The sequence below is a fragment of the Dendrobates tinctorius genome, unplaced genomic scaffold, assembly GCF_039654945.1.
Source record: "Dendrobates tinctorius isolate UK_male_01 unplaced genomic scaffold, ASM3965494v1 ptg000064l, whole genome shotgun sequence".
In the NCBI taxonomy this organism is placed as follows: domain Eukaryota; kingdom Metazoa; phylum Chordata; class Amphibia; order Anura; family Dendrobatidae; genus Dendrobates; species Dendrobates tinctorius.
In genome coordinates this window covers 27,550,709-27,694,887 of record NW_027361732.1, presented here as the reverse complement: position 1 = coordinate 27,694,887, position 144,179 = coordinate 27,550,709, and positions in this window count along the sequence as shown.

Below are 144,179 nucleotides of genomic sequence, written 5' to 3'. Positions count from 1 at the left end.
CCCACCATACACTGGAACATTCCAAAGGTGGACATCAGACACTGGAGCAGCATTTACAGGGCCCATTATACACTAGAGCATTAGAAATGGGGCCCATTATGTTTGGAGCATTATTTGGGCCCATTAGACAGTGGAGCTTCATCCATGGGGACCAACATATACTGTAGCATTATGTGGAGCTCATCATATACTGTTTCAAACATTATATGGGACCAATGATTCTGTATGGAGAAATAGATGGGCCTCGTCATGAGATGTAAAAAGTGAGGTATTTTTCATTGTACTATACCGCTATTTCTCTGCCGTATCGGAGCATGATGAGTTGTGGTATGTGTTAAAGGGGCGCTCTTTCGCCCAGGGCACATGAAAACCTGCAGCCAGCCCTCCCCCCCCACAACTTTAGCCAAATAACCCCGATTTTTCAGTGCGTAACTTGTATTATGAAGTTAATTAAGGTTGACAAGCTTAAGTAAGAAGAATTGATGCTTTTGGCATTCAAATGGGCACAGTAGGTGTGTTTCCTGTCCTCCTCTCACTGCCGACTTTTATTCCCCATTGACTTACATTGGGTTTCGTGTTTCGGGACCACCCCGACTTTTCCCTATAATCAGACGATCTTGCTCGACCCGACTTTTGGAAAAGTCGGGTTTCACGAAAAGAAACGCGACCCTAAAAAACCAAAAGTCGCTCAACTCTACTACTACCGCTTGTTCATTCCCCACTGCTTACTCTGGCGGCTCCCTTTGTAGCTCTAACCAAGAAGGCAGCTAATTCTAACTATGGTCTAAGGAGGTTTCTGAGGCCTTTGTCTCCTTAAAGACCAACTTTGCTAGGGCTCCTGTGTTACATCGGCCAGATGTGGATAAGCCATTCATCCTGGAAGTGGATGCCTCTTCCGTTGATGCGGGAGCTGTGTTATATCAAAAGGATGCTCACTGTCGGAAACGGCCCTGCTTCTTCTATTCTAAGTCTTTCTTATCGGCGGAGAGGAATTATTCTATTGGGGACAGGGAGTTACTGGCCATGAAGTTGCCTTTCTCCGAATGGAGATGTCTTCTGGTGGGGGCTCACCATCCTTTCCAGGTGTTCACAGACCAGAATCTTCTCTATTTGCAGATGGCCCAATGGTTAAATTCTCACTAGACAAGGTGGTATCTATTCTACAGATTTCATTTTACCATACATTTCCTCTCAGGGGAGAGGCATTTACAGGCTGATGCCTTATCCCGTTCTGTAGTCTCCTCCGAGGAGGGGGATAAGATTTGGCTAATTGTCCCTTTTGAGACTCTGAAGACAGTAGCTCCAGTTTTTCTAGAGCTGGTGCCTTCGGGCAAAACTCTCATGACACCAAACCTGTGGCCGGAGGGCCTCTCTTGGGCACACACATCCAAGTTGGGTGGGCACTTCAAAACCAAATGGACTACTGAGCTTCTGGTGAGGTCTTATTGGTGGCCATGGATGGCGTGTGACGTTAAGGACTACGTTCAAGCGTGTGTCTCCTGTGCGAAGAATCAGACCTCCCGGCTGAGACCTGTGGGTTTGCTTCATACCTGCCAGTGGCAGATATGCCCTTCATTGTGGGCTTGCCCAAGTCCTGTAACAATACTGTCATTTTGGTAGTCACCGACCATTTCTCCAAGATGTACATCTGGTCCCTCTTCCACGCGTACCATCGGCACAAGCTTTGGCCATGCTTTTTGTAAACATTTTGTTTCTGCCAGGCATGATGACTGGGCATATTTACTGCCATGAGCGGAGTTTGCTCTTAATAGCACTGTCTCTGATTCTACCGGGCAGTCGCCGTTTCTCCTCAACTAAGGACAGCATCCGCGTGTCCCTGTGCCTATGACCATCTCATCTTCTGACTCTAGGGGGTGGACGGGGCTGTGGAGGCTTGTGACATCTGGGACTTCGCCCAGGATGATAGTAAGGCCTCTAAGGAGAGAATGAGAGTCTCCACTGACACACATCATCGGCTCACTCCTGTCTTCACGCCTGGCGATTTGGTGTGGCTCTCTGCTCGTAATATCAAGCTGCACGTAGAGTCCACTAAGTTTGCGCCTCATTATTTCGGTCCTTTCAAAGTCCTTGAGCAGTTGAACCCTGTAGTGTATCGCCTGAGTCTTCCAACGCACCTAAATATTACCGACATCTTTCATGTCTCCCTATTGAAACCTGTTCACATGTCTCGGTTTTCTGAGTCATCTGTTGGTCTTCGGGTATGTCTATGGATGATTTCGAGGAGAATGCGAATGTCGGTTCCAAGGTGGTGCTCTGCAAAAAAAAATGTTCTGGTCGACTGGAAAGGTCATGGACCAGAGGATAGGACCTGCGAGCCGGTTGAGCGTATTTGTGCCCCTCAGCTTATTGCAGACTTCGAGCATAGCGAGGCTTGCCAGGGAGGGGGCCAATGTTTGGAGCCGGGATTCTTCCACTGCACTAGATGGATCCCAAGATGTATCGCCCTCTGTGGTCTCCCATTCAGCTTCAGCCGTAGTGGCTGCTGCTCAGCGAAGACATCAGTCCCAGCATCTTGCTCAGACTCGTGCTGTTTGCTTGGTTACTGCTGGCTCTCCAGCCAAAGCTATAGTAACTAGCAATAGGCAGTGGCGAACAGACGTTCCTGAGACTATGTCCAGAAATCACGCTATTGAGCATGGTCATGAGGTTGCCTCTCATTGGTGGACAGTCATCAGCTGCTTGGTTGATGTGGCAGTTCCGGATTAGTCCACGAACAAGGTCCTCTCTGGCTGGACTTGAACACGAACAAATAAAAGGCCCTCTGGCGCACGCGTCAGTGTGCTAAGATCGCATGTGTTTGGTGTGTTGGTGGATACGTTACCACCCTCCCTGTGTACACATGTGCCACTAATAGCACTGTGAGTGTGTTTCTAGACAGGCAATGTAGGGTGGGAACTCCTGCGAGAACTTAGCATGTGCACCAGGCATCCTCGGGTGCGCATGCTAAAGCACACCGTGTGTGAGAGCAGGTTCAACCAACAGCTTAGACTTCCTGGGAGGATAGCTATAGGGACCCCAACTAGCATCATTACCACTATGCTCCTGTGACATCAAACAGGGCATAGGTTAGAGTGCTCTCAGTTATTGTACTGCTCTGTGGAGTAAGAGAGTCAGGTACTTTGCACTCTGATCACAACGATTAACTCTGTGTGTCTACGGTGCCTGCTCACAGCTCCACTCCGCCATTGTTCACATTAGCTGCAGTGCATTCCACCAACCCTAACAGGCACTGTTCCATATTGAAGTGAGAACTACTGGACAACCTGCCCACTGAGGCAGCTTAACCCCTTAATGACCGCCGATACGCGTTTTAATGGTGACAGATAAGGAGTCTAATTCCTCAGCGCTGTTTAATGGTGCTGAGAAATAAGGGTATAGCACCCCCCAGCATTGAAAAATCTCACGGGTCTCGGCTACCGGGGCAGCTGAGACCCCACAGAACATGATTTGGGTCGGTTTTTACTGTCCCCAGTCTTGTGATCACCGTTATTCACCGAATGACAGCAATCACAAAAAAGGTCTCTGATTTCCCATTCATTTCTCTCTTCTCAGATATGATCTAGCATACCAGAGTAGAGAGACATGGGGACCACCAAGCTCCCCCGCTACCTACGCCATCACCGGACCCTCCTGTTCCATCCCCTGGTCATCTCCTTCCTGGAAGAAAATGGTGGGTGCATGCCCAGTGTGCCCACCGAGATCTGCTGGCTAGTCGCCAGTAACAATAGGAGATTTTTCCTATTGGTTAATTTTGATCACTTTGATAGACCCTATCACAGGGATTAAAATAAAAAAATAGTATATAAAACTCCCCTTTGTCACCCTCTTAGGCTAGTTTCACACTTGCTTTTTTTTGCAGCGCGTTTTTCCCGCAAAAAAACGCATTGAAAAAACGCATACATAAGCATACAACTGCTGCGTTTTTTTCAAGCATTTTTATGAGCATGCATGAAAAAAACGCAGCGTTTTTATGCGTTTGTATGCGTTTTTAGTGCGTTTTTACCACGTTTGCGTTTTTTTCCAACATTTTTAGGTGGCCCCTCACACTACCCAAACCATGACTTTACTAACCCTAACCCTGACCCTAACCCTAACCCTAACCCTGACCCTAACCCTAACCCTAACCCTGACCCTAACCCTTAACCAAATCATACTTAACCCTAACCCAAACCCTAACTAACCCTAACCCTCACCCTGACCCTAACCCTATCCCTAACCCTGACCCTAACCCTTAACAAAACCATACTTAACCCTAATCCTGACCCTAACCCTGACCCTAATCCTTAACAAAACCATACTTAAACCTAACCCTGACCCTAACCCTAACCCTGACCCTAACCCTAACCCTAACCCTAACCCTAACCCTGACCCTAATCCTTAACAAAACCATACTTAACCCTAACCCTGACCCTAACCCTAACCCTGACCCTAACCCTAACCCTAACCCTGACCCTAACCCTAACCCTAACCCTGACCCTAACCCTTAACAAAACCATACTTAACCCTAATCCTGACCCTAACCCTGACCCTAACCCTTAACAAAACCATACTTAACCCTAACCCTGACCCTAACCCTAACCCTGACCCCAACCCTAACCCTAACCCTGACCCTAACCTTAACCCTAACCCTAACCCTAACCCTGACCCTAACCCTTAACAAAACCATACTTAACCCTAATCCTGACCCTAACCCTGACCCTAACCTTTAACCAAACCATACTTAACCCTAACCCTGACCCAAACCCCAACCCTAACCCTGACCATAACCCTAACCCTAAACCCCCTTAACTAACCCTAACTCTAACCCAAACCCCTAAATTCCATGGTTAAAAAAAAAAAACGCATATGCAAAAAACGCATACATGAGCATGCCAGTGCGCACATATGCGCATCCATAGGCTATAATGGCCATTTTTAGCGCAAAACGTGCGCATATGTGCGCATGCGCTTTTTTGCAGGGCCAAAAAATGCAACATGCTGCGTCTGGAAAATACCAACGCACACCCCAAAAAAACGCAGCGCATGAAAATCGCATACATGCGCTTACCAGCGCGCAGGTATGCGCACCCATGTTAAATATAGGGGAAAAAACGCATGCGCAGGTATGCATTTTTTTCCAGCGCTAAAAAACGCAAATGTGAAACCAGCCTTAGCTAGGTAAAAATAATAAAATAAAAAAAATTGGTTGGGTTTAGGATTGTGTTCGGGTTAGGCTTGTGTTGGTGTTAGGGTTGTGTTGGGGTTACGATTGTGTTTAGGTTGTGGTGGTGTTGGGGTTAGGGTTGTGATTAGGATTATGGTTGTGGTTAGGTTTGGGATTACGGTTAGGGTTGGCCTTAGGGTTAGGAAATCGCTGGTCAACTTTTAACCCTTATAACGTCCTAACAGAAAAAATATGTTTCCAAAATTGTGCTGATGTAAAGTTGACATGTGGGAAATGTTATTTATTAACTATTTTGTGTGACACGACTCTCTGATTTAAGGGCACAAAAATGAAAATTTTGAAAATTGCAAAATTTTCTAAATTTTTGCCAAATTTTAGTTTTTTTCATAAATAAACGCAAGTTATATCAAACAAATTTCCCCACTATCATGAAGTACAATATGTCATGAAAAAACAATCTCAGAATATGTGTAGTGTTCTAGAGCTATAACCTCATAAAGTGACAGTGGTCAGAATTGCAAAATTGGCTTGGTCATTAGGGTCAAAATTTTCTCTATCACTAAGGGGTTAAAGGGGTGTTATGTACATCTGTAATATAAACAATAGATCATTTTTGTGATGAAGCATTCTATTTAAAAGTGTGTCTTGCAATCTTTGCAAAAATGTGTATAGTAAGATATTGCATCTTGATGAGTGTTAGATTGCCTCATTAAGATCTAACAAAATATACTAAGGTACTAGTTTATAAAAATGTAAATTGCTTTTATTTGTCAATACATTCAATTATATGCAAGGTCTCATCTCTATAATTGTACTACAAAATGAAAACCGTGCTGTGTCTGATTACTATGACCAAATAAATCAGTTTATCTTATGGGCAGTTTTGTAAATCAGTCTATACTGTATATACACATGTTTGAAGTTAAAATTGAAATTCTTTTTATAGGCACACTGCTGCTTAGTTTAGAAATCTTAGCTCTAGTGCAATGGGGTATTCTGTCTCTACCAATTGTAAATGCAGATGCAAAATTATAAATATTTTAACTAACAAGCTGTGTATGGATTTAAACAGGTGGATTTTGTCTTCCTCTGGAGATAGCTTAGACAATATTAGCAATGCAAACTGTTTTATTCTAGTATCCTTTGCAATGGGAATTTCACCATTGTTTAGCAAACAGAATGCAAAAAAAGACCAGATATATTTGCGTAAGATACACACAAAATGCACATACTTTTTAATATAACAGAAGTTAAATAAACTTAACACTTTTAAAGCAAATATCAATCAAATTGCTCCTTAGTATTTCACAGTATTCCTTGTGGGTATTCTGTTACATTTTTTTTTCTCATATTACTAACATATTTTCACAAATAGTGTGGGGAAATGCCAGTTCATTCGCCAATACTCCTGTGTTCAGCGCAGGTCAGGCCTAAAAAGAATGGGCAGACTCAGTGACGTCACCACTCGCCACTGAGTCTGCGCTGGCAGTATCTCATTCATTCCCCAGTGGTTTACAGCCGGTGTAACAGGCCAGATTAACCCCCCGCCCAGAATATACCCAGGGATAAAGTGGTTAAACTCCGGGTATATTCTGGCCTAGGCCAAACTATACCCCGGGGTATAAATTGGCCTAGGCCAGTTTATACCCCTCTGGGCCAGAATATACCCCGGGGTATAAATTGGCCTAGGCCAGTTTATACCCCTCCGGGTCAGAATATACCCCAGCTGTTGTAGATCAGATTTTTCATGCTTTTGAGAACCATCAAAAACGGGGCCCCAGGCAGCACACAGGGGGAAGAGACAGCGAACGAGGTCCCAGGCAGCACACGGGGCCCCAGGCAGCGCACAGGGCTACAAGCAGCATACAGCAGCCCCAGGCAGCACACGGGGCAGAGATAGCGAATGAGAGCCCAGGCAGCATATGGGGGCCCCAGGCAGCACACAGGAGCCCCAGGCAGCACACAGAGCCCAAGGGCGGTGCACAGGGGCCCCAGGCAGCACAAGGGGCCACAGGCAACACACAAGGGGCAGAGACAGCGAGCGGGGTCCCAGGCAGCACATGAGGCCCCAGGCAGCACACAGGGAGCAGAGACAGGGAACGGGATCCCAGGCAGCACACGGGGCCCCAGGCAGCACACGGGGGGCCCAGGCAGCACAAAGGGCTCCAGGCAGCGTACAGGGGCCCCAGGTAGCACACAGGGCAGAGATAGCAAATGGGAGACCAGGCAGCACACAGGGGCCCCAGGCAGCACCCAGGAGCCTCAGGCAGTGCACAGGGGACCCAGGCAGCACACAGGGCCCCAGGCAACACACAAAGGAAAGAGACAGTGAGCGGGGTCCCAGGCAGCACATGGGGCCCCAGGCAGCACACAGGGGGCAGATACAGCAAACGGGATCCCAGGCAGCACACGAGGGCCCAGGCAGCACATGGGGGCCCCAGGCAACACTGTGCTGCCTGAGGCCCTGTGCATTGCCTGCGGCCCTTGTGCGCTGCCTGGGGCCCCCGTGTGCTGCCTGGGGCCTCCGTGTGCTGCCTGGGACCCCATGTGCTGCCTGGGGCCCCTGTGTGCTGCCTAGGACCCCTGTTCACTGCCTGGGGCCCTGTGTGCTGCCTGGGGCCCTGTGTGCTGTCTGGGGCTGTCTGTGTGCTGTATGGGGCCTCCGTGTGATGCCGGAGGCCCCATGTAGCTGTCTCTATTTTCCCGTGTGCTGCCTGGGGCTACTGTATGCTGCCTGGGGCTCCATTTTTAATGGTTCCCAAAAGCGTGAAAAATCTGATCTACAGCAGCTGGGGTATATTCTGACCTGGAGGGGTATAATCTGGCCTAGGCCAATTTATACCCCTGGGAATAGTTTGGCCTAGGCCATAATATACCAGGGATATATTCTGGCCCAGAGGGGTATAAACTTGCCTAGGCCAATTTATACCCAGGGGTATGGTTTGACCTAGGCCAGAATATACCTGGGGTATATTATGGTCTAGGCCACTTTAACCCCAGGTATATTCTGGGCAGGGGGTTAATCTGGCCTGTTACACCAGGATGGTCGCATCTTAGCACTGTCCTGGTTGTAAACTTGCAAATCACAATGCATTCTGTCAGTATTGGACTGATCCAAATGGCCTGCGATTTGGCCACTGGGGGGACAGGAAGTTGCATCAGCACAATGTAGGAAGTAGTAAAGCACTCACTTCCTGACAACCTATAAAAAGGAACCAACACACCTCCACTGACTTCTCGAACATGGCACCTCACATTAATGTGGAGATGCTGATTGTCCTAGTTCAGGAGTGGCCAGAGCTGTGGGATAAATGCGATGCAGCCTATCAAGATCGGAACAAAAAGGATGCTTCTTGGACGTACATATTCTGCCAGATGTATCCGAATTATGATACATCCTCCTGAGTAGAGAAAACGACAGTGAGTAAGTTTTCACTAATCAATCCAAACATATCTTGCTGTGTATATTTTTTATGTAAATGTAGTCCCATTTAGCTCACCAATGGTATGTTAAGCAGCACTGTAATGTTGTTAACTGCTCATGCATACCTGTAAAGACCAAATTTAAATAATTGCTTATATGGTTTAAGTGGTGAGCAATGTCCACATGTATTTTTAATCTATTTTTAATAATTGTGATGTTTTCCATGTGGCTAATACCTTACCAAGGCTACAGCCACACTATCAGAATTTAGTCAGTATTTCACATCATTATTTGTTAGTCAAAACCCGGGGTGGGTCAAACATGCACAATTGAAGCACTTGTTTCTATTATACCGAGTCCTCAGATTGTTCCTCACCTGGTTTTGCCTCACAAATGCAGAGATAAAAAAATACTGACAGTGTGGCCATAGCCCAATAAATATTAGAGCCTGAATGTTAGTTTTGCATTAATGCTTTTTCTTGAATAATGTTTTTACCCTTATTTACTATTACAACAGTGAATGATATCACCTGCCGGTGGTGCAGCTGTAGGGACACATACCATCGTGAGTGACGACAGAGGGCCAGAAGTGGATCAACAGCATCAAAAAAGAGGCCAGGCCATGTCTTTATATGGAGCGCCTTGATTTTCTGCCTCCCATTTTGGACCTCCGTCCATAAGTATTGTCTTTTCATCACTATGTTACCCTAATTTGTTTTTTGTGTATACCTAATTGCCCAACTTGTGTAATAAATAATGTAATACTTTTTTGTTCCAGGACTGACTCCAACATCAAGGACAGGGGGACAGCATCTGAGTCTTATGGGGCATTTTTGGATCATGCTGACCATTATGGGGAGGATGCAGGAGCAGCAGCAGGGCAATGCTTGGATTCTGGTCATCCACCAACAACAATACCCTCCACATCAACAGCTGCAACCACTGGTGAACCGGCACCAACAATGCTATGAGAATCAGGCACAGAGGAAGATGAGCGCAACAGCAGCAGCCCAACACTTACGCTGGATCACTCACCTGTTGCAGCATCCATTCCCTGAAAAGATGCAGGAGGGAGATCCCAATCAGCATCATCAGGCACAAGGTCAATACGGGTGTTTTAGAATGTTTCTCATGCACGGTGAATGATGATGGGGAGGAGGCTTTTGCCCAGAGTATGGCCTGCTACATGTGGGACATTGATTGTCCTTTATGCCTCCATGCCTGCAATGCCATACATATTATTTTGGATGCATGCACAAAACCCAACAACCCCAGGGAGGTGTTTGCTTTTCTGGATGTTTGGTACCAGTCACCACACAACCATCTGCAATCACCAGACGAGGAGGAAGCCACTGCTGGGTCAACAAGATTGACACCACCATACCACACACCCCGATACCAACACACATCCATGAGACAACAACCCTTGGTCTTTGCCCACATGCCTGGACAAAGACATGTTGAATGGTCTGATCCAGATGGCCAAATGGGCACCTTTCAGACCGGCACTATGGTGGGGAAGCATTTTGTTGCCCATACTGGCTCATACCATCACCCGCAAGAGCAAAAACATTTGAGGAAAGGTTACTCTTACTTTTCAGGTTCTGGTGATGCACAGTTAATGGGTTTGACCTCACAAACATCTTTGTCAGGCCATCTACCATCCACACAGCCTAGGTCACCAACATACCACCATTTATAACAAAGAGGAGTGTGTGTTTGTTGTTCTTGTGGTTTGTGTGTAGTGTTGCTAGTTTTTGTTATCTATTTGCTTACATGTATATGCATATGAAGAAATATGTATAACTGTTTGTGTTTTCTTTTTCCCTAATAAAATGTGAGAAAAAATTATAATCACATTTACAAATCAGGTGTCAACAACCTGCTCATTCTGCCATGCAGTTTCTTCCTCACTAGATGTGAAATATGAAGTAAAAATATCAAGTATCTTAAGGCCGGAAGGCTGATGAGGTGTAGTGTGGCCAAATGGGGCAATAAAGAGCATTGCTACATCCTCATCAGTTTCACGGCCGGCAGCAGAACCACTTTTTGCATGCGGGTAAAGTTATGCACAACCACACATGTCTTGATGACTACATTAACATTCAGCTCACTCAGGTGTAGAGCTCCAAGAAGCACACACTATTTAGCACACAAAGGCACACTCCACCACTCTGTGTGCCCAAGCAAGATGGTAATTAAAAATGCACCTTGGGAACTTTAGTGCAAATGTGGGGACGGCCACATCACATGTGGTCATAATTCAAAGGCCTTATCTGCCACAAAAACATATGGTGTTGGGTCACCTCTTGACCCAGGAAGAACACATGGTTGTGGTAGAGCAAGGTAATTATTGTGAAGGCAATGACCCATAACAGACGTATTAAATAACACCCTTTTCCATTTTTATTTAAATATAAAAAACACAGTTATACTCACCTAATGCCCATTCCACCAAGGCCATCGTCTCCTGTAATAAAACAAAAATAAAAAACAACCATATCCCTCACCTGTCCGTCGTTCTGTCCCACACCATAATCCATGTCTTGTGGATAAACAGTTTTCAATCTGTACGGTGCCAAGGTGCGACCGTAAAGGCTGAGAACCACTGGGGAATGATCTGCGATGAGCTCAGCCTCAGTGACTAGCAGTGACATCATTGAGGTTACTGGAGGTCTCTGAGGCTGCGTTCCCAGCTGGGCAAATTAACTGCTGTGACCCCTGTGAGATCACCACTCGCACAGTAAGAAAAAATCTCACGGTGCAGAGGCGAGTTCAGCGCAGTTCACCGGGAGAATTTCGCTTCGGTGAACTTTGGGGGGACCCCTTTATTCTTGATGACCAGCCCTGCTGAAGCTGACAGCTGAGTGTTACAGCCCCCAGCTGTGAGTTCTGCCTGGATGGTCAAAAATACGTATTTTGTTATTAATTACATTTTAAGTTAATTGTGTATTATATTTGTTAAAATTGCAATTTTAAAAAGAGGAATTATTGTCTTCTTGTGCTTTTTTGTTCACTTTTTCTCTTGGAGTAGAGCTATAAGTGACGGTATGTGATTTTTATGATTAATACATGGCACAAAGTTATTTTTGGATCAATTTTTTTATTTAGTTGGCTGATGGGAGCAGTAGTCCCAACAGCCGACAAGAGTGACTGGAAGTAAAATTTATATCTCCGATCACAGCTGTGCACTAACGCTGTCTTTTGACAGCATGAGAACCATGGCTGTCTGACCGGCGGTGATGATTTTACCACCTATGAGAAGCAATGTTTGTTACACTATCACGCACATTACTGTTCAGGTTATTATTATTATTATTATTATTATTATTATTATTATTAATTGTTATAGCGCCATTTATTCCATGGCGCTTTACATGTAAGGAGGGGTATACATAATAAAAACAAGTACAATAATCTTAAACAATACAAGTCATAACTGGTACAGGAGGAGAGAGGACCCTGCCCGCGAGGGCTCACAATCTACAAGGGATGGGTGATAATACAGTAGGCGAGGGTAGAGCTGGTCGTGCAGCGGTTTGGTCGATTGGTGGTTACTGCAGGTTATAGTCTTGTCGGAAGAGGTGGGTCTTCAGGCTCTTTTTGAAGGTTTCGATGGTAGGTGAGAGTCTGATATGTTGTGGTAGAGAGTTCCAGAGTAGGGGTGATGCGCGAGAGAAATCTTGTATGCGATTGTGGGAAGAGGAGATAAGAGGGGAGTAGAGAAGGAGATCTTGTGAGGATCGGAGGTTGCATGCGGGAAAGTACCGGGAGACGAGGTCACAGATGTATGGAGGAGACAGGTTGTGGATGGCTTTGTATGTCATGGTTAGGGTTTTGTAATGTAGTCTCTGGGCAATTGGGAGCCAGTGAAGGGATTGACAGAGGGGATAAGCTGGGGAATAGCGGGGGGACAGGTGGATTAGTAGGGCATCAGAGTTTAGAATAGATTGGAGGGGTGCGAGAGTGTTTGAGGGGAGGCCACAGAGCAGGAGGTTGCAGTAGTCAAGGCGAGAGATGATGAGGGCATGGACTAGGGTTCTTGCAGATTCTTGGGTGAGGAATGAACAGATTCATGAAATATTTTTGAGTTGAAGTCGGCAGGAAGTGGAAAGGGCTTGGATATGTGGTTTGAAGGAGAGATCAGCATCAAGGAGTACTCCGAGGCAGCGAGTTTGTGGGACTGGGGAGAGTGGGCAGTCATTTACTGTAATTGATAGGTTCGTAGGGGGGGTCACGTGAGATGGGGGAAAGATGATGAATTCTGTTTTGTCCATGTTGAGTTTCAGAAATCTAGCGGAGAAGAAGGATGAAATAGTGGACAGACATTGAGGGATTCTGGTTAGTAGGGAGGTGATATCTGGTCCAGAGATGTAGATCTGTGTGTCATCAGCGTAGAGATGATACTGAAAGCCATGAGATTCTATGAGCTGTCCCAGGCCAAAGGTGTAAATAGAGAACTGCAGGGGCCCAAGGACTGAACCTTGTGGGACTCCGACAGATAGGGGGCGAGGTGAGGAGGTGGTGTGTGAGTGGGAGACGCTGAATGTCCGGTCTGTTAGGTATGATGAGATCCAGGATAGGGCCAAGTCTGTGATGCCTAGGGATGATAGGGTCTGTAATAATAGGGAATGGTCCACTGTGTCAAAGGCAGCCGACAGGTCCAGGAGGAGGAGGACAGAGTAGTGTCGCTTGCTCTTGGTGGTTGAGAGGTCATTGGTGACCTTAGTAAGGGCAGTTTCAGTGGAGTGGTGTGACCGGAAGCCAGATTGTAAGCGGTCGAAGAGGGAGCAAGAAGAGAGATAGGATGACAGTTCAAGGTAGACGTGTTGTTCCAGGAGCTTGGAGGCATAGGGGAGAAGTGATATAGGGCAATAGCTAGATACAGAGGATGGGTCAAGAGAGGGCTTTTTGAGGATAGGTGTGATGGAGGCATGTTTAAAGCTTGAGGGGAAAACACCAGTTGTTAGTGATAGGTTGAAGAGATGGGTTAGGGTTGGGATGAAGACTGTGGTGAGGTTTGGTATGAAGTGGGATGGGATCGGGTCGAGTGCACAGGTGGTGAGATGTGATCTTGAGAGTAGAGTGGAGAGTCGATCTTCTGTAATGGTGGAGAAGTTGGTTTTGAAGGTGGAGGGCTGGGAAGTCGGGAGGAAGGGCTCTTGGTGTTGTTGACAAAAACTGTCTCTGATGTCATATGTTCACCCACCTCTAATGGTGACCCAGCTGGACTTCTTTATAACTGGCCTGGGATGGGTATATGGGAACAGCCGGTCCCACCCATCACTTTGACTACTTTTATACCCAGTTCTGGACACACCCTATTATCTTCCTCATCACTATATGTGCTGGAGCCTGCTTTTCATGTTTACATCACAGAAGCTGCCAGCTTCTATGATACATATCTTGCATCAAGGACCTGCTGGGAAGGGGGCATCTTACAATATATGTATATACAGTATGTGCTCACCAACAAATTTGTTATAAAGTCTTTAATTTCCCATTAGAATCAACATTTTCAGTGGGATACCATACTACAAAATACTTCTAAAAGAGGAATTTTCTTAACAGCTTAATTTAAGACTATGCTGCAAAAATGACTACACCCCAATAAAAATTTTATGAGTAAAGCTAAAATTCTGATTAACAAGATTTCAACCACAGATACTGTAAGTGTAATTATTTGTTAAACGGGTGTCTAGCACACAGTTGACTATAAAAAGATCTCACTTAACAAAGAAGACCACTTCCTATAACATGTTGTCAGCAGTGGTACTACATGGAAGAGAAATATCACCTGAGAAAGAATATAATTTCTTTACACAAGAAAGGTGAAGGCTGCAACAATATCAACAAAGCTTTACTTATCTGGAAGAATACTGTAGCAAAAGTAATGCAAAAATATCATGAAAGTGGAACTACAGCCATCCTAAAGAGGTGATCAGGTTGATCTCGGAAATTAATACCTAAACAAAAACATCTTCTGATCAGAAAGATTACAGAAAATCAGCATGCAAGATCACCATTGTTAGATAAAGAAATAGAAAGCCAGACCAGGGTAAGAGCTTTCCGTGACACAATATGGCATACAATGCAGAGGAATGACATGCAAGTGTATGGTCCATGAAGGAAACCTCTTCACAGGCCCATGCAAAAACTAAAAGTTGATCAAACCACACACTTTGTAAAAAAAGTTAAACATTTTGTCCCTAAAAGGAAAGACCCAGGGAATTCTGAATAAAAATGAATTCCAGCTCATATTGAATCATAGTCCAAGCATAGCTATCTTTTATCATATACCCAAGCTTCCTAAAATCATGACATGCCCTCCAGGGAGACCCATCATATTGGATATTAATAGCCTCACAGCGAATTTATCCCGATATGTGGATATTCATCTACAAAAGTGCATGCAACTAACACCGGCGTACCTTAAGGATACAGGTCATGTTCTACAAGTTCTTGAGGCAGTCAATTGGAATTCAAACTATATCCTGGGCACCTTAGACATAAAATCATTATATACCATCATTAATCAGAAAAAGGGCTGTCAGGTTGCCGGTTATTTTCTCCAGTTGCCGGGAACAAACACAGAAGCCCAGATCCGGTACATCCAAGAGTGCATTCAGTTCATTTTAGAACACCATTACTTCATGTATGACGGCCAGTTTTTTTGCAGACGTGGGGAACGGCTATTGGGGCACATTTCGCCCCAAGCTATGCTAACTTATATGTTTCCAAATAGGAGGAGTCTTGCATATACAACGCTGGGCACTTACGCGCAGGTCTGGTTTTGTGGCGCCGATTCATTGATGATATACTATTCAGTTGGGATGGTTCACAAACCAACCTAGATGTATTCATCTCTGGCCTAAATGGCAATAGTTTTGGACTTGAATTTACACCGACCACCAAGGCCACCAATATAAATTTTTTAGACTTAAAAATTTTTGTGGAAAATAGTACACACAAAGTGTTACTGCAAAGAAGTAGACTCTAACAGTTTTATCTATCTAACTAGCTGCCATCTCCCTGTCTGGCTTACAAACATCCCAAAAGGTCAATTCACCAGAATCAGATGTAAATGTACCAATTTGGATGACTATAACAAGAAATCTGACTACTTAACACAACAGTTTTTTGAGAAAGGGTATCCTATGTCACTACTAGAACAAGCGAAACTTGATGTGAGAGCCTTGCCTAGATGTCCCTTAATACATAAGCCGAATGTTAGTGCTCTGGAAACCCGGAGCCTTCATGAACAAATTAATCAACTACCATTTATTACACAATTTCATGCGGGACATAAGCAATTTAGAAATATTATCTGCAAACATTGGGCCATCTGCAAAGTGATAAAATAATAGGGGATCTACTGCTGGCATGTCCTAATTTTGTATGCAAAAAAGCCCTTACAGTGGGCAATTTCTTAGCCCCGACAACCAAACTGGCTATTGGTAAACCATCACACACCCCAAAAGCACTCACCCATTCCAATATGGGGTATACACCTTGTGGGGCCTGCTACTGCTGTGTACATACTTCTTTTAAAAAAATACTCCAACTGACCTTCATAGATTGTAGTGACACCAGGGTATTTAACATTAAAGAAAGTATTTCCTGTTTCTCCACAGGGGTTATTTTCCTAATTCAATGCCCATGTAAGAAGTTGTATGTAGGCCGCACCAAACAGCAACTCATGGTACGCATAAAGGAACCCCTGTCTAATACCCAAAAGGCTACATGGGACATCCACTCTCACTTCATTTTAAGGAAAGACAAAACAGATCCATTAAAGGCATTTATTTTATTTATTCATATGGCATCCAAAAGGTTCAACAGATGTCCAGGGTCGAGTCAGAATGGATTTTTAGCCTGGACTGTTTAGACCCTAAAGGCCTGAACTATGAATTAGAACTGTACACCTTTTAGGGAGTTAGGAGTGGGCCCGCTTTTTATCTGTTAAGTTTAACCCCTTAACGACCAGGGGTATTTTTGGTTTTGCATTTTCATTTTTCCCTCCCCTTTTTCCAGAGCCATAACTTTTTTATTTTTCTGTCTACCTGGCCATGTGAGGGCTTATTTTTTGCGAGACGAGTTGTACTTTTAAATGACACCATTGGTTTTACCATGTCATGTACTCGAAAATGGGAAAAAAATTCCAAGTGCGGTGAAATTGCCAAAAAAGTGCAATCCCACACTTGTTTTTTGCTTGGCTTTTTTGCTAGGTTCACTAGATGCTAAATCTGACCTGCCATTATGATTTTCCAGGTCATTATGAGTTCATAGACACCAAACATGTCTATGTACGCTTTTATCTAAGTGGTGAAAAAAAATTCCAAAGTTTGCTAAAAAAAAAAAAAAATAAATAAAAAAATAATTTGCGCAATTTTCTGAGACCCGTAGCGTCTCCATTTTTCATGATCTGGGGTCGGGTAAGAGCATATTTTTTCCGTGCCAGGCTGACATTTTTAATGATACCACATTTGTGCAGATACTTTTTTTTGATCGCCCGTTATTGCATTTTAATGCAATGTCTTGGCGACCAAAAAAACGTAATTCTGGCGTTTTGAATTTTTTTCTCGCTATGCCGTTTAGTGATCGGGTTAATGCTTTTTTTTATTGATAGATCGGGCGATTCTGAATGCAGCAATACCTAATATGTGTATGTGGGATTTTTTTTTTACTGTTTTATTTTGATTGGGGCGAAAGGGGGGTGATTTGAACTTTTAGTTTTTTTAAATTTTTTTTATTTTTAAACAATTTTTAACTTTTGGCATGCTTCAATAACCTCCATAGGAGGCTAGAAGCATGCGCAACCCGATCGGCTCTGCTACTTATGGGCGATGAGCAGATCGCCCATATGTAGCAGATTTACTGCTGTGCTTTCAGCGCCGACCACCGGGTAGCGCTGAAAGCCATATGCCTGGAACAATCCAAGCAACATGATGCCGACCCCCGATCACGTAACGTGGGCCGGCGATGATGTCATTTCTGGCCCGGCGGCCGGAAATGCTATTTAAAGGCCCGCTGTCAGCTTTGACAGCGGGATTTAACTAGTTAATAGGCGCGGGCGGACAGCGATTCCGCGTGCTCCTATTGTGGGCACATGTCAGCTGTTCATAACAGCTGACATGTCCCGGCTTTGATACGGGCTCAGCACCGGAGCCCTCATCAAAGCAGGGGAGATGTCTGATGACGTACTGTCAATGTACCTTTAACCTTTAACCATGTGCTTTATTTTTATCCTCCTGTGTTCCCTTGCCATCCACATTCATCACCCTATCCCCCCTCCATCACGACTCATACACATCAGCTCCTCTATACTTTCCTCTCCCATGTACAGCTCCCACACACTCCTCACCTTCCTGAGAAACTTCAGCCCATCTTGCCCAAACACATCGCAGAAAAAAACTACTTACAATTCCAACAACTATTGGCTCTTTATCTTCCTTCTCCTACTGATTTCAGGGGACATCTCCCCCAACCCTGGTCCACCATCCCCCAACCTCAACCCCTACCCTACCTCATATCGAAACCACAATAATCTGATTAACATTACTTGCACTCCCTCATCTCCATCTTTTAATTGTGCCCTCTGGAATCCATGGTCTGCTTGTAACAAGCTTCCTTTCCTACACAACTACTTTCTGAACAACTCTCTTAATCTGTTGGCCCTCACTGAAACCTGGATTCAGGATTCTGACACTGTCTCTCCTGCTGCCATTTCCTACGGTGGCTTACAATTCTCTCACTCCCCGAGACCCACAAACAGACCTGGTGGTGGAGTTGGCATACTCCTGTCCCCACAATGCACTTTCCAGGTCATCCCCCCAGTCCCATCACTCTTATTCCCTTCTTTTGAGGTCCACACCATCAGGCTCTTCCGTCCCCTCTCCCTCAGGGTAGCGGTCATATACCGGCCCCCAGGCTCACCCACCCACTTCCTTGACCACTTTTCAGCCTGGCTGCCACACTTCATGCCCTCAGAACTACCAACCCTCATCCTGGGAGACTTCAACATCCCCATTAACAGCCCTAATTCCACATCTGCATCCCAGCTTCTATCACTAACCACCTCTCTAGGCCTCTCACAGCTTTCAACCTCTGAGACACATAAGGACGGTAACACCCTTGATCTGGTCTTCTGCTGGCTCTGTTCAATCTCCCACCTAAACAACTCACCGCTTCCACTCTCTGACCACAACATTCTCTCCTTCACGCTCACAAATCCTCGCCCACCCCAGCTCATTCCTACCTACCACACAGTCAGAAATCTACAAGCTATTAACCCTCAGACACTTTCAGATTCCCTACATTCATCTCTGTCCCCAATCTCCTCTCTTTCCTGTCCTAATCTGGCTGTTCATCACTACAATGACACTCTTAGAAGCACCCTTGACCAAGTAGCTCCCCTCACCCTCAGAACCTCCAAACACAGAGTAAAACAACCCTGGCTCACATCGCAAACTCAACTTCTCCAGCGATGCTCCAGAAGTGCTGAACGCCTATGGAGAAAAACCCGCACACCAGAAGACTTCATCCACTTCAAATTTATGTTAAGAACCTATAACGCTGCCCTTCACCTTGCCAAACAGACCTACTTCACCACCCTAATCTCCTCACTAGCCAACAACCCCAAGAAACTTTTTGACACTTTTCACTCCCTCCTCAGGCCAAAAGCACAAGCCCCTATCACAGACATTTGTGCTGATGACCTGGCCTCCCACTTTACAGAAAAAATAGATAATATCAGTCAAGAAATCTGCTCCCAACCACCAAGTGCTGTGACTCCCATCCCTTCCTACATCTCCCCTGGCTCACTCTCCACATTTGATCCCATCACAGAAGAAGAAGTCTCCAGACTCCTCTCTTCTTCTCGTCCGACTACATGCACTACCGACCCCATTCCCTCACATCTCCTCCAGTCTCTCTCTCCAGTCGTCACAACCCACCTAGCTACAATCTTTAATCTCTCCCTCTCCTCGGGCATTTTCCCATCCTCCTTCAAACACGCCATCGTTACTCCATTACTAAAGAAACCTGCTCTCAGCCCATCCTGCACAAACAACTACAGACCAGTCTCCAATCTCCCCTTCATCTCTAAACTTTTGGAACGCCTAGTTTACTCCTGCCTTACCCGTTACCTCTCCATTCACTCCCTTCTAGACCCTTCACAGTCCGGCTTCCGCCCCCTACATTCGACTGAAACTGCACTCATCAAAGTGACCAATGACCTTCTGACAGCAAAACGTAACGGTGACCACTCTCTGCTCATTCTTCTTGACCTATCTGCAGCTTTCGATACTGTTGACCACCATCTCCTACTCTCTAGGCTCCAGTCACTAGGCATTAAGGACACTGCACTCTCCTGGTTCTCTTCCTATCTCTCTGACCGCTCCTTCAGTGTTTTGTTCTCTGGCTCCACGTCATCTCCTCTTCCTCTTGCTGTCGGGGTACCTAAGGGCTCAGTCCTTGGCCCCCTTCTTTTCTCTCTCTACACAGCCCCAATTGGACAGACCATCAGCAGATTTGGCTTTCAGTACCATCTTTATGCTGATGACACACAACTATACACGTCTTCCCCCGACCTTACCCCCACTGTACTACAGAACGCCAGTGACTGTCTGTCCGCAGTCTCCAATATCATGTCCGCTCTCTATCTGAAACTCAACCTCTCCAAAACTGAACTTCTTCTGCTCCCGCCGTCTACTAACCTCCCTAAATCTGACATTTCCCTCTCCGTGGGTGGTACCACAATAACACCCCGGCAGCAGGTGCGCTGTCTGGGTGTTATGTTTGACACCAATCTCTCCTTCACATCCCATATACAATCCCTTGCCCGCTCTTGCCACTTACACCTAAAGAACATCTCTAGAATCCGCCCTTTTCTCACTATGGAAACAACAAAAACCCTCACTGTTGCATTTATCCACTCTCGCCTGGATTACAGCAATGCTCTATTAATTGGCCTCCCCGTCACTCGACTATCCCCTCTCCAGTCCATACTTAATGCAGCGGCCAGGATCGTCCATCTGGGTAATCGGTACTCGGACGTGTCCGCTCTTCGCCAGTCCTTACATTGGCTGCCCATTCATTATAGGATCCAATTCAAAGTACTTGTTCTCACCCACAAAGCTCTCCACAGTGCGGCACCCCCTTACATCTCTTCTCTCATTTCTGTCTATCGGCCTAGCCGATCGCTGCGGTCTGCAAACGACTTTTGACTAACCTCTGCACTAATCCGTACCTCCCACTCCCAACTCCAAGACTTCTCCCGTGCTGCTCCTATCCTCTGGAATGCTCTACCCCAAGAAATCAGGACTATCCACAATTTGCATAGTTTTAGGCGCTCCCTCAAAACACACCTGTTCAGAGCGGCCTATCACATTCACTAATCAAAATCATTCTCTGTGTAAGTGTGCGTGTGTAGCCCATTCACTATCTCCATCCATCCTTCAATCCCGCAAGATGGCTGGACCTTCATTGTAAATACACCATTGTAAATACACACCTGTACTCTGTATCTCCCTCACCTCATTGTAGATTGTAAGCTCTCACGAGCAGGGTCGTCTTATTTTGTCTTATTTTGCTTTAATTATTGTATTGTTAGCGTTGTTACTTATGACTTGTGTTTTGAAACTGTTAAACTGTAAAGCGCTGCGGAATATGTTGGCGCTATACAAATAAAGATTATTATTATTATTATTATTATTATTAAGGGGTAGTCATTTTCCTTTTTTTCTTCTTTTTTTTTACTTTTCTGAAGCTTGGAATCAGGTCTCCCCCTTCTATAAGCAATGCCTGAGTATTTTTTTTCTTCCTTTTCCAGGTCTCAGATTTTTAACAAAGGAAACAATGAATTTTTAACATGAATCATATACCTTCATATTTTTATTTCTAGAAATAAGGAATATTAAAATACATTTATTTACCGGTATGTATTTATTTTTTAATATAAATCAAAAATAAAGTTCAGTTTTTAAACACAGTTTTCTTTACTTTCCTCTCACCTATTTTGTTCTGGAACATTATTTATTTCAGATCAAAACATAATATTTTTAATAAAATTTGGGACATGGGGTAGGACTAGTGTGTGCAGGCAGTTTTAAAAGATGGGACCATATTGGAGGAAGGACATAATCCTTTGAAACACATTGAATCATAGAATCATAGAATCGTAGAGTTGGAAGGGACCTCCTGGGCCATCTGGTCCAACCCCCTGCTCAAAGCAGGATTCGCTAAATCATCCCAGTCAGATGTCTGTCCAGCCTCTGTTTGAAGACTTCCATTGAAGGAGAACTCGCCACTTCTTGTGGCAGCTTGTTCCACTCATTGATCACTCTGTCAAAAAGTTTTTTCTAATATTTAATCTGTCTCCTCCCATTCAGTTTCATCCCATTGCTTCTAGTCTTTCCTTGTGCAAATGAGAATAAATTTGATCCTTCTACAATGTGACAGTCCTTTAGATATTTGTAGATAGCTATTAAGTCTCCTCTCAGTCCTCTCTTTTGCAAACTAAACATTCCCAAATCCTGCAACCTTTCCTCATAAGACAGGGTTTGCAGACCGGTCCCCTTTCTGGTTGCTCTTTTCTGAACTTGCTCCAGTTTGTTGATGTCTTTTTTAAAATGTGGTGCCCAAAACTGGACACAATATTCCAGATGAGGTCTGAACAAAGAGGAGTAGAGGGAAATAATGACTTCACGTGATCTAGACTGTATGCTTCTGTTAATACATCCTAGAATTGGATTTGACTTTTTTGCTGCTGCATCACACTGTTGACTCATATTCAGTCTGTGATCTATTAGTATACCCAAGTCATTTTCACATGGGCTGTTACTTAGCCCTATTCCTCCCATTCTGTATATGCTTTTTTCATTTTTATTGCCCAGATGTAGTACTTTGCATTTTTCCCTGTTAAGAACCATTCTGTTAGTTGCTGCCCGCTTCTCCAGTTTATTTATATCTTTTTGAATCCTCTCTCTCTTCTCTAGTATTATCTATCCCTCCTAGCTTTGTGTCATCAGCAAATTTAATCAGTTTACCCTCAATTCCTTCATCTAAATCGTTGATAAAGATGTTGAACAATACAGGGCCCAGGACAGAGCCCTGTGGTACCCCACTTGAGACATTCTTCCAACTGGATATGCAGCCATTTACGACCACTCTTTAGGTCCGATCACTAAGCCAGTTATGAATCCACCTAACAGTTGCCTTGTTCATTCCATACTTAGTCATTTTTTCAATAAGGATTGTATGAGATACTTTGTCAAATGCTTTGCTGATGTCAAGATATACTATATCTACAGCATTTTCTTGATCCACCCAATCAGTGATTCCGTCATAGAAGGAAATTAAGTTAGTCTGACACTACTTATTAGTTACAAACCCATGCTGACACTGTTTAATCACTTCATTCTTATCCAGGTACTGACATACATGCTGTTTAATAATTTGTTCAAAGATCTTTCCTGGTATAGAAGTCAGACTCACCGGCCTATAGTTGCCTGGGTCCACCTTCTTCCCCTTTTTGAAGATAGGAACAATATTTGCTCTTCTCCTGTCTTCTGGGACTTCTGTTCTCCAAGAATTTTCAAAGATTATGGAGAGGGGTTCAAAAATTTCTTCTGCTATCTCCTTCAGTACTCTGGGGTGTAATTCATCTGGACCTGGAGACTTGAATTCATTTAGGTTAGCTAAGTGTTTCCTCACTATCTTTCTGTTTATAGATATCTTGGATTCTTCTATTCCCTTAATAGGACAGTGAAGAACAGTTGATGTTACATTTCCTTTCTGAGAGAAAACAGATGCAAAATAGGAATTTAAAAGTTCGACCTTCTCAACATCCTGTCTTACCATTTCATCATTTTCATCCTGTAAAAATCCTAGAGCATCTTTGACTTTTCTTTTACTTTTGACATATCCCCAAAATCCTTTATTATTGCTTTTGACATCTCTTGCAAGCCTCAATTCATTGTCAGCTTTAGATAATCTGATTTGTGCCCTGCATGTTCTGCAGACAGCATTATATTCTTCTTTAGATATGCCTCCCTCTTTCCATTTTATAAGCATTTTTTTCTTCCTTTTTAGCATGTGCTTAAGTTCTGTGTTCATCCATCCTGGTTTCCTTAAATGCTTCCTATTCTTCCCTCTTTTCGGAAATTGTTAACAATTGTGCTTTGAGAATATCATTTTTCAAGATTTCCCATCCTTCCTGGACATTTTTGTCTTTAAGGATATCCAGCCATTGGATCCCTCCAATTCTCTTTCTGAATCCCTTAAAATCTGCCTTTCTGAAATCTAACCTTGATGTCTGAGTCTTCACAGGTCTTCCTCCTCTAGTTATCCAAATTCTAAAATAGCATGGTCGCTACCTCCTAGGATCCCAGCCACTTTTACCTCCTCAACCATTTCCTCCCTGTTTATAAGGATTAGATCCAAGGTAGCAGTTCCCCTTGTTTTCTCCCCTACCTTTTGGAAGATAAAGTTGTCAGCAAGAGAGGATAAGAATTTTCTTGACCTGTTAGTTTTACCTGAGAGAGATTCCCAACAAATGTCTGGATAGTTGAAATCTCCCATGACAACTATGTCATATTTTTTGGAGAACTTGGCCATTTGATGCATAAAGAGTTCATCCATATCTTCAGCTTGCACAGGCGGCCTGTAGTAAATGCCTACAGTGGTGTCCTTTCCATTGTTCTGTCCTTGTATTCTTACCCAAACAGTTTCCACAGAACTCCCAGTCTCTGAAGCTTCAGAACCTTTTTGATCCTAGCGCCACTTTGTAGTCTCTGTGATGCCACATGTGAGCAAAGTACTGTCGGCTTTTTTCTTCTCGGCTGGTATCCAGGAACGCCACCGGCTGGGGCTTCCTGGCTCTGCTCTTCTCCCCCACCCCCTGCTGCTACTAACTCATCTCAGACAGCACGCCTCTTCCCTGCTTGTGAGGAGATTTAACCCTGCATATCTTCAAGCAATTTAACCCTGCACATCCCCAAGTGTGACTTTCTACTACATGGGTGAGTGTTTGACTATATGCATTAGTAGATTTTTTCTTCCATCTGAAACTGAAGGTTGGATCGTGTCTGCATCTGCTATGTTTTTTTAATCCACTACCCCAGCAAACCTACCTAGTGATATAACCACATTTAAAGGGGCCGTACCTTCAATAATTTCACACAATTGTGATTCTATACACAAATACAGTGATCAAGATATATTTAAAGGAACTGCCCCTTTATTCATCTCACACATTTTGTGAAAATACTTGCATCATTTTATATATTTTTCTGTTAGCACATGACTCTGTGGGCCAAAATATGGAAAAATTATAGCTTTCAAAATTTGGTGATGCAGAAACAATTTTTTTGCAAAAAGCGTCTTTTAGTGTGTGACAGCTGCCAAACATATGTTCATTTATACTAGAGGTGAAGAAAACAATTACAGAAATGCATATTTTCCTCTTTGTGAGTCTCCCCAGTATTTCAACCCACAACCTTCAACATTACAGGGAGGAGCTGAAGCAATTGAGCCACAGGCTCAGAAAATTTTGTATGCTTGATATATCTTGCAGGCTCTGACTCCACAGGTAGATTGTACTGATACATTGTATATAGAAGTGTATTTCTATGTATTTGTACTCTAGGGGTGAATGAAATATTTTTTCATCTTATAAAATTACTAAAAATTAATGAAAAACACTTAAAAATTAAAAAATAATTTATTTTTAATGCATTTTTTTAAATAATAAACATCACAAATCAGCAAAGAACATATTTGATGTCCCTGTAATTATAGCGACCCACACAACACAGCGATTAGATTATTTGCGAGGATTCATAATTGCTTGGTGTGGATCCTGCAAAAAACTAAAGGCACAGTATTTATGCAATATATGAACATGGCCATACAGACACAAAAAAGCCAGTTGTCATACAGTGAAGCTACATAAAGATGAGAAAGTCCAGGGGATGCTGGACTGTAATAGATTAATGGCCTCCCATCCGGCCACCAGGTAGCACTGATCTAGATGCTGGAATGGAGTCTGGTGAATTGGTCCACTCATCTATAGTCCAAATTGTCCTTGATACAGCAGCCAGTCCCAGATTTGGGTCTCTGCCCTGAAAGTCTCGGACATCTGCTGAATTTCCCTCACTGTCAGCGCCCCTCTGACATCTCTTCCTGCAGAGTAGAAAGAAATTTTGAATGAGCATGGATTGGGGAGTGGCCAGGGGCGTGGCCAACAATTGCCGCAGTGACATGTCTGCCACATAATTTTTCTCTCTTTCTGTTCTTCAAAACTTGGTAGGTATGTTACAGTATAGAAAGCATTGTGAAAGCCATGAAAGGGGTACCATACTTTGTGAGGATACTAATAAGCTTCAATAAAATAAATTTTTCTTTGTGGGCACATATAAACAAAACTGGTTGAGGTTTGGGTACTGGCTTAATGTGCTGGTATAAGGATGCAAAAGCCTTTTTAGGTTTGCGACTTAACGGAGATCGTGATTTCAATTTATCACAAAATAACATACGGGAAAACTGCATTATGGAATAATATAGTACATCCAACTTCATACTATCCACCACAAAATTATCTCATTCAAAGCGCTGATATGTTCTAGGAAAAATTGTTTCTCAAAAGAGACAGTTTTGAAAAGGAATCTAGGATAATCTCCAATATGAATGCACATATCCAATGTGGACAGTAAATAGGCCTAAAATGATAGCCACAAGCAAAAAATAAATGACAATTCATTCAGCCCATACACCCCCAAAGCAAAAGCCCCAATCATAGGATATATGACTACTATTAGTTATTCAAACATAACACAAAAGTACATATATCTTTTTGATGGTGTAGGGAATCTTAGAAATATAGAAACAAACAATGTAAAATGCCATGAAAAAATATTCCTTCAACATTCTAGTTGTGTCCCTGCATGGCATGTGGAAGAAGGTGCTCATGTCAGATGATACCAAAGTAGAACATTTTGTGCTTAATGCAAAGCGCTATGTATAGTGGAAAACTAACACCATCCCCACTATCAAACATAGTAGTAGTAGCATTATTCTGGGGGATGCTTTCCTTCAGCAGGGAAAGGGAAGCTGGCTAGAAATGATGCAAAGAAGGATTGAGCTAAATATAGGGCATTCCTAAATAAAAACCTGTTAGAGGTTGAAAAAGACGTGAGACTGAACATGGTTTAGATCAAAGCATATTCAAGTTTGAATGTGAATGGTCCAGTCAAAGTTCAGACCAAAATCTAATTGATTATGGCAATACTTGAAAATTGCTGTTCACAGATGCTTTCTATCCAATGTCACTGAGCTAGAGCTAGTTTGCAATGTAGAATGGGCAAAAATTCCAGGCTCTACATGTGCAAAGCTGGTATAGACATATCCCATAATATTTTCAGGAGTTATTGTAGTGAAAGATAGTCCTATAAAGTACTGACTCAGGGCGGTTGAATACAAATGCATGTCACAAATTTCAGATTTACATTTTTAAAATATTTAGCAAACCGTGTATCATTTCCTTTACACTTCACAATACTTGCTATTTTGTGTTGGTTTACCTTGTAAAATCCCAATAAAATACATTTATGTTTGTAGGTGTAATGTGAAAAAATGTAGAAAAGGTCATGGTGTATTACTACTTTTTCATGGCATTGTGTATGTTAAGTCGGAGCACCATCTACAGGATTTACCCTACTTTACACAGATGTGTCCACTGGACATTAAGAAGTTAGCGCTAATAAGGTAGGAAATTGACAGTGTCCAATTAATGTGCCATTTTTAATGAAGGCCTCTCACCTATCAAATCAGTTCTCTTGATTTGCACTGAGGAGGAGGTAACAACCCAAAACATGTATCTGGAAAAGGAGTTTCTGGTTTGGTTTTTATCTTAAGTCATTAAAGCTCATTAAAGACAAATGACAATTTATTCAGCCAATATACGCCCAAAATCAAAGTCCCAATCATATGACATACTACTTTTAGCAATTTCACACATAACGCAAAAACATAACTATCTTTTCTTTGGTATAGGGGATTTTAGAAATATGAAACAAACTTGATATATGTTAAGACGGAGTTCCGTCTACAGGATTCACCCTACCTTTCAGCAGATTTGTCGATCGGACATTAAGAAGTTAGGTAGGAAGTTGATTTATGTGACATGTTGCACGAAAGTTGTTAGAAGTCTGCCACCTAGCCAAGTCATTTCTCCTGATGTCACCTGAGGAGGAGTTATTATCACAAAACACGTGTCTGAAAATGGAGTTTCTTGTTTGGCTTTTCATCTTAAGACATGTCGGAAGGCTCATTATACAGTCGACTTTGACTTTTAACTGGCACATTTTCGATACATTTTATATATAGAATAGTGATGGTTTCCAAGTGGAAAACACCAGAAGAATGGTGAGGTCACTTCATTTAGACACTTCATTGCATTCAAAGCCTGAAGAAGTGAAAAGAAGAGACAAAAGTCAAAACATATTCACAGGAAATGGTTTTAATATTGCAGTCCATATTTCCATTTTATTCATAGAATTTTAATTAGTGTTTTTCAGGAAGAATCCAGGCAGAATTGAAATGAAAAAGACTTTGTATGCACATACCCTAAGAAGTGTAGTGTTTTCTTTGTTGAAAATCCGTAAATACCTTAGTGTGAAAGTTACCAGTAGTTTAGTTGTGCATTAATCATTGTAAGCTTGAAGAACAGAATTTCAGGGTTTCTGTACTGAAAAGGTTAAAAGAACTGTAAACAATTTAAGCGAATTGACAATAAAGTACAACGCGCACAAACCAATTGTTGCTCAGAGCACAAAATGTGAAACATCAAGGCTTCAGTTTGAATCCACAGAAGGTGCTTACCTCTGCTATCGCTACACCCTGTGGGTTTGTATTTTCTCCTTGTTTCACTGAATTAGACTTTCCTCTGGGAAGTTTAAACACAGAAAAATCTGTTTTTCAAAGTAAAATGTAATGCTCTACGGAGAAAATCTCAGTGGTAGTGTTAAACTTTCAACATTTTACTCTGCACGGTTTAGCAGTCTGCATTCTTAACTATAGCAATATATGTTGAATTGATGGATATTAGCTTGGCATGGTTTTATATGATTGTTTCTATGCAAACTTTCATGCATACCTATCAAAACAGAAGCAGATTTTATGACAAATGTATGGTGTTTTACAATTGGTTTCTACTTTTGCTAATTAAAATGTAAAAATAATTAAAAGAGTTAGAGATAAGAGGATCTCTTAAAATTCGAAATTGCAGACTTTGCAAAATCTTACCCTAAATTTATATTCATGGTGAAAAAATTTGCTCCAAATCGCATAACTATAAAACCTCTAATTGCCTGAAAAATATCTTTAGATTAGTATTCATAAACTGAAACTATCACTCTCATTTTCAATCTGGTAACACTGAAGCAGTAAACAATAGTGATGAGGGAATGTCCTCGGCGTATGTTCGGGTGCTAACAGAGTGTCATCGGCGTGATGCTTGAAAAATCTGTTTGAGACCCTGCGGCTGCATACCTCACGGCTTTTAGACAGCTGCAACACTTGCAGGGATTGCTTGTCTAACAGCTGTGAAACATGCAATTGCTGAGTCTCAAGCATATTATTTGAGCACATCAAAGACACTCAATTAGCACAGTAGCATGCTCAGATAACACCTTATCCAAGCACGTTCGCTCATCACTAGTAAACAACAATCACATTAGGCCTGTTTCTATACCTAGTGGTGTAAGCTCCTATCTAGGGATGAGCGAGTATACTCGCTAGAATTCGGTACTCGGCGAGTAATTCGGTACCCGTGGTACTCGAATCCTGGCAAGTATTTCACTACTCGCCTCGCAATATTTGGCACAGCCCGCACAGTCCCTGCACAGCCCAGCACAGTCCTGCACAGCCAGCACAGTCCCCACACAACCCAGGACAGTTCCCACAAGGCCCAGCACAGTCCTGCACAGCCCAGCACAGTTCCGCACAGCCCTGCACAGTCCTCACACAGCCCAGCACAGCCCAGCATAGTCCCGCACAGTCCCACACAGCCAGCACAGTCCCCGCACAGCCCGGCATAGTCCTGCACAGCCCGGCACAGTCCTGCACAGCCCGGCACAGTCCCGCACAGCCAGCACAGTCCCACACAGACCGGCATAGTCCCACACAGCCTGTCACAGTTCCGCACAGTCCCACACAGCCAGCACAGTCCCCGCACAGCCCGGCATAGTCCTGCACAGCCTAGCACAGTCCCGCACAGCCAGCATAGTCCCGCACAGCCCATCACAGTCCCGCATAGCCCATCACAGTCCCGCACAGCCAGCACAGTCCCCACACAGCCCAGCACAGTCCCCACACAATGCCCACACAGCCCAACACAGTTCCCACAAGGCCCAGCGCAGTCCCGCACAGTCCAGCACAGTCCCACACAGCCCTGCACAGTCCCCGCACAGCCCAGCACAGTCCCCTCGCAGTACCTGCACAGCCAAGCACAGTCCAGCACAGTCCTGCACAGCCCAGCACAATTTTCGTACAGTCCCCGCCCATCCCAGCACACTCACACAGCACCATTACTCGTATTTCCCATAGACTTACTTTGGACTCGCTACTCGTTACGAGTACCCGAGTATTAGGAGGTACTCGTAACGAGTACAGCGAGTCCGAATACTTCACTACTCGCTCATCCCTACTTCTATCCCTACAAAGTAAAAGTATGAAATGGAGTAGTAAACAACAATTGCATTATGCCTTTTTCTATCCCTAGTGGGCTGAGCTCCTATCCCTACAAACTAAAAGCATGAAATAGAGTTCTTTGACATGCTCCTATCTTTTATTCTGAAAATTATAGTCCTATTGACTGGCTGGATTAAACCCTGTGATCTGATTGCTTCAGGGTATTATGGGGGAGTCCGCACAGCCGCACCCATCTCCATTAGCATGCTCACTGAGTCTTCAGCAGTGTGTGAAATGGCGCCGGTATATTTGTTTTTTCTGATCCTCATGAATTGAAATGTATGATGTTTGAATTCATGTGGGACCATAAGTTTCAGGAAACTTGACTAGAACTTGATATTATGATGATCGATCTACTCACGCCTAAAAATTGTACTGTACATTAAATTATAATATGGCTGAAAACTATCCTAGCCTGTTGGTGGTGGCAGTGTTTTATAGCCAACATCTGAATGTGGCTGTCATCATAGATATCTAGCTTTGAGGCAGAATAATTATATAGCATGCCTTCTGTCGCATCTGAATTACAAAGCTCTATCCCAGAATGGTCAAACTTAGTAAAATAACAGGAGAAACAAATTATTAAATGTACCTTTTCTACTGCAAAATGGCCACCATTACTTTGCTTATGTTATGCTAAAGTGACCACAATCACTAAGTAAGGTCTTTCTTCTCAAAAATGGCTGTTATTACCAAGCATGTAGCTTTATATTCTATAATGGCTGCAATCAGTAGGTATAAATTGTATTATTCCAATATTACCTAGTCAACCTAGATTGTACTACTACAAAAATGTGACAATTACTGAATATATGTCATATTTATATAAAAAATGACTGAAATTATTAAGTATAGTATGTGTTGTTCTACTCCAAAATGGCTGCAATTATCAAGCTTATGTTTTGTACTTAATTTATTTTTTTTTTTAGCAAAATGGCCATTATGAGTGGTCATAAATTATATTATTACAAAATGACTGATTGGTAAACACTGATTATATTACTCCATAATGGCAAAAATTACCGAGTAAGTCATGCTTCTAAAAAATGCCTGCAATTAAGTATCAATTGATGTACTCCAAAATGGTCATTATTGCAAAGCATGAGTAGTTCTATAACACAATGGCTACTATCAGCAGGTACAAATTTTAATATTACAAAATGGCTGAGATTAATTGACATAGATTGCACTATTTCAAAATGGTCACAGTTACTTATCATATATCATACAACTCAAAAATGGCCTAATTTATTAAGTATATATTGTTGTGCTCCAAAATGGCCACAATTACTGCGTATATTTCATACAACTCAAATATTGCCTCATTTATTGAGTCTATATTGCTGTATTCCAAAATGGCTTGAATTACCAATAATTCAAAATAGCCACTAACAATAAGCCTACATAATACTACTCTAAAATGACCACAATCAGTAGACATATGTTGTTCCACTACAAAGCAATTACCAGGCATATCTTGTTATTTTCCAACATCAGTATGATGTCATTGGTGGCATGTAATTCATGGTTCTATATAAATAAATAAATAATAATAATAATAATGGGTGTGTCAAGGGTGACTGACACTCATCCTGGATCTGGTTGTTGAAGGTCTTTATGATTTGTATCTCTTTTGTGGAGCGATATCACTCTCCCTTAAGGACCCAATGGTGATCTCCACCTTCTGCTGCTAATTAGACATCTTTGCTGAGGGTTTATATTCATTCTGTGTCTGCAGCATGTTGCTTGTTAGGGACGGCGGAACACACAAAATATTAAATAACGGAAAGTGCGTTCGCCGCCCTGGGTCAACCGTGCAGGAGGTGTTAATCTGCTGCTGTTACGCGGGGCTTAGGTCAAAGAAGGCTGAAATACCCGGGGCCCCTGCGGAGTCCCTCCATCTAGGGAAAACCCTGTCTGACCCTCAACCCAGGGTTTTTGCTAATGGTGCAAATGCCTGAGCCTCCAACCTTTCCTTATCTCCTGCTCATCCCTAAGCTGAACCCTCCACCCAGTGAGTCGTCAAACCACCAAAGCCCACACAGTAATGACAGACAGGGAGAACTTAAACCGCACTGCGCCGCATGCACACAGGACAATACCGTAATGTGAACAGGGCAAAACAAAACACAAATATAGGAAGGCGAAAAGGTAACAACGGATCATACGCCACCAGATACGAATTTCTCTCTCCAACACCTCCTCTCCAGACCGGAACCACTTGGCATAAAACACAAGCTATAATCGGCGACGCCCATAGGCCAGCACGACTATTTAAAGATCGTGGGCGTGACCAAACATCCCACCTGATTTCCAGCTAGATTAACCCCCGATAACCTGAGTAAAATCAAGCCGGCGCCACTGCGGCTATAGTGGATGGAGATGGAACTACCGCTGCCTGCCGGACACTGTGGTGTGAATAGCGTCCGACGTGACAGTACCCCATCTTCTACGAGGGACCCCAGGGCCCTCAAGACTCATAGGACCCGGCTTGTCCAGATGACGGCGGTGAAACGAACTGACCAGCTGATCCACATGTATGTCCGTGTCTGGTACCCAAGACCTCTCCTCCGGACCATACCCCCACCAGTGTACCAAATACTGAAGAGTACGGCGCAGTACTCGAGAGTCCATCACCTTGGAGACTTCAAACTCTAAATCGCCATCCACCATGACTGGAGGTGGCATCGGCGTCGTGTCCACAGAGCCTACTACCTTTTTCAATAAAGCCCTGTGAAACATGTTGTGTATCTTGTATACCGCAGGAAGTTCCAACCGATAAGCAACCGGGTTAATGATGGCAGCAATCTTAAAAGGGCCAATAAACCTTGGACCCAATTTCAATGATGGAATTTTGAGTTTTATGTTTTTAGTAGCTAACCACACCCAATCACCCACACACAGGTCCGGACCTGGCACGCGTCTAGCGTCAGCCACTCGTTTGTACCTTGCACTCATGCTCAGCAATCGCTGTTTCACACTCCTCCAGACTGATGATAGTTGAACTCCTAGCTGGTCCTCCTCCGGGACGCCCCCAGAGCCACCCTGACGCAAGGTACAAAATTGAGGATGGTGCCCGTAAACACAAAAGAACGTAGACTTTCCCGATGATTCTTGGCGGTGATTATTTAACGTGAACTCCGCCAAGGGAAGGAATGTCGACCACTTCTCTTGGTTGTCAGACACAAAAAATTGCAAATACTGCTCCAGATTTTGGTTCATGCGCTCAGTTTGACCATTTGACTGCGGATGAAACGCCGACGAATGAGACAACTTGATCCCCAATCGTGAGCAAAAAGCTTTCCAAAACTTCACCACAAACTATGTCCGACGGAACTCCATGTAGTCTGACCACCTCCTGCACACAAACCTGAGCCAACATCTTCGCGTTGGGCAAGGAAGGCAACAACACAAAATGCGCCATCTTCAAAAATCGATCAACCACCACCAGGATGACCGTGTTCCCCGCCGAGGCAGGCAAGTCCGTGATAAAGTCCATGGAGATTTCTGTCCATGGCCTACTAGGTACCCCCAGAGGCTGTAGAGTGCCAGCAGGATGGGATCTGGGCGACTTGGCCCTGGCGCACGTGATGCAAGCTGCCACGTACGAGACCACGTCCTGCTGGATTTTTGGCCACCAGAAGCAGCTCCAAGGTGCCCCTAACCCCTGGATGACCGGCCAGGACAGAGTCGTGGTGTTCCCCCAACACCTTACGACGAAGATGAAGGGGTACGAATGACTTGTTAGCGGGAAGTCCTGGCGGTACCTCCTCCTGGGCCTTGGCAATCTCCGCCTCTACCTCAGTCGTGAGAGCCGAAACCACTACACCTTCCTGGAGGATGGGTACCGGATCTTCCCGAGGTTCTCCCCCCGGAAAACACCTGAACAAGGCATCCGCCTTGGTGTTTTTAGCCCCAGGATGGTAAGTCTCCAGAAAGTTAAATCGTGTAAAAAACAATGCCCAGCGAGCCTGCCTGGGAGACAGACGCTTGGCCGACTCCAGATAGAGCAGGTTTTTATGGTCGGTGATAACTGTGACCTGGTGGGCCGCCCCCTCCAAGAAGTGTCGCCATTCCTCAAAAGCCAATTTGATGGCCAACAACTCCCTGTTGCCGATATCGTAATTCCGTTCGGCAGGCGACAGCTTCTTGGAGTAGGCGCATGGACGCATATTGCTCAAGGACGAGCCCTGTGACAGTGCTGCCTCCACTCCCACCTCAGACGCATCGACCTCCAAAGTAAAAGGTTTAGATACATCCAGTTGCACCAGAATGGGGGCTGAGGCAAAATGGTTTTTCAGAAGCTCAAATGCACGCACCGCAACCTCAGACCAGATAGCGAGATTGGTACCTTTTCTCGTCATGTCCGTGAGCGGTTTGGCTATAGTAGAAGAATTCTTAATAAACTTCCTATAATAGTTGGCAAACCCAAGGAACTGCTGGAGCGCTTTTAGATTATCAGGCCGTTCCCATCGCAGCACCGCTTGCACCTTCGCGGCGTCCATTTTAAACCCTACGGCGGACACAATATATCCCAAAAAGGCAACTCCTGAACAAAAAATACGCATTTTTCAAGCTTAGCATAGAGCTTATTCTCACGGAGCAACTGTAACACCTGCCTGACATGCTCTAAATGAGTGTCCCTGTTGCTCGAATAAATGAGGATATCATCCAGGTACACAATCACAAATTTCCCCAGCACATGAGCGAATACATCATTTATGAAATGTTGGAAAACAGCAGGCGCGTTTGTCAACCCAAATGGCATAACTAGGCTTTCAAAATGACCCTCAGGGGTATTAAACGCCGTCTTCCACTCATCCCCCTGACGGACCCTTATGAGGTTGTACGCCCCCCCTGAGGTCAAGTTTGGAAAACCACTTCGCACCAGCCACCTGGTTGAACAAATCAGGGATCAGAGGCATCGGGTAGGGATCACGGACCGTAATCTGGTTTAACTCCTGGAAATCCAGACACGGGCGTAACCCCCCCATCTTTCTTCTTAATGAAGAAAAACCCCGCTGCTACAGGTGAGGATGAAGGCCGGATGTGCCCTTTACTTAGACTCTCCGCGATGTAGTCTTTAAGAGCTTGTCTCTCCGGACCAAAAATACTAAACATCCTAGCCTTTGGCAATTTGGCCCCGGGTTTTAACCTAATCACACAGTCATAGGTTCGATGTGGAGGTAGTTCTGAGCAACCCCTCTCAGAGAAGACGTCCGCAAAATCCAGCAATGCCTCCGGAAGGCTGGACTTCACTGCGGACACACATGTGGCCAAGCAATTTTCCTGGCAGAAACCACTCCACTGGACTATGTCCTGGGTTCTCCAGTCAATCACCGGGTTGTGCTTGGACAACCATGGGAAACCCAGGACCATTTGTGCTGGGAGATTATTGAGTACCCTACATGTAACCCACTCAGAATGTAGGACCCCAATGTGGAGTTTAACCTCAGCTACAAACTCAGTAATCTCCCCCTGTGGGAGGGGAGCGGCATTAATGGTAACCACGCAAATAGGATGAGGGAGTTTTTCGATCTTAAAACCGGCCGTGCATGCAAACTCTTCATCCATGAGATTGGTGGTGGAGCCGCTATCCACAAACACTGATATTGGTAGCTCTCTGCCTGCAATAATAACCCTGGCAGGGAGCATACATTGAGATACCATCATGGAAGATATGCATACGCTCAGTTGGGCCTCCTCCATACCCTCTGAGCTTACCAGTTTTCTTAGGTAGCACAGGACAAGCATTTACATAATGATCTCTTTTACCACAGTAAAAACATGCTTCTTGTTCCTGAACCCAGGAACGCGACGCTTAACATGTGATACCCCAGCGATTTGCATAGGTTCCGTGGGGTCACCTGCAGCAACCACACTTGCACCCCTGCTTTCCCCCAGGGGCAGCGTCTCCTGCGCCCCCTGACGCAAACGGCGATCAATACGAATAACCAAACTCATGGCAGACTCTAACGATGCAGGAGTCTCATACATCAGGAGGGCCTGTTTAACTCTTCCTGAAACCCCATGAATAAACTGACTCCGCAGCGCTGGGTCTTTACACTGTGTGTCTACTGCCCAACGGCGAAATTCTGAGCAATAGTCTTCCGCCATACGTTCCCCCTGACGGAGGGCGCGGATTTTAGATTCCGCTAGAGCCAATCTGTCGGGATCATCATAAATGAGCCTGAGTGCTGAAAAAACATTCTCAACAGAATGAAATGTAGCAGAGTCAGCTGGTAAGGAAAACGCCCATGCTTGGGGGTCCCCTCTCAGTAATGATAACACCAGACCCACCCGCTGAGCCTCATTACCTGATGAGACAGGGCGCATGCGAAAGTATAACTTGCAGGCCTCCAGAAAGATGACAAATTTTCTGCGTTCCCCAGCAAATAGTTCAGGCAGCGGAATCTTCGGCTCTGCACCTGCACCTGCAGAAGCCGCTTGCACATTAGCTACAACCAGGCCCTGCTGCTGAACTGCCCCCTTCAACTCGGTGACCTGTAAGGACAGCGCCGCCAACTGGCGGTTTATGGAAGTCATGGAATCCATGGACTACCAAAATATTGTGGGCCGATTATAATGTTACGCGGGGCTTAGGTCAAAGAAGGCTGAAATACCCGGGGCACCTGCGGAGTCCCTCCAACTAGGGAAAACCCTCTCTGACCCTCAACCCAGGGTTTTCGCTAATGGTGCAAATGCCTGAGTGTTGTGAGTTCATTTTCCCCTTCACTACTGAGGCCCGAGGAACTCCCTCTTCTGGTAAAGAAAGATAGTGAGCCTGATTATCAAACACCTGAGTCTGATGATGATGACTGGCTGAGTGGAGTTACTGACTGGATATAGGGTTGCCGATGCTCTTCTGCCCTGCGGGTGATTTCTCTGTGGGATCCTTGGAGACCAGTCTGAATTCCTGCTCTTCTAAAGCTAAGTTTTCTGCTCGGCTTTTTGCATTCATGCTTTGACTTTGTTTTGCTTTGTTTTTCTGGATTTCTGCCATTCCTTGCTGGGCTGTGCTGAATTCCTTTAGCTCTGTCTTCTGAAAATACCTGAGTGCTGATTTAGTTTTTGAAGCCTAGCTGCTTCAGGGTCTTTTTCATATCAGCTTGTTGGCTTATGTCTTTGATAGGGTTTTGGCAGATTGCAGACAGCAACCTTCCTTTCCTGTTCTGTTTAGTTAGCTTGGGCCCCGTCTTTGCTCAGTCTATCTTTCTATCTGTGTGAGTGTTTTTTCATCTTGATTCACCGTCATTATATGTTGGGGGCTGCCTTTTACTTTGGGGTCTGCTCTGGGGCAGTTTAGATTTCCTTTTCTGTCTTTAGGCTATTTAGCGCTCCGGCTGTGATCGAGGGGTCTAGGGCATCGTAGGAACCCCCCACGGCTACTGCTAGTTCTGTTGATAGGTTCAGGGGTCTGAAATCTGATAGTTGCCAACTTCTCTGGTTTTCTGAACGTAGCTTCTATTTTTGTGTCTGCCTCCTACGGTGACTCAATCATAACACCTGAGCCTCCAACCTTTCCTTATCTCCTGCTCAGCCCTAAGATGAACCCTCCATCCTCCACCCAGTGAGTCGTCAAACCACCAAAGCCCACACAGTAATGACAGACAGGGAGAACTTAAACCATACCACGCCGCATACACACAGGACAATACCGTAATGTGAACAGGGCAAAACAAAACACAAATATAGGAAGGCGAAAAGATAACAACGGATCACACGCCACCAGATACAAATTTCTCTCTCCAACACCTCCTCTCCAGACCGGAACCACTTGGCATAAAACACAAGCTATAATCGGCGACTCCCATAGGCCAGCACTACTATTTAAAGACCGTGGGCGTGACCAAACATCCCACCTGATTTCCAGCTAGATTAACCCCCGATAACCTGAGTAAAATCAAGCCGGCGCCACTGCGGCTATAGTGGACGGAGATGGAACTACCGCTGCCTGCCGGACGCTGTGGTGTGAATAGCGTTCGACATGACAGCTGCTAAGTAATGGCAGACGTGCTATATGGCGGTATATCACACACGGGTTGAACGTCACCCGGTGTGCACTGGGCATACTCTGTTAGCTTCACAGAGACGCCTAAGGCATTATCATAAATGCTGAGCCTGTTGGACTCACAGGTCTCAGAGAAGTGCACGCACGGTATATGGTCACAGGAGCTGGGCCCTAGGCAGAGGGTCAGAGTCCGGCTAGACCTACCGTGCATACGGCGTCGCAACTGCAGGCGCCAAGAGGAGCTGCAGACTGCAGCACGGCAAGAGACACAGTCGCTATTCGACAATGCCCAAGAGGGAGGGCACTGTCGGACGCTAGCACTGTGGAGGATGCTTATTGTGGCTTGTAGCTTGCCACTGGCTGGCGCTGACTCTAAACCTAAGTCCCTATACACACTCGTAATATCAGAGGGAGGGGATTTTAATGAGTCATTCGCAGGTTCATGCATCCATCATCATTCACACAGTAACAACTAGAGTCTATACTAGCGCATGGCCGAGCAGCCATGTGAACCTTTTATAGCCAGGACCTTCCGGAAGCTTCCAGATCCCTGAGACGGACCAGTCAGATCTGGAGAAGGGCCTGGACATGTGACTCCCGATCTCCAATGGGAGATCATCTCGAGAGTATGCTCATTGGAGCAGCAGAAGGACTTAGCCTCTGGAGCGATTTGCTGCTGAGCAGCCTGCATTGCTATTGCTGACCCAAATGTGGCAGCCACAGCAAGACCCACAGAGCGGTTCTGAGCAAAGCGTCTGGGACGCCGGGACTGCTGAGCAAACTCCTCTGCGGTCGATAGATAATGGGAGACCGCAGAATGTGAGGCTTTGGATTCCTGTTGAGCCGCTGCAGGAACCCGACGCTTAACAGTTGCTGGTGTCTCTGTCTAGTTGGAAGTACTAACAGTGGGTTGGTACCTTCTCTGAAGATTTTCAAAGTGGTTTATGATCCATGTAGGCCTGGACACTTGTTTATCTGCTAAATACATTTATTGTGTCCTGCTGTCTCAACTTAGTTTGATTGATTGCTAACGAGTGAGGAGAGGGGGAAAAAAAAGGAAGATCTTAGAACTGGCCTTCTATAAATTCAGAACTAGCCTGGGGATGCATTTATGCAGGGGGGCATTTATGTACATGTAATCGAAGTACAGTATCAAAGTAAGCTGGCAGTTAGACAGGGCAGGAGATGGGTAAGACCAATTAATAAATCTATTCCCTGTACATTTGGACTACCACAAATATTTACCATATGCATTTGTATACTTGTATACTAGCCAGTCTCCAGATCTCAACCCTATAGAAAACCTTTGGAGGGAGTTGAAAGTCCATGTTGCCAAGCGAAAAGCCAAAAACATCACTGCTCTAGAGGAGATCTGCATGGAGGAATGGGCCAACATACCAACAACAGTGTGTGGCAACCTTGTGAAGACTTACAGAAAACGTTTGACCTCTGTTATTGCCAACAAAGGATATATCACAAAGTATTGAGATGAAATTTTGTTTCTGACCAAATACTTATTTTCCACCATAATATGCAAATAAAATGAAAAAAAAACAGACAATGTGATTTTCTGGATTTTTTTTTCTCAGTTTGTCTCCCATAGTTGAGGTCTACCTATGATGTAAATTACAGACGCCTCTCATCTTTTTAAGTGGTGGAACTTGCACTATTGCTGACTGACTAAATACTTTTTTGCCCCACTGTATATAGGCCCATGCCCAAATACATAAAAACCTACAATACTAAAATAAAATTAAAACCAAATGAATAATAATACATAAATAAATAAACATAACACCGGATGACAAGGGTGGTCATAAGAATGGAACAAAACTAATGTTTTCATTTAAAGCAAGGGAAGAAAAAATTTGCCCAAAAATTTATATAGGGTTGACAACCCGGCAGTTGAAAATTAGGGCACGTGAACATGTAAATGGCATCCTGGCCACAAAAAATGAAGAGGAGCTGATGTTTTTAAAAACAATCCCTAAGCATTTTAAGCAATACCACAATTGTGATCCCTCACTTTTGAGAATTAGGGGTATTGATAAAATTCCATCAAATATACGTGGAGGTAACATCAGTCAGAGATTGGCTCAGATGGAAACCAGATGGATTTGGACGTTAAATACCATTCATCCCCTTGGTTTAAATGAAAACATTAGTTTTGTTCCATTCTTATGACCACCCTTGTCATCCGGTGTTATGTTTATATATTTATGTATTATTATTCATTTGGTTTTAATTTTATTTTAGTTTTGTAGGTTTTTATGTATCTGGGCATGGGCCTATATAATTAATACATTATTTGTATTTTTTATTAATATTCTTTGTGATTTTGTTTATTTGTAGTTATTCCATCCTTGTTGGGTATTTTTATGTGTGCAATTGTACCTTCGATCTTCAGTGGAGCTTCCTGGTTTTCCATCTTGGGTCCTCTAGTTTGTTTTCGCTATGTCTATATGAAAGAAGAGAGAAGAATGAAGAAGAGGAATCTATTATATAACATTGTTACATATTTATTTGGAATATTATATATATGCATACTATTATATATAACAATTCTATTTATTATTATTTATTATTTTTTATTTTTAATTTTTATTTTTATTTTTTATTTTTTATTTTTTATTATTTTTTATTTCCTATTTGTTATTTTTATTTTTTATTATTTATTAATATTCATCATTGTATTTATATTTTTCATTATTATTATTATTATTATTATTTCTTTTATTAGTTAAATACATACATACTTTTTTCACTTATTATTGTTACATTTGTTATTCTTTTCTGTCACAGTCACTTTAAGATCACTTTATATATTTTTTCATATAAATCCTTTCTTTTTAACATTCTTTCACACATTATCACCAAATATCGTATGGCATGTGTGCCCCGGTATGTATTATTTTTTATCTCTTTACATTTTTGCACTTCTCATAGCAATAATTCCACTATTAAAATATTTTATGATGTGTGCATTTCAGGAATTATTAATATTGATATTTTTATCACTGTAATTTTTATGTTTTTTTCACTATCGCACATATCGCAAAGATATGGTATTTTCTTATATGTCCTTTAGTATTTTTCTTTTCTTTTCAATTCACATTTATTTTTATTTTGGTTTCCATTTTCAAAGGACCTTCTGGTCACATGACTTTGTTTTACCAATGACGGAGGGTCATCATTGAAATAATATATTATATCAAAAAAATTTTTTACACAAGTCATGTTTTATAGTACTTTGAATATAATGTGGGGCACCGCTGTATTCTTATATATGGTATGCGTGTAATTGCAAGAGTACCACTATTAGGATCTTTCCTCCTCTTCTTTTTTATTCTGAATTCCATTTTCTAAAAGGACCTTCCAGTCACATGACTCCTCTCTACCAATGACGGAGGGCCGGACAGAACGCGCGCTGACGTCAGCATCCAGGGGATCTCAGCCTACCGCATCCACGTCCCCTATGTCTGCGATTTATATTCGCAGCCACGGGGACCACGTGGGGCGGAGGGGCGGGATACCCTGGTGACATCTGATGCTTGTGTGCGTCACATCACTCCGCTCTCTCCCTCATTGGCCCTGTACCATAAAAAAACGTACCCCGATGTGGATGACGCCACCCCCTGATGAAGGCGGATGCCGAAACGCGCGTCGGGGTCGGGCGGATACTGGGAACCCAGCACTTACATATATTAGGTATTTATTATTATTTTTTCCTTTTGTAAACATGCGTTTCTGACAATGGTATATTGTTGTGAGTTCATTTTTCCCTTCACCATTGAGGTCTGATGAACTCCCTCCTCTAGTGAAGGAAGGTACTGAGACTGATTAACAAACTCCTTGGCAGCTAGATGATGACTGGGTGGCTGGAATTGAGGACTGGATATAAGGCTGCCGGCGCCCTTCTTCCTGGCTGGTCATTTTCCTGCTGGATTCTTGGAGACCAGTCTGATTCCTGCATCTCAAAGCTAGGTTTTTCTGCTCTGCTTTGTACTCTTCAGTTTTGTTTTTGTTTTGCCTTGTTTTTTGTGAGTTCTGCCATCCCCGGCCGGGGGTGAGCTGAATTCCATTTTTGTCTCTGATCTGTTGATCTTTTGCTCTGTCTTCAGAATATACCTGAGTGCTGATATAGTCTTTTGAAGCCTAGCGACTTCAGGGCCTGTTTTTCCTATCAGTCGGTTGGCTCATTGTGATAGGGTTTTTGCGGATGTCAGACAGCAGCTTTCCTATCCTGTCCTATGTAGTTAGCTTGGGCCCCATCATTTGCTCAACCCATCTATCTATCTGTGTTAGTGTTTTCATCTTGCTTCACTGTCATTATATGTTGGGGGCTGCCTATTGCTTTGGGGTCTGCTCTGGGGCAGTTTAGTTTTTCCCCTTTCTGTCTTTAGGCTATGTAGTTCACCGGCTGTGATCGAGGGGTCTAGGGCACCGTAGGAACCCCCCACGGCTACTGCTAGTTGTTGTGGATAGGTTCAGGGGTCTGCAATCCGATAGCTGCCAACCTCTCTGGTTTTTCTGGACTTCGCTGGTATTTTGTTTTTTCGGTGACTCATCATAACAGAATCACCAGCCATACTGCAGATCCTAGGGTACTCAATAGCAGGAGAGAATATTAAAAAAAAAAAAAAGTGTCAGAATTTTTTTTTTTTTTTTTTTGTGTGCATATTTTTTCCTCTATATCTCTGAGGCCGTAGGGGGAATTTTTCTCTCAATGGAGATGAAGCAATTGTCTGATCGTGTGGAGCAGCTCGCTGCTGAAGTGCGGGGAATTTCCGCCTATCTTGCTCATTCACATGCTGCTGAACCAAAGATTCCTACTCCTGATGTGTTTTTTGGGGATCGGTCTAAATTCTTGAATTTCAAGAATAATTGTAAATTATTTTTTGCCTTGACGCCTAACTCGTCGGGGAACTCCGCACAGCAGGTTAAAATTGTCATCTCTTTGCTGCGCGGCGATCCCCAGGATTGGGCGTTTTTTTTAAAACCTGATGATCCTATTCTGAATAATGTGAACGCATTTTTTCAAGCCTTGGGGTTGTTGTATAATGAACCTAATGCTATTGATCAGGCTGAAAAGACCTTGTTGGCATTAAGCCAGGGTCGGGATTCGGCAGAGTTGTACTGTCAAAAATTCCGAAAGTGGGCGGTCCTTACTACCTGGAATGATGGTGCTTGGCAGCCCTCTTTCGGAAGGGTTTGTCAGAAACTGTAAAAGATACTATGGTGGGATTTCCTGTTCCCTCTGGTCTTGACGATTCTATGTCATTAGCCATTCAGGTGGATCGGCGTTTACGTGAACGCAAAACCACACGAGAGATGTTGCCACCTGTTGAACAAATGTCTGAACCTATGCAATGTGATAGAGTTTTGTCTAGGGCGCAACATCAGGAGTTCAGAAGGCTTAATAAGCTGTGTTTTTTTTTGTGGAGATGCCTCGCATATTATTTCTGTCTGCCCTAAACGAGAGAAACGTTGTGCACACACGTTTTCTGTGGGTGGTGTTCAACCTAAGTTTCTTCTGGCAATTACTCTGATCTGCTCCCTGTCCACATTTTCCGCCAAGGCTTTTGTGGATTCAGGAGCAGCTCTGAACCTGATGGACTTGGATTTTGCTAAACGTTGTGGATTTCCTATGACACCTCTGCGGACGCCTATCCCTTTGAGGGGTATTGATGCTATTCCTTTGGCGAAGAATAAACCTCAGCTTTGGACCCAGGTGGTAATGCGGGTCGCCCCAGACCATCAAGAAAATTGCAGATTTTTGGTGTTGCATAATTTGCATGATACCATTGTTCTGGGGTTTCCCTGGTTGCAAATCCATAATCCAGTTCAGGATTGGAAATCTTTGTCTGTGGTGAGTTGGGGTTGTCGGTGTGCCCTTAGTGATGCTCCTGTTTTCTCCACCTCTCCCCAGTCACATGATGTTCCTGACTATTTGGCTGACTTTTATGATGTATTAAGTGAGAATGAGTCTGCGTCTTTGCCTCCTCATAGGAGTTATGACTGAGCTATTGAGCTGAACCCGGGGTGTAAATTCCCCAAGGGTCGGCTTTTCAATTTATCTGTACCCGAGCACGAGGCTATGCGATCCTATATTAAGGAGGCGTTGGAGAAGGGTCATATTAGACCATCCTCTTCACCCTTAGGTGCTGGGTTTTTTTTCGTGGCGAAAAAGGATGGTTCATTAAGGCCTTGTATTGAATATCGTGCCCTCAACAAAATTACTGTTAAATATCAGTATCCGTTACCCCAGATTTCTGATCTATTCTCCAGAGTTAAAGGTGCTTGCTGGTTTACCAAGCTTGACCTCAGGGGGGCGTATAATCTTATTCACATTAAGCATGGGGATGAATGGAAGACGGCGTTTAATACTCCGGAGGGACATTTTGAGTACCTGGTGATGCCTTTTGGGCTCACTAATGCCCCTTCTGTCTTCCCGTGCTTCATGAACGATATATTCCGAGACTTTGTGGATAAATTTTTGATTATCTATCTGGATGATATTTTGATCTTCTCCAAGAATTGGGACTTTCATGTGGAACATGTTCGGACTGTGTTCCGGATTTTGAGGGAGAATTCCCTGTATGTCAAGGGATCGAAATGCCTTTTTGGAGTACAGAGGATTTCATTTTTGGGATTTATTTTGTCTCCGTTAACTATTGAAATGGACCCAGCCAAGGTACAGGCCATTTATGATTGGGTTCAGCCCACTTCTTTGAAGGCCCTCCAGAAGTTTTTGGGTTTTGCTAATTTTTATCGGAAATTTATAGCTAATTTTTCTGGTATTGCCAAGCCATTGACGGATTTGACTAGGAAGGGTGCTGATGTGCTGAATTGGTCTCCGGAGGCTGTTTCTTCCTTTCAGGAGCTGAAGCGAAGATTCACTTCTGCTCCGGTTTTGCGGCAACCTGATGTCTCACTCCCGTTTCAGGTGGAGGTGGACGCTTCTGAGATTGGTGCAGGAGCGGTATTGTCCCAAAAAGATCCTGTGACATCTAAAATGAATCCTTGTGCTTTCTTTTCCCGAAAGTTCTCCCCATCCGAGCGTAACTATGATGTGGGGAATCGGGAACTGTTGGCCATGAAATGGGCATTTGAGGAGTGGAGACATTGGTTGGAGGGAGACAAAAACACCAAGTCGTGGTCCTTACTGACCACAAGAATTTGATTTACCTGGAGTCGGCCAAGCGCTTGAATCCAAGACAGGCTAGGTGGGCCTTGTTTTTCACACGTTTTGATTTTGTGGTCTCTTTTCTTCCGGGCACTAAGAATGTCAAGGCAGACGCCCTCTCTAGGAGTTTCCTTGCTGATTCTCCTGTTGTGACTAAGCCTGCTACCATCTTAGGCGAGGGGGTAGTTCTTTCTGCCATCTCGCCCGATTTGAGACGTGCTCTGGAAGAGTTTCAGGAGGACAAACCTGAGCGTTGTCCCAGTGGAAAGTTGTATGTTCCTGACCAGTGGAGGAAGAGAGTGATGTCTGAAGTTCATTGCTCTGCATTGGCTGGTCATCCAGGTATTTTTGGTACTAGAGATCTGGTGAGTCGATCTTTTTGGTGGCCCGCCTTGTCTCGTGATGTCAGGAATTTTGTGCAGTCCTGTGGGACTTGCTCCCGGTCTAAACCTTGTTCTCGCTCTAGTGGCTTGTTGATGCCTTTGCCGGTGCCCAGGAGGCCATGAACCCATATTTCAATGGATTTTATCTCTGATATGCCTGTCTCTCAGAGAATGACTGTTATTTGGGTGATTTGTGATAGATTCTCTAAGATGGTCCATCTTGTACCACTCCCTAAGTTGCCATCTTCCTCTGAGTTGGTGCCCTTGTTTTTGCAACAGGTGGTTCGCTTGCACGGGATTCCTGAGAACATTGTATCTGACAGAGGAGTTCAGTTTGTGTCTAGATTTTGGAGGACTTTCTGTTCCCAGCTGGGAATTCAGTTGTCCTTCTCCTCTGCGTTTCACCCTCAGACCAATGGGCAGAAGGAGAGAACAAACCAGACTTTGGAGTCGTATTTGAGATGTTTTATTTCTGCCGATCAGGATGATTGGGTTTCATTTTTGCCCTTGGCCGAATTTGCTTTAAATAATAGAGCTAGTTCTACCACTTTGATTTCACCTTTTTTTTGTAACTTTGGTTTTCACCCTCGATTTTCTTCAGGGCAGGTGGATCCTTCTGCCTGCCCAGGTGTTGACACTGTGGTGGAGAAAATGCACCAGATCTGGGACCAAGTAGTGGATAAGTTGTCTCTCTCCCTTGAAAAGGCCCAGCAGTTTTCCAACCGGCGTAGGACCGTTGGTCCCCAGTTTAAGGTGAGTGATATGGTTTGGTTGTCATCAAAAAATATCGCTATGAAGGTGGCTTCTCCTAAGTTTAAGCCTAGATTTATTGGACCTTACAAGATTTTGGAGATTATTAATCCGGTCTCTTTTCGGTTGGCTCTTCCTGTCACATTTAAAATTCATAATGTGTTTCATAAGTCCTTGTTGAAGATGTTTGTTGAACCAGTAGTTCCTGTGGTGGCACCTCCTGACCCTATATTGGTTGAAGGTAACATGGAATATGAAGTAGAGAAGATACTGGATTCCCGTCTGGCTAGATGGAGACTCCAGTATTTGGTTAAGTGGAAGGGTTATGGTCAGGAGGATAATTCCTGGGTCTCTGCCTCTGATATTCATGCCGAAAGATTGGTGCGTGGCTTTCATCGGGCTCACCCGGATCGCCCTGGTGGCATGGATGAGGGTTCGGTGACCCCTCCTCAAGGGAGAGGTACTGTTGTGAGTTCATTTTTCCCTTTGCCATTGAGGTCTGATGAGCTCCCTCCTCTAGTGAAGGAAGGTAGTGAGACTGATTACCAAACACCTGGGCAGCTACATGATGACTGGGTGGCTGGAATTGAGGACTGGATATAAGGCTGCCGACGCCCTTCTTCCTGGCTGGTCATTTTCCTGCTGGATTCTTGGAGACCAGTCTGATTCCTGCATCTCAAAGCTAGGTTTTTCTGCTCTGCTTTGTACTCTTCAGTTTTGTTTTTGTTTTGCCTTGTTTTTTGTGAGTTCTGCCATCCCCGGCCGGGGGTGAGCTGAATTCCATTTTTGTCTCTGATCTGTTGATCTTTTGCTCTGTCTTCAGAATATACCTGAGTGCTGATATAGTCTTTTGAAGCCTAGCGACTTCAGGGCCTGTTTTTCCTATCAGTCGGTTGGCTCATTTTGATAGTGTTTTTGCGGATGGCAGACAGCACCTTTCCTATCCTGTCCTATGTAGTTAGCTTGGGCCCCATCATTTGCTCAACCTATCTTTCTATCTGTGTTAGTGTTTTCATCTTGCTTCACCGTCATTATATGTTGGGAGCTGCCTATTGCTTTGGGGTCTGCTCTGGGGCAGTTTAGTTTTTCCCCTTTCTGTCTTTAGGCTATGTAGTTCTCCGGCTGTGATCGAGGGGTCTAGGGCACCATAGGAACCCCCCACGGCTACTGCTAGTTGTTGTGGATCGGTTCAGGGGTCTGCATTCCGATAGCTGCCAACCTCTCTGGTCTTTCTGGACTTAGCTGGTATTCTGTTTTTTCCTCCTTCGGTGACTCATCATAACAGTATATAATATGGCATGGCCATCTAGTTTGTAATACATAGGTGCATATTGAGGTGGAGCCAATTAACCCCTACTTTATTGTTACTACTTTACAGCATATAAATGCATATTGTTGAATTGTATACTTACTCTCATTATATTGGCACCGGTCTGCAGCAAAATATGAACGCTTATATTATATAGTATTTTTTTCAGCATTTGCCAGTATACACTTATTTTTATTGTTTCACTTGTACTATAGGTGTATGGACATTTTTTCATATTAATTCATGGTGATCCGTATTGCATGTTTCTTCTACGCCAAATATATTATTTTGTATATATTTTGGAAAAATATTTTTAAAAAATTTTGTGGATTTTTTCATTTCTGCACATTTTTTTGCACTTTATTATGGATATTTAATTGTATATATTTCCATGTGCTAAGTCATTGGTACCTCATTGGTTTCCAGTATTTCCCTTTAGTGGTATTGTGATCTCACCTTTTCTGTACATATGTATTTTTTGTACATGTTTTAATTATCATAATAAAAATTCTTTTAAATTGGATATTAGTTCGGTTTTTTCGTAGTTTGATTTGGTTAGTTTTCCGAATTGTCCCTCCTATTTGTCCATCAGTGCGTAGAAATTGGTTTAATATAATATATAAACTGAGATATGATAAGCACTATTGTCTTGAAATTCTTTTTGTACTTAATGTTATACTGTGTTTTGCACAGGTTTTCTTTGAGACCATGGACTTTAAAGCCAAGGAACAATCCAGGCAGAGCCGGGTTAATCAACTTTTCGGCAGTGGTGGGTCCAATACCAATGGCTCCGGTGGTCATGGAATAGTGGATTTTAATTCTACTATAAAAAATTTATTGCATAAACGTACTCGTTTATGGTGGAACAGGGCATTTTTGCAAAATTATGTTACTAAGGATTTAATACCAAGGGGGTTAAGGATTAAAGTCATTCCATCATTCCCCATTGAGGATGAAGAATTCATTAAAAAATGGGAAGAAATTTGCAATAATTCCCCAAAAAAATTTCTAGAATTGTTAATCAATTTAAACACCAAAAGTATCACCGATTTGGATCAACAACTTGAGGTCACGTTTAACGTAGCTAAAACCAATTGACCTCTGAGAATTTTCAATCCATTAATGTGACTATGGAAAAAGAATTGGATATCTGGGTTAAAGACATACAGGAAAGCCAAGCAAGTAAATTAGTTCATGACATGAAGGATCTTCAAATGAATAAAATATATCGTTGGAGAAGGATAATGACATCAGTAGATTTGAATCGAACCCCCTCTATCTCGTCTGTAATATCTCAAAGTGATTATTCTGATGCTTCTACATCTTCCTCTGTATCGCATAAAGACTCATTTAAACGGAAAAGAAATCTGAGGAATTTACCTTACAGACGGAATAATGACCACTCTACTGACAACCAGTTTAAGGTAATTAATTTGAGTACCCATCATCTTTCTAAAACTGATCTGGGGGTTCTCTGTTATGATTGAGTCACCGTAGGAGGCAAAAATAGAAATGCTAGCTAAGTCCAGAAAACCAGAGAAGTTGGCAGCTATCGGATTGCAGACCCCTGAACCTATCAACACAACTAGCAGTAGCCGTGGGGGGCTCCTACGATGCCCTAGGCCCCTCGATCACAGCCGGAGGACTACATAGCCTAAAGACAGAAAGGGAAATCTAAACTGCCCCAGAGCAGACCCCAAAGCAAAAGGCAGCCCCCCACATATAATGACGGTGAAGCAAGAAGAAAGAACAAAACACAGACAGAAAGATAGACTGAGCAAAGATGGGGCCCAAGCTAGCTTAGATAGGAAAGGACAGGAAGGCTGCTGTCTGCAATCCGAGAAAAAACCCTATGAAAATAAGAGCCAACAAACTGACAGTAAAAAAGGCCCTGAAGATGCTAGGCTTCAAAAAAGGCTATGTCAGTACTCAGAAATATTCTGAAGACAGAGCAACAAGCAAAAGGAGATTCAACTCACCCCAGCAGGGAATGGCAGAATCCAGAAAAGCAAGGAAAACAAAACACTAATGCAAAACAGCAAAGCAGAAATCTTAGCTTTAGATGAGCAGGAATCTGACTGGTTTCCTAGAAGTCCACAGAGAAATCACCTGCAGGCCAGAAGGGCGTCGGCAGCCTTATATCCAGTCATTAACTCCACTCAGCCAGTCATCATCATCAGCCCCAGGTGTTTGACAATCAAGCTCACTACCTTTCTTCACCAGAAGAGGGAGTAACTTGGTCCTCAGTAGTGAAGGGGAAAATGAACTCACAACAGTACCTCCCCCTTGAGGAGGGGTCACGGAACCCTCAACCACGCCACCAGGGCGATCAGGGTGAGCCCGATGAAAGGCACGCACCAATCTTTTGGCATGAATATCAGAGGCAGAGACCCAGGAATTATCCTCCTGACCATAACCCTTCCACTTAACCAAATACTGGAGTCTCCGTCTAGCCAGACGGGAATCCAGTACTTTCTCTACCTCATACTCCATGTTACCTTCAACCAATACAGGGTCTGGAGGAGCAACCCCCGGAACAACAGGTTCAACAAACCTCTTCAACAAAGATTTATGGAACACATTATGGATTTTAAATGTGACAGGAAGAGCCAAACGAAAAGAGACCGGATTAATAATCTCCAAAATCTTGTAAGGTCCAATAAATCTAGGCTTAAACTTAAGAGAAGCCACCTTCATAGCAATATTTTTTGATGATAACCACACCATATCACCAACCTTAAACTGGGGACCAATGGTCCTATGTCGGTTGGAAAACCGCTGGGCCTTTTCCTGGGAGAGAGATAACTTATCCACCACTTGGTCCCAGATCTGGTGCATTCTCTCCACCACAGTGTCAACACCTGGGCAGGCAGAGGGCTCCACCTGCCCTGAAGAAAATCGAGGATGAAACCCAAAGTTACAAAAAAAAGGTGACATCAAAGTGGCAGAACTAGCTCTATTATTTAAAGCAAATTCGGCCAAGGGCAAAAATGAAACCCAATCATCCTGATCAGCAGAAATAAAACATCTCAAATTTGACTCCAAGGTCTGGTTTGTTCTCTCTGTCTGCCCATTGGTCTGAGGGAGAAAAGCAGAGGAGAAGGACAACTGAATTCCCAGCTTGGAACAGAAAGTTCTCCAAAATCTAGACACAAACTGGACTCCTCTGTCAGATACAATGTTCTCAGGAATCCCGTGCAAGCGAACCACCTGTTGTAAAAGCAGGGGCACCAATTCAGAGGAAGAAGGCAACTTTGGGAGTGGTACAAGATGAACCATCTTAGAGAACCTATCACAAATCACCCAAATAACAGTCATCCTTTGAGAGACAGGCATATCAGAGATGAAATCCATTGAAATATGGGTCCATGGCCTCTTGGGGACAGGCAAAGGCATCAACAACCCACTAGAGCGAGAACACGATTTAGACCGGGAGCAAGTCCCACAGGACTGCACAAAATTCCTGACATCACGAGACAAGGCGGGCCACCAAAAAGATCGACTCACCAGATCTCTAGTACCAAAAATACCTGGATGACCAGCCAAAGCAGAGCAATGAACTTCAGACATCACTCTCTTCTTCCACTGGTCAGGAACATACAACTTTACACTGGGACAACGCTCAGGTTTGTCCTCCTGGAACTCTTCCAGAGCACGTCTCAAATCGGGCGAGATGGCAGAAAGAACTACCCCTTCGCATAAGATGGTAGCAGGCTTGGTCACAACAGGAGAATCAGCAAAGAAGCTCCTAGAGAGGGCGTCAGCCTTGACATTCTTAGTTCCAGGAAGAAAAGAAACCACAAAATCAAAACGTGTAAAAAACAAGGCCCACCTAGCCTGTCTAGGGTTCAAGCGCTTAGCCGACTCTAGGTAAATCAAATTCTTGTGGTCAGTGAGGACCACGACTTGATGCTTAGCTCCCTCCAACCAATGTCTCCACTCCTCAAATGCCCATTTCATGGCTAACAGTTTCCGATTCCCCACATCATAGTTACGTTCAGATGGAGAGAACTTTCGGGAAAAGAAAGCACAGGGATTCATTTTAGATGTTACAGGATCCTTTTGGGACAAAACAGCTCCTACACCAATCTCAGAAGCATCCACCTCTACCTGGAACGGAAGTGAGACATCAGGTTGCCGCAAAACCGGGGTGGAGGTGAATCTTCGCTTCAGCTCCTGAAAGGAAGAAACAGCCTCCGGAGACCAATTTAACACATCAGCACCCTTCTTAGTCAAATCAGTCAATGGCTTGGCAACACTAGAAAATTTTGCTATAAATTTCCGATAAAAATTAGCAAAACCCAAAAACTTCTGGAGGGCCTTCAAAGAAGTGGGCTGAACCCAATCGTAAATGGCCTGTACCTTGGCCGGGTCCATTTCAATAGTTGACGGGGACAAAATAAATCCCAAAAAAGAAATCCTCTGTACTCCAAAAAGGCATTTAGATCCTTTGACATACAGGGAATTCTCCCTCAAGATCCGGAACACAGTACGAATATGTTCCACATGAGAATCCCAATCCTTGGAGAAGATCAAAATATCATCCAGATAGATAATCAAAAATTTATCCACAAAATCTCAGAAAATATCGTTCATGAAGCACTGGAAGACAGAAGGGGCATTAGTGAGCCCAAAAGGCATCACCAGGTACTCAAAATGTCCCTCCGGAGTATTAAACGCCGTCTTCCATTCGTCCCCATGCTTAATGCGAATAAGATTATACGCCCCCTGAGGTCAAGCTTGGTAAACCAGCAAGCACCTTTAACTCTGGAGAATAGATCAGAAATCAGGGGTAACGGATACTGATATTTAACAGTAATTTTGTTGAGAGCACGATAATCAATACAAGGTCTTAATGATCCATCCTTTTTGGCTACAAAAAAAAACCCGGCACCTAAGGGTGACGAGGATGGTCTAATATGACCCTTCTCCAATGCCTCCTTAATATAGGATCGCATAGCCTCGTGCTCGGGTACAGATAAATTGAAGAGCCGACCCTTGGGAAATTTACACCCCGGGCTCAGTTCAATTGCACAGTCATAACTCCTATGAGGAGGCAGAGACGCAGACTCATTCTCACTAAATACATCATAAAAGTCCGCCAAATAATCAGGAACATCATGCGACTGAAGAGAGGTGGAAAACACCGGAGCCTCACTAAAGGCACACCGACAACCCCAACTCACCACAGGCACAGATTTCCAATCCAAAACTGGATTATAAATTTGTAACCAGGGAAACCCCAGAACAATAGTATCATGCAGATTATGTAACACCAAAAACCTGCAATTTTCTTGATGGTCTGGGGCAACCCGCATTACCACCTGGGTCCAAAACTGAGGTTTATTTTTAGCCAAAGGAGAAGCATCAATACCCCTCAAAGGGATAGGCATCTGCAGAGGTGTCATCGGAAATCCACAACGTTTAGCAAAATCCAAGTCCATTAGGTTTAGAGCTGCTCCCGAATCCACAAAAGCCTTGGCAGAAAATGTGGACAGGGAGCAGATCAGAGTAATAGCCAGAAGAAACTTAGGTTGAACACCACCAACAGAAAACGTGTGTGCAATGCGTTTCTCGCGTTTAGGACAGACAGAAATAATATGCGAGGCATCTCCACAGAAAAAACACAACTTATTACGCCTTCTGAACTCCTGACACTGCTCTCTGGAAAAAACTCTATCACATTGCATAGGTTCAGACATCTGTTCAACAGGTGGCAACACCTCTCGTGCAGCTCTGCGTTCGCGCAAACGCCGATCAACCTGAATGGCTAAAGACATAGAATCGTCAAGACCAGAGGGAACAGCAAATCCCACCATAGTATCTTTTACGGCTTCTGACAACCCCTTCCGAAAGAGAGCAGCCAAGGCATTATCATTCCAGGTAGTAAGTACTGCCCACTTTCGGAATTTTTGACAGTACAATTCTGCAGAATCACGACCCTGGTTCAATGCCAGCAGGGTCTTTTCAGCCTGATCAATGGCATTAGGTTCGTCATACAACAACCCCAAGGCCTGAAAAAATGCGTTCACATTAGTCAGAATAGGATCATCTGGTTTCAAAGAAAACGCCCAATCCTGGGGATCGCCACGCAGCAAAGAGATGACAATTTTAACCTGCTGCGCGGAGCTCCCTGACGAGTTAGGCTTCAAGGCAAAAAATAATTTACAATTATTTTTGAAATTCAAAAATTTAGACCGATCCCCAAAAAATACATCAGGTGTAGGAATGTTTGGTTCAGCAGCATGTGAATGAGCAAGGTAGGCGGAAATTCCCCACACTTCCGCAGCGAGCTGCTCCACACGATCAGACAATTGCTTTATCTTCATTGAGAGAAAAAAAAATTCCCCCTACGGCCTCAGAGATATAGAGGAAAAAATATACACTTTTTTTTATTTTTTATACAATTCTTTCCTGCAATTGAGTACCCTAGCATCTGCGGTATGGCGGGTGATTCTGTTATGATTGAGTCACCGTAGGAGGCAAAAATAGAAATGCTAGCTAAGTCCAGAAAACCAGAGAAGTTGGAAGCTATCGGATTGCAGACCCCTGAACCTATCAACACAACTAGCAGTAGCCGTGGGGGGCTCCTACGATGCCCTAGGCCCCTCGATCACAGCCGGAGGACTACATAGCCTAAAGACAGAAAGGGAAATCTAAACTGCCCCAGAGTAGACCCCAAAGCAAAAGGCAGCCCCCCACATATAATGACGGTGAAGCAAGAAGAAAGAACAAAACACAGACAGAAAGATAGACTGAGCAAAGATGGGGCCCAAGCTATCTTAGATAGGAAAGGACAGGAAGGCTGCTGTCTGCAATCCGAGAAAAAACCCTATGAAAATAAGAGCCAACAAACTGACAGTAAAAAAGTCCCTGAAGACGCTAAGCTTCAAAAAAGGCTATGTCAGTACTCAGGAATATTCTGAAGACAGAGCAACAAGCAAAAGGAGATTCAGCTCACCCCAGCAGGGAATGGCAGAATCCAGAAAAGCAAGGAAAACAAAACACTAATGCAAAACGGCAAAGCAGAAATCTTAGCTTTAGATGAGCAGGAATCAGACTGGTTTCCTAGAAGTCCACAGAGAAATCACCCGCAGGCCAGAAGGGCGTCGGCAGCCTTATATCCAGTCATTAACTCCACTCAGCCAGTCATCATCATCAGCCCCAGGTGTTTGACAATCAAGCTCACTACCTTTCTTCACCATAAGAGGGAGTTCCTCGGGCCTCAGTAGTGAAGGGGAAAATGAACTCACAACAGTTCTCCATAAGGGGTTGTCTTTCTGCCCTGACTCTCATTTTGAAACTTTTTCTGCCATTAAGGACCTACACATTTTTGCAAGGTCTTTTATGTTTAAGAAATATTTTCATGATGAAATTGCACATGATATGTTTCCCACAGACAAGGAGCAAGAGGCGCTACAGACCCTAGAGGAACTTGCTCAGGAACTCTCGGGAGAGGAAGGAGGTAAGATCCCTACTTGTATCATGCCAAGGTCCAAGAAGTTTCCCCCATTTTCAACTTGTCCTAACATTGAACTATTTGTTAAAATAGTTAGTGAAGAGTTCAAACAAATACCACGGCATATAAGTAATTGAAATTTAAGCTTTGAAGAACGTAAAAGTTTGGAAAAACTTAGAAATTTGACTGACGTGGTTATCAAACCATCAGACAAAGGGGGTAACATTGTCATTTGGCCATCACAGATGTATGAGACTGAAGTTTTTAAACAACTTAGAAATAAAGTATGTTATCAAAAACTCACCTTCAACCCTCTAATATCCTTTTGCTCTAAATTACATGATATTTTCAATAGAGCTACCATTGAAGGGGTCATTTCGAAGGAACTTCAACAGGCACTTATTGTGAAAGAACCTTGTATACCCACATTCTACCTTTTACCAAAAATACATAAGAGTATTGATTTACCACCAGGCAGACCTATTGTATCAGGTAATAGGAATTTTTTGGAGAATGTGGGTAAATTTATTGATCATAAATTACAGCCTATGGTTGAATGTCTTCCTTCTTTTACAAAAGACACGATGGAATTTTTGAAAAAAATCGATGGCCTTCATGTTGAGACTGATACACTACTTGTTACATGTGATGTGGAATCCCTATATTCAAACATCAGGCATGCTGATGGGATTAGAGTGACCAAATATTTTTTATCTATGTCGAATTTGTGTCCTAACATGAGAGAATTTGTTACTGAGATTTTGGGATTCAGTTTAACCCACAATTTTTTCATTTTTAAAGGGTCCTTCTACCTGCAGCTCCAGGGAACAGCAATGGGCGCTTCTTACGCACCTGCGTATGCCAATCTGTTCCTGGGGCTGTGGGAGAGGGACCTTTTTCATTCTGATCATTTGCAATCAATGTACCGTGTCCTCTTTTGGACACGGTACATTGATGATATATTTTTCATTTGGCAAGGTTCGGCTGAGGCTCTTGATTTATTCATCGCTGAATTGAATTTGAACGAATTAAACATCCGGTTGACCTGTCGTTATGATAGAGATTCAATTGAATTTCTGGACGTTTTGGTTAAACGTGACAGTAATAACATTCTACAAACCGATATTTTCAGAAAAAATACATCTACAAATTCAATTTTACATGCCTCATCGGCCCATCCAGTATCTTTGATAAGATCTATTCCAGTGGGCCAATTTTTAAGATTGAGACGTCTCTGCTCTACTGAAGAGGATTTTGAAATAAGATCCGAAGAAATGAAATGGAGGTTTATTGAGAGGGGATATAGTCGGCGCAGTATTAAAAGGGCATATAATAGGGCAAAACATTCAGTAAGGAACGATCTATTGTATTCATCTCTAAAACCAGATAAAATATCAAAAGTTTGGTTTATTTTCACTTATCATACTGAAAATCAGAGAATGCGGGATGCCTTGGCTAAGGCATGGCCAATCCTTATGGTGGACAACACTGTGATGGTGTGATATGGTATGTGGATGTCATTTTTTGTATATTCCTATTTTTAACAATTCCAGTAATTTTCATAGTGTTTTTCTTATTACATTGTAAGTCTACAGCCTCACTGTATCTGTCTCTTGATGACCCCCTGTAGTGCATTAATCCCTAAGGCCTTTTGTTCTCCTCTGGGAGGCAACTTGTTGGACTACCCCTGGACAAGGAAGGGGGTGGGGGGAAGAACGGCAACTGGACAGGTCAGTTCCGGTATAGACATGATGGTGAAAAGGCTGCATTTCAGAGAGAAGGATCCATTTTTAACCTCTGAATGCTAGAGTTGTGGAATCTCGTTTCCCTGGACATTTTATCCTGATACCGGACTGCATTCTTATTCTGGATTATCTTATCCTTTGTGTGGTGGACTGAATATGGACCTTTTCGTATTTTTGCCTGAATAAAGGTCTTGGAATTGTTCACTCTTCGCTTGCTCTGTTGATTGTGTGATACCAGAGAAGGACCCCGTGACAACTGGTGGCAGTGGTGGGATCAACAGAGCGTCACCCAATGGAGAACCACCCACAGAGTGAGTACAGAAATTGGACTGTATGCAGTTTACAGGAGAGAGCCAGAGACCTGGGCCTGAACTACCAGGGACTGACTAAAGAGGCTTTAATAGATCTACTGGTGGGCGCTAGCCCGGCCACCTCCTCCCAGATGTCTGGAGACAGGGATCCCCATCCAGAAAAGCCAGTGGTTGGTGTGGTATGAAGAAGAGAAGGCAGTTCTGGGCCCCAGCGTCTCTCAGGAGTACAAGGAGGAGGCTGCCCGCTGGGCACAGCGGAGACAGGAAGCAATGGAGCTTGAAAAAGGGAGTAACGCAATGTGGAGTGTAACCCCAACAATCCGGGAGCCTGTACAGATCACCCGGACAGAGTTTAAGCCATTTGATGAGGCTTCTGGAGATGTGGAGGGGTTCTTCAAAGACTTTGAGCAGCAGTGTGCTGTGATGGAGGTGCCCCACTGTAGCTGGATGCGTTTGTTAGTGGGGCTCCTGAACGGAAGCTTGGCGGAGGCTTACCGAACCATTGATGCACTGCGTAATCGGGATTATAACATTGTAAAGCGGACTATCCTGGATTACCATGCTATCACCCCAGACTCATATAGGGCCAAGTTCCGAGACCTCCCATGCACCACGGGGGGATCGTTTAGGATGTATGCACATAAGATGTCCGAGGCATGTCGGAGATGGCTGGAAGCAGAAAACGCCTTTACTGTGGAAGATGTTATACAGGCGTTCCTTATAGAACAATTTCTTGCCAAGTGCCTGCAGAGGTACGGGAATGGGTCCGGGAGCGCACGCCGTGTACCGTGGATAGAGCTGCAGCCCTGGCCGATGAAGCCCTTACTATCCGGCCGCAATGGAGGAGGCTTCTGGACAATGAACCACGGCCTGCTCCTGCGCCCCGTCCCCCTCCAATTATATCTGCCCTTCCACCTAGTCGCAAGCCGATGACAATCACAGCTCACAATCCTAGGCCCCAACAGTTCCAACCACGTCCTGGAGGTATCACAGAGAGGAGGTGTTATGGGTGTGGGCAACCTGGACATTTGCAGTCTGGCTGCCCCTCCAAGATTCGGAGGGAGCCCCACACAGCCCCACCTCGTCCAGTGCATCTTGTACATTCCACCACACCTGAGGAAGAGCTACCACCACCCCCACCAGAGTGGACCACCGACCACGGCACCATAGATACCCCTCCTGGAGTGTACGGACTCTGGCCTCTGTCCTTTAGCTACTCAGAGCAACGGCAACGGCACCTGCAGGATGTCTTTATTGATGGATACAAAGTGTCAGGATTTAGAGACACGGGGGCATTCTTGACTATTGCTGACCCCCGTGTGGTTCGACCCGAGGCAATTTACCAGGGTCCGGGAATTCCCATTGTCCTGGCGGGCGGTGCCCGCAAATATATACAGCGAGCTTCTGTGCGTTTGGATTATGGTTGTGGAGAAAAACTGTGTTGGATTGGAGTTATGGGAGGACTTCCTGCAGATATACTCCATGGGAACGACATTGGGGAGTTACAGTGCCAATTTGTGGGAGCAGTCACCCGACTACAGGCCCTTCAAGCACTACGTCATCCGGACCCCACCGGGGAGCAACCACCACGAACCGCATCAGAGTCGGTAAGCAATACTTTCGCTGCTACTACATTGGGAGAGTCTTGGGACAGAGAGGAGTTTAGGAGAGTAATAGAGGGTGACACTACCTTAGCAGCCCTTAGGCGAAAGGCAGAAACTGGGCACATGAGAGATAATGGGGATGGCTTCATTCGAGAAAACGGACTGTATTATCGTGTAACAAAGGGCAGTCACCAGGGCAACCCTGACGCAACGACCAGGCAACTCATTGTCCCTCAGAAGTACAGGGCACAGCTACTTCAACTGGCCATGACATCTCCTTGGCTGGGCATCAAGGGAGAAAAAGGACTGAAAAGAGACTCACCCAAAGTTTTTACTGGCCGGGCGTCTTGCAGTCTGTAGCCCATTATTGCCGCACCTGTGATGTGTGCCAGCGAATGCGGCATCCAGGAGCTCGACATAAGGTACCCCTGCAATCCCTGCCCATAATTGAGGAACCATTTCAACGTGTAGCCGTCGACATCATAGGTCCTCTGGCCCACCCCAGCAGGTCGGGGAAAAAATATATCCTGACCGTGGTGGACTATGCCACTAGGTATCCTGAAGCTGTGGCCCTGTCCAGTATTACAGCAGTAAAGGTAGCCAAGGCCCTTGTTACCATCTTTACCCGGGTAGGGTTTCCTAGTGAAATATTGTCAGATCAAGGCACTCAGTTCATGTCAGATCTGGTCCAGTCCCTATGGCATACCTGTGGTGTTCGAGCCATTCGCACCACCCCATACCACCCGCAGACCAACGGACTATGTGAACGCTTTAATGGAACCCTAAAAAATATGCTGTGGGCTTTTGTTGATGTTGAAAAAGACTGGGAAAAGTACCTGCCACATCTCCTCTTCGCCTATCGGGAGGTTCTCCAAGAGTCCACAGGGTTCTCTCCCTTCGAACTACTGTTTAGCCGGAAGGTCCGTGGGCCTCTCACTCTTCTGAAAGAACATTTGGAGGGAGACAACTCAGATACCGGAATGCCCATCGTTCCCTATGTTCTAGAGCTCAGAGACCGTCTCGCCCAGCTAGCTACCTTCGATAAAGAACATCAGCGAATGGCCCAGTCCAGACAAAAAACCTGGTATGACCGTAATGCCAGGAACCAGGAATTTATGGAAGGACAGCAAGTGCTCATGATTACTGCTTCCCCTGCCAACAAGCTTCAAGCAGTGTGGGAAGGCCCTTACCAGGTTGTCAAGAAAATTAATGACACTAACTATGTTATTGCCCTGGACTCTAGTGGTCGACGACAGAAAACCGTCCACATTAACATGCTGAAAGACTACCACGACCGATCTCTGCCTCTTCTAGCTGTCTGCCACCCCCCTAGTGATACCGCCGCCGACGAGTATCTCCCAGATCTCCTCCAGGTTGCTCAAGCGGGAGGATCACTGGAACAAGTGCCCCTGGGCTCCCATTTATCGGATATACAAAAGGACGATATTGTCGCCGTACTAAGGCCGAGGGCTGCTGCTTTCTCCTCAAAGCCGGGGAAGACTACTCTCACCAGTCACCATGTGGAAACCCCCGGACAACGCCCCATCCAGCAGGCTGCCTACCGGGTTCCAGAGGCTGTTCAAGGCATGATAAAGAACGAACTGGAGGAGATGAAACAACTGGGAGTTATTCAGCCATCTCACAGTTCTTGGGCCTCTCCTGTCGTCCTGGTCCCCAAGAAGGATGGTGCAACACGATTCTGTGTTGATTACAGACGACTAAATGATGCCACCAAGAATGATGCTTATCCCATGCCCAGGATTGATGATCTATTGGATCATCTGGCCAGTGCCCAATTTGTGACCACGTTAGACTTGAGCAAGGGGTACTGGCAGATACCCCTAACGGAGGACGCTCAGGAGCGCTCAGCCTTCATTACTCCATTTGGGCTTTATGAGTTCCTGGGAATGCCCTTTGGGATGAAAACTGCCCCCGCTACTTTCCAGAGACTGGTGGATCGACTGTTACAACAATGTCAGGACTTTGCCTGTGCTTACTTAGACGACATCGCCATTTTTAGCACAACCTGGGAGGAACATCTTAAACATTTGGGCATAGTGCTGGACTGTATCCTTACTGCCGGACTGACCATTCGCCCTGATAAGTGCCAAATAGGGATGGCTAAGGTGCAGTACCTCGGGCATAGAGTAGGGGGTGGGACACTAAGGCCTGAGCCTGCCAAGGTGGAAGCCATTAGCAACTGGTGTAGACCCCAGACTAAAAAGCAGGTACTTGCATTTTTAGGAACTGCTGGTTACTATCGCAAATTTGTTTCTAACTTCAGCACCTTGGCCAAGCCCCTAACCGACCTGACCCGCAAGAACATGCCTAGGAATGTGACGTGGACGACGGCATGCGAGGATGCCTTTTCAGCATTAAAGACTGCCCTCGTCACTGCTCCTGTCTTGGCTGCCCCGGATTATAAACGCAGGTTCCTCGTGCAGACAGATGCATCCACCTTTGGGATTGGGGCAGTACTTAGCCAAGTGAACGCCGCCGGAGAAGAACATCCTGTTGCTTTTGCCAGTCGGAAACTACTGGATCGGGAAGTTGCCTATGCCACTATTGAAAAGGAGTGCCTTGCCATCGTATGGGCGCTAAAAAAATTGCAGCCCTACTTGTATGGCAGAGACTTTACAATTGTTACAGACCACAACCCCCTCACATGGCTGAACCGCGTATCAGGGGACAATGGAAGATTGCTGCGGTGGAGCTTGTCCTTACAACCCTACAGCTTCTCCATACAATACAAGCGGGGAAGCCAACACCAGAACGCCGATGGACTGTCTCGACAAGAAGAACCATAGGCTCCCCAGGCTGACCTACCCCTGCCACTGTACAAGGAACTATAAATAACTGAGCAATATGGACTAAAGTGAGCAGGCCAGAGGTCTGTGTAGACCTCATGGCGTGCTCATTTATTATGGGGGGGAGAGGTTGTGATGGTGTGATATGTTATGTGGATGTCATTTTTTGTATATTCCTATTTTTAACAATTCCAGTTATTTTCATAGTGTTTTTCTTATTACATTGTAAGTCTACAGCCTCACTGTATCTGTCTCTTGATGACCCCCTGTAGTGCATTAATCCCTAAGGCCTTTTGTTCTCCTCTGGGAGGCAACTTGTTGGACTACCCCTGGACAAGGAAGGGGGTGGGGGGAAGAACGGCAGCTGGACAGGTCAGTTCCGGTATAGACATGATGGTGAAAAGGCTGCATTTCAGAGAGAAGGATCCATTTTTAACCTCTGAATGCTAGAGTTGTGGAATCTCGTTTCCCTGGACATTTTATCCTGATAACGGACTGCATTCTTATTCTGGACTATCTTATCCTTTGTGTGGTGGACTGAATATGGACCTTTTTGTATTTTTGCCTGAATAAAGGTCTTGGAATTGTTCACTCTTCGCTTGCTCTGTTGATTGTGTGGTACCAGAGAAGGACCCCGTGACAAACACATTATCTAAATACCTTGCTAATGAACCTAGTATCACTTATCGTCGACCGAAAAATATACGTGATCAACTTGTTAGGAGTCACTATGAAAATGGACCTAAAACTTTCCTATCAAATTTTGAACGGAAAAAGGGATCTTTTCAATGTGGTCACTGTGTGGCCTGTTCTAATATTGATAGGATTGATAAATTCACAGATTCCTCAGGTCAGAGAACATTTTCAATCAACCACCATATTAACTGTGAGACGAAGGCAGTAATTTACTATGCGGTATGCCCGTGCCCAAAAATTTATATAGGGTTGACAACCCGGCAGTAGAAAATTAGGGCACATAAACATGTAAATGGCATCCTGGCCACGAAAAATGAAGAGGAGCTGATGTTTTTAAAAACAATCCCTAAGCATTTTAAGCAATACCACAATTGTGATCCCTCACTTTTGAGAATTAAGGGTATTGATAAAATTCCATCAAATGTACGTGGAGGTAACATCAGTCAGAGATTGGCTCAGATGGAAACCAGATGGATATGGACGTTAAATACCATTCATCCCCTTGGTTTAAATGAAAACATTAGTTTTGTTCCATTCTTATGACCACCCTTGTCATCCGCTGTTATGTTTATATATTTATGTATTATTATTCATTTGGTTTTAATTTTATTTTAGTTTTGTAGGTTTTTATGTATTTGGGCATGGGCCTATATAATTAATACATTATTTGTATTTTTTATTAATATTCTTTGTGTTTTTGTTTATTTGTAGTTATTCCATCCTTGTTGGGTATTTTTATGTGTGCAATTGTACCTTCGATCTTCAGTGGAGCTTCCTGGTTTTCCATCTTGGGTCCTCTAGTTTGTTTTCGCTATGTCTATATGAAAGAAGAGAGAAGAATGAAGAAGATGAATTTATTATATAACATTGTTACATATTTATTTTAAATATTATATATATCCATACTATTATATATAACAATTCTATTTATTATTATTATTTGTTATTTTTTATTTTTATTTCTTATTTTTTATTTTTATTTTATTTATTATTTTTTATTATTTTTTATTTCCTATTTGTTCATTTTATTTTTTATTATTTATTAATATTCATAATTGTATTTATATTTTTCATTATTATTATTATTATTATTATTATTTCTTTTATTAGTTAAATACATACATACTTTTTTCACTTATTATAGTTACATTTGTTATTCTTTTCTGTCACAGTCACTTTATGATCACTTTATATATTTTTTCATATAAATCCTTTCTTTTTAACATTCTTTCACACATTATCACCAAATATCGTATGGCATGTGTGCCCCGGTATGTATTATTTTTTATCTCTTTACATTTTTGCACTTCTCATAGTAATATTTCCACTATTAAAATATTTTATGATGTGTGCATTTCAGGAATTATTAATATTGATATTTGTATCACTGTAATTTTTATGGTTTTTTCACTATCGCACATATCACAAAGATATGGTATTTTCTTATACGTCCTTAGTATTTTTCATATTTTTCTTTTCTTTTCAATTCACATTTATTTTTATTTTGGTTTACATTTTCAAAGGACCTTCTGGTCACATGACTTTGTTTTACCAATGACGGAGGGTCATCATTGAAATAATATATTATATCAAAAAAATTTTTTTGCACAAGTCATGTTTTATAGTACTTTGAATATAATGTGGGGCACCGCTGTATTCTTATATATGGTATGCGTGTAATTGCAAGAGTACCGCTATTAGGATCTTTCCTCCTCTTCTTTTTTATTCTGAATTCCATTTTCTAAAAGGACCTTCCAGTCACATGACTCCTCTCTACCAATGACGGAGGGCCGGACAGAACGCGCGCTGACATCAGCGTCCCGGGGATCTCAGCCTACCGCATCCACGTCACCTGTGTCTGCGATTTACATTCGCAGCCGCGGGGACCACGTGGGGCGGAGGGGCGGGATACCCTGGTGACGTCTGATGCTTGTGTGCATCACATCACTCCGCTCTCTCCCTCATTTGCCCTGTACCATATAAAAACCTACCCCGATGTGGATGACGCCATCCCCTGATGAAGGCGGACGCCGAAATGCGCATCGGGGTCGGGCGGATACTGGGAACCCTGCACTTACATATATTAGGTATTTATTATTATTTTTTCCTTTTGTAAACATGCGTTTCTGACAATGGTATATAATATGGCATGGCCATCTAGTTTGTAATACATAGGTGCATATTGAGGTGGAGCCAATTAACCCCTACTTTATTGTTACTACTTTACAGCATATAAATGCATATTGTGGAATTGTATACTTACTCTCATTATATTGGCACCGGTCTGCAGCAAAATATGAACGCTTATATTATATAGTATTTTTTTCAGCATTTGCCAGTATACACTTATTTTTATTGTTTCACTTGTACTATAGGTGTATGGACATTTTTTCATATTAATTCATGGCGATCCGTATTGCATGTTTCTTCTATGCCAAATATATTATTTTATATATATTTTGGAAAAATATTTTTAAAAATTTTGTGGATTTTTTCATTTCTGCACATTTTTTTTGCACTTTCACTTTATTATGGATATTTAATTGTATATATTTCCATGTGCTAAGTCATTGGTACCTCATTGGTTTCCAGTATTTCCCTTTAGTGGTATTGTGATCTCACCTTTTCTGTATGTATTTTACATGTATTTTTTGTACATGTTTTAATTATCATAATAAAAATTCTTTTAAATTGGATATTAGTTCGTTTTTTTCGTAGTTTGATTTGGTTAGTTTTCCGAATTGTCCTTCCTATTTGTCCATCAGTGCGTAGAAATTGGTGTAATATAGTATATAAACTGAGATAGGATAAGCACTATTGTCTTGAAATTCTTTTTGCACTGAAATTGCCCTCACTAAAGTCTCTAATGATCTTCTAACAGCTAAAGCTAATGGTCACTACTCCATGCTAATTCTCTTGGATCTCTCTGCAGCATTCGACACTGTGGATCATCAGCTACTCCTCACTATGCTCTGCTCCATTGGCCTCAATGACACCGTTCTCTCTTGGTTCTCTTCCTATCTCTCTGACCGCTCCTTTACTGTATATTTTGCTGGCACCTCCTCCTCTCATCTTCCCCTTACTGTTGGGGTTCCTCGAGGATCGGTTCTAGGCCCCCTCCTCTTCTCTTTGTATACTGCCCCTATTGGTCAAGCAATCAGTAGATTTGGGTTCCAGTACCATCTCTATGCTGATGACACCCAATTATACACTTCTCCTGATATCACGCCTGCCTTTTTGGAAAACACCAGTGATTGTTTTACTGCTGTCTCTAACATCATGTCCTCCCTCTATCTGAACTGAACCTGTCAAAAACTGAGCTCCTCGTGATTCCTACCTCTATTAACCTACCTATGCCCGATATTGCCATTTTCATGTGTGGTTCCACCATTACTCCCCAGCAACATGCCTGCTGTCTTAGGGTCATACTTGATTGAGAGCTTTCAGTCACCCCCCACATCCGATCATTGGCTAGCTCTTTTTATCTGCACCTCAAAAACACTTCTAGAATTCAACCCTTTCTTAATTTTGACTCTGCAAATACTCTTACTGTTTCTCTTACTGATTCTCGTCTGGACTATTGTAACTCTCTACTAATTGGTCTCCCTCTTAACAAACTCTCCCCTCTCCAATCCGTCCTGAATGCAGCAGCTAGGATCATATTCCTCACCAATCGTTATACCCATGCCTCTACCTTGTGTCAGTCCTTACACTGGCTACCCATCCACTCCTGAAATCAATATAAACTTATTACCCTCACCCCCAAAGCCATCCATGGCTCAGCACTACCCTACATCTCGTCCCTCGTCACAGCCTACCACCCATACCCGTGCCCTCCGTTCTGCTAATGACCTGAGGTTAACATCCTCATTAATCAGAACCTCCCACTCCCGTCTCCAAGACTTTTCCCGAGCCGCGCCAATTCTTTGGAATGCACTACCCAGGCTAGTACGATTAATCCCCAAACCCCACAGTTTTAAGTGTGCCTTAAAAACTCATTTGTTCAGACTGGCCTATCGCCTCAACGCATTAACTTAAATATCCCTGTGTGGCTCATTTCTAAATTTTTTACCATAGCCAGGTTCCTCGCATCATGTTCTCACATGCTTTTTGCATTTAATAGCCCTCTGTGTCTGTACTGTTACATATTTAGACTGTTAACTGGTTCATGCAGCAACAGGAACACCTGATTCTTACACTAGGGAAGGTCCAAACCATAAAAACAATAAAAGCAATTGCTACCATCCACCTTTCGTGTCTCCCCTTTTCCCTTATAGATTGTAAGCTTGCGAGCAGGGCCCTCATTCCTATTGGTATCTGTTATGATCTATATGATTATTGCGATACTGTAATGTCTATTGTCTGTACAAGTCCCCTCTATAATGTAAAGTGCTGCGGAATAAGTTGGCACTATAGAAATAAAATTATTATTATTTATTATAGCTGACATGACATCTCGGTGGTCTTCAAGCTAAGCTCCCTTGGTCATCTACCCTTTCTGTCTTTAGTTGTAGTGGGGACTGACTAGCAACCTCCCATCCTCTTCCTAACTAGGGCCAATCACTAGAGTCAGGCAGGGATTAGGTCCCTGCTTGGCGATAGTTGCAGAACCTATAAAGGGATGTTTGGGGCAGACAGGGTGATTTTAGATCTGCCTAGGGATTGCCACTCCCCATTTCCCTAGTGTTTGGGCTCCCCCTTCCCTCATCCCATTGCTTGTGGACTTATTTATCCTTCACCCAGCATGACATATGATCAGTGGACATATTTTATGCTAACTCAAAAAGTTCATGATTCGCAAACCATAGTATACTGCTCAAAAAAGGGCCTGATTGGTAATGTACATTTTATTCTAAACAACTTTTTTTCCTGAGGAAGGAGTTCTGTGAAACTTTGAAATGCGCTGAATAAATTCCACTGTAATAATAATTGTTCATAGTGATTCGCAGCGCGGATTGTCTGACCACTTTTTTTTCCTATCCTTCAAAATAGATAGGAGGCAGACGATCCTGATTGAGCAAACTTTCTCCTGCTCCATCTATTTTGAGGCTTGCTGGCACATAGCAAATTGAGATAGTAGCGTTAGAGACCATGCTGACTGGGTACACCTTGTTGCGATGGGATGACTTTTACGCTCTTTTGATAAAAAAAATTATCATCTAACTACCCTATCTTAGTTATATGTACTATTACTATTTATTTACTTACTGGAATGTATTTCCCCACTGTTTTCATTCTATGTTTCACATATTTGATAATAATATAAATGGTTAATGTCCAGCTATATAGTTAATTAAGTGGTAGTAGTACAGTAGGTATGGGAATTATTCAAACTCCTTTACATTTTTCTCTCTTTGTTTCATTGCAGCCATTTCATAAATTTAAAAAGTTAATTTTTTCTCATTATTGTACATTCTGTACCCCATCTTGACTGAAAAAAAGCAGAAATGTAGACATTTTTGCAAATTTATTAAAATAGAAAAACTGAAATATCACATGGACATATAAGTGTTCAGACCCTTTGCTCAGTATTGAGCAGAAGCACCCTTTTGAGCTAGTACAGCCATGAGTCTTCTTGGGAATGATGCAACAAGTTTTTCATCCCTGAATTTCGGGATCCTCTGCCATTCTTCCTTGCAGATCCTCTCCAGTTCCATCAGGTTAGATGGTGAATGTTGGTGGACAGACATTTTCAGGTCTCCAGAGATGCTCAATTGGGTTTAGGTCAGAGCTCTGGCTGGGCCAGTCAAGAATGGTCACAGAGTTATTCTATGTTATTTTATCTGTGTGCTTAGGGTCATTGTCTTGTTGGAAGGTGAACATTGAGCCAAGTCTGAGGTCCAGAGCACTCTGAAAGAGGTTTTTATCCAGGATATCTCTGTAGTTGGCCGTATTCATGTTTCCTTCAATTGCAACCAGTAGTCCTGTCCCTGCAGCTGAAAAATGCCCCCATAGCATGATGCTGCCACCACCATGTTTCGCTGTTGGGATTGTATTGGGCAGTTGATGAGCAGTGCCTGGCTTTCTCCACAAATCATCAACAAAAGTTATCTTCATTTCATCAGACCAAACTCTATGTGGCTTTCATATGTCTTGCACTGAGGAGAGACTTCCTTCAGGCAACTCTGCCATAAAGGCCCAACTGGCCGAGGGCTGCAGTGATAGTTGACTTTGTGGAACTTTCTCCCACCTCTCTACTGCATCTTTGGAGATCAGCCACAATGATCTTGGGGTTCTTCTTTACCTCTCTCATCAAGGCTCTTTTCCCACGATTGCTCAGTTTGTCTAGACAGCCAGGTCTAGGAAGACTTCTAGTGGTCCTAAACTTTTTCCATTTAAGGATTATGGAGGCCACTGTGCTCTTAGGAACCTTGAGTACTGCAGAATTTCTTTCACAACCTTGTCCAGATCTGTGTCTTGCCACAATTCTGTCTCTGAGCTCCTTGGCCAGTTCCTTTTGACCTCATGATTCTCATTTGGTCTGACATTCACTGTGAGCAGTGAGGTCTTATATAGACATGTATGTGCCTTTACATATCAAGTTCTTTCAGTTTAATTAAACACAGCTGATTCTAATGAAGGAGTAGAACCATCTCAAGGAAGATCACGAGGAAATGGACAGCATGTGGCTTAAATATATGTGTCAGAGCACGGAGTCTGAATACTTATGACCATGTGATATTTCAGTTTTTATTTTTTAATAAATTTGCAAAAATTTCTATATTTCTGTCTTTTTTCAGTCAAGATGGGGAGCAGTGTGTACACTAATGAGAAAAAAATGAACTTTTTTGAATTTACCAAATGTCTGCAATGTAAAAAAAGGATGAAAAATTTAAAGGGGTCTGAATACTTTCCATACCCACTGTATAACAGCTAAAACATGTTTGTGTTACATAAAATGGAGATAAGTTACCCCTTAAACAAAAGGTCTGTCAAGTGACAAGAACAAAATCAGACGCATGTACATCAATGATAGTAAAAATGCATGCAGATCCCACAGGCTAATCAAACAGCTGAAGTGTGTCAGCAATATGAGTCATGCCAGCATACAGGATATTAGATCACATAACTGTAAAATAAGAACAGTGTGACAATTACCAACTTTAAAAGGGGACTATTACAATGAAGCTATGATCAAGCGGATAACAATAGACATAAGGACTTGCCTTACAGTGAAAAAAATAAAGTATTTATCAGTTAGTGTGAACAATATGCAAATATAAATTAGTGACCATATAAATAATAGTGATAGTGCAATTGGTGTTTTATACATAAAATAACTATAGTTTATCCTAGTATCAGATGTAGGCTGAAAAGATATTGACAAGAATATGTCCAAAAAAATAGAACCTGGTTATTCTACATGACTGTCACTTCGGGATATTAGGAGCAAGCAAACAATTGAATTAAAAGTGATGCAAAGTCATGGTGATAATAGGGAATAGCAAGGGAATATGACAACCTGCACCACAAGCTACGGAGGTCACACTGACGGTTTACGCTGAGTTTCTCTCACAGCCTCGTCTTGGTGGTCAGCCCTGTTGAATCCTATCTAGCACACTATCTGATTGATGCCATACAATTTACCCTGAACAGGATCATCAGTGTGTATGTTTGAAAAAGCTCTGTGCTAGACTGAAACGTCATGTATTATACACACAGTTTGGCCCACATAACACATTTTTCATCTGATTTCACCATAACTCCCATTCAAGTGCCGGATTCTTTCTATTTATGGATTTGGGTTGGGATCCTATACGAGCACCGATTTATCCAGACGTGTCGTATTCCTACTGACTTAGAGCACACACACACACATACATACTGTATTTATATATGTTCACACACTAATATAGCACTAATAAATGCATGTGAATATATCTTGCAGATCTCCATGTACAGACCTGAAAGCATGAGTATCAAAAGCACAACCTATAATTTCAAAGAAGGTAGCAAATCAAGAAAAAAATTGTCGCACTTTGGGCCCAATGTAGATATACATCTCTTATGATGCCGAACTAAATATCATAATTCTTTTCTGTATGATGTATCTGAGGTTAGGTCCATACCTCCATTCTAGTCCCAAACCATATATATAGTGCTAATAAAATGGTAGCATAAGAGTCCTCAATATAGATGTGATGCTGAGTCACAAGTGTGGTGCTGAATCATTACTCATGGACTCGCCATGAGACAGGGCAGTCAAGAGGTCCAAAGTAAGATACCACGAAAGCTTGTCATAAACAGAGGAGTAAGACAAAGATGTAGTCAAGACACCATCCAAGGTCAGAATTCCAGGAAGGTAGCAGATGTTTGGAGAAAATTTTTGGTACGATATATAGATAATGTCTTTGTCATTTGGAAGGGCATGGTGGGTAAGTTTACCAGTTTGTTGAGAGATTGAAAAAGAACAACTTGGGGCTTTTATCAGATCTGAGTCTAGCCTCACACACTTTGCCTTTCTAGATATGACCATAAAGAAGAAAGCTAATTGAGAATTAATGACAGATAGCTTAAAAAAACCTACATGTACAAACTCCCTGCTCCGATGGAAAGTAATCACACTTACCCTCTCAGATGTGGTGTTCCAAAGGGGCAATACCTTAGAGCACTGAAAAATTGCCCAGACAAAGGAATCTTTGAATATCAGGCAAGAGAATTGAGGTTTAGATACCGAGGAAGGGGATACCCTGATAAAATAATTAGGGAGGCTTATAATGAAGTTAGACTGATGTATAGGACGGAATTGCTAACCCCAAAATCAAAGCAAATAAAGGATGAACTCTTCACAAATGATAATGGATCTCTTAAGATGATGGAAATCCTTAAGAAGCACTGGCCTATCTTGTTAGTGGATGAAGAAATTAATGACAAACTACCAGTAAATCCCCAATTCACATATAAGAAGCGACATGCATGTGCATAGCTTTTTCCATCAATTTCCACTTGGCTTACATTTACCACAAAGGGATGTGTCCACACACAGGGAAGATAGGTTCCAACAGCGACTCCTGAATATCCAGATGAATCTGTCCAAAATGGTTACCCTCTGCGGATGAAATGGGTGAGATCGACACTTTTTTGCATTCTTGCATGCACTTTCTATTTTTGCTTATCCTATTTGGCTGTGGTAAATTTTGCAAAGGTGACCTCATTGTATGTGAGTCTGGTTATTGTTTGGACTAGGAGTGTATATACCTAGCATAATTAGTACTTAAAGGTCTAATAATTATCACTGTGGGTCCCCCAAAAATACTCTCTTATGGACCTAGAGTTAAATTATTCTGTATCCAGGGTTTATGCATTTTAAGTGTAGCATTATTAAAGGTTACATTATACTGAACCTTTGCATGCTATGAAGTATCCTATTCAGAAATACAGAAATTGCAGTAATTAAGCAGGTGACAGAGCTAAATTGGATATTGTTTTATACAGCACAAGTGATTGGATGATCACAGATTAAAGATCCCTAAATGGACCAAAAAGGAACAGTGAAAAGTGAAAAAAAAGTTTTTTAAACATATGAAAAAAAAACCTCATAAAAGTTCAAATTACCCCACTTCTGTTAGGCGCCAGGATTCTCCCACTACACGGGGTAGATCCCAAGCCTTGTCTGCCTCTGTAGTCTCCCATTCAGCTTCAGCGGGTCCTGCTCAGCATAGATGTCGGTCCCAGCATCTTGCTCAGGCTCGTGCTGTTCATTTGGTTACTGCTGGCTCTCCAGCCAAGTCTATGGTAAACAGCATTAGGTAGCTGCGACCGGACGCTCTGGAGTCTAAGTCCAGAAATCACCTTACTGAGCATGTCTGTGATGTGGCATCTTCTCATTGGTGGTCGGTCGTCAGCTGCTCTGGTGATGTGGCAGCTCTGGATTGGCCAGCGGGTGATGTCAGCGTGAGTGTTTGGGGTGGAGCTTTTGGTATAAAAGTCTCCCAGCGATGCTACTATCATTGTTTTGTGGTTATGTGTGTGGAGACTATTCCACTCTGCCTGCATGTGCTATTCGTCCATTTAGCTTGGGACTGAACCTGTAGGTAGGCAGCTAGTGTCGGTGGGGGAACTTAGGAGCTTGGCATAGCATCTGAAGTTTGCAGAGCATGTCCAACCCATAGTTAGGCCTCCATACTCAGCACCTGTTTCATTACCGTGTGCTACTGACACAGTTCTGTTGCAGAGCGGATTCAGTCCACATGCTTTGTCCTGTGATGGAAAACAGGACTTAGCACTTAGTACTCATTTGTACTGTTCCTCTCTGTGGAGTAACAGAGATTGTCACTCTGCATTTTGTTCACATTGAGTGAAGATAGCACGTGGGGAAGAGATTTCACTTGCTGTATTCACCCCCATTGTTCACACTAGCAGCAGTTTTTCATCTCTGCACGGTGGACCCCCGGGTTGTGATTGCACTTTATATTTTATTTTAATTTAGTGCAATCCGCCAACCCTAACAACTTCCCCCCAATAAAGAAATACTATTAATAATGCAAATACACATATGTTGCAATGTTATCTCTATATGTAAAACTGAATAAGCTTTCATTTCAACAGAGCTGTTCAAAAGAAGCAGAGCTATGATTGGTTGCTATGAGCAACAGTTTTCCTTGCAACCAATCACTAAGCATCTCTCATTTCACCAGAGCTGGTTAAAAGAATCTGAGCTGTGATTAGTTGCTTTGAGCAAGTTTTCCCACTTGACAACACCTCAGCAGACACTGACATGGTGGGAGAAATCTAGCATCTGGCTCTGGCTGACAGGATGATGTGGGATATTAGGGGTAGTAGTCCGGTGGCTCTCGATGATGGAATGATGTGGGATATTAGGAGTAGTAGTCCAGTGGCTCTGGCTGATGGGACGATGTGGGATATTAGAGGTAGTAGTCCGGTGGCTCTGGCTGATGGGACGATGTGGTGTCACGAAGTGACTTGCCCAGTGTGACGCAACCCGCCGATCGGTTGGTAACAAAAACAACAAGACAAACAAGGGGACACCAGGGAAACAACGGTGGGCCCTATAATTGTGAACGGGGACATGTACACCTCCTGCACTCCTAAGGCTGTGCCCCTGAACACTCCTAGCGTTCCCTATACAGATTCTTTCAACCTGTCACCGACCAGGATACCTCAGTCCCTCAGTAGCCCTGCACCTATCCCTTACTTGGGAACTGGCTGGTGCGGACACTGGTCCTACCACTGTACTAATAAACACCAAGAAAAATAACAGACAGGGAAAAATAAGCAACACTTAGCTTTCTCTGCTGCCAATGTTCCTGAGGCAGCAGAGTATGGCACGTGGACACAGCTTCCAGCTGAAACACCAAGGCTCTCAGGTGAGCTGCAACAGCACTGCTCCAAATAGCTCCTCTCTCCTCCAAGGTTGGTTAGGGAATGACCACTATCACCAACAGTGATCCAGAGCACCTGACAACCTTTTATAGGAAGGAGGGGGGGTGGTAATACCTGCTGGCTAATTTAAAAACATGTAGTAACCCCAGCGACCACCGGGGGCAAAAACCCATTAGCAGAGCAACTAAGTTTGTAGTAACACCAGCGGCCACCGGGGGGCAAAACTAACATTAAGCCAGAGGCTTGAAAGAAAAAAAAAGGTTATATATGAGCCTGGATCTGCCACAGATCCAAAAATGGATCGTGACATGTGGGATATTAGGAGTAGTAGTCCGGTGGCTCTGGCTGATGGGACAATGTGGGATATTAGGAGTAGTAGTCCGGTGGCTCTGGCTGATGGGATGATGTGGGATATTATAGTGAATGTGGCTATGCGGAGTGGGCAGGGCTCTACACTCAGCTTTATATATATATATATATATATATATATAGATATAATCATTATAATTTGTTATAACTCACCGCAGTTAGTTACTATGCCCGGGCTCTTCAGCTAGTGTCTCTAAAAATGTGATCTATCAAGATATAATATTAATTTGCCTAATGGGTAAATGGCTTAAAAAAAATTAATGTAAGATTTAATTTTTTTCGGCTGCAGCAGCACTTCACATAAGTGCCTTAAGAGGCGATTAAAACATCATATCTACCCTAAAATGGTGTCAACAAACATGTTGTCTAAGGGAGCAAAAAACAAGCCCTCACAAAGCCAGCTCCATTAACCAAAAACAGAAAGTATAATGGGTCTACAAAAATACCAGCAAAAGCAATTAAAAAAAAAGTTCAACTTTATTTTCACCTTTTAAATGAACAAAAAAAAATGCATGTTTAGTATATCTGTAATCATACTGACCTGGAGAATTATATTGTCAGGTAATTTCTTTTGTACATTGAACACTATAAATTAAAAAAAGAATGAAAACACAGAAATAGAAAAAAGCCATGTTGAGAAAGGGTTAAACATTCAGACTTCTTCAGAGTTTTTAAATATTTTTTAATATTTAATGGTTTAATTCACCTAGGAGACTTAAAACAAGAGCTGTTTGATGACTTGAATTATATTCTGCAATACCTTAAGACTGAATGGAACATGTTGGGAATAGGTTAAAATAAATGTGTTATCAGAAAACCACCTTCTGCTTAAATCAAGTTTTTACACACTTTTTTAAACTATTTTTTTACATTACCATATTCTCTAAATTTTCAAAACAAAACAAAAAAACAGTGGCCTGTTTAACTTACCTATAGCTAAGAAACTTTGGAACTATGCTTAAATCCAAGCCTAAATCTAAAACAAATGTAACAATAAAATAAAAGAAAGAGCATTATAGATAGGATTAAGTTCAATGTTTCTGACTAAGCCATTCTTTACTGTACTCCACATATGAATATATACACCTGGCAGTTAATTTTTTTCTATAATGACCTTGGAGCCAGTGACCTAAAAAGTAGAACTGTAGTTCAAATAGTCAGTCTACATCTATCATTTTTCCTTCTCCTGCTGGAAAATCTTTGAAGCTGATAATTGCTCAAAGTACAGATAAAAGTGGAGCTTTCATCAGAATAAAGCAATCTACATACATTTTACATGTTTTTACCAGTTCCATCTCTTTCCTCATCTTGGGTCTTTTAAATTCTTGTGCGCATCAATAGTATTAGCTATCTTGAATTTTAAACAGAATATTCTGGGTCAATTAAAAAAATAGATAAGCCAGTATGAATAAAGTCTACATGAGTTCAGAATGTGAACGAATAATTTTAAATAAAAAAATCTCACTAATAAATTATGATTACATGAATTAATTTCAGTAATAAAAACGATGATTGTTTTACCCTTGTGAAGCGATATTATAGAGTATACAATTAAATGCACTTATTATTAATTAAATGACTTTGTGTGACTCTCTGGCTTATCAGATATCTTTTTTATTAGGATTATGATTTTATTTTTAGTATTTTTGCTATTTATAAATTGTAATAGTTACTATATTATTTAAATATTCATAGATTAGTCCAAAAATGTGAGTAAGAACTCTCGTCTAATGTCTAACTTTTACAAATGTTCATAAAATATTGATATTTTAGCTATTTATTGTAATAGTTACTTTTTTTAAATATTCATTGATTAGACTAAATGTGTTGGTAAGAACTATGGTCCAATGTCAAACTTTTAAAATTGCTCATAAAATAGCAGAACCTAAAAAAATGTGATTTGGCTTATTCACCACAGTCAATTTTAATGTTTGCACTATTGCTTCTTACTCCCCTTCTTCCAAAAGTCATATCTGTAAGAGGGCTTGTTGTTTTCATGACAAATTGTAATTTTTAATGCCACTATCCATTTTATCATTCAACATACCGGAAATGTGAAAAAAAAAATCTTAGTTTGCTAAAATAGCCAAAAAAAGCTGCCACAATTCTGTGATATTGTTTTCTGTTTTGTTTTCACAGCATTCATTGTAAGGTAAAAATTACCCGAAACAATAATTCTTTATGTCAGTATGATTACGCTGATAAGAAACTTACATGGTTTTTATTATATTTTAATGGTGAAAAAAATAAGAAAAGAAAGAAAAGTTTTGTGCCCCCATTTTTTGAGGCCTGTAACTTTTTTGTATTCTTCCTTCTATGAAGCTGTCTGAAGGCTTGTTTTTGCGGGATGAGCCAACATTTTTATTGATATTTTAAAATATATAAGATGTTTTGATATGTTTCTATTTTGGGGAGATGTGGTGACTGAAAAACAACAGTTCTGGCATTTCAATTTTTTTTGCCGCTTTATGATGCTCACTATGTTGGTAACATTATTTTATATTTTCACCACACATTTGAAATGTTTTTAAGGGGCCTATGTGACAGAAAATACTCCCCATAAAAACCAAATACCCAATTTTAAAAACTGCCCCCACAAAGTGTTCAAAAGCACATTGATAAGTTAATTAACCCTTCAGCAAGGTCCTTTCTAGGAATTATAGCAATGGCAAAGGAAAAACTGAAAAATGTTAATTTAGCTCCAAATTTTGCATTTTCACAATAGAAGAGAAAATGGACCATAAAATTTATTTTCCAATTTTTCCTGAGTACGTCGATAGCCCATATGTGGTGGAAAAATACTTTCTTGGGAGCACGGTACAGCATGGAAGGGAAGGCGCTATATTTGACTTTTGCCTGGAGTAGATAGCATACCCCTGATATGCCTAAATAGTAGAAACTCTCCACAAGTGATCAAATTTTTCATTTTCACAAGAGTAACAGGAGAAAATGCACCATACAATTTGTTGTGCAATTTGTTCTGAGTACACCGTTATCCAATTTCTGGTGGAAAACTACTGTTTGGGCACACGGCATGACTCAGAAGGAAAGGAACTCCATTTTGGAATAGACTGTGGACACCATGTCACAATTGAAGAGCCAATGACTTGCTAAAACCAAGGAAAACCCCCACAAGTGACAGCATTTTGTAAACTATACCTCTCAAGCAATTTATCTAAGAGTGTAGGGAATATTTTTAACCCTCAGACAATTCACTGAATTTTCTAACATTGGTCAGGCTAAATGTTATAAAGGGGAGTTCCACCTACTGGCACATGTGGAAATAGGACGCTCAAACAGGCCAAAATACAAATGATACAATAGCCATGGGATTATATGAAAACATATAAGGTAAGTATATAATCAAAAATGTATTTGCACAATACCCAAATGGCCTATTACAACAGTGCTACAGACCCTGCACCCAGAATAACAGCATGGATCAGCATATTACCTCATGGAGGAGCAGGAACAGGGGCTGGTCCCAGAGTGTCCACCCTGACGCACGTTTTGGCGGAACACGGGGTGAATGACCCTTGAGAAGGATGTATTCAGCCAAAACCCGCTTTGGGGTGGACGCTCTGGGACCAGCCCCTGTTCCTGCTCCTCCATTAGGTAATACGATGATCCATGCTGTTATACTGGGTGCAGGGTCTGTAGTACTGTTGTAATAGACCATTTGGGTATTATGCAATACATTTTTGATTATATACTTACCTTATATGTTTTCATATAATCCCATGGCTATTGTATCATTTGCATTTTGGCCTGTTTGAGCGTCCTATTTCTACATGTGCCAGTAGTAGTAGTATATAATATATATAAAAATAAATTTTCAATTTATACCGTTTATTTAATTATTCTGTGTTTTGGTGTTTTTTAATTAATATTTTATTCATCAATATAATATATGGTTGTGCAAGACTTTTTTATGTATAGTACTTACTACCGATATCAATAAAGTTATTTTATTTATTCCTTTTTGTCCTTTTATATTCCTCTCTGGTTGGGGGTCTTCTTTGGCGTATTATTCTGAATGGTCTGCCATTCTCTCTTTTCCAACACAGGTGTTTTGTCTTATTATGCTGATTTGACACACCTTTGTATTTGTGACTTACATCTTTGTGTTGACTAAGCCAACATATGCAGTGTAGTGTTTCAACGCGTGGGAACATCACACACCAGTCCGTGAGCCAGAAGCTGCAAACGCTGCTGAAGCACGGCATGGGAGGCGGAAGCTGCAGCTGACATTCTAAAATGGGTCCAGAGGTGGCATAATTTGACATCAGATCTGGCAGCTCTTGGTAGCTTTTGAGAAACCGTTGAATAATGTGGTTAAGCACATAGGCCATGCATGGTGTGTGTGTGAGTTCCACTTGCCTCAGAGCCACCACCAGGTTCCTGGCCATTGTCACACACAACCATGCCTGGCTGTAGGTTCAGCAGTATCAGCCACAGATCTGCCTGCTCTTTCTGAGCTGTCCACAACTCTTCAGCACTGTGCGTTTTGTCACCTAAGCATATTAGCTTCAGCACAGCCTGTTGCCGCTTGGCTGAGGCATTGATGCAGTGCTTCCAGCTTATGACTGATGTGGTTATTTCGGATATGGAGGCTGAAGAGGTGGAGGAGGTGCAGGAGCTGTAGACTGTGGGGGCAACCCTGATTGATGTAGGTCCTGCAATCCTTGGTGTCGGGAGGACATGTTCCATCCCAAGATCCGAGTGGATCTCGGCTTCCACTATGTTAACCCAGTGTGCCGTCAGCGAGATGTACCATCCCTGCCCACAAGCAATTGTCCACGTGTCCGTGGTTAGGTGGACCTTCCCAGTAACAGCAATGTTGAGGGCATGGATAATGTTGTGGGACCGTGCTTGTGTAATGCCGGGACAGCACACAGGGAGAAATGGTGGCGGCTGGGGACTGATTACTTTGGGAGGGCCGCCGCCATCAGGTTGCAGAAAGCTTCTGTCTCCATGAGCCTAAAAGGCAACATTTTAAGCACAAGAAGATGAGAAATGTGTGTATTTAATACTGTGGTCTGTGGGTCGTTGGCTGCATATTTACTCATGCGTTCCAAGGACTGGGGTATGTTGAACTGAGCGCTGCTCCGGGACAAGGACGTAGACATGCTTGATGATGATGGTAGTTGAGTGTGTACAATGACAGGTGCAGGAAGGAGGCATCTTTGTGGGCACTATGGACAGGGGATTTTCTTCCATGCACAACAGCGGAAGAAGCAGTGGTGTCAACTGCAGACAGTGTTCCTGGACCCTGGGGTTCAGCACACAAAGTCAGGTGCTTTGCTGACATGTGCCTGGTCATGCTGGTGGTGGTTAGGCTGGTAGTTTTGTTAACCCTGCTGATGTAGGCATGACAGGTGGTACAAATAGCCTGTTTGAGGTTAATGGCAGAGTCTTTAAAAAACAAACAGACTCAGGAAGACCTAACAGTTGTACTGCCAATTTCCATCCTGTTGGTGTTATGAGGAACGGTTGACTGCCTTCTGTCTGCGGCCACCACACTGCTTCTTCCTTCCTGTTGGGGTGCTACGCCTCCCTCCCTCTGTGCGCTGCTCTCCTCGCTCTGCATGTCCTCTTGCCAGGTTGGACCTGTTACTATATCATCCACCACCTCGTCTTCCACTTCCGCACCCTGGTCCACCTCCTGACTTTCTGGCAATTGTGTCTCATCATCATCCACCTCTTGTGACAAGTTCCCACTGTCACCTTCATTTGACCGTTGCTGCTCAAATATTTGCGCATCGCTACGTGTGATCTCATCTTGCCCGCTTCAAGTGGACCAGGTGAGAGGCCTGAATCTTTAAGTGGAAAAGTGAACAGCTCTTCGGAGTGTCCAAATGTAGAATTAGTTGTCTCAGGGCACTCGGCATGGTGGGAGCAAGAAGGATCAGGGTGAGGAATATGCGGTCCAGACTCATGGCTACTCAGACTTGACCGTGTGGAAGACAGGGTGGTGGTGGTGGAAAAGTGACTGGAAGCATTTTCCGCTATACAACCAGCAACCTTTTGACACTGCTCTGGGTTCAATAGTGGTTTTCTGTGGTCCTCTAGTAATTCAGACAAGAAGGTCAGGCGAGAAGATGTGGGTGTTTGTTTTGGCAGAATTTCACCTTGCCCATAGCCTCGGCCTAAGCCTCTGCATGCACTATCACCATCACATGAACTTCCCCATCTCTTGCCATGCTCCTTGCCCATTTTAAATGGACTACAATATTTTCCTTGTTCGCTACAAATGGTTGAATTTGGAGCGAACTTATATGTGATCTGTGTGCGGGAAAACTACAGTTTAAAATATCTGGCCTGTAGGTAACAATTTTTTTCAGCAAACTGGTATCAATAACTAGGCTAAGAAAAAGGAAAAAAATTGGAATGGAGGCCTCAAATTCCACAATTTGTAGCTCACAGATAGATGAGGTGTATGACAGAGATACTACACAGTAAAATATGTGGCCTGTATTTTTATTTTTTTTTACAGCAAAATAGTTTCATTAACTAGGGTAGTACACAGCAAAAACAGTTAAATGTACACTTGAAATGCCACAATTTATAGCCCACAGATAGATAGTAACATAGTCACATAGTTAGCAAGGCCAAGAAAAGACATTTGTCCATCCAGATCAGCCTATATTCCGTCAGAATATATCCCCAGATTTACGTCCTTCTAAAGAACCTAATCACTGCAAGATACAAGTAAGATATAAAATTGTTACGCTCCAGGAAGACATCCAGGCCTCTCTTGAACTCCTCAACTGAGTTCGCCATCACCACCTCCTTAAGCAAGGAATTCCAGATTATCACTGCCCTAACAATAAAGAATCCTCTTCTATGTTGGTGGAAAACCCTTCTTTCCTCCAGACGCAGAGTATGCCCTCTTGTGACCTTCATCTTCCTTGGTATAAACAGATCCTCGGAGAGATATTTGTATTGTCCCCTTTTATATTTATACATGGTTATTAGTTTGCCCATCAGTCATCTTTTTTTCTAGACTTTGTGCTCACTCTAGTTCTATTATATCCTTCCTGAGGATAGCAAAAACAGTTGAATGGAGGCCTGAAATACCACATTTTGTAGCCAACAGATAAATGAGGCGTGTGAGGGGAGATACCACACTGTAAAATACGTGGCCTGTATTTTTATTTTTTTTACAGCAATATAGTGTCACTAACTAGGGTAGCACACATGAAAAACAGTTCAATGCAGGCCTGAAATGCCACAATTTGTAGCCAACAGATAGATAAGGTGTATGATGGAGATACCACACTGTGAAATATGTGTCCTATATTTTTATTTTTTTTACAGGAAAATAGTTTCAAGAACTAGGGTAACACACAGGAAAAACAGTTCAATGCAGGCCTGAAATGCCACAATTTGTAGCCAACAGATAGATAAGGTGTATGATGGAGATACCACACTGTAAAATATGTGTCCTGTATTTTTATTTTTTTTTACAGGAAAATAGTTTCAAGAACTAGGGTAACACACAGGAAAAACAGTTCAATGGATGTCTGAAATGCAACAATTTGAAGCCCAGAGATAGATGACGTGTGTGACCGAGATACCACACTGTAAAATATGTGGCCTGTATTTTTATTTTTTACAGCAAAATAGTGTCACTAACTAGGGTAACACACAGCAAAAAACAGTTCAATATAGGCCTGAAATGCCACAATTTGCCTAGCACTGATATCTATATACCCCACCGTAATTAATCCTTAGAAGGACTATTGGTTTAGCTGGATTTGTGGATTCAACAATGGTATACCCACAGTAACTGATGCCCCACCTATTCTGTCCCTATCACTGCAACAAGTCTCCCTACATTTGGGATTCCAGAGCTGATTCGGACATGCAGGGTGGCGCCAAGTCTGATATGGACCTGATGTCGCTGTGCGGCCAGCCAGTCACTGTAATGCTACAACCAAGATGACTGCGGCACTACAGTGCATGGCAGACAATCCCTGTATGTTGATTGGCATTCTAAAGAGCACCAAACATGCAGAGCGGGGGCCCAAGCTCCTGCCGAATAATCCCAGAAATGTTCGGCGCTCGCCGAGTACTGCGAGTACAGCGATGCTCGGGTGAGTACTGAGTATTATCGAGTATGCTCGCTCATCACTCGTTCCTTATAAATCAACTTTAATTATAAACATGTTGATTCTTTGTGGTAATCACTTAATGCTCACACTACTTGAATCCACTGAACAATTTTACATAAGCAGAGTTTTTGTTGGAGGTCGTTCAGTGACAGCATTTTCTAATTACATTGTTTTGTTTCATACATTTGTTTCTCTACAGACTCCTTAAGAAAACGCTAAAAACACCAGGAATTTTGCACATTTTATTTCTACCTCATAATATGTACCAACATTTTAAGCTGGATGTACTCTGGAAAAAGATCAAGTGATTACATTGTGTTCTGCTTTTCAGTGGGCTATCATGTACAATAGGTATTTTCTTTTTCATCACTTCCATTATTTTATGGTTATGCTCAGGTTATTGCAATGTGCACTTGAAAATATTCAAAATACATCCATTTCTATGGCATCATATTTTATATTCCTTACTATTCTCATTTAATTCCACTTTATGATACAAATAAATATCACTGTCATAGTGTACACATAAATAAAGATGAGAGGTAGTGATGAGCAAAAGACAGAGAGTTTGGTTTGGACTAAAGTTCGGTCGGGTACCAAAACCCGAGCTTCCACAGGTCCGCTCATCCCTAATCTTTTAAGATTTGAATTCACCAGCTTTGCTGAATTTTCCCCTGAAATTTGAATATCTGTACTGCCAAGCCTCCAAAGGACTAGAAAATAAGCATATAACACTCAGATGTCTCCTAAGACAGTATTGAACCCTTTAATGCAAACTGAGCCTTATTAATGTCCAGGTGACCTCCACTTATCTGGCTAGGGTGAAGCAAATGGTAAAGGGTGGTAATTCGCAGCTGTATGTGTGTGACATGTATAGGTTTGATATTGATCTATTACAACAAAGTGTGCAAAAATTCTATATTTTTTTCCAACACACTCAATTTGTGAAGTAGACAGTTGCAATTAGCATCCTGGAATGCAGAGATTTTTATTTTTTTGAAAACCAAAAATATGTATTGCCCATCTCACAAGGCAGGAACCACACTCTATGAGATGCAAACATTAGTTTCAAGATTTTTCCAAGCCAAGACCAAGATCCTATAGTTACAGTACATACTATCCCATTATAGTTGAAGTGTATTACTATAAAACTTTGCTCCCCAGAAATACTTTATATTAGGCTGGTTTCACACTAGCGTTTTATTGCGCTGCGCATCGTGCGCTATCGGTCACATGCGCAATGGTCCCCTATCTTTAAAATGGCGGGTGCAGTGTCTAGCGATTGCACGTGTGGCCCAGCATTTCAGTGCACTGCGCATTTAACAAGTGTGCGACCAGATACGCCGGACGCTACATGTTGCATTTTCTGTTCCGCCCAACCTCGTTAAAAATGCGCATGCGCGCACCAGCGCACGCAATGCGCAAAAAAATAGCATTAGAGTCTATGGGGGCACTGATGTGCGCATTGTAGTGCGCATGTCAGCGCTTTGCAAGCGCGCACGATTTCAGAGTAATCAATGTCTAGACACTTGTTAAATCCACCCCCTTAACAAGCAACATTGTTTTGGTGGAGGGGGCATAAAAGAAGGGCTTTGTAGTGCCAGATCATCACTCTCCAGACAGACTGCAAGACAAGACAACACCAACACAGCCAGCGAGAATCCATTATAGTTTGGAGAAAACAGCACTGTAATGTGAGTATAAACCAATGTATGCGAGCCTTTTCTTTTAAAAAATATATAATGTACTAATGTTTTTTTCCCCAGCATGTCTTCTGGATCAGAATATTCTCCTACCAGGCAAGAATTGGCAGACGCAGAGCGTGAGGTAAGTATTTTGATGCCTTTTTGTACGTATACCTGCCTTTACAAATGGGTAATTATTTCTGTTCTTTTTCAGACCTCAGCATTGGACCAGCCAAATGAGCCGGAACAGCCGGAGCAGCGTCCACAAGGCACGGTGGGAAGGAGATGCACTGCAAGTATCCTTTTTTTTGTTTTTTTGCCTATTAATGTTTTGTATTCCTGTTTTTCTGGCCTGCTTTTCTTCCCTTTTTTTTTTTTTCATCTATATCATTCTCAACAACTACAAAGATTCTAAATGTATTTCTTTTCTAGGTTCAACAACGGGATGAAGACGTTTATCTCGACAATGAGCAAATCATCAGCCTTGCCCAGGAGCGTGTCCCGTTGTGGGACAGCCGTGACCAGCAGTACAAAGACATTGTGGTGACCCGGCAGCTCTGGAATGAAGTGGCCGCAGCGTTGATGGAGGGCTGGGATAGCGCCTCTGCAACTGTCAAAAAGGTGTTCAGTAAGTATTTCTCTGTTGTGTGATGCTGCATTGACTCTTGTTCCTGATGATACGTGTGTTTATTGAAAGATATATACTTGCAGTAAACACACAAGTGTCCTCAGGTTCAATAGTGTACGCATTGTGTATTGTCATGCTGTATATTTCATGCTTCACTCTTGTTCCTGAGGATACATGTGTGCTTATTGCAAGATATATACTTGCAGTAAACACAAAAGTGTCCTCAGGTTCAATAGTGTACACATTGTGTAGTGTCATGCTGAATATTTCATGCTTCACTCTTGTTCCTGAGGATGCATGTGTGTTTATTGCAAGATATATTCTTTCAGTAAACACACCATTGTTCTCAGGTTCAATAGTGTATGCATTGTGTATTGTCATGCTGTATATTTCATGCTTCACTCTTGTTCCTGAGGATACATGTGTGTTTATTGCAAGATACATACTTTCAGTAAACACACAAGTGTCCTCAGGTTCAATAGTGTACGCATTGTGTATTGTCATGCTGTATATTTCATGCTTCACTCTTGGTCCTGAGGATACATGTGTGTTTATTACAAGATATATACTTGCAGTAAACACACAAGTGTCCTCAGGTTCAATAGTGTACGCATTGTGTATTGTCATGCTGTATATTTCATGCTTCACTCTTGGTCCTGAGGATACATGTGTGTTTATTACAAGATATATACTTGCAGTAAACACACAAGTGTCCTCAGGTTCAATAGTGTACCCATTGTGTATTGTCATGCTGTATATTTCATGCTTCACTCTTGTTCCTGAGGATACATGTGTGTTTATTGCAAGATATATACTGGCAGCAAACACACAAGTGTCCTCAGGTTCAATAGTGAACGCATTGTGTATTGTCATGCTGTATATTTCATGCTTCACTCTTGTTCCTGAGGATACATGTGTGTTTATTGCAAGATATATACTGGCAGTAAACACACAAGTGTCCTCAGGTTCAATAGTGTACGCATTGTGTATTGTCATGCTGTATATTTCATGCTTCACTCTTGGTCCTGAGGATACATGTGTGTTTATTGCAAGATATATACTGGCAGTAAACACACAAGTGTCCTCAGGTTCAATAGTGTACGCATTTTATATTGTCATGCTGAATATTTCATGCTTCACTCTTGTTTCTGAGGATACTTGTGTGTTTATTGCAAGATATATTCTTTCAGTAAACACAGAAGTGTCCTCAGGTTCAAGAGTGTACGCATTATGTATTGTCATGCTGTATATTTGATGCTTCACTCTTGTTCCTGAGGATACATGTGTGTTTATTGCAAGATATATACTTGCAGTAAACACACAAGTGTCCTAAAGTTCAACAGTGAATGCATTGTGTATTCAATTTGCTGGGATGCCGCCTTGACGGTTTGTTAAGTTCACTCCGGTGTGTGTTGAAAAAGATGTTACCATCTGTGCATTGTATAGTATAATTTTCTTTTTCTTTGCCATTTTCTCAAGAGTGGACAAAGTCTGCAGATGTTGGCGCTCGATGAAGGACCGCTTGTCATGATCCCAGTGCAGGTTTTTGAGCTGCACGTCAGGGGTAATGTCTGGAGCTCAGTGCAGGTTTTGACCTGCACACCTCGGGTTAATGATTGTGGCCTCTTTTTGGTTCTGGAAGAGCTTCTTAAACCCCTGGGAAGCTCCAATCCCTGTCAGTTATACTTTTGCCTTTGGCCGAGTGTGGTGACCTCCGTGTGCCTGTTCGTTGTTATAGCTTGTTTATATGGTTCTGACCCGGTTCTGTTCCCCGTTGTGAGTTTGCCTGTTGATTCTGAACTGCGCTACCCTCTCTGTGTATGACTCGTTGCCTGTTATCTGACTACTCTCTGCTCGCCCCTCTTGTACCTTGCAGCTATCTCTATGTATGACTCATTGGCTACGTCCTGACTATCCTTCCTGTCTATGCCCCTTGGTAACTTTGTCTCGCAGTTACCCTGCTAGGAGTTCTCTTGCAGCTCCTCGCTCTCTGGAGTTTAGGCCATGCCCCCACCTATTCAGCTGCTGCCTGCTTCACAGGTATCTTTGAACACAGTTCGCTTCACTCATGACACGCGCACTGGCTCAGTGAGCAAGCTCAGTGCGGTGTTCCTGACATTATAACTGACCTTGAATTTTTTTTTCCTCCTCACTTCTGCAGCATGGACCCAATGTGTTCTTTATCTGAGCAGGTGAAATGCTTGACTCAGTCACTGCAGAAGCTTTGTTTGGAACACCAAGCTCTGGCTCAGTCCCAACGGCAGGTTGAGGACTCAGTTCAGGGGGTGCTTTCCACAGGCTTTCAGCAGGTGGGGAATTGAGATGTCATTTTAGTCCCACCCGAATCCCCGGTTAAATTACCAGATACGTTTGCTGGTAACAAAGATGAATTCAGAGCATTTAAGGAGGGCTATAAGCTCTTTTTCTCTTTGAGACCCCGCTCCTCTGGGGATGAGAAACAGAGGGTGGGGGTGGTTATGTCCATGCTTAGGGGTCCCCACAAGCCTGGGCATTTTCGCTTTCCTCTTCTGCCCCGGAGAGAATGTCTGTGGATACATTTTTTGAAGCCTTAGTGTCACGTCTCCGTCAGATTTGGGGCCTGCTGTTCCGGTCGCAGCCACTAGGAGGCGCCGGACCGCTCTTCGCCGTCAGACTCGGGGACGGCTGTTCCTGCCTCTGCCACTGGGAGGCGCCGTGGTTCTATTATGTCGCCATCAGACTCAGGGCCTATGGTCCCAGCTTTAGCCACTAGGAGGCGCCGGTCCGTCACGTCACCGTTGGATTCGAGGCCTGCTGTTCCGGTCACGGCCACTAGGAGGCGCCGGACCGCCACTTCACCGTCAGACTCGGGGACGGCTGGTCCTGCCTCGGCCACTGGGAGGCGCCATGGTCCACCCTTGAGTTATGGTGGTGACAGAGAAGTGGCTCCTGCGCAGGCATCTGGTGGGCGCAGGCTCCACCCCTCTGTCAGTCATCAGGGGGTTACTGCATCACCGTCTGGCCTGGTCCTGGGGGAGGCCCTAATGACATCACCAGTCCAGGAACCTGTGAGGGATGACCTGATCCCTCAAATACCTTGGGACTGGTCTTGCAAGCCGCCGGATATATTCTTGGTTCCCCTGTGTGTTACTTAGTGATTGATTTCTGTTTGACTCTGACCTCAGCCTGGATTTGTGACCCCTCTTTTGCCTGACAATTCTGTACTTCTGCTACTCTCCTGGTTTGTGACCTTGGCCTGGATATTCTGACTCTGCTACTTCCTAACGATTCTGTACCTCTGCCGCCCTCCTGGTTTTTGACTCTGACCTTGGCCTGAATTTGACTCTGCTATTGCCTGCCGTTTTTTGTACTTCACTCTGACGACCGTCCTGCTCTGGCCGCTGCTCATATTCAGACAGCTACTTCCTGGGCTCTGTTGTAAATCCAGATCCCTGTATAGGGGTAAAGGGTATCAGTGTTTCTCGGGGTGTTGCCTGGCTGCAGCCCAGAACTGCAGACGGACGTTACACTTAGGGCTTATTTATGATGAGCCTGATAGAGTGCGTTTGGCTAAGGACAAGGTGATGAGTGCCTGTCAGGGGGAGCACTCGGCCGAATGGTTCTGTACGGAATTCAGACGTTGGGCAGACGAGATTTCTTGGAGTGGTGCCGCCCTTCGGGGGCTGTTCCGTAGAGGCCTGTGTCAACGTCTGAAGGATGCCTTCGCACTCCATCCTCCACCTGACTCCCTGGAGGATGCCATGACCCAAGCGGTTTGCATGGATCGCAGACTACGGGCTAGAGGCATTATGCAATGGGAAACACCATTATTCTTCAGTGGAGATGAGACCCGGGCTCTTCCTGTGGCTATAGAGGTGAGCGTTGTCACCTGTGAGGAAAAGGAAAGAAGACACCGCCGGGAGAAGCAGTTGTGCTTCTATTGTGGGGAATATGGACACTGGAAGAAGGACTGCCCCTCCTGTCCGTCATCCTCCAAGATGGCGGGAAACAACTAGGTCTGGGTAGTAGTCGAGGAGGCTACCCAGACCTTCAGGTACAATTTTCCTCACGTACAAAAATGGTGCTGTAGGTGGAACTGGAACTTGGTAATGGTCCGGTTCAGACTACTGCTTTTGTTGACTGTGGTTCTGCTGTGAACCTGATTGATACCAAAATTATGACTCTTAATATGATAGGGACAGTCAGGCTTCAGGATCCTGTTAAACTTGTGACAATTGACTCGTCCCCTCTTACCCAGGAAGGTATCTGTTGCAGGTCTGAACTTTTTTCTCTAAAAGTGGGTTACACTCATGTGGAAAATCTAAGTTGTCTTGTGCTAGATAACGTGCCTGCAGGACTGGTACTGGGGATGCCTTGGCTTCAACACCATAATCCTACCATTGATTGGGTTACAGGGGAGATCACTCAATGGGGATGCAAGGATAAATGTGGTAACCTGGGACACCTTGTTAACGCTGTTAAATCCGTATCTGTGTCGTCTGTCGGTCTGGAAGGTATTCCGGAGTACCTGAAGGATTTTGAAGACGTTTTTTCCAAAAGTGAGGCTGAGGCGCTGCCACCACATAGACCCTACAATTGTGCCATTGATTTAGTACCCGGCGCCAAGTTACTTAAGGCTCAATTGTTCAATTTGTCTGGGCCTGAGCGCCAAGCCATGAAGGAGTATATAGCTGAGAGTCTCCGCAAAGGGCATATCAGGCCTTCTGTATCACCTGTGGCAGCAGGATTCTTCTTTGTGAAGAAGAGAGATGGTGGTTTGCAGCCGTGCCTCGACTTTCATGAACTGAACAAGATAACGGTTAGGAACACTTACCCGCTTCCCCTCATCCCAGACTTATGTAACCAGTTAGCTGTGGCCCAATGATTCTCCAAGTTAGATCTCCGGGGGCCTACAACTTGATAAGGGTTCGGGAAGGGGACGAGTGGAAATCTGCGTTCCTCACATCAGAAGGACTCTTTGAAAACCTGGTGATGCCGTTTGGGTTAACTAATGCGCCTGCTGTTTTCCAGAATTTCATCAATGTGGTGTTTTCTGACCTTATAGGCCATTTTGTTATTATTTATTTGTATGACATTTTGGTGTATTCCCCGGACAGCCAATCTCACTTGCAACATCTACAGACAGTTCTCCAGAGATTCAGGGAGAACCAATTGCTCGCTAAATTGGAAAAATGTTCATTTTTTTGTACAGGAACTGTCTTTTTTGGGGTTGATTGTGTCCTGTGAGGGGTTTCGTATGGATCCTAAGAAGGTGCTGGTGTCATAGATTTTTGATTGATTAGGTAGATATACCCTTGTGCGTGCTGTGGCCTGTCCTAATTAGACAGAGTCTTATTGAGCGCTCAAGGAAAGAAAGACGCCAAACCTAGTTAGCAGCAATCCTTTCCAGCAAAACTCTGGAAGTTTATTAAATATACTTGGTTTTATCAGTTCGTGCAAAGGAGTGGTTACTTATTAACATAAAGGCTGAACTTCTTATCTAATTGGTCAGTTTAAATACATGAACATATATGGGTGTCTGACCTAAGGTGACTTAAGCATCAGATGATATACTGCCCCTTGTCTTACAATGTCAGCAAGACTCCAATATTGACTTGGACCATCTGGCCTAACTTCCTCTTCTGTATGTCTGGGACAAATGTCACAAGACAATGCTATCATGAGTTAACATCAGCTCCCCAGACTGGGTAGCAGGTTATTTCCACCAACTAGTTACGAGGTTCAAACTGTGAATATGTATCTGTGCTCATATAGGGTGTATATGAGTATATAGCAGTATATATGAGTACATCAGTATATAGCATATAGCCTATAGCAGGCAAGTGAGATCTAGATGAAATACATATACATATATATTTCCATAACAATCCCCCTTAGATATCACTTGCCCTAAAATCCTGCTCCTGGCCCAAAGCGCTGCAACTCTTTTATGCTGCCAGTGGACTGACATATGCCTAGCACATACATCCTCCTCTGTACAGACTTTTTGCAAATGGGTGGTCAGGAGATCAGTCCCTAATGGGAGTTTGGTGCAATGTGATCAAAGTCTCTTAGTTAGCAGTCTATGCAGTCAGTGCATGTGTATTCTCTATCATGTAGGTAATTTATTCAGTCAGGTAGGTTATCCACAGCATCATTCCAGCTCAGGTGTATCTTCTGGTATGAGGGCTTTCCTGCAATGCGATGTGTGGATCCAGGTGGGGGTTTTCCCTCCAGGTTGGTGGCATCAGCACTTGGAGAAGGGCCATCGGATCTGGGCTTGACTGCTTCTCTTTACGGACTTTTTCCACCAACACTCAGCAGTCTCCTGACTTCAGGGCGTGCATACCAGGCACCAAATCTGGACCTGGCAATGAAGGAGAAAACTCAAGAATGGACATTAGCAAGATTCTTGATAAATTCAATTACACATGCAAGCAAAGTATCATTTTGCATAGTCAACTGCTAAGTAAAGAATACCCCTAAATTGGGTTTTTGACCCAAATAAAGTTTCATATTGGTGACAGCTTTTTCTGAGCCTATGGGAGCATCTAATGCCAGGGTTTGTCTGTCTCTTGGGCAAATTTTTAGCATGCTGCTCTTAAGTGTCCCACCCAGTCTATGGTGTGGGAAGTGTGTTGGCTTAAGTCTGACCCTACTGCTGATCAGATCTCTTGTGTCAGGTTTGCTGTGAATGTGGGTCCCTGATCACTTGCTATCTCTTCTGGAACCCCCATATCTGCACACTATTGTTGAGAGCAGCTTCTTCGCAGTAGTCTTCGCCAACCGGTTCCTTACTGGGAAGTCTTCAGGCCAGATGGCGTGGGGAAACTTTTCCCGCTTGTCCGATGTTGGATTTGTCAGAGGCCAGGCAGCTGCTGGGAATTTTGGCTGCTAAGGTGAGAGTCCAGTCTAATCAGGTCATTCATCTGTGTCTTCAATTCTGTGCGGGGGCCATGTGCCCATTGAACCACCGTAGGGTCCACACTTTGAGGTAGACTGGGTCTGTCTTCAGACAGATGCTTTGAGGTAGACGTTTTGAGGTAGACGTTGTGAGGTAGACATTTTGAGGTAGACAGGTTTCTTGGAGCCCAGTGCTTTTGCCCTACAGCATCCAGCTTTCCTTCTCCTCCTTCCGAGTCTGATCCTGCTACTTCTTGCACAGGTTTCGGGAAGTCATTTTGTCAGGTTTTCTCATCTTCAGTCGTCATGTAGTAGCCGTCCGGCTCTACGACCTCTCCCATTTTCCATATTGTCTTCCTCTTGGCTGCTTCTTTGGCTGCCACGTCTGCTGTTGATGCCCCGTGTCTCTACTGTGTTCAGTTTTCCATGTGCCCTGACCTTCAACACTGCCACCACTTTTAGTAGTTGAAGAGCGTCCAGCAGGTCTCTGATGGCTCCATGGTGCTTCACGGTCGACCCGCTTGCTGTGATGAAGTCTCTTGCAGCCCAGATGGGTCCGAAGTCGGGTGCCATGCCATGCGAGTACCTGGAAGTTTTGTTCTTCGCAATCTGGAAGGCCTTTCGTCAGCTCTATCAGTTCTGCTTCTTGGGCTCTTTGGCTGACAAACTTCTGGACCATAGGATGTCTTGATTGCTGGTCACTGCACAGCCTGTGTGGAACCTTCCTTCATCATTTGCAAAACTGGAGCCATCTACGGTATCTTTCAGATTTTTTCATCTGAGGGTCTGCATCCCCCCTTGGGAGTGGGAGTAGAGACAGGTAACGGCTGAGAGCACTGAAGAGTGGTGGAGAGCCGCCTTGTCAGGAGAGCGTGTGCTGCAGATATTGTTTTCATGCAGGAGGGCCCCCCTTGCAACTGGATCCAGGCCGGCTGAGAGGTATTCTGGAGGCCTCTGGTTTTTCCTCTGTGGGTCTGTTTTAAGACACCAGTAGCATGACCTTCTCCATCTTTGTCCTTCCTTTTCTGTTCGGCAAAGACGGAATGGCTTCTCGTAGTCAGGGAGGCCTAGAGCTGGCGCAGAGACTATGAAGTCTTTCAGTTTCCTGTACGAGACGAAGGCTGCAATGCGTTGATGCAATTGTACAGAGGCTGCATTAAGCCTGGTGCACCAGGGGTCCAAGTTCTGCAGTCCGAGACTAGACCAAGGAAGGCCTGCATCTTCGGAGTTGTTGAGGGAGCCATCTTCTCCTCCGCGGTCCTCCGGTCATCTGTCAAGTGTTTCGTCTAGTGAGCGATACGGTGTCTTCAGGAACTTGCTTTTTGACACCACTGGACTCTGTTTTGCAGAACTTACATTGCTGCTCCGCCAGGCAGAGTAGAGGAGACATGGAAAGCGCTGTGCAGGTAGAGATGTCGATGACTTCTGCATGTTCCGCAATCCAGTTGACGGGGATGGAGGACAATGCTCTGGCGAGCTGTGAAAAGCTGTTCTGGGCCCTCTTGGGCATCACTGTCCATTTGTTCTGCACCCCCCCTTGTGCGTTCTCAGGAACTGGTCGTCCAGGTGAGGGGGGACATTGAGGGGAGCTTCGGGCAGATCCATTTTCGTGAGCACCGTTGCTGTGGCTGGTACATTTGTCAGCAGAGTGTGTAGATCTGGCACAATTGGGGTTTCAAACACGGTTGCTTCGCTCACAGGCTCACAGCCCTCAGGTTATGCACCATTCAATCCAGTCTGGTTCTACTTTCACAGTCTTCCTCTTGATTGAGAAAAGCTGGGACTGCATGATGATTCCCGTGGGTGAGGGGGCTCAATCTGGCCTTGCTCTTCACAGTGCCGTGAGTGAGTCCCATCTTCTGGCACAGGGCCGGCAGGAAAACAAACCATTTTCTGGGGTCCTCTTCGTCAGAGATGACGTCCAGCTGAGTTTTTTGCTCTCACAGGGGATCTTTTTGCTGGGGCATCTTCTTTACCAGCCAGCAGCAGTTCATTTCACCCAGCTTGATCTCAGGTCAGCATTTGTTAACCAGTTTGAGGGGCTGAGTGGCTGTCTTCTGGTCCAGGGCCTGGATTAACTTCAGGGAGCACCTTCAGAATCTTGTTCACGATGATCCTCTGGCGCTGGAGCCGGAAGCAGTGCAACCATTTCACGAAGCTGGTGTGGTCTCTCTGGGTTGAGAGTTTTCCTGGCCTATGCCAAAGTTCTTAGGCTGTTTCTTGAACAGCAGTTCCTCTTTGACCTCCAGTTGGTCAGAGGCAGTTTGGCTCTGGGTGATGAGCAGCGGATGCTGGGCCTTCTGAGAGTCCGGGGTTCCAGACTTGAGTGACACCCGCACTGGCACAACTTGAAGTTTCCCTTGGATCATAGGCTTCCGGGTGCTATGTCCAGCACCTCCTTGGATAGACTTGCACCGGTTGTTTGAGGCAGGCTCTTGTAGGGCCATCAGCATGATTGATTATTCTTGGGTTTGCGGTGGAGGTCACATTTTCATGGGACACTTTGGTCACCTTCAGTTCCTGCAGTAGGTCTGCGCTCATCTAGTGGGTGGGCAAGTCTCCACCGTAAACTGGAACAGGATGGAGTGTCCTGGCTGTGTCCACATGCTCAGGGGCTTGCAAGCTGGGGAACGTCTGTCTTCACCTGCAGTCCCCATATAAGACACACAGTGCTCTGATTGACTGGTGGGGTCGAGGATTTTCATTTCTGACTGCACCGGTGTCCACAAGGAAAGATATGACAGCCCCCAGTGATTTGAGGTATTGGGTCCACTGATGGGGTTTCACATGTCAGGGGCGTGGCATCTGGCGGACCTGGTCTGCCTCTGTCCTATGGACAGGGTTCTTCATTGTCTTCTGTGTTTCTTTCTTGGCCTATTCCTCTGCGGGATGACCTGGGTTGCCGGGGTGCTGTGCACTGGTTCTGGAAATGGCCAAAGTCGCCACAGTTGAAACACCTGCCAGCTCTCCTAACTCTGTGTGATAGTTGCTCCTCCACATCAGTGGCCACCACAGGAGGGCCTGTCCTCCGCACTCCTGGGAGGGACTCAATTCTTCTGGCTACTGCGAGCAGGACATCTACTGCTATTGTCCTGTACTCAGGCCTGGCCACTATCAGTAGTTTCTTGATTGGTTCTCTTAGTCCATGCACAAAGGCCTGTGCCAACATTTGTCCGTGTACCTGATCATGAATAGTGAAGCCTGAAATTTGGAATACTTGCCTCACTTTGCCATGAAACTCGTCTACAGACTCTGTCTCGGCTTGGCTCATGTTATGCAGGCTGAGTGCTTGTCTGGCTTTTGCCCACTCTCTGAGCTGTTCAATTAGCTTTGATCCTGATTCCCAGGAATGCACATCTAATTCTGGAAGCTTGAAGTGTTCCTTCATGATTGGCCAGAGTGTTTCACCTGCTTTTATCTCCATTATGGACCAGAGATCACTTCATGTTGCAGCATATGTGTGCTGGCTCTGCTGCATTCTTCGGTAAAATGGCATGGGGTCCATATCTGGGTCTGGCAGATTTTTTAGAATACTGAACACCTGACTAGAGGTGAAGGGCAGATAGTGTAAGAGTTCTGGCTCTATCTGCTCCTGCCTTCTTGGTGTCTGTGAGTTTCCCCTAGTACTATGCAGCATAAGCCCCTCTTCATATTCATCAGAGGAGGAAACGTGCCATTGTGTGTTTGTCTTGTGTGTGGGCACCACTCCCCCCCTCTGAGACTGTAGCTCGGTCTGGCACATAGGATCTTCAGTCTCAGACTTAATAGGCGCAGTCTCTGGTGACTCACACCTCCCTTCTGCTAGCTGTTGTATCGGGAGGGCAGCTGTGTTGTTATGTGTGGGGAGTGATCCACTTTCTTCTCCCGGTGTCATAGCTGTCTCTTTAGAGAGGGTGCCCTGTGGAAATAGGGACAGTGGAGAGGGAGGAGAGATGGGAGAGAGAGAAGGGGGAGAGATAGGCGGAGATGAAGAAGATAGAGGAGGGAGAGAGAGATGGTGAGGGAGGATGAGGTATAGGAGGAGAAATAGATGAGAGAGGGGAGGTGGGAGTGAGAATAGCGGAGATAGAGGGAGGAGAGAGGTGAGAGAGATGGGAGGAGGGAAAAGTGGGGAGAGAGGAGATGGTGGGGGGAGCGACCTGCTTCCCCCCTTCTACCGTCACAGAGGGCATACTTAGATCTGTGGTCCCTCTGAGACGGCACAGATTAGAATGCCGCTGAAAACACTTTTTCTACACGTAAAAAAAAACAAACAATCCTTTCCTATTGACACTATCTGTTAGCACCTTCTACGCTGTAAAATCCGCTGTCACTTTAAGAAATGCAGACGGCAATTACTAGCTACTTCCCTTTTTCCTTTCAATACATTATGGTATGCTACCGCTTTGAAGAAAACTGTTCTTGCAAAACCACATACTATGTCTGTTTTAAAAACTGAAAAAAAGTGAACAAAACTTTAAAAACTTTGCAACCCCTTTTAACTTGCTTAAAAAGGAAGGAAAAACAAAACAAAAATATTTAGTGGAAACAAAATGGAAAATCAAAATTGACAAGAGAACACAGGAATAAGCAAAAGCAGGTAAAAATTCTCTTTTTAACAAAATAAAAGAAAAGTAAAAATCTCTATGAGAAGTGAAAATCAAAAAGACTGAACAAAACTCAAAAATGAAAAAACCCAAAAGAGAAAAATGATCAGGGAGTAAAAGATTTTTAAAAGGAAAACAAATAAAAAGTTGTTAAAACTTAAAAACCACTCCGAAAAATCAAAGATCCATGCGAGTACTCTTCCAACAATAAAAAGTGTTAATGTAGAATGCAGGCCCCCAACTTCCTCTTTCTATGCCTGCGTCTCAGTAAAATCCTACGAGACAATGGAAACCAAAAAGCAGACTGTGACTACAGTGATATACTCAAAAAGACCCAGCTTTCCCGAAAATTCTCACACTACAGTAACAAGAATAAAAATCTCCACCAAAAATGCAAGATAAAATTATGCAAACAGCAGAGTATAAAACAAAATGTGACAATATGAAAAATATATATCAGGCGCACACCCTATAGGCAAAAAAAGGAAGTGCAAAAAGGAAGGAAAAAAAAACTTTTTCTGCTTCAGATCTTTGTGGAAATCAGCAGTGAAAAAACAGGTTGATGCACATATAGACGTCCGGGGAGAGATTGAAGCCCTTGTTTTGTGACTCATATGTCAAACAGCTGCTGACAACCGATAACTGCCAATCACCCGTGGCGCTTTGGTTAGCACTGGGATGTATCACCCTCCATCGTGGGAGATGGGAGCCGTGATATCCCACTATATTATCACCACTCCGTGTGCACCCGGGGACCGTGGTAATTTCTCCAGTGATCAGTCTGTGATATCTCTCCAGTCTGCCAGTATCTACATGTGTGCGGGAGCCGTGACAGCTGAGGGATTCGCATGTGATACCTCCTTGAAGCTGACACCTCCGTGTATGTGTACGGGGACCGTGACAGCTTTTTCAGAGGAATTCACCTGTGATATCCCGTCTAAGTCAAAACCTCTGCGTGGTGCGGGGACGTGATTTAACTTAGTCAGAGAGATTCAATGTCTTGCTATCGGTTTCTCAGCAACCACAAGCACAAATCAGTCACCGTGTTTCCACCAGCTCTCTCCCAGATTTAGACACACAGAAACACAGCAGACACTTTGCTTATCCCAGGGTTTGGATAAGAGCGTGGACTTTTTTACGCTACCTGGGTTTGGTGACCACACTGACCGGCTAGAGTTGCCGACTCGGACTGGGCTCAGGGAACATTCAGGTAAGATAACTAGATTTTCTTACCTTACTTATGGAGTTGCGCAAATCTCCGGTCCCATGAGCCAAGGCCTTGGCCATTACCTCTGTCCTCTCTGGTCAGCAGGATCCCCATGTGTTTTCGTCCACGCCCCACGTTGGGCACCACTTGTCATAGATTTTTGATTGATTAGGTAGATATACCCTTGTGCGTGCTGTGGCCAGTCCTAATTAGACAGAGTCTTATTGAGCGCTCAAGGAAAGAAAGACACCAAACCTAGTTAGCAGCAATCCTTTCCAGCAAAACTCTGGAAGTTTAATGAATATACTTGGTTTTATCAGTTCGTACAAAGGAGTGGTTACTCATTAACATAAAGGCTGAACTTCTTATCTAATTGATCAGTTTAAAAAAAATGAACATATATGGGTGTCCGACCTAAGGTGACTTAAGCATCAGATGATATACTGCCCCTTGTCTTACAATGTCAGCAAGACTCCAATATCGGCTTGGACCATCTGGCCTAACTTTCTCTTCTGTATGTCTGGGACAAATGTCACAAGACAATGCTATCTTGAGTTAACATCAGCTCCCCAGACTGGGTAGCAGGTCATTTCCACCAACTAGTTATGAGGTTCAAACTGTGAATATGTATCTGTGCTCATATAGGGTGTATATGAGTATATAGCAGTATATAAGAGTACATAAGTACAGTGGGGCAAAAAAGTATTTAGTCAGTCAGCAATAGTGCAAGTTCCACCACTTAAAAAGATGAGAGGCGTCTGTAATTTACATCATAGGTAGACCTCAACTATGGGAGACAAACTGAGAAAAAAAAATCCAGAAAATCACATTGTCTGTTTTTTTTTTCATTTTATTTGCATATTATGGTGGAAAATAAGTATTTGGTCAGAAACAAAATTTCATCTCAATACTTTGTGATATATCCTTTGTTGGCAATGACAGAGGTCAAACGTTTTCTGTAAGTCTTCACAAGGTTGCCACACACTGTTGTTGGTATGTTGGCCCATTCCTCCATGCAGATCTCCTCTAGAGCAGTGATGTTTTTGGCTTTTCGCTTGGCAACACGGACTTTCAACTCCCTCCAAAGGTTTTCTATAGGGTTGAGATCTGGAGACTGGCTAGGCCACTCCAGGACCATGAAATGCTTCTTACGAAGCCACTCCTTCGTTGCCCTGGCGGTGTGCTTTGGATCATTGTCATGTTGAAAGACCCAGCCACGTTTCATCTTCAATGCCGTTGCTGATGGAACGAGGTTTGCACTCAAAATCTCACGATACATGGCCCCATTCATTCTTTCATGTACCCGGATCAGTCGTCCTGGCCCCTTTGCAGAGAAACAGCCCCAAAGCATGATGTTTCCACCACCATGCTTTACAGTAGGTATGGTGTTTGATGGATGCAACTCAGTATTCTTTTTCCTCCAAACACGACAAGTTGTGTTTCTACCAAACAGTTCCAGTTTGGTTTCATCAGACCATAGGACATTCTCCCAAAACTCCTCTGGATCATCCAAATGCTCTCTAGCAAACTTCAGACGGGCCCGGACATGTACAGGCTTAAGCAGTGGGACACGTCTGGCACTGCAGGATCTGAGTACATGGTGGCGTAGTGTGTTACTTATGGTAGGCCTTGTTACATTGGTCCCAGCTCTCTGCAGTTCATTAACTAGGTCCCCCCGCGTGGTTCTGGGATTTTTGCTCACCGTTCTTGTGATCATTCTGACCCCATGGGGTGGGATTTTGCGTGGAGCACCAGATCGAGGGAGATTATCAGTGGTCTTGTATGTCTTCCATTTTCTAATTATTGCTCCCACAGTTGATTTCTTCACTCCAAGCTGGTTGGCTATTGCAGATTCAGTTTTCCCAGCCTGGTGCAGGGCTACAATTTTGTTTCTGGTGTCCTTTGACAGCTCTTTGGTCTTCACCATAGTGGAGTTTGGAGTCAAACTGTTTGAGGGTGAGCACAGGTGTCTTTTTATACTGATAACAAGTTTAAACAGGTACCATTACCACAGGTAATGAGTGGAGGAAAGAGGAGACTCTTAAAGAAGAAGTTACAGGTCTGTGAGAGCCAGAAATCTTGATTGCTTGTTTCTGACCAAATACTTATTTTCCACCATAATATGCAAATAAAATGAAAACAAAACAGACAATGTGATTTTCTGGATTTTTTTTTCTCAGTTTGTCTCCCATAGTTGAGGTCTACCTATGATGTAAATTACAGACGCCTCTCATCTTTTTAAGTGGTGGAACTTGCACTATTGCTGACTGACTAAATACTTTTTTTCCCCACTGTATATAGCATATAGCCTATAGCAGGCAAGTGAGATCTAGATGAAATACATATACATATATATTTCCATAACACTGGCAATCGCTGATTGGGTTAAGCCTCGAGATCTCAAGGGGCTCCAGCGCTTCTTAGGATTTGCGAACTATTATCGGAGATTCATTAAAGGTTTCTCACAAGTGGTTAAACCACTCACGGATCTTATCCAGAAGGGCGCTGATGTAAAAAAATGGTCTGTACTGGCTAAGGAGTCCTTCTCAGCTATTAAGAAATGTTTCATGTCCGCCCCGGTGTTGGTCCAACCAGACCCGTCCAAACCATTCATTGTGGAGGTGGATGCTTCTGAAGTAGGGGTGGGGGCAGTGCTGTCTCAGGGTCCGGCCTCCCTTACCGATCTCAGACCCTGTGCCTTCTTCTCCAAGAAGTTCTCTTCAGCCGAGAGAAACTATGATGTAGGCAATAGAGAACTTCTGGCGGTCAAGCTGGCGTTTGAGGAATGGAGGCACTTTTTGGAAGGGGCGGCTCACCCTATCACGGTTGTCACGGATCACAAAAATTTGGCATACCTTAAATCTGCTAAGAGGCTTGCTCCTAGACAAGCCCGTTGGTCACTTTTTTTCACGATTTCAGTTCTCCATTACTTTTCGACCGGGGTCGAAAAATGTTAAAGCGGATGACCTGTCCAGAAGTTTTAACCCGGTGTCGCCCCCAGAGCAGCCATCCTCCATTCTTCACCCAGGGGTGGTAGTGGCGGGGGTCTCATCTGAGTTGGAACAAGAAATTCTAAGGGCTCAGGCCCTAGCTCCGGCAACCAGGCCAGGGGATAAATTGTTAGCTCCAGATTTATTGCAGCCTAGACTTCTGCAGGAGTTTCATGAATTTAGGCTGAGTGCTCATCCAGGTATCACGGCCACTATAGGGCAGTAGCCAGGGGTTTTTGGTGGCCTTCACTAAGGTCCGATGTCAAGAAATTTGTTTCTGCTTGTGGTGTGTGTGCCCATTCCAAAAGCTTGCAGAACCAGCCGGCTGGGGAACTCATACCTTTACGGGTTCCTGATAGGCCATGGACTCATCTTTCCATGGATTTTATTACCGGCCTTCTACCTTCCGGGGCAATACCGTGATCTGGGTGGTGGTGGATAGGTTTTCTAAACAGGCCCATTTCATTCCCTTGGCAGCATTACCCTCAGCAGAAACATTGTCAAGGTTGTTTGTGCAGCATGTGGTCCGATTGCATGGGGTACCCCTGAATGTGGTGTCTGAAAGAGGTGTGCAGTTTGTGGCCAAATTTTGGAGGGCGTTCTGTATGAAATTGGGCATCTCACTCTCCTTCTCGTCGGCATATCACCCGGATAGTAATGGTCAGACAGAACGCACCAATCTATCCCTAGAACAAATTCTCAGGTGTCTGACCTCCGCCAGACAGGAGGATTGGTGTGATGCGTTACCTTTGGTGGAATTCGCTTTTAACAACCGGGTGAGTCAGACCACCAACATTTCCCCATTCCTGATTAACTATGGGTTTAATCCGCATTTTGGGGAGTTTTCACGGGTGGATTCCGGTTGTCCAGGGGTAGAGGAGTCTGTTCAACGGTTAAATATCCTCTTGGGCTGAAGTCCAGCATAATATCTCTCGGGCCCTGGGGAGGTACAAATATTTTGCTGACAAAAAGAGAGCCTCGGGAGACATATTTCAGGTGGGAGAGAAAGTTTGGCTTTCCACACGTAACATCAACTTAAAGGTACCATCAGCTAAGTTGGGACCAAAGTTCATTGCTCCGTTTGAGATTATGGAGATAGTCAACCCAGTGGCATATAGGTTGCGTCTCCCCGCCTCCTTAAAAATATCCAATGTGTTCCATAAATCTCTGTTGAAATCCGTTGGTTCTGTCAAAGAGGACTCCGAGCTTTTTGTTCCTCCAGCGCTGGTGGAGGGTTGATTGGAGTATGAGGTCGGACATATTGTGGACTCTCGGCGGGTGCGCCGCTCTTTGCAGTATCTGGTCCACTGGAAGGGATTTGGTCCAGAGGAGCGTTCATGGGTCCTTGCTTGCTCTGTACATGCAGATCGCCTGGTTCGGGTTCCCATGCCAAGTACCCGGGGAAGCCTGGGGGTCCAGAGGCCCGTTGACAGGGGGGTACTGTCATGATCCCAGTGCAGGTTTTTGAGCTGCACATCAGGGGTTAATGTCTGGAACTCAGTGCAGGTTTTGACCTGTACACCCCGGGTTAATGATTGTGGCCTCTTTTTGGTTCTGGAAGAGCTTCTTAAACCCCTGGGAAGCTCCAATCCCTGTCAGTTATACTTTTGCCTTTGGCCGAATGTGGTGACCTCCGTGTGCCTGTGCCTGATCGTTGTTATAGCTTGTTTATATGGTTCTGACCCGGTTCTGTTCCCCGTTGTGAGTTTGCCTGTTGATTCTGTACTGCGCTACCCTCTCTGTGTTTGACTCGTTGCCTGTTATCTGACTACTTTCTGCTCGCCCCTCTTGTACCTTGCAGTTATCTCTGTGTATGACTCATTGGCTACGTCCTGACTATCCTCCCTGTCTATGCCCCTTGGTAACTTTGTCTCGCAGTTACCCTGCTAGGAGTTCTCTTGCAGCTCCTAGCTCTCTGGAGTTTAGGCCACGCCCCCAGCAGTCACATGCTTCAGGTCCTGCTGTTCTGAAATACGCACCTATTCAGCTGCTGCTAGCTCCACAGGTATCTTTGAACACAGTTCGCAATTATCACCTGAGCAATACTAAGGAAATCATGAAAGCACGATCTGTTGGTGGGCCTTGAGGACTGGAGTTGGGGAACCCTGCTCTATTCAGTGTGTGGAAAATACACGCCATATGTTCAGTAACCTGGCCATGTATCAGAATTTTAAATTAAAAAACACAGAGTATAGTACAGGTATAAACACAGGTGTTTTATTAACAAACAACCAAAAACAAATTGCTTTACACCATTTGCTCTTGCCATGCCACCCGTCCTACATCAGAGTTGAAGTAGGCCGCAAATTGGTCCCTCATTTGCCCTACTTCAACGGATGACCTGAGAGGGTGCTGGTTAAATTCTGGCAAGGGGTTAGGAGCGTCATCATTGAGTTAAAAATGCGGGTGCTCTCTAACCATCACAAAATTGTGTAGTACAAAACAGCCCTTCACCACCTCATCCACGGTTTCCAGTTTAAGGTTAATGGCTGTGCTGAGAATGCGCCATCTGGACACAAGTATACCAATGGCACACTCTACAGTTCTTCTTGCCCTGGTCAGCCTATAATTAAAAATCTGTTTGGTGTGGTCCAAGTCCCGGCTGGAGTAGGGTTTGAGGAGGTTTTGGCACATCTGGAATACCTCATCCCCAACCATTACAAAGGGCTGTGGCTGACCTTCGGTGTTGGGAAGAGGTTGTGGCATGGGAAAATTGAACTGGTTGCCATACAGCCTCCATCCCATGTCAGAGTTCTTAAAAGCCTGGGAGTCATTTCCACAGCCAAATTCCCCAAAGTCCACTGCAATAAACTTACAGTCTGCATCAGAAATGGCTATGAGTACTGTAGAGAAGAACTTTTTATAGTTGTAGTACTCTGATCCAGTTCTCTTGGGTTTTATAATCCTGATGTGTTTCCCATCCACCGCACCCAATCAGTTAGGAAAATTGCAGACAGTCCAGAATCTTTCTGCATTTTCAATCCACTTTTCCATGGTGGGCAGGGGCATAAATTCTGGACAGAGAATGTCCCACAAAGCCCGGCAGGTGTCCGCAACTATTCCAGACAAGGTGGATATTCCTAGCCGGTACTGGAAGTGCAGTGAAGAGAGTGTCTCTCCAGTAGCCAGGAATCTGTGACACAAAGAAACAACCAAAATTAATATTTGTGTATATGGATTTTTACCACAACCAAAAACACACAAAAAAGGGCATACCAATGAATATAAAAGCATCTTTTTCTTTAATAAATGGTAGAAAAATAATGCTGCAGCCCAAGTACATGTCAGTTCAAGAATTCTGCTGACATAGAATAGTACATCAGTACATCAGAGAACAAAAAATATTAGGCAGGCATTGATTTTGCAATACTACGTACCGTAATGTGACCAGGAGACGTTGCTCAGGAGGAATCGCACGACGGAGCTGTGAGTCCTGTCTCCGGATGACATCTTGTACACAACCAAGCAAATCCCTGAAGTTTTGTTGGGACATCCGTGTGTAATCAATAAATTTATCCGTGTTTGCCTGTAGCTCGTTGTAGAGGGTGTGGTACGCTCCACGGCTCTCCCGGAGATCAATAATAGGATGTATCCAAAAACAATGACGCTGCCGTCTTTGCTGTCTCTCTCTCTCCCTTTGTTCACGGCAAGCAACTGCAGAAGCCTGAGCCATCCTGATGTCCAGATCCAAGTTGAAGTGAAAACTCTTCCAGCGCAGATCCATGTCATCAAGAAAAAAAACAAGCAAATGTGAAGAATAGCTGTAAACAGGGTCTATATTAAGAATTCAAATAACACACACCCACTGCTGTCCAATTGGTGGAGTCTGTTGCACTAATTGGTCAAGGATTATTACTCATGTGATTGTGACATCATGCGCAATAAAAACGCAAACGCATGAAAAACGCTTTAAAACGTGTACAAACGCTGCGTTTTTTTGTCTTAACGCGCACAATGAGGCGAGAAAAAAATGTAGCGTTTACAAGCATTTGTAAGCGTTTGTCATGCGTTTGATGCGCATGAAATGCAGCGCAAAAAAACGCTAGTGTGAAACTAGCCTTATACTGAGGGCTAAGTGCTTATATCTTTTGATAATCTAGCACAGAAAGAAGGTTAAACAGTCACTCTTATTTGGTTTTATTTACTCAAAATAAGTCCACAATTATGTCCTACCTAGATTATATATTTATGGAGATCCTTACTTCATTTTTATGACAAATCCAGTTTTCTTTCACCATGTCAAAAAATTAAATTATAACAACACATTATTTTTATTATTATACATTTTTATAGGGCCATTTATTCTATGGCGCTTTACATGTGAAAGGGGCAAATATAGACAAGTACAATAAGCATGAGAAAAACAAGGCACACACAAGTATAGAGGAGAGTGAACCCTGCCTGCGAGGGCTCACAGTCTACAGGGGATGGGTGAGGATACAATAGATGAGGGTAGAGCTGGTCGTGCAACGGTTCAGTAGACTGAGAATCACAGCAGGTTGTAGACTTGTCGGAAGAGGTGAGTTTTCAGGTTTTTTTGAAGGTTTCCGTGGTAGGGGAAAGTCTGATGTGTTGGGGTAGAGAGTTTCAGAGTATGAGGGAAGTATGAGGGAGAAGTCTTGTATGCCATTTTGTGAAGAAGAGATAAGAGGGGAGTAGAGAAGGAGATCTTGAGAGGATCGAAAGTTGTGTGTAGGTAAGTACTGGGAGACCATGTATGGAGGAGACAGGATGTGGATGGCTTTGTATGTCATAGTTAGGGTTTTGAACTGGAACCTCTGGACAATAGGAAGCCAGTGAAGGGCTTGGAGTAGAGGAGAGGCTGGGGAATAACGGGGAGATATGTAGAGTAGTCGGGCAGCAAAGTGTAAGATGGATTGGAGTGGTACCAGAGTGCTTGAAGGGAGGCCAGAGAGTAGTTGTTTTTGAGGTTTCATGGTCAAGGAATGCACAGATCTGGGAAATATTTTTTAAGTTTGAGTCAGCAGGAGGAGGCAAGGGCTTGGATATGTGGCTTGAAAGAGAGGGCAGAGTCGAGGATCACCCCGAGACATTGACTGGGGAAAGTGAGCACCCATTGACATTTATGGATAGGTCTGGTGGAGGGGAAGAGTAAGATGGGGGAAAGATGATTAAATCTGTTTTGTCCATGTTCAGTTTTAGAAAGCTAACAGAAAAGAAAGCTGAAGTAGCAGACAGACATTGTGGGATTTAGGTCAGTAAGGAGGTGAGGTCAAGTCGAGATAGGTAGATCTGCATGTCATCGGCGTAGAGATGATACTGCAAACTGTGGAATTCTATGAGCTGTCCCAGGCCAAAAGTGTAGATGGAGAAGAGTAGGGTCCTAGAGCTGAGCCTTGGGGAACACTGACAGACAGGTGGTGAGGTTAGGAAGTGGTGTGGGAGAGGGAGACACTGAATGTTCGGTCTGTTAGATATGACTAGATGCAGGATAGGACTATGTCTGTATTGCCAAGAGATGAGAGAATCTGTAGCAGGAGGGAATGGTCCACAGTGTCGAAGGCAGAAGACAGGTCCAGGAGAAGGAGGACAGAGTAGTGTCACTTGCTCTTGGCAGTTAGAAGGTCGTTGGTGACTTTAGTTAGGGCAGTTTCGGTTGAGTAATGCCGTCAGAAGCCAGATTGTAAGCGGTCAAAAAGGGAGCAGGTGGAAGGACAGTTCAAGATGGACATGCTGTTCCAGTAGTTTTGTTGCATAAGGAAGAAGAGATATTGGGCGGTAACTAGACACAGAGGATGGGTCGAGGGAGGGCTTTTTGAGGATGGGTATGATCGAGGCATGTTTGTAGGATGAGGGCAAGGCACCATTTTAAGTGAGAGGTTGAAGAGGTGTGTTAGGGTTGGGATGAAGACTGTGGTGACGATAGGGATGAGATGGGATGGGAGAGGGTCAAGCGTGCAGGTGGTGAGATGTGATCTTGATAGGAGGGTGGAGAGCTGATCTTCTGTCATGATGGAGAAGCTGTTTTTGGAGGAACAGGGCTGAGCAGCTAAGAGGGGCATTGGGGGCTGCGGACCAAAGCTTTCTCTGATTATATCGATCTTCTGCTTAAAGAAAGAGGCAAAGTCTTCAGCAGAAATGAGAGGAGAGGGAGGAGGTGCTGGGGGAAGGAGTAGAGAATTGAAAGTGTTGAAAAGCTGTTTAGGGTTGGAGACAGGGAGGAGATGAGAGATGAGAAGTAAGTTTGTTTTGCGGCAGTGAGTGTGGATTTGAAGCTGGTGAGGGACTGCTTATATGCAATAAAGTGCTCGGCAGAATGGGATTTCTTCCATCTCCGCTCAGCGACCTTGGATGCCAGTCTCAATTCTTGGGTCAGGCTGGTCAGCCAGGGCTACCTGTTTTACGAGTTTTGCTATGCGAGAGGGGAGAGGCCGAATCATGTGTTGCTGGTATTGTGGTGTTATGCAGATACCTTTATCTATATCTATTGTTTAGGTCCTACAATCTTTTGAGATCAGTTATTAAAAACTGATTTAAACTCCATTTTATTATTTTAGTTTGGTTCTCAATGCTGCTTTAAACCAAAGTAGACCAACTGTGAAAATCCTATATGTTGAGCAGCAAACACTGCACAGGACTGGAATGTAAAAAGCTTGAGCTCATTTTTACTTCCTTGCAGTTTTGCATGTTATCAAATGTTTTAAATTATTTTTTACAACTCTTAATTTCTTCCTACTATGACCAGTAACCAATAAAAAACTTACTATTGAAAAAAACAAATATGTATTCTTCTTGCATGGTATAAATAATGATCCTATTTCATTGCTGAAGTCTACATAATTTTGCCTAATTCTATTCATCAGGTATACTCTTTGAGAAGTCTGCTGGGGTTCTAAAATCATAGCTAAAAATTCTTTGATGTTTATAGACAGCAGAAAAGTGTGCTTTTTCACTATAACTGAAAAGCCATTGTATGAACTCACAGGTGGGGCTTACTTAAGCTATTGCTGTGCTAACAGCATGAGACTTTTTCAGCGTGGATGCATAATACCCAGTTGCAGTACAGTCCTTTGTGAAACATACAGTAGTAGTACGAGAGAGATGAACTTTAAGTACTGATCCCATCAAAGTAAAGGCTGAGCAGCACAGACAAGAAGCCGCAGAATTATATTGCATCTTGGCAGGTGGGATCACCTCCTTCTAACTTAATCAGCTCGATTGTGCATTCTTTATATAAATACTCATGAATTTTAAACAGCATATTTTTTTTCCTAATCTGACATTTTTTTCCTAATGTGAAAATACTATTGCCTGATATCTGTAAGTCCTTTTCTTTTCCTGGATATTTTAATGGTGTTCTTTAGATGCATTTTTAAATTACCGTATATACTCGTGTATAAGACGAGATTTTCAGCCCATTTTTTTGGGCTGAAAGTCCCCCTCTCGTCTTATACATGAGTCCTGGGGGTCGGGGGGGGCGGGTGTGTGAGAGATCATACTGACCTCCGGCACGGTCTCTGCAGCCTCCCCGCTTCTCCTACGGTCTCCCTTGCTGCTTTCAGTGGTCACATGGTACCGCTCATTAAACTCATGAATGTGCGCATATTCATGAATGTAATGAGCGGTATCACATGACCGCTGAAGGGAGACAGTGGAGAAGCGAGGCTGCAGTGCAGAGACCGCGTCAGGTGGGGTGAGTATAGCGATATTCACCTGTCCGTGGGTCCATCGCTGGCTGCTCACGCTGTCTGCTGCTTCCTGTGTCTGTAATGTTTAGCCATCAGGGGGCGCGGTGACGTAGTTAGTGTGCGCCGTGCCCTCTGCTGGCTAAACAGTCACTGACAGAGGATGCGCAGACACTGGTGAGCAGCGATGGTCCCCGGACAGGTGAATATCTAAGGTGTCAGGTCCTGAGCAGGAGAGGTGAGTATGGCATTTTTTTTGCAGCAGCATATGGGGGCATAATATATGGAGCATCTTATGGGGGCAGCATATGGGGCATATTCTATGGAGCAGCATATGAGGGCAGCATATGGGGGCATAATATATGGAGCATCTTATGGGGGCAGCATATGGGGGCATATTCTATGGAGCAGCATATGGGGGCAGCATTTGGGGAAATATTCTATGGGGTAGCAAATGGGGACATATTCTATGGAGCAGCACATAGGGGCATATTCTATGGGGCAGCATATGGGGGCATATTCTATGGAACAGCATATGGGGGCATATTTTATGGGGCAGCATATGCGGGCATATTCTATGCGGCAGCATAAGGGGGCGCATTCTATGGAGCAGCATATGGGGGCATATTCTATGGAGCATTTTATGAGGGCATAATCTATGGAGCATCTTATGGGGCTATAACCTTTATGGAGCACTATATGGGGCATATTATTCTATGGAGCATCTTATGGGGTCATTATTAACCTTTGTGCAACATTATGTGGGGTGTATATCGTATGGAGCATCTTATGGGGCTCATCATGAACTGTATGGAGCATTATATGGGGCTCCTGATTCAATATGGATATTCAAAAAACATTTAACCTACTGATGTCACAATTAATTTTACTTTTATTGGTATCTATTTTTGAAATTTATCAGTAGCTGCTGCATTTTCCACCCTAGGCTTATACGTGAGTCAATAAGTTTTCCCAGTTTTTTGTGGAAAAATTAAGGGGGTCGGCTTATACACGGGTCGGCTTATAAACAAGTATATACGGTATTTTCTTTCTAATGTTTTAGTACCACGTTGGAAACCACAACAGAGAAAAATTCTAAATAAAATGCTTTATATCTTATGTAACTTCAACATGTTTTGTTTTGAAAGAAAATCACTAGAAAGCAAAATTCAGCATATATACAGTGGGGCAAAAAAGTATTTAGTCAGTCAGCAATAGTGCAAGTTCCACCACTTAAAAAGATGAGAGGCGTCTGTAATTTACATCATAGGTAGACCTCAACTATGGGAGACAAACTGAGAAAAAAAAATCCAGAAAATCACATTGTCTGGTTTTTTTTTCATTTTATTTGCATATTATGGTGGAAAATAAGTATTTGGTCAGAAACAAGCAAACAAGATTTCTTGCTCTCACAGACCTGTAACTTCTTCTTTAAGAGTCTCCTCTTTCCTCCACTCATTACCTGTAGTAATGGCACCTGTTTAAACTTGTTATCAGTATAAAAACACACCTGTGCACACCCTCAAACAGTCTGACTCCAAACTCCACTATGGTGAAGACCAAAGAGCTGTCAAAGGACACCAGAAACAAAATTGTAGCCCTGCACCAGGCTGGGAAGACTGAATCTGCAATAGCCAACCAGCTTGGAGTGAAGAAATCAACTGTGGGAGCAATAATTAGAAAATGGAAGACATACAAGACCACTGATAATCTCCCTCGATCTGGTGCTCCACGCAAAAACCCACCCCATGGGGTCAGAATGATCACAAGAACGGTGAGCAAAAATCCCAGAACCACGTGGGGGGACCTAGTGAATGAACTGCAGAGAGCTGGGACCAATGTAACAAGGCCTACCATAAGTAACACACTACGCCACCATGGACTCAGGTCCTGCAGTGCCAGACGTGTCCCACTGCTTAAGCCTGTACATGTCCGGGCCCGTCTGAAGTTTGCTAGAGAGCATTTGGATGATCCAGAGGAGTTTTGGGAGAATGTCCTATGGTCTGATGAAACCAAACTGGAACTGTTTGGTAGAAACACAACTTGTCGTGTTTGGAGGAAAAAGAATACTGAGTTGCATCCATCAAACACCATACCTACTGTAAAGCATGGTGGTGGAAACATCATGCTTTGGGGCTGTTTCTCTGCAAAGGGGCCAGGACGACTGATCCGGTTACATGAAAGAATGAATGGGGCCATGTATCGTGAGATTTTGAGTGCAAACCTCCTTCCATCAGCAACGGCATTGAAGATGAAACGTGGCTGGGTCTTTCAACATGACAATGATCCAAAGCACACCGCCAGGGCAACGAAGGAGTGGCTTCGTAAGAAGCATTTCAAGGTCCTGGAGTGGCCTAGCCAGTCTCCAGATCTCAACCCTATAGAAAACCTTTGGAGGGAGTTGAAAGTCCGTGTTGCCAAGCGAAAAGCCAAAAACATCACTGCTCTAGAGGAGATCTGCATGGAGGAATGGGCCAACATACCAACAACAGTGTGTGGCAACCTTGTGAAGACTTACAGAAAACGTTTGACCTCTGTCATTGCCAACAAAGGATATATCACAAAGTATTGAGATGAAATTTTGTTTCTGACCAAATACTTATTTTCCACCATAATATGCAAATGAAATGAAAAAAAAAACAGACAATGTGATTTTCTGGATTTTTTTTTCTCAGTTTGTCTCCCATAGTTGAGGTCTACCTATGATGTAAATTACAGACGCCTCTCATCTTTTTAAGTGGTGGAACTTGCACTATTGCTGACTGACTAAATACTTTTTTGCCCCACTGTATTTATATTATTATATATGTAGATTGGTTATACAATAAATTATTTGGATAAGTAGAGGCCAAATATTGTCTTCCGGTTGAGATGCCACCTGCAGCTGATTGTGTCTTTCTGCAGGTTTATGAAAATGAATGTTTAAACTATATTTAGTGATAAAATTGTGAATGTGTGGTTTGTTTGACTCTTTTCTTGCTGAAGGGAGCAAGTTTACCTTTCAAATGATTTATCATTTGTGTGTATGGTGCGAAGTAATCAGCGAAAAAGAAGTGCATGTTTACAAATGCGTTTGCATATGTGACTCACCATTTGTGTGTGAGGCGAAGTAATCACCGAAAAAGCAGCGCATGTATACAAATGTGTTTGCATATGTGACTCACCTGCAGTGAAGTGTGCAATCTTCCAATGTGCCCGAAATAGGCTGGGCAAGCACTTGAGCAAGCTGGAAAGACCCCAAGACAAATGTTTGGATTTGTTTGTGATGTCTGTAAGCACCATTGTGGTAGTGTGCTTTGGGGTAGTGTGCTGCCACCTGCAGGTAATTTGACCTTTCAAATGGTGTATCATTTGTTTGTGTGGGTGGAGTATGAATGTAGCAAGTGTGCAATTCAATAGGCAGTGTATGTTTGCAAGTGTGTTTGCTTGTGTGCCTCACCTGCAGTGAAGTGTGCAATCCTCCAATTTGGCTAAAATGAGCAAGCAGTTTGGCAAGCTGGAAAGCCCCCAAGGCAAATGTTTGGATTTGTTTGTGATGTCTCTAAGCAGCTTTGTGGTAGTGTGCTTTGGGGTACTGTGGTGCCACCTGCAGGTCATTTTTCCTTACTGCAGTTTTATGAAAATTAATATTTAAACTGTATTCTGTGACCAAATCGTGGATGTGTGTTTTTTTGGCTATTTTCTTGCTGAAGGGGGCAAGTTTACCTTTCAAATGGTGTATCATTTGTGAGTGTGGGCGCAGTATGAACGGAGATTCAAAGTAATAACCGAAAAACAGTGTTAAGAAATAATAGAATAGATTTCTAGGCTTTTTTTTTTAGAAAATTATTTTTCTGTGCCATGTATGAAGAATATTACCTAATGTGACCTATTCTTAGAAGATCAATTAAGATCAACCTAATTGCAAGCTTTTAATTAAAGCAGCTTTAATAGCGTGATGAGTCATTCAACACATTTTGATGCAAACTTGTTGATTTTTAAAGCCTTTTCTTGTTTTTTAGTTATGTTCTGTTAAATTTTGTTCTTGATAACGCAGTGTCAGTAGATAAAAAATAATGTACTGTATCCTTGTGTTCTCTTAGATGCAGCTGCTGTGGCAGATATTTTAATAAATATAAGATGTAATACTAAAAAAAACTATGCCGAGAAACTGCTGATTTGTAGTTCCTTTTTTATCTCTTGATATGAAACAACAAGATATTTGTAACACGGAGCGCAGAGAATAAGAATATCCCTTGAATGCACACCCTGCAGAAATGCTTTATCTGTAATGTTAGAGCCTAATCAAAGTAGTGAAACTAAACCAAAAAAGTCAGCACAAGAATATTACACGGAAATTACAAATAATTGGAGCTCATTTATGTTTCTTTTTCATTTCATGATATATTGATTGATGTTTATGATGTCTGTAGGCATAGATTTTCTTAAGATTAAAATCCGCTTATAAACTGGACCTCATCTTTATAAATGTACATGTACACCCAGATAGGTTATAATGAGATCAATAGGATCTAGCATGCCCAATCCAGAATAGAATCGCTTTTTGGGAGATGTTAATGTAAATAACATTACATTAAAATGTATCCGAAGCCTTTACGTTGAGCAAATACATGAAAATCAATTTTTTCAATTGTAATAACCCTCTTCTCGGTCAGGGCCAATTTTTTTTATTTTACTTTTGATTTTAAATCCTTTTTCCATAAGCATGTTTGCTTGTTTGATGGATGAGTTATATGTATAAATCCAGGTATTCAAATTCTAAATAATGTATTGAAAAATCAAGAAAAAAGATCATTTTCGAATGAAATGGAGAAAAAAATATAATACTGCTATTGCTGGTTAGGTTTAATTTTTTCAGCATTCGCTGAACAGTAAAATGATCGTATTTTTTGGACTATAAAACAAACCTTGCCATATGACACACCCCTAGTTTATACATCTGAAAATATGGAAAACATTTTTCCTCTTAAATAAAGGGAACCTGTCACCAGGTTTCTGCTACTTTTTCAGAGAGCAGCATACCGTAGGGAAAGAGACCTTAATTCCAGTGATGTATCACTTAATTCATTAAGTGAAGCTGTTGTGCTACAATCAGAGTTTACTGTTCTGTAGATGTAGCAGGGCTCAGAATGTTTGCCCTGCCCACACCATTGATTAGTATCTTTCTATGTATATTGACAGTAAGTTGCTAATCGGTACTGGAAGCATGGTTGTACTAGGAATCATGAGGGCAGCTAGTCTGTCCGTGATAATCTTCTACTGATAAAACAGTGATAGTATCGAAACAACAGCCCACAGCCTAATAAGTGATACATATCACTAAAGTCAGTATCGCAGCCTCTACTTCATGTAGTCCTCAGACTACATAGCAAAAATATACTGACAGATTCCCATTAAAACTTGCCTGGTGGTGTAAAATCATTATCACTCATTTTAATTCACTAGCGTAGAACATTGTTGCAATAGAACTATTGTTAGCATTTTTCTGCTACACACAGCTCTGCTACATATGCATATTTACATACACACACAGCTCTGCTACATATGCATATTTACTCATCGAGATGGAAGTTTCACTGATTTATTGACATATCATGAACATGTCAAGTCGGGGGAGTGACATAAGGAGTGCAAGAAAGGCTGACAACGGCCGTTTCGCGCTGCTCGAGTGCTTCAACAGGTCAAACAGTGGGGGGAAGTGCCGGGTTCATATGGAAATCACATCACTCCATACCTCCTCCCTCCACAGCTGCTGTCTAAGTGACATTAGTGAATTAAAAACATGCTGAGATGCATTACAACATACAAAAAGCATTAATACAACTTACTGCACAAGCAGAAAAATGGTTACAGCGAGAGATAATAAATTACAATGCATATTCATATATCGAAGACTACTGTTATTTTCATATGTCGAAAACTACTATTTTTTTCTTTTCTTATGGAAAACATCTACAGTCATATGTATCCAGAGACCAAACTGTCTCACTATTATTGAACTATTAATATACTCACAGGGAAAAGAAAAAAAAAAGAAATTTTTTTTTTTTCTTTTCCCTGTGAGTATATTAATAGTTCAATAATAGTGAGACAGTTTGGTCTCTGGATACATATGACTGTAGATGTTTTCCATAAGAAAAGAAAAAAATAGTAGTTTTCGACATATGAAAATATGAAAATAACAGTAGTCTTCGATATATGAATATGCATTGTAATTTATTATCTCTCGCTGTAACCATTTTTCTGCTTGTGCAGTAAGTTGTATTAATGCTTTTTGTATGTTGTAATGCATCTCAGCATGTTTTTAATTCACTAATGTCACTTAGACAGCAGCTGTGGAGGGAGGAGGTATGGAGTGATGTGATTTTTCATATGAACCCGGCACTTCCCCCCACTGTTTGACCCGTTGAAGCGCTCGAGCAGCGCGAAACGGCCGTTGTCAGCCTTTCTTGCACTCCTTATGTCACTCCCCGACTTGACATGTTCATGATATGTCATTAAATCAGTGAAACTTCCATCTCGATGAGTGCGACCTTTTCTCTTTGCATGGATTCCCAGGATTGACTGTTTCCAGGTCTGGCACCCGAGATTCCCAGCTGCTGGGCTTCTGTATGCCACACATCATTTGAAGTTACACGGTAACAGCGGTGCCGTCCGCTTTTTATCTTGAGTTTTGTGATATGCATATTTACATACATATACAGCTCTACAACATATTCACATAAAGACATACAAAGTTGTACTGCATGCATATATAGACACACACAGCACTGCTACATGCACATTTATGCACATACGCACACATACTTTATTCATTACCACATCTTGCAGTTTCTTTCAGGCATGTGACTAATTACGTGAGTTGAAAGATCCTGAAGCTAGATTGGGTAGAAGTTCCTTCAGCTGCTTAGGATATGTAGCCTGCATTTAGCTCCCGGTAGCTTCCTCTCCTGCTCTGCACCAATCACATAGATCAGTGCAGAGCAGGAGGATAGATGGAGCTCTCTCTGTTAGGCTAGGTTCACATTGCGTTAATTTAGTCCATTCAACGCATAGCGTTGACGGACTGCGTTAACGCTACTCCCTTCCGCGATTGCGTTATGAGATCCCACTAGCACAGATGTTCCATCTGCACTAGCAGTGATGGACCCCCAAATGCTGCAGACCGTGTCCGAGGGTCCATCACAGAATGACGGCACATCGCTCACGCACGCCGATTGTGACATGCGTTAGCGATGTGCTCGTCTATAGCAATTTATGGATGCATTAACGCATCCGTTACATAGTGTTAATGTCGCTATGTAACGGATGCGTTAATTGCACCCATTTAACGCAATATGAACCCAGTCTTATTGAGAAGGATGGAGTGTCAGCGTTCTTGCCCATAACAGGAAGCTGCTTCCGAACTAAAGATGCACACACTTTTTGCAAGAGGGTTTTTTGCTGAAAAGTGCATTTTTTTAGGCTGAAAAAAGTGATACGTTAACATTATTCTCCAGGTCAGAATGATTATTCAGATTGAAAAATCATACAGATTATTTTTAAACATCTTACTTCTTTTATTCTTTCATGGCTATATTGACAGAAAAGTAAAAAAAAATTATGGCTTTTGTAAGTAGGAGAGGAAAAAATGAAAAAAAAAAAAAAAGGAAAATGGCAATATAATGCTATCATATTCCACAGCGTTTTACAGTTTTTGCACACATTATCATTTCTGTCCCCAATGGAGCTCACAATCTAAATTCTCTATCAGTATGTCTTAGGAGTGTGGGAGTACCCGGAGGAAACCCACGCAAACATGGGGAGAACATACAAACTCCTTGCAGATGTTATCCTTGGTGAGAATCTAACCCCGGACTCCAGCGCTGCAAGGCTGCAGTGCTAACCATAGAGCCATCGTGCTGCCCCATAGTTAAAACATCTACCAAGTAATCTGCCATTGTACCTTTAGTATGCTATCTACCTTATGGAATAAAATTGTGTTAATTTTTTTTCTAAAATGATCAATGATCACTGACTGGGATTGTTATTTATTTTATTTTTTTTAGTTTCCTTTGTGGACTTGAACATGCAACCACTGCAAAGCTTCAAGTGCTATTGCAGTGGTAGGCAAAGTGGGACAGATGGCCTCTTTTCATTTAACTAATAACTGTAGACATTGCAGTTGGCATTAACCACAACATCTAAAATGTTAGGCCTTGATCACACTACCGTGTGTGATGCAGGAAACTCTCACGAGTCTCTCACATCAACACCTGGTGCTGCCACCAGTACTCGGATCGGAGCGTACAGCTGCATAGAAATACATGCAGCCGCAGCTCCGGTCTTGAGTGCCGGAAGCAGCTCCGGGTGTTGATGCGAGAGACTAGTGCGAGTCTCTCACATCACACACAGTAGTGTGATCTTGGCCTTATACTGACACTACTGACTGCATGGCATAAGGCTTTATTCGCACATTAGTGTTTTTGATCAGTATTTCATATGTATTTCTATGTCAAAGCCAGGAGTGTTTCCAAAGCACAGAACAGGTGTCAATTTTCAATTTTAGTTTTTATCTACAAATTCCACTCCTGGTTTTGGCATACAAGGACACATACACTTCTGATGCAAAATACTGACCAAACACTGACGTGTGAAAAAGGCTTGTTAAACAATAGAACTAGCATTTATCTTTTATCACCCAACTCCAAAGCCCCCTCTACCTGATATCTGACATACATTTGCTGGATGTTTAGAGGAGTTTAAATGTTACAACTATGCAAAGAAGCATGATGATGAGACAACATTTTTACAATATATCTATTACTATTGCCTGATTTGAAATGAAATATCAATACTTTACGTAACCATGACTAGTTTAATATCTAGTTATCACATGTATATTATTTTTATTAAATGTGTGTATATATCCATATAATGAGAAGAATAATGAGAATAATGTGAGAATACTAATATACTCCCCTACCACCGCTTTCTCCGGTGTTCAACTCCATACTCGTCTGCTTCTCACCGCATGTCATGTCACCGCAAGCTCACTACATGCTCTATGTGTGAGCCGGAAGTCTCTTTGATGTCACGTTCACATGTTCAATATGTTACATCAGTATTTGTAAGCCAAAACCAGGAGTGGAACAAACAGAAGAAATGTATAAGGCCGGGGTCACACTAACCGACGCAAAATATGGTCCGTAGTTTACAGGCGTAATACGGATGAATGACCCCTAAATAGTGATCCGTATGTCATCCGTAAGCAAGGTGTGGTCGCGTATTTTGCGCATGTAAGCATCCATATGTAATCCGTATGCCATCCGTATGCTGAGATTTTCTCGCCGGCTTGCAAAATGGACATATAATGGAGCCCTATGACAGGTTTTCTAACACAAACGAAAGAATAGATATAGACACATAGAATATATATATATATATATATGTTATTGAGACACACATATATATATATATATATTTATATTTCACAGAGTTCTTCATAGCAGAATAGCCGCTAATTCAATTGCCGGCTTTTGTCAAATCATTCCCCAACCCGACATGAAATCACACATGGTTTACATACAGTAAACCATTTCATTTCATGTTTTTTTTTGTATGTCTTTCATTAGTAGTTAGATCAGGGTTGATGTTTAAAATTTGGGAGGTCTAGGTGTTAATTTAAGGGGTTAATTCGTTGAAAAAAAAATGTGTGGGCTCCCGCGGTAATTTGTCAATGCGGGAGCCCACACATTTTTTTGACATTTGGCTATATGTTTTTGTGTCAGAGAATAAATCATTGAAAGGTATCTATACATATTTTAATGCAGCTGTAACAATTTAAATCCAATGACAATTTTGTCTCTACTTCAGCACTCTGATTTCAAGAGAGATAAAAGAAAAATTGAGTTTATAGCTTCACAAACTATCTTAGAAAATGGATGATCAAGAATTTAGCACAATAATGACTTAACACTTGCTTTTCTTGATACATACCTGAGTGCACTTACTGTAAGATTTGGGCTAAATTTAATTTTCACTGTCAGTTGTTGATGATGTTGTTCCATAATCTAAGTCTTTACGAACTCAATTTTGCTATTTTTATTTTGACATCATTGTCATCTTCATTCTATTCTTCTTCATGTATTTTTTAACTGTTTTCTGCTTTGTTGCTATGACTACATTGATCTGAGTTTAAGGCGGTAGATTTTTCACAATTTGTATTTATATCTCTAGTGTAATCTTGATAAACAGAGGGATTCATTAATAATCTTTCACATTATGCAGCCATTTTCTGTTCATTTTCATCGCCAAGGTTATTTCTATTTATCATAATGAAGTTATACATTTTAATACTTCATTACAGGCATAGTTTAATTGCTCAACATCTTTTTTCAAAAGAGGTTAAAAGAATGCAAAATTAAAGGGGTTTTCCTATTTCACAAGTGAAGGCATATTTCTAGGAGTGGTATATTGCTGGGAGATTGTTCACAATCTGGAACCTCCACTGATCCAGAGAATGAATGTGGAGCAGTTGGTGTTGGATTCCCTTCACAATTTTTCCCCTGGTAAGGGGACCTCAGCTACCCTGCTGTAAAAGGAACTTAAACCTGCACTAAAGATATCTTCATAAAATATTTCTTTTATATGTAATACATAAAGGAGCACATGACCGACTAGATTAAAATCCAAAATGCCAAAAATGTGTTTCAAGTGGATAAACAACTCTTTCTCATAATGCAAAAGAGGAATTATTCTCCTTATTTCATAGTTTAGGTTCTGCCTTAGAAAGATTGTGTGCGTGGCTGGTTTGTCTCATGCAGCCCCGAGTGGAAAGAATGCCTGGGGTTTTACAGGATGGCAAGAACGTTTTGTGCACTGATTCTGATTTACTTTGGAAAAGTCATATGTATTCATTGACATGTGATGTAGAAGCATTTTATCTTATATGCAAAGATATTACTTTAAAAAATCTTAGTTAATAATAATAATAATTTTATTTCTATAGCGCCGACATATTCCGCAGCACTTTACATTTCAGAGGGGACTTGTACAGACAATAGACATTACAGCATAACAATAATCACATAGATTATAACAGATACCAAGAGGAATGAGGGCCCTGCTCGCAAGCTTACAGTCTATGAGGAAAAAAGGGGAGACACGAAAGGTGGGTGGTAACAGTTGCCTTCATTGTTCGGACCATTTTTAAAAATATTGCAGTTATAATTGTAAACATTTCTTGTTGCAGGTTTCTCAAATTTGTTCACATAATTATTCCTGTTTTTGACAATAACTACTACCAATTCAAGGATTTCTAATGGGTTCTCACTAGTGATGAGAGCGTATACTTCGTACTCATCACTATACTATACTATGTCCTCTGAGTATTTTGGCGTGTTCGGAGATTTAGTTTTCATCGTCTTATCTGCATGATTTGTGACAGCTAGACAGCTTGAATACATGTGTGTGATATGCCTGTTTGTTAGGGAATCCCCACATGTGTACAGCCTGTCTACAAGTCGCAAATCATGCAGATGAGACGACGAAAACTAAATCTCCGAGCACGCTAAAATACTTGGAGGACACCGAGCATGCTCACTCATCACTAGTGCTCACTTCTCCCAACAATAGCAATTTTCTACATGTTCTGGTAGGAGCAATATCTGTAGTTTTTGATTGACAATCCCTTTTTGACAAGTATTGGCTGATACAGATGATTCATTAATGACTTTTTATTAGACATTCATGAAATGAGTCAAATTTTCTGAAATCCCCAGGTCCTGATAAATTCAATGGCCACCCTAAAATGGATGTTACCATTTTTCACATTGTAGTACCGTAGATTGTATGTCTCTCTATCACTTATCCAGTCTAATATACACTACCCTATTTCTTTCTGTTAATAGTTTCTTATTTCTTCTCTCCTCTCAGACATTTTTCACACTTAGTTTAAAATGATATAAAAAGTCTACCATTTTACATAATGACAATATTCATTAGAGTTTTCTGAAATAACTAATAATAATATGAAATATCTCTTGGTTTTTGACCAAGATACTAACATAGTAAAAAATCTTAATGCAGAGTGTTGCTTTAGGCCGGGGTCACACTGACGAGGAATACGGCCGAGTGAGAGGCGCTAAAAGCACGCATTAGACACGGACCAATGATTCTCTATGGGGTCCCTCGCACCAGCCGTATATTTCTCATCCGTATTCTACGGTCCGTGCCAATCACAGCATGCTGCGATTGTCAGCATCCTACGACCATAGTACGCCAATGCAAGTCTATGGGTGCGCAAAAAATACGGATTACACACGGACCACACATGTGACTTGCAAGAAATACGCACCAGGTGTCTTTTAGCAAAGGCGGCAATTCAGTGCGCTATACAGTAAACTCACACTGACAGGTTTAATAAAGAAACGAAAGAATAGATATATACACATAGAATACATATATATATATGCATTCTATGTGTCTATATCTATTATTTTGTTTCTGTTATAAACCCTGTCATAGGGCTCCATTATATGTCCATTTTGCAAGCCTGCGAGAAAATCTCGCCATACGGATGCCATACGGATTACATATGGATGCTTACATGCGCAAAATATGCAACCACACCTTGATTATGGATGACATACGGAGCACTGTTTAGGGGCCATTCATCCGTATTACGCATGTAAAATGCTGACCGTATTTTGCGTTGGTTAGTGTGACCCCGGCCTTAGTCCTAAAACGGGTCACCTTGGGGAACATAATATCCAGTTCTGTGTTCACATTTGGCAAACTCTGTTTTGAGACTTGGTTGAACTGCAAGGGTCTTTTTGTGTCTCTCATAATTGCAAAATGTGTCCATTTATTAATAGGGAGAAGTGCATTATTGCTAAAAGCAATTATTGTATCAAAACTAGATTCATTTATAAATGTAATATCACACATGTGTATATATTACATATGGTACATGACTCACAAGATGAAAGTAAGACTCAGTAAACATCTTGCTGAGTTCTGTTGTTAGGGTTGGTCGATCACACTAAATATAAATTATGATTTAGTGTGATCGCAACCCGGGGTCCACCGTGCAGATATGGTAATCCGCAGCTAGTGAGCAATGGCAGAGCAAGGCTGCGAGCAAACACTTTAAATACACTGAGTTAAACGTCACTCAATGTGAATAGAGTGCAAAGTACCTAGCTCTGTTACTCCACAGAACAGTACTGTACTTAGAGCTATACCCTGTTAGATGACACAGGAGTAGAGCAACAATGATGCTAGTTGGGGTCCCTATTGCTTCCCCCCAGGGATGTGTAGGCTGGTGGTTGTGCTTTCTCTGAAACTCAGCCGTGCTAACCACACACATGACTGGAGTCAGATGCTAAGCCGAGCGGGAGTTCCCACCTTACTCTGCCTGCCTAGACACTTAATTGCTGTGCTAGAAGTGGAACACGTGCACACAGAGTGGTAGTGTATCCACTCACAAGCAAAACACAAATAACATGCCATTGTGTACCTCGGAGGACCTTTTGTATGTTCAGGTCATGTTCAGTTGGAAAGGACCTTGCTTGTGGACCAATCTGGAGCTGCCACATCACCAGAGCAGCTGACAACCAACCAACCACCAATGAGACATCGCCACATCACAAGCCGGCACGCTAGTGTCATTTGTGTTGTGTGTGAGTGGATATGCTACCATTCTGTGTGCATGTGTGCCACTTCTAGTACAGCAATTGAGGGTCTAGGTAGGCAGTGAAGGGTGTGAACTTCCGCTTGGGCTTAGCATCTGTCTCTGGTCATGTGTGCGGTTAGCACAGCTGAGTGTCAGAGCAGGCACCACCACCAGCGTAGACTTCCCTGAGGGGTTAAGAGATAGGGACCCAAAATAGCGTCATTATTGCTCTGCTCCTGTGTCATCTAACAGGGTAGAGCTCTAGGAGCTATGTTGTTCACTACCACTCTGTGAAGTAACATAGCTTTGTACTGTGCACTCTGTTCACATGGCGTGACATTTAGACTCTGTGTGATCAAAGTGCTTTCTCACAGCTTCGACCACCATTGTTCACTAGCTGCAGTTTAACATCACTGCACGGTGGACCCCAGGTTGCGATCACACTTTATCATAATTTATATTTCGCGCGATCCACAAACCCTAACAATAACCAACTTTGTAAAATAAGATTTTAAGATGAGCCAATTCTGGCACTTAGCCGCGCTCTTCCCATTTGCCCTGTAGAGGTGGAAAGTGGGGTGATCGTTGAAGGTTTGATATCACCTTTGTGTTGTCAGGTGACAACAAGCCCCAAGGTAAGTAATGGAGAGGTGTCAATAAGATGCCCCATTACTAACCCCATAGTCACATGGGGAAATTTTCCCACTGTGCTCATGCTGAAAGGTGAAGTGTGTTCATTGGCTGTGAACTCGGAGGACCTTTCTGACGGCACTGCAAGAAGAACTTTCTCACACTCATGGTGCCCTCATACAGGGAATTGGAGTTCACATGGAGGCACTGAGCACACTCTGCTCAGTGTCTCTTCTGGATGACAAGCTGTATTGTCTCATCATGCAACCCAGCAGCCTGCCATCTAGATGTAGCAGAGCTAGATGTGTTGTGGGAAAAATGGATTAGCAGCATCTCTGTGGAAAGGTGAGGAATATTGTTTTTTATTTTTAACTCTTTTGGAGATGACAAGGGCATCGGTGGAATGGGCGGGGTCATAAGTATGGTTTAATTAAGATTTATTAAAGGAGTCTGTGTCATTCTTTCAATTAAAAGACTTTATTCTGGGTGTTTTCATACAATGTGACTATGGGGTTAGCAATGGGGGCATCTTATTGACATCTCTCCATTATTAACCTTGGGACTTGATGTTACTTGACAATACAAAGGTGACATCGACCTTCTCAACTATCACCCCACTTGCCACCACTACAGGGCAAGTGGGAAGAGCAAAGCTAAATGCCAGAATTTGCTCATTTTAGAAATGCACATTTTTCTGGGGTGGCTGAGAGCTGATGTTTTTATCATGGGGGCAGTATCCATGGCCCCTTCTTAGGATATTAATATCAGCCAACAGCTGTCTGCATAACCTTTGCTGGTTATTAATTATAGGGGGACCCTAAGTCTTTTTTTTAGGGTCCCCCATTTTAATAGCCAGTAAAGGCTTTGTATACAGTTGTGAGCTCATATTAATACCCTGGGAAGCTCCATGGGTATTATCCCCTTCCCAAGCTAAGAACATCTGCACTCAGCTGTCAACTTTCTCTCTGCTGATTACGAAAATTATTCTGTAGCTCACGCCATTTTTTTCAAAAACAATCTTTTATTAATTAAATACATGTACAGTACGCTGCACACACACTGCACTAATTCATCTGTATATCCACCTATTCTATGCGTATTTACTGTGTGTAATCAATAATAATAATAATAATAATAATAATCTTTATTTATATAGCGCCAACATATTCCACACCGTTTTACAGTTTAACAGTTTCAAAACACAAGTCATAAGTAACAACATTAACAATACAATAATTAAAGCAAGATTAGACAACCCTGCTTGTGAGAACTTACAATCTAAAATGAGGTGGGGGAGATACAAAGCACAGATGTGTATTTACAATGGTGTATTTACAATGATGGTCCAGACATCTTGAGGGAGTGGGGGAAAGATGGGGATAGTGAATGGGCTACACACGCATACTTTCACATAAAATTAATTTGATTAGTGAACGTGATAGGCCGCTTTGAACAAATGTGTTTTGAGGGATCGCCTAAAACAATGAAAATTGTGGATAGTCCTAATATCTTGGGAGTAGAGCATTCCAGAGTATTGGCACACGACGGGAGAAGTCTTGTAGTCGGGAGTGGGAGGTACAGATTAGTGTGGAGGTTAGTCGATAGTTGTTTGCAGAGCTCAGCAGTCGGTTAGGCCAATAGACAGAAATGATCGAGGAGATGTAGGGGGATGCTGCACTGTGGAGAGCTTTGTGGGTGAGAACAAGTACTTTGAATTGGATCCTATAATGAATGGGCAGCCAATGTAACGATTGACGAAGAGCGGATGCATCTGAGTACCGATTAGCCAGATGGATGACCCTGGCTGCTGCATTAAGTATGGACTGGAGAAGGGAAAGTCGAGTAATGAGGAGACCAATTAATAGAGCATTGCAGTAGAGAGTAGGAGACAGTAGTCAACAGAGTCAAAAGCTGCAGAAAGGTCGAGAAGAATCAGCGGAGAGTGTCCATCTATTCTATTCTATCCTGTCGGCTCTTGCTGTGATTTTACACTATGCGGCTGCTGAATTCTGAATTGCCGGCTTTTCTACTATCTATCTATTTATCTATGTGATATATATATATATATATATATATATATATATATATATATATATATATATATTACAGTACAGACCAAAAGTTTGGACACACCTCATTCAAAGAGTTTTCTTTATTTTCATGACTATGAAAACTGTAGATTAACTCTGAAGGCATCAAAACTATGAATTAACACATGTGGAATTATATAATTAACAAAAAAGTGTGAAACAGCTGAAAATACTGTATGTCTTATATTCTAGGTTCTTCAAAGTAGCCACCTTTTGCTTTGATTACTGCTTTGCACACTCTTGGCATTCTGTTGATGAGCTTCAAGAGGTAGTCACCGGAAATGGTTTTCACTTCACAGGTGTGCCCTGTCAGGTTTAATAAGTGGGATTTCTTGCCTTATAAATGGGGTTGGGACCATCAGTTGTGTTGTGCAGAAGTCTAGTGGATACACAGCTGATTGTCCTACTGAATAGACTGTTAGAATTTGTATTATGGCAAGAAAAATGCAGCTAAGTAAAGAAAAACGAGTGGCCATCATTACTTTAAGAAATGAAGGTTATTCAGTCTGAAAAATTGGGAAAACTTTCAAAGCATCCCCAAGTGCAGTGGCAAAAACCATCAAGCGCTACAAAGAAACTGGCTCACATGAGGACTGCCCCAGGAAACAAAGACCAAGAGTCACCTCTGCTGCGGAGGATAAGTTAATCTGAGTCACCAGCCTCAGAAATCACAGGTTTACAGCAGCTCAGATTAGAGACCAGATCAATGCCACACAGAGTTCTAGCAGCAGACACATCTCTACAACAACTGTTAAGAGGAGACTTTGTGCAGCAGGCCTTCATGGTAAAATAGTTGCTAGGAAACCACTGCTACGGACAGTCAACAAGCAGAAGAGACTTGTTTGGGCTAAAGAACACAAGGAATGGACATTAGACCAGTGGAAATCTGTGCTTTGGTCTGATGAGTCCAAATTTGAGATCTTTGGTTCCCACCACCGTGTCTTTGTGCGACGCAGAAAAGGTGAACGGATGGACTCTACATGCCTGGTTCCCACCGTGAAGCATGGAGGAGGAGGTGTGATGGTGTGAGGGTGCTTTGCTGGTGACACTGTTGGGGATTTATTAAAAATTGAAGCCATACTGAACCAGCATGGCTACCACTACCACAGCATCTTGCAGCAGCATGCTATTCCATCCGGTTTGCGTTTAGTTGGACCAGCATTTATTTTTCAACAGGACATTGACCCCAAACACACCTCCAGGCTGTGTAAGGGCTATTTGACCAAGAAGGAGAGTGATGGTGTGCTATGCCAGATGACCTGGCCTCCACAGTCACCAGACCTGAACCCAATCGAGATGGTTTGGGGTGAGCTGGACAGCAGAGTGAAGGCAAAAGGGCCAACAAGTGCTAAGCATCTCTGTGAACTCCTTCAAGACGGTTGGAAGACCATATATGGTGACTACCTCTTGAAGCTCATCAAGAGAATGCCAAGAGTGTGCAAAGCAGTAATCAAAGCAAAAGGTGGCTCCTTTGAAGAACCTAGAATATAAGACATATTTTCAGTTGTTTCACTCTTTTTTGTTAATTATATAATTCCACATGTGTTAATTCATAGTTTTGATGCCTTCAGAGTGAATCTACAATTTTCATGGTCATGAAAATAAAGAAAACTCTTTGAATGAGAAGGTGTGTCCAAACTTTTGGTCTGTACTGTATATATATATATATATATATATATATATATATATATATATTTGTGTGTCACTGACATCTATAAATCTATGTATTCTCTGTGTATATATCTATTCTACTCTAACCTGTCTGTTATGAGCTCATTTTCTCGTTCACCTTTGATGTCCGATGAATTCCCTCTGCAGGTGAAAGGAGGTGGTGAAACTGATTTGGATGGGAAAAACCTGTCACCTGAACAGGTGGATTGCGATTGGACATCCGGAATCTCTGAGTGCATATAAGGCAGCCGACGCCCTGTAGGGTTGCTGGTGATTTCTCTGCTCTGAGCTCTGGCCTCCAGTTCAGTTCCTGTCTTCTAAAGCTAAGTTTTTGCTCTGCTATTGTTCCATGAGATTTTGTCTGATTTGCTTAGTTTTGTGTTCAGCCAGCCCCGGCTGGGGCTTTGCTGAATTTCCATTTTTGTCCCTGATCGGTTAATTCTCTTTTGCTCTGTCTTCAGAATATATCGGAGTGCTGACATAGGGATTTTGAAGTCTAGTGACTTCAGGGCTGTTTTTCCTATCAGACGTGTTGGGACATTTTTGGTAGGGTTTTTGCGGATTGCAGCCAGCATCTTTTCTGTCCTTTCCTATCTAGTTAGTGGGGCCCCATCGTTTGCTCTGCCTGTCTTTCTGCCTGTGTTTGTGCTTTCATCTGTTTTCACCGTCAATACATGTTGGGGGCTGTCTATTGCTTTGGGGTCTGCTCTGGGGCAGTTTAGATTTCCCCTTTCTTTCTTTAGGCTTATTTAGTTCTCCGGCTGTGACGAGGTGTATACGACCATCGTAGGAACACTCCATGGCTACTGTTAGTTGTTGTGAATAGGATCAGGGTTCTGCAATCCGCTAGCTACTAACCTCTCCGGTTTTCTGGACTTAGCTTGTATTTTTGTTTTTTCCTCCTCCGGTGACTCATTCATAACACCTGTCCCTTTATGACTCTATGATTTTACTGTACATGGCACATGAATTGCCGGCTTTGCAAAGGACATCAATGCATAAAAATCAGACAGCACTCACATGGTCCTAGTGCTGTGCGATTTTTTTCTCACACCCATAGGCTTGCAATGGCGAGTCTCGGACGCGTCTTGGTGACAATTGCAGCATGCTGCAATTTTGCATGCAAGCCAAATACAGCTGAGAAAATAAACACTGATGTGAGCTGCCCCATAGATTAACACTGGGCCGAGTGCTATGGGATGTTTTCTTGCATAACACTCAGCCCTATTCTACAGTAGTGTCACTCTGGCTTTACCCTGAGACTTTGGAAATGGAAAACGATTTTGATGTACAAACTGTGCTCCATTGCGAACTGTTGATCTGTGATGACCCAGGTAACGACCACCACTGTACAAAGTTTGATGAGCCACTAAATGTCTTGGCTGCAAGACACGCAGCCACTTAAAAAGACATTAACCCACTCTCTATTGCTTCAGCAATGTCATAAATGATGCCGGGCAAGTTTATTTTGCGAATCGCAAATCAAAACTGAAAATGTGGGAAACCACAAATGTCAGGGAATTCAACTCAAACTCTATCTTCTACAGTTTGATCTGATTATCTCTAGCTCCAATTCCATTTAGTATTTTTCCCTGTATAGTGGCTTTGTTCCTCTCAACTATACTTGGAACTACATCCAACCCCAATAATTAAATTTGAGCTATATTGTAGTTCATTTTATATTATAAGATAATGCAATCAGGTTAGTTGTCCTGAAACTGCAATTCAGAGATTGTTTCAACTGTCCTCAGTGAAGTAATGAAGTTGAATCGTGAACCGGCACTCAAGATATCTTCATAAAAATGTTTCACTTTAATTATTCCCTTAATGCTCCTTGACGGATATGTACAACATGGAGCCAACCGGGGAGTATGGAGCAGACTCAACTACTGAGCTTGGTCTGCACAGGGAAGATGCATGCAGTGTTACAAAGCTAACATCTACCTCTAACAGCAACGACCAGTACTAGTGCTTAGATGTGCTATCATGGTCTGCAGCACTCCTTGCCTCCCATTAAGAAGATTTTGTACATCATTAGTCAGCAATTGACAGCAGTGGGTTTTAATGATTTGTATGCCCAAACAAGGCAATATATTTGTCAGACAATAATTTAAACATCAGAGCATGCCAATGTGTGTATGTGCAAGTATTTTAAATTTTTAATATTTGGTAATCATATTGGGGTATAATAACTATGGCTAACACGGCATCTTCAAAGAAGTCGCTCCGCAGCATAGTGTACCTGTGGCTGCAATGACTATGAATATGTGCATAAGGCTAAATACAATATTTACAAACCTGTTTAATGGCTTCCCTTTCTAGAATATTCTATTATATTTATTATTTATAAATCAGTGCTGCTGCGTGTACTTTTTTATTACATACTTTTCTATTAACGCTATTAAGTTTTATTTAATAGGGATTTGTTCTACTTTGGTTTGCAAAGTGCCACTAATTTTGCTTATTTTTTTCTTTTCAAAGAATTCTGAAGTTCTTTTTTCCTTTGAAAGGATAAAAAAAAATTCAAATGTATATATATTCAAATACCATATTATTGTATTTTTTTGCCTTTTTAACATAAGAAGCAAACTAGACTTGAATTTCTATATTGAAGGTTCATAGGAATACTAGTTGCAAAGTATTTAACCTAAAGTAGATTTTAAACATTACCATTTATTTTGCTTATCTTTTTTTTACTCTAGTCCCCATGGTATATTGGCTATAGAGTTTAACTTTCAGCTTTGAAAAAGTATACCCCTTCTAAAATAGTAAGAAACTAAACCATATTAAGGTTAATGTTGCCGTCTGCAAATTAATTCATCCTTCCAACCAGCTTAAAATTTCAGTTTTAAAGATCAATTCTTACTATATCAAAGCTTTTCTTATATCCATTTTGCTAATTATACCAAGCCATCCACAAATCTATATTATTTTATAGAAATGTTTTGTTAAAAGATTTTATCAGCTCTCATCCTTATGTTTTTAGTGGATGATAAGGGCTTCTAAGATCACAGAATGCATTAAAAGAATCTTAATGCTCATGATAAAGACATTTTATGCCATTATATTAATTAACAAGTTAAGGCACATGGAAATTTCAATCAATATTATAAGTGGTTGAGAACTATAAACTGGGAGAGTAGATGTTTTTTAATCCTATGAAGTGTCATAAAATTATGGTGAAGACATATGGATGATACTGGAAGGGAGGAAGCATTCATCCTAGCAGCAGCTATACCTTTATACCAATTTTGCATCTTAAGACTTAAGGTCCCATCTCACATAACGAGATCATTAGCGAGATCGCTGAAACGTCAGAGATTTTGTGACGCAACAGCGACCTCACCAGCAATCTCGCTATGTGTGACACATAGCTGCCCCCACTGGATATCGCTGATCATGCTCGAATGTCCCAGGCCATTTTTTGATCATTGGCATCCCGCTAGCAAGCATGCATCGCTGTGCTTGACGCCGACGAGCGACCTTGTTGGCGATGTAGAACTCAGGGACGCAGGCGTGAGTCGTCAGAATAGCTGCTGTGTGACAAGGTACCAATGACCACCGAGGTCGTTAAATGGATCGTCGTATCGTTGCTGCGTCGTTGAATAGATCTGCCTGTTTGACAACTTACTAGTGACCATGTAGCGACGTACCAGCGATCCTTACAGGTCGTATCGTTGTTGGGATCGCTGAGCGTCACTATGTGAAAGGGACCCTTACATGGGTTGTGCACTACTGGACAATCCCTGCTTAATCAATTCAGTGCCACAAAGAAAATAAAAACAATAGATCTCCCAGTGCTTGCATGACAGAGGCCCTTGATGGACTGATGCTTTTGAATATTCAGTAAGAGCAGAAGTCTGCTTTGATGAAGTAATAAAGACTGCAGCTGGTCAGTGGCCACTGTCATGCAAGCGCTCAGGAGACCTGGCACTGACACCATTGGAAAGTGCAGGAGGTGAGTACAAGTTTTTTCCTTTTTTTCTTTTTTTTACTCATCAAAGTTAACACGCAAAAAATAATGTTAGGAACATTTAAAAGTATTACACAAAATAGAAGCGTTTTTTTGTTAAATCCTACAGGGATCATAAGAAAGAAGCTGCTGGTAAAAAAAAGGAACCAGTCCTAACATTTCTATACACAGAAAGAAACACTTATTAATATGCCATGCTCCACTTCCTTGAAACAAATAAATATGACACTGGAAAGAAATTTTCACACCACCTTTATACAGGAGGTAAAACAAATGTGGAAGAATCGATGAGTCTTTTTATTTTCTGATTTGGCAAATGGTGTACAAATTAAAGAATAAAATGATAATAAAAATTATCATTTTTAATGCAACATACAGCACAAAATCTAAATTATACTGTATAACTGCTCTACATATACCATAAAAAGCACGGACTGAGGTATGACATTTTTATAAAACTCATGAATCCTTTACATTTTTAGCATAACTTAATATTTTTATTATTTAGCTTAAATAAAGAACTATAATATACTGAGTAGTTTTCAGAATCCTAAAGGAAAATCTATTTTTTACTTCAGTACCTGACTGTGAGACAATATATGTAACTGTGCTTAATTTTAAAACATTATTATTTGGGGCATACCTATTATTTGGTCTTGAATGGAGTGTACATGAATCCATATGGTTCAATCTTAAATGTTCTTTAGAGTGCAGTAAACAGAATTAATGACCTAGAAAATAGAACCCAAAGGGATGCATTGTGTTGCTCACTATTCATTCCTAACCCATGCAAAATTATGCATTTGGGACACAAAATTTTAGCATCTATTGCAGGGCCCCTGTAAGAATTATAATGATATTGATTTATAACACCAACTAAAGAAAACAATGTTGTTTTTTATTTTGCTGATATAAAAAAGAGCAAGCAAATCTTGCATTTGCGGAAAGCATAACCGTTATAATAAAGGGAAATGAGAGAATACCAAGACCAAGCAAAATTAGAAATACAAAACATTAAAAAAGTAGATAACAGATGCTAATAGATAATAAACGCTTTATTTTATAATTATAAAATGCTTTTTCTTTTACATAAATCCAATAAAACAAAACTTAGCATTGCTGCCCACATTACCATAACAGGTTAAAACTACTTTAGCTGCACGTACCAGTGTGATACTGTATGTTTAGTAATTGTCCTGAGTCTCACACTCTGTAGCTTTGAAGAATATAAGGGGTGCTCACTGAACTCCAGAGGTGGTGCTCCAAGGTATGTAAGTAGCAATCAACTAACAAAGAGCTTGGGCACTCAAATGAAAATTTATTGTCCAGTGTAGAACAACGAGGCAAATGCCACCACCATACGCAACGTTTTGGAAGATATTCTTTCTTTCTATTGATTTTTGCCTTTTTATATGGTGGTGGTATTTGCCCTGTTGTTCTACACTCTGTAGCTTGCCATAAAGTTTTTTTGGAGTTTGTTGTTTCACTTCATCAGCCTTACTTCAGCATTGTAGATACAGAATGTCTTCTTATTCACTTTCCAAAATCCACTACTTCTGCCATTGTCCAATGGATCATCTAACTTTAAGCTTCCATTTCTGTTATGTCTGTGTACACTTAGACAGACAGGAGAGAAGGAGCAAATAGAGCAAGACTTAACTCAATTTTGTCTAATTTGTATTGGCGTTTTTCTGCTGGAGATGGTTTGCACTTCACAGTAAAGTGTGGATAGAAAGAAAAAGAGATGGGATCACTTATTGGTCAGCATTTTGGAGAAATTTTTAGATATAAAAATATTTTCAAAAATTATTTTCAGCTTGTCAATATAGTGATCAAGAAATTACTCAAAGAAGCAAAACTATGGTGTGAATTTAGTTAACTCTAAAATGCATAGAACATATAATAATCGTCAAAAAATAAATATAATCCTCTCATATATAAGAGCATAGAAAACTTATGAAGGGAGTTGAAGCTCCAAGTTGCCAAGCGACAGTGTGAGGGGCGATTTAAAAGTCTCTCCCCTCCTGAAATGTGCCCCCACCCTTGGGATTCCATATGATCATTGTTTTCTTTTAATTAAAAGAGCTAGGAAGAAACTTTTTGAAGTGCTTAACACAATGGTGCAAACTTTTTTTGCAGCTGCAGCCAGCTGTCTCTTCTCTCTGACTGTATCACATGGAGACCCTGTGGTACAACAAGTCATAGCACGCTCTCAGGTATTGATTCTGGAAAATGACCTGTAGTAACAGAATACAATATCTCTGAGCCTAGCCGAGCATATTATTGGAATCGGCATTCCTTTTACCACGCACCCATATTATTTAGCCACTTCCAGAACCCTGCATTATAGAGTTATAAAGCATAGCTAAGAGGAAATACATATGGTAGGCATATTTAGTGTCTGTGCACAGATAAAATGCAGTGGAACCCAGTGGCAGCACAACCAACCCATTCAGAGCTTTGGGCACAAAGTTATGGGCCATCCATGATTCCTGACAGAAAATCTTATTCTCAGACATGGGAGGAGGGAGGCAGACTAGCCCAGGGTGGCAGCATAGTGTGGGAGGGAACAGTCTAGGAGATATAAGGCAGTCCCTCATTTTGGGCTTAGTTTTTCCACTCAGGAGGACCCGTTAGCTGACGCAGCCAAGGGAACCACATAACTTAGATTTGGACCTGTGATCCATCAGCGCCTCTCTATGGTCACATGCTACATAACACGGTAATTGCAACCTATCTATACCCTATCCTTGTACTACACTTGTGACTGTATACCTGTATATTGTTCTTGTAAATACAGTGTGTCCGTAAAGTCATGGTGTATTTTTGACCAGTCACTGGAAAGCAACAAAAAACTATAGAAATGTGAAATCTGTTCCAAATAAAAGAAAAACTCTCCCAGTTTCATACCTATTCAGTGCAGTTTGATGTGGACTCCATTTGCTGCCCTACACATATCCAAATGATAGTGAAGTTCTTGCCACACACGGGTAAGGACATCTGGTGTAACAGAGTAAATAACGTCTGTCATTCTCTGTTTTAAGTGATTAATCTCGTTGATACGTTCAATGTACACATGTTGCTTCACATAACCCCAAAATTAAAAGTCTAAGGATGTCAGATTTGGGGATCGTGATATACTTGTATACTTTCCTGTGACTGGTCAAAAGTGCACCATGAATTTATGGACACTCTGTATATACCTGTATATTTCCAGTGCGCCTTTTCGGCGATTAAATATAAAATTAATCTTGGGCTGCTCTTTTATCTCGCTTCATGAATTCCCATGTCCACACACTCAGTTGGTCAATTGTATGCTACCCGGTTTGGTTTCTGACTTGATATAAGCCTGTTGGATGGGGCTTATGTCAAACGAGGAACTGCTGGCAGAGTACCATATTGTTTTAGTGAGTAACTCTGGCAGTGATAGCCGAGAGGTTTAAATATATATCCCCAGCCTGGACTGGTGATATTTATCCTCCCTCACTGGGAGCGCCTCACTAACTCGTACCTATAAGGGAAGCCTTTCCAATGACTATTTGCCCTAGATGCAGTTCCCTGACTGACCTGGAGCAAGTGTTGGCGCCAGAGAGCTGATCCCTGAAAGTCCTTCTCTCCACTCTCCCGAGTTGAGCAAAGTCAACGTTCACCTTCCCCTGTGAGATCCCTCACAGACAGCCTCAAAATCTTAATGATTTAGAGATGATCTGCAAAGAGGAGTGCACCAAAATTCCTTCTGACATGTGCGCAAACCTCATCATCAACTACAAAATATGTCTGACTGCTGTGCTTGCCAACAAGGGTTTTGCCACCAAGTATTAGGTCTTGTTTGCCAGAGGGATCACATACTTATTTCCCACTGCAAAATGCAAATAAACTCATATAATTTTTACAATGTGATTTTCTGGATTTTATTTTTGATATTCTATCTCTCAATATTAAAATTAACCTACCCTTAAAATTATAGACTGTTCATGTCTTTGTCAGTGGGTAAACTTACAATATCAGCAAGGGATCAAATACTTATTTCCCCCACTGTAGAAACCTATTGAGTTCAAAAGAGAGATACTGGGAAATCTAAAATACAACCTTATATCAGCGGCATTTAACAGGTTAAAAGCCTTGGGTGGATTGTGATTCCACCTGCTGCTGTTAGAGGCACATGTCCTTTGTTCAAAACAGCTGACATGTGCCGGGAAAGATGGGGGCTCAGTGACGGAGCCCACATCAAAGTGAGGGAGTCAGACATCAGTGTACTATTACGCCCTATATCGGAAAGAGGTTTAAGATGGTCAAGCAATACCTGGCTGACAAAACCAGTGTATGCCCTCATTCCTCTGTGACCTTCAGCTTTTGGGTCTCAAAGCTAGACATCTGGCATGAACTATCCCTCTATGCCTTGGAGCTATTGTGCTGCCCTGCCACTAGCATGTTGTGTGATCAAGTTTATTTGTGCCATGAGGGGTCAGAACAGAAAGGCGCTTTCGACTGTCAACAGAAAATGTTGACAGGCCCATTCTGATAAAAATGAACAAAGCTTGGATTAGCCTTGACTTTTCCACACCAAGTGACAGCAGCACATAAAGTGTTTTTAGCCATCAATATTTGAATGAGGCCCGCCAGTTGTTGCCTTCAAGAGTCTATGGATGACTGGATGACTTATATTTTTGACTGGTTTTGAACTTTAGGCAAAGCCTTTATGAGTGTAAGAGTACATCAACAACATTTTTTAAATATTTTAATGAAGCCCACCAGTTTTTGCCTTCAAGGGTCTTTTGATGACTCTCCTTATAATTTGTTTCTGGCTTTGCACTGTTTACAGAGACATTATGAGTGTAGGAGTACCACAACTACACTTTCTTAATATTTGAATGAGGCTCTATATTTGGTGCCTTCAAGGTTGTATGGATTACCCTTGCAATTTTTGGCAGGCTTTACAATGTATTTTTATGAATGTAGGAGTATCACAACTAAACTTTGTTTACAATATTTGAAAGAAATACACAGTTGGTGCTTTAAATGGTGTATGGATGACCTGACTTGTAATTTTTGGTAGGATTTGCACAGTGTGCAGACCTTTTATGAGTGTATGAGTGCCACAACTACACTTTGTTCACAATATTTGAATTATTTACTAAAGTTGTTTCCTTGAATGGTGTATGGGTGACCCTGCTTGCAATTTTTGGCAGACTTTGCACTTAATTCAGCCCTATTATGGATGTGAGATTACCACAGCTACATAAGATACTACAGTTGGTGCCTTCAAGTGTGTTTATATGACCCTGCTTATAATTTTTGGCATGCTATGTACTGTCTGCAGAGTTTTATTTAGTGTGGGAGTATCACAATTACCCTTTATTCTCAATTTTTTGAATGAGATACTACAGTTGGTGCCTTCAAAGTTATATGGATGACCTTTTAATTTCTGGCAGGCTTTGCACTGTCTGCAGAGCTTTTATGAGTGTGTTAATATCATAGCTACACTTTGTTCAAAATATTTGAACAAAGTACTACAGTTGGTACCTTCAAGGGTGTATGGATGACCCTGCTTATTATTTTTGGCAACTTTTGCATTTAGCGCATAGCCTTTATGATTCTAGAAGTGCCATTACATAACAGTTTGAACAAAATATGTATTAAGCTCTCCTTTATGTCTAATACAGGGTGTATCTGAGTCCCTCTTACATTAAATTTTGGCAGTTCTTGCTTCTTTCAGAAATTACACTGAAATTTCCAATATTTTAATAAAAATTTCAATTTTGGCAAACTTAAATTATAAGTATTTTTTAAATCATTTTTAAATTTTGCTATAAATAAAAGTCATTATACATTAGCATTTTTTCCTGTTATCTCCAATTTCTCATCGATTTTGAATGTTTTAGTTTCAGTCCTTAAAGTGGAACAAAAGTGTGACACCATTGTTCTCAGCAGCGATCAGGGAGTCAGAGATACTAAAATGGGTCTTCCCCATGCTGTTCTCCTTCCATTCAGCACTTTTTCCATCCATTTCAACATTTTCACTGACCCCCAGACCTCTTTGTAGGATCTGTTGGAAAAATGCCTGGATTTCCCATTGATTGTACTCGTTACTTGAAGCAAATTTCCCAGCATTAGGAATTGCTTGATTTGAATAACACGCATCAGAGCATTTTAGTGCTCACTCATCCCTAGTATTTATATAAAATTGAAAAAAATGTAATACAAAAAATTCACTGAATGTTCATAAATCCTGACTGTCCATAGAGAGTCATTAAATCCATAGGTAAGAGGAGGGAATGTTGTGCTATGGGAGCATTCTCCCATTTGGCCTGACAATATCCTTGCTTACGGTGAAATGCGCTCCGACCGGCAGCACTTTTAGGACACTTATAACAGCAGTGTGCTATAGGACACACACTGGCAGCTTTATTATGGGTAGGACATGTATACCTCTATTTTTGGTCCGTATTGGGATTGGGTTTGTGACGCTAATTAACTGAAGAATAATGGAGAATGCTATTTAGCCCTTTTTCCTTTTGCACCTTACATGCACTTGGCACTTTGTGCACACTATTTGTGCTTAAAATAATTCATTGAGGTTTGCTAGTCGCTCCCATGCTGTTACAACAGTGTTGTCTTGGTCCTAGCACACACGAGCTTTTGTAATATGCTGTGTTTCATTGAGTGTTTATTATATGTTATTTACTTGGATCAATAAATCAATTTTTTACTAAATTGTGGACATAAGTACTCCATTGTTTCTGTAGGATCTTTTGGTATTCTGTAGTTTTCTGTGATGTCAAACACAATCATCAGGTTTTTGAATTACATTGTTCCCCTAGCCCTTCCAGCTGGAGCGTACGTCATCACAGACAAGGAATCTCTCAGGCCTAACGGGAGGATGCTCCTGCAACACAACATTCCCACCTCAGACCTATGAGCTTAAGAACACTCTATGGGTAGTAAGGATTCATGTACCTCCAGTGACTATTTACATCTGACAGTGTACTTTTTTTGTCCCCACTTTTTCAGCACCTACAGCTAAACATTTTTTTAAAGGTCCCGTTACATTTAGCGATGCACCAGCGATCCCGACAGCGATACGACCCGGTCAGGATCACTGGTGCATCACTAAATGGTCGCTAGTGAGCTGCCAAACAAGCAGATCTCACCAGCGATGCAGCAGCGGTCGCCGATCGTTACTTACCTGTCACACACAGCTCTGATGACATCTTCCGCCTGCGTCCATGTGTCGCTCATCGGCACCAGCAGGAAGCCAGCGATGAAAAATGGACCAGGACGATATCGCGCGATCAGCGATATCCAGCGGGGGGCCGGTCAGAAGTGTCACATGTAGCAACATCGCTAGCGATATCGCTATTGCGCCACAAAATCGGTGACGCTTTAGCTATTTTGACAATCTATATGTATTTCAACATTTTACCAGTGTACCTCATTAAACATTTATTGCTTTAGCTGTGATTTGCTTTGAAAACATTATGTTTTGTGATGCAACTCACACTATTAAATAAATTGCAGCTTACTTTATTTTGTGCAGTGTTCACCCCTAAAAATTAATAGACTCCTTTCTAAGGATTTCTTATTATAGTCAACAATTAGTTTTTGTTTGTATTTGTGGAATTGCATATATTATCCTTCTATACAGTGGTATTTGCAAGTGCGGTAGTGTTACACAATTATCAAACTATGCAGTAAATTTATTTGATCATAAACTACAAAATAAAACACACAGATTAACTTTTTCTCAAACATGGACATAACTTTCTTGCCACAGCTGTTCACCATTTAGATAGCCATGTAAATCTCTGACTGCTGCATTTAACCTCTTTACCTCCAAGGGTGGTTTGCATGTTAATGACCAGGCCAATTTTTACAATTCTGACCACTGTCCCTTTATGAGGTAATAACTCTGGAATACTTCAATGGATCCCGGTGATTCTGACATTGTTTTCTCATGACATATTGTGCTTCATGATAGTGGTAAAATTTCTTTGATATGACTTGCATTTATTTGTGAAAAAAATGGAAATTTGGCAAAAATTTTGAAAATTTTGCAATTTTCCAACTTTGAGTTTTCATGCCCTTAAATCAGAGAAATATGTCACACAAAATACTTAATAAGTAACATTTCTCACATGCCTACTATACATCAGCACAATTTTGGAACCAAATTTTTTTTGTTCGGAAGTTATAAGTGTTAAAAGTTGACCAGCGATTTCTAATTTTTAAAAGACACTTTTTTTAGGGATCACATCACATTTAAAGTCACATTGAGGGGTCTGTATGATAGAAAATACCCAAAAGTGACACCATTCTAAAAACTGCACCCTTGAAGGTGCTCAAAACCACATTCAAGAAGTTTATTAACTCTTCAGGTGCTTCACAGGAATTTTTGGAATGTTTAAAAAAAATTAACATTTAACTTATTTTCCTGAAAAATTTACTTCAGGTCCAATTTGTTTTATTTTACCAAGGGTAACAGGAGAAATTGGACCACAAAGCTTGTTGTAAAATTTTTCTTGAGTATGCTGATATACCATATATGCAGGTAAACCACTGTTTGGACGCATTGCAGAGCTTGGAAGGGATGGAGCGCCGTTTGACTTTTCAATGCAAAATTGACTGGAATTGAGATCGGACTCCATATCGGGTTTGGAGAGCCTCTGATGTGTCTAAACAGAAGAACCCCCTAAGTGACACCATTTTGGAAAGTAGACCCCCTAAGGAACTTATCTAGATGTGTGGTGAGCACTTTGAACCCCTAAGTGCTTCATAGTTTATAATGTAGAGCCATAAAATAAATCTTTTTTTTTCACAAAAATGATATTTTTGCCCCAAAATTGTATTTTCCCAAGGGTAACAGGAGAAGTTAGACCCAAAACTTGTTTTGAAATATGTCCTGAGTATGCTGATATCCCATGTGTGGGGGTAAACCATTCTTTGGGTGCATGGCAGAGCTCGGAAGGGAAGGAGCACCATTTGACTTTTTCAATGCAAAATTGGCTGGAATTGAGATCAGACGCATGTCGTGTTTGGAGAGCCATGATGTGCCTAACCAGTGGAAACCCCCAATTCTAACTACAACCCTAACCCCAACACACCTTTAGCCGTAATCACAACAGTAACCATAACTCTAGCCACAAACCTAACCCTAACACACCCCTAACCCTAATCCCAACACTAACCCTAATTCCAACCCTAACGTTAGCCCCACCCCTAACCCTAACTTTAGCCACAACCCAAACCCTAACTTTAGCCCTAGCCTTAACCCTAATTTTAGCTCCAATCCTAACCTTAACTTTAGCCCCTACCTTAAACCTAATTTTAGCCCAACCCTAACCCTAACTATAGCCACAACCCAACCCAACCCTATCCATAGCCCTAGACTTAACCCTAACCCTAGCCCTAAGCCTAACCCTAACCCTAATGGGAAAATGGAAATAAATACTTTTTTTATATTATTATTTTTCCCTAGCTAAGTGTGTGATAAAGGGGGGTTTGATTTACGATTTATAGCAGGTTTTTATAGTGGGTATTTATAACTAATCCAAACAATTTTAAACCTCATGTAACATTAAATAACGATCCCTTCAAAAACAAATCATAACACCAAAAGAGAAAAAAGAAGGAGCAATTTAATCCAAAAAATGCAAATTTTATTTATAGAAAATTAAAAAGCATGTCATATCACTAACACTTTGCAATGAGTACAGAGTACACAAAGGATGGTAAATACCTATCTCTAACAAATAGATCCCAGCTGTGAATACCAGAGAATTGTTTAGGGCCACATCACCCAGGCTACATAACAACGGTGTATCATTTCATTACACCAAATGTACCCATCAGTATTTATTCTTAATAAACCACATAAAAGAAATAAATATCCCAAATATTCTAACTGGTGAACCTAAAACTGTAATAAGTACTAGAACTCCCAATTACTCCATAATGATCACAATAGGGATTAATACTGTAGGACTATATCATATATCAGACTGATCACTATAACTAGAATAAATATGCACAATGTCTCACATTTATATGATAAATGTAAGTATGTAATTCATATCACCCTAAATGTGATTCGTGATTTACCTGCAGTCATGTTGCCGCCCAGATATGTGGAGCACCCTGATGCGCGTTTCACCTCCTCTGTAGTTTCATCAGGATGAAAGCTCCTCTGCCTGCTCCCGGAATGATACGTTCATGTTTGATCACAGTGTGCCAGGGGATAAAGTGTCGGGAGCGGTCTGTGACCACTCCTGGCACTTAGCGCCGGGTGTCAGCTGTGAGAATCACAGCCGTGAGCGTGGCTGATCCTGTATGATGTACTGTTCTGTCCATGGGCATTAAGTTCCAGGGCACATGGATGGAATAGTACGTCCAAGGTCAGAAAGGGGTTAAATGATGTCAGAGTTGGAGTGTGCAGGGTTGGTGCACAGTAAATTATATTATGCTTCCTTAACTGAAAATGGCCTCTATGATAAACACACATACGAAATAACAACATATGACCTTAATCAAGAAATCATATGGCTCTTGCGCAAAAAATATATCTCAGAATTAATAAAATGCTATGTCTATGAAATGTTCTACCTACCTTGTATCTAGTTACAGAAAATATGAAAAAACTGAAGGCAGCACTCCTTTTCAAAGGGTAAAAAATGTGGTTTAATTTCAGACCCACATGGTCGGTGATGTTTTGGCTCATGAAGACATGTGGCACAATGAATATATCACTAAAACAGAATCCTAACCACATGATTCCCTAATCAAAGATGTCTGCAGTAATACAACTGTTTATAACAAACAAGATCTTAAAGGGAATCTGTCTACAAGATTTTGCTATGTAATCTAAAGACAGCCTGTTTTAAACACAGATTTCAGCAATGCCTCTCATTGTGGTTTTGTTTGCTTGCAATGATTGTTTTAGCATTAGGAGCTTATCATTGAGAGTCTGGTGAGGGCGGTGTTAGCTTTCTCAGCTCTGCTTCATTGCTAAATCTAAAAACTCTGATTGTGTCAGAACGGCTGCACGCTGTAATCTAAGGAATTCTTCATTGGATTCAGGGTATTTTTGTTTACATTATGCTGCTCTTAGATGGGGTAGCAAAAACCTGTTGAAAGATTCTCTTTCACATACAAGTGAATATATATCTGTCACAGTAGGTCCCAACCTCATTATGCCCAAATAATTCATGGCTGCTGCAATAAACATGTTTGGGGAATAACAGATTATGACTTTAACAAAGATGGCATGCAGCATATGCACAATAAGTGTATCTGAGACAAGATGCAGCTTATGCAGTGTTGTTGTGTGCACTGTTACTAAAAGGCATTAGTGTAACAGGTATGCCAAAGGCCAAAAGTGTGCATTATGTTTTATTTTTAACAATTTTCTCCCTCCCAACAAAAAGCTGTAGCCAAGAATGCTATCATGGTTGGTAGGTACATTTATGCAAATAATGAGTTGACATGAGTCCTTCTTATTGTTGTAGGAGGTATAGTTAATAAATTGGACTAATAAAACAAAAAACACAAAATGTTTAACTTTGTTATTTATTTATTTATTTTAAATTCAACCCTACTTATCAAAAAAATCCTCAAATAAAGAAAAGATATAAGCTACCGTATTTTCCGCTTTGTAAGATGCACTTTTTTCCCCCAAATTTGGGGGGAAAACGGGGGTGCGTCTTACAAAGCGGACATGCCTTACCTAGGCTGTGATCGGGGGCGTCCAGCGATTGCTGGCAGGTGCTGTGGGTGTCTCCGGTGCCGCTATTTGTGTCCGTCGATGCCCGGGGCTCTGCCAACATTGTGCGACAGACCAGAGCCCCGGCATTTCCTCGGTTCCCTGTGTGCCGGTAAAAAAATGGCCACCAGCGCGTGCGCAGATGGGATCTCGGGACCCAGTTCTCAAGAGATGAGATGTGAAATCTCATCTCTCGAGAGCTGGGTCCCGAGATCCCATCTGCGCACGCGCCGGCGGCCATTTTCCCTGGGTTCCCTGTGTGCGCGCGGTGGTGCCGGTAAAAAAAATGGCCGCAGCGTGTGCGCAAATGGGATCTCGGGACCCAGCTCTCGAGAGATGAGATTTCAAATCTCATCTCTCGAGAACTGGGTCCCGAGATACCATCTGCGCACGCGCCGGCGGCCATTTTTTTTAACCGGCACCACAGCGCGCGTATACAGGGAACCAAGGAAATGCTGTGGCTCTGGCCTGTCGAACAATGTCGGCAGAGCCCGGAGCATTGACGGGCACGCAACGCTGCACCGCTGGGCACCGGAGACACCCGCAGCACTGGCCAACAACCGCCGGACAAGCGGAGAAACCTGGCTGCAGCACAAGACCCTGCAGCAGCAGCAACGGCACACATCAGAGCCCCCCTCATCCCTGAATGTGGCCTGCAGCATCACTCCACGCCTGCCTCCTCCAGCAGCGAGCCTGGGACCCCGCTACACCACAGCCACCAACCCCGGTAAGCAATACGATGCAAGGATTATAAGAGGCACCACCATTTTATTAAAAAATATTTTTTTCTTATTTTTCTCCTCAAAATTTGTGGTGCGTCATATAATCCGGAGCGTCTTATAAAGCGAAAAATACGGTATATTGCTAGGTAACTACATGCCCAGAAAGAAGCATTAGGTATTAGCAAACAGTCTTCTCATGGGGTAAATGGTGGCTAAATTAGACTGTTAAAACAGGTATACAAAGAATAAAAAATGTTCTTTTTTAAGCTTTAAAAAATACTTATCAACCTCCTTTCCCAAAAAAGGATGTGACAAGAAAAGCTAAGTAAATGCACTTCCCAAAACGTAGCATCTGCAACAAACCACTATATTTGTGTGTCATGTGCATTTGTAACATTGACGTACTAAAACTAATGTGCAAAAAAAAAAGCTAGACCTTTTAAAATATGTACTTTTTTTTAAGGTAAGCAGCATTTAAATTTCAGGAATATTGAGAATTCTGAAAGAAATATATCGGCTTGTTGTAGGTGGTGGCCATGGACAGCAGAGTGTCTGGGCATTACTCATGTGGCAAAGGCATGCACTGCAGGTTTTTCAAAACAGAACACTCTACCTAAGCACAGACTGATTTGCATCTTTACAACATGATTGAGTTCATGAGAATAAAGTATTGTTAGGCGTCAGATTTCTGTGTTTACTCTACAGGGATCCAGACCCTCACATTCTGCAGTCTCTTGCTGTTTATCTACTGCAGAGGAGATTGCAGAGGAGATTGCCTTGCAGCAAATCTCTCCTGAGGCTAAGTCCTTCTGTCCTCCTACTGAGCATGCTCATGGGACGATCCCCCGTTGGAGATCGGGAGTCATGTGCTCAGGTCCTGCTCCAGATCTCATTGGTCCATCTCAGATCTGGAGGCTTGCAGAAGGTCCCGGCTGCTATAAAAGGCCCGCATGGCTGTTCCACCATGCGCTAGTATAGACTTACTTGCTGCTGTGTTTATGAGGACGGATGTATGATTCTAGTGAATGACTCATTATAAAACTCCCTCCCTCTGATATTATGTATGTGGTTAGGGACTGAGTTAGAATCAGCGCCAGCGCTCTTCTGCTGCAACATCCACAGCTGCTAGCATCCGACATTGCGCTTGCATCATAGCTTTGTCATTTAGCGGCAGTGTCCACGCCGCGCTGCAGTAGCAGCTCTCCTTAGCGTCCGCAGCTGCGACGCCGCACACACGGTAGGTCTAGACGGACGTAGTGCCGCCGTCTTGGGCTATTCCTGTGACCTGATACCGTGTGTGTATTTATACGGAGTACTGTGACCTCAACAGGCTCAGTCTGTGTATTTGTGCTTATTTAGCATCTCCGTGACTTAACAGAGATTGCTCTGCCCACCTGGGTAATGCTTAACCCTGTGCGCATTACCGCCATATTGCTCCTGCCACCACTTAGCAGCGGTTATATCACCTACTGCACGATGGACCCCGAGTGACGAACGCACTTTATTATTATTTTTATTTAGTGCGTTCCGCCGTTCCTAACATCATAATAGCGCCCGGGTCTGGCTAGTGATGGCAGAACAGCAGCAACTGTTACAGTGTATTCGGCA